The following is a 144179-nucleotide window of genomic DNA, read 5'->3' on the forward strand; positions in this document are numbered from 1 at the left end:
GAAGTCAGAGAAACAAACTCACAGCGGTCACTGAGCTGGTCCGAACTAACAGAGCGGCCATCAAAAGACTGCCCAGAACGGAGATCCTGTACCCTATCATTAATTTCTCCAGATCTCTTCCTATCTTTGAACAGGAAGTACTAGAGCATATTAATTCACATATAAAAAAGCACTTGAATTTTGTACCGGCCCTGCCCTCCACCAGTTTCCATGTTGACACGGACGGTTTTCATTGGAGGCCTGTTACTGCGAAAGCCATGCTGGAACATTGGATGCAGGCTTTAAACTGCCAGCTGTCCATAACCGAGTAGGGGGACAGAACAAGCTGATAGTTAACCTTTCCAAAACAGTAACACTCAGCCCAGTACAAAATGCGGTGCTCTCTCGTGGTCTCTCTTTCATTCCCACTCCGCTAGATTTTAAAACGCAAAGAATAGAGCTACTTAAAGACCTTCAAGACTATCACCGTAGACTTAAATTAGAGGCTTTCTTTGAAGGGAAGAAAAACAGTAAGGAAAAGGTCCCTTTTACCCACAACTCAGACTGGTCTCCAGCACTGTCCAGTCTCCCCAAGGAAATTATAAATATTATTAAAGCGGATAATTATGCATACAAACACTTAAATTGGGGACATAAAGATATTTTAAATTTAACGTCTACGGAAAGAAAGGCTTTGAAAGAATTAAAAAATAATAATAACATTATAATAAAACCCGCGGATAAAGGGAATGCGACTGTGATTTTAGATAGAGAGCAATATGTTCTAGAGGGACAGAGACAGTTAGGAGTGGAAGAACACTATCGTCCATTGGAAAAACCTATTTATACAGATACAATACAGGAAGTGAGAGAGATTTTAGAGGAAATGTGTATAAAGAAAATAATTAGCGGTTCACAAAAGGAGTATCTGATGGGTGAGACATCCCCTAGGCCGAGGAGATTTTACCTCCTGCCGAAGATCCACAAAGAGCCAGAGAAGTGGAGCGTCCCCCATGAGGTCCCTCCAGGCAGGCCCATCGTCTCGGACTGCAACAGCGAGACGTATCGCACGGCGGAATATATTGAACATTTCCTGAATCCTCTCTCCACCAGGCACCCCAGTTATCTGAAAGATACTTATGATTTTATTAATAAAATAGGGCCACTAAAAATTCCTCCAAACTCATTATTATTTACTATAGATATTGACAGTTTATATACCAACATAGAGACGGAAGTGGGATTAGAAGCAGTAAAAAAGATGATGATTAAATATCCAGATTATAACAGACCAGATAAATATATACTCCAACTATTAAATATAAACCTCACTAAAAATGATTTCGAGTTTAACAATAAATATTATTTACAAACCAAAGGAACTGCCATGGGCAAAAAGTTCGCCCCTTCCTATGCCAATATTTTTATGGCAGATTGGGAGGAATCTGCTTTAAACACGGCCCCTATCAAACCATATCTATATTATAGATTTTTAGATGACATCTGGGGCGTCTGGACCCATTCTATGGACGATTTTGTTGCTTTCACTAATCACTTAAATAGTCACCAATCATCAATAACAATTAAATATACGGTACATCCAGAAAAAGTAAATTTCCTAGATGTTGTGTCTTACAAAGGTCTCAATTTTCCTGCCACCGGTCAGCTGGACTTCAAGGTCTATTTTAAGGAGACCGATACGCATTCACTACTGCACAAAGACAGTTACCACCCTAGCCACACTTTTGGAGGTATAGTAAAATCACAGTTGTTAAGGTTTAAGAGAATTTGCACACAAAACACATCTTTCCTTGAAGCATGCAAGACCTTGTTCACAGCACTGAGAAAACGAGGATATACCCGTACTTTTCTCAAAAATGTATTCAGAACTTTTGATCGGCCGGCAGAGAAACCTTTAGAGGACGTGAGACAGAGAGACAAAATCATACCTCTGGTGACACATTATTCTAGTTTTAGTACACAGTTAAACGCAGCAGTTAAAAGTAATTTTGAAAAATTCATAACACCCTCTAAATACTTGCAACGTCATAAACCCATTGCAGCCTATAGGAGAAATAAAAACTTCCTGGACATACTGGTCCAAAGTAAACTTGTTAAACCAAAAAACAAAGGCCGAATTGGCAGTTGCAAATATTATGTTTCTCACAGATTCATTAAAAGCAGGGTAAATAAATGCGTTATAAAACTGTCTACGTCTCTGTCACATCTCAGCAAGAACTGCATATATCTCATTTACTGCCACAAATGTCGACGACAGTATGTAGGCCAAACCAAAAATGAATTAAGGGAAAGAGTGTACCAACATGCACATAATGTGACGCACAAAATAATGAAAAGACAACATTTGGTTCAGCATTTCCTGGTTCATGGCCTACAGTCGTTGAGGGTCACGTGTCTTCAAGCTAACCCACGATGGTCCTTACAGGAGCGACTCAGGGCCGAGAGTCGCTGGATCAAACGCTTGGACACGGTACACCCCAGGGGACTAAATGAGATGTAAAAACTTATATGTATCTATCCTCTTTTATCTTTCTATCCTTTTCTCCACTTTCCAAAGCCTATGTTTTTTCCTTCTTTGAGCCACGTGTTTTTTATTAAGGTGACACACCACTCTAACCCTAAACCTAACCATTTGAGACCTGGCTCATAACCCTGATGGGCACACACCACTCTAACCCTAAACCTAACCATTTGAGACCTGGCTCATAACCCTGATGGGCACACACCACTCTAACCCTAACCCTAACCAGCACAGCCCTCTGGCACACAACCCTGAGGCGCTCACCCCTCGCTCTTCTAACCCTACCCAATTCTAGCCCGCGGGTTTTGAACCCGGGTAATAATAGCCCTCTCCAAAATTACCCCTCTGAACCGTACCCCGGGCTTGGTGTGACCCCCGGAAAAAACAAGTGGCTTTCTTTCTCCTTTTTGTTCTTTTTCTTAAATTATCAATACATTATTAATATATACCCCCTCTGTTCCTATAAAAACAGAAGTAATGGATAAATGGTTATATAAATAAATAAATAAATGAGTACATGAACACACTACAACACATCACACACAAGGAAACATACAACTGTGGGGCAGAGTACTGTGGGGTTTGGACCCTGGCCCCGTCCAGTAGCCGTCTTTAGTGGTCAGCGGTTGGGTGGAGAGTGCATAACCATTTCCGATTCCTTCGGGGATCGGATCTTGGATCGATTTCCCCTAACAGGCCAGGTCCTCCAACTCTGAGCTTCAGATGGTGATGGATGGGGCTTGTGGTCACTCACTTCTCGGTTCTCTTCCCCTATTATTAAAAACATTTTAATACATGATCGCAATAAATATAATATAATAGGATAAAAAAGATCAGTGATAATAGAAATGGATTCATTAACATCAAAATGAGAATCATTCAGAATAAATACAAAAAAACATGGAATAAAGATGACACACACATTAAAAAAATACACATATTTTATTACCATGCACAGGATTGAAATAAATAAATATAATTCATAGACAGGAATTTTCTGTACAGATTGCTTCATTTTTAGCAGCTTTGGGAGCTATTTTGATAAGATTCTGAATGATTCAGGACAATTCTAATACATGATCACAATAAATATAATATAATAGAATGGAAAGAAAAAAGATCAGTGATAATAGAAATGGATTTATTAACATCATAATCAGAATCATTCAGAATAAATATAAAAACATGGTAATAAAGATGACACACACAAATAAAAAAATACATATCATATCTTATTACCATGCACAGGATTGAAATAAATAAATATAGTTCATAGAAAGGATTTTTCTGTACAGATTACTGCATTTTCAGCAACTTTGGGAGCTATTTTGATAAGATCAAACATTTAAAATGTCTTTTTTCAATGTTATTGTATTGTTTACATCGTTTCACAAACCTTTCTGTCATTTGTACAGTTCCATGGATGGATTTTCATCGTGTTTTCAGACTTAAAACTGTTGGTTCATATATTTTACTCTCTGAGGAGGACTCATTTGCATACAGCTGCATTTTACACACACACAAACACGTGCAGCTAAGGAGAGAGACACATGATAATGTGAAAACTCGTTATATCTTCTTAATCTTCCTTTCTTTATTCTTAACCTCTTCATAAACCTTTTCTATAGGATATTTCACTATTTTTCGCTGTTTCAAACTCAAGTTTCATGTTGTTTTAGACTCATTGTAGTACTTTTTAGTTTCTCAGGATGACGTCATCCGATCCCTATATAAGGGGGCGCGCTTTGCGCGAGCTCTCATATGCAGCATAGCAGAGCTAGAGTACACACGTCGAGCAAATCCTCCGTGTTCTAAAACGAATTTTGACTCTAAAAACCTTTCTTTTGATTAACATTTTCTACTTTTACAACAAGCCCTTCCTGAAGAAGGTACAAATCAGTACCGAAACGTCGACAGGGCTTGAACAACTTTAATTACACTTTTATTTGTATCTCTTTTGATTTTTGATTTCTCATTCTATTTTTCTTTATTTTCGATTTTTTATTTTTATTTTCTTGTTCAAAACAAAAAACAAAAAGACCAAAAAAATCTAAAAAAATTCAGAAAGACCAAAAAAAGTGTTCTCTTTTTTATTTTTCTCTGTACATAGTTAGTTTGAGATAGTGTAAAAAGACAGGATTAGTTACATCAACATGTACAGAGGGAGACCGAGGCAGATAGAGTCTCCTGGGCCCAGATACAGGCCTGATTACAGCTATGATGGCTCATATGATGTGAGAGCACGCCCCTATTTTCGTGGACCGGCCGGTCCTAGGGAAAGAGGGAGAGAAACTTTTAGAAGAGATGACCCAAGAGGTTATGAGCATAACAGGAGAGATTGTCAGAGCTTTTACAGACCCAGTTACGGTAGGCGGAGTTGGTCAGCAGATCCTAGACTGACCAGGAATGAAGCGTCCAGGCCTGGACGCTCATATGTTCCCACCGCCTCACACGACGAACGGTTTTACACTAGGGCTGATCCAGACAGATCTCCTGATAACCGTTTTCGCCATACAGAGGCAGCTGACACATACAGGCCTCAAAAAAATAATCAAAATAGAAACCGTAACAAAAAGGGCAAAAAGAACAAAAAGAGGGACACAAGAAATAATACACAGAGGTTTAATGAGGGTGCATATTTTGAAACTCGAGCTGAGGACAGACATCCTCGATCATATGAGAGTTCTTATAGAGCACCACCTTACCAGAACCGTCCAAACAGAAGCCCCTCTTACGCAGCCACCTCCTATGCTCCCAAACATTATAGAAATAAAAGAGTCTCCTTTCTCGGTCACGATGTAAGATCCCGTGATTTTTCAGTCCCTTCTTCACACACAAGGACACAACAAAGTGTCAGTAAAAAACAGAGAGACGGTAATTACCGTCATTCTCCACAAGAGAGAGCCAGAGGCTCAGGTGGCTTCTCAAAAGAAGGAGGTAGATTAACGGGAGGTTTAAATAAAGCACAAAACACTGCGTCCACACCGGCGCCACCTCTACTCAAAAACACCATGAAACTGTTCTATGACGTGATCAGGCTGGTGCATCACCTGAGTAACATAACCACTAAGGTGCCTAACAATCAGCCAGTTACGTTCACAAGGCTCACAGAACTGCTTACAGACACAATTAAGCCTGCCTCGCCTAACGATCGTGTTAAGGAAATGCTGGAGGGTAATGCAAAAAATTGGTCTTTTACCACCCAGCTCATTTTAGAACAACACTATGAGGCACTGATAGAGGGGGCTATGTCTAATATTAGACAACAGAATAACCAAGCAGATTGGCCGCAAGCCTTCGAGACAGCGAGTAACTGGGCTGAGAGAAGGTTCGGAAAAAGAATCACCAGCCAAACCATCGAACAGGCTGAAGCCTTGATCGCGGCAGAAAGAACAGAGGAAGCCACTAATGCAGTGGCTCCCTCAGAAAGAGCTGTAGTAGAGGTGGCGCCGGCGGCACCACCACCACCACCACCACAAAAAAGACGCACCTATGCGGAAATAGTGGCACAAGTGTCCACTTCACAGCAGGCGGGTCCCAGTCGGGTCTCTATGCCAGTGGTGCGACCCAGAAAGGGGGTTCAACATATAGAGGTGCAGACATCGCCCACGCTATTAGGGTCCCCTTTAAACAGGAGGGACTGGTCTTTCGAGGAGGAAGTTCCTCCAGCAGACCTCCGGGAGGTGCTCCAGCCCATACAGGCTGGTGAGTTCCCTCCATTGGAACAAAGGGCCCAAAAAAGAGCACAAAAACTCCGGCACTGCACTCGCCACCCTGACACCCCCGAGGCTCGCCCACCTCATGCAGCAGAAGTCTCTCCTGCCATAGCAGGGGAGCTGCTGTCATTTGAGGATGAGCAGCCACCACAGAGCCCACCTCATGCGGCAGAAGCCTCTGCTACAATTGTAGCGGAGCTGCTAGCATTGGAGGCCGAACCTCCTGTGGAGAATCCTCCTTCTCCTTCTCCTCCTCCTCCCGCAGCAGAAGCCTCTGCTACCATAGTAGCGGAGCTGCTGGCTCTGGAGGAGGACGCTCCTTTAAACTCATTCCAAGTTCCGACCAGTCAGAATGACCCTGACCCCTTGTTGGACGCTCAGTCACCACAGTCTAGCGTCATCCTTTTCTCCTCATATCATTCGGAGGATCCGGCCCAATCACCGTCTCCACTCACTAAACTCCTGAGACAGCTCTCACCAAATCTTAGTCCCATCACGGCTGTAGATAAAGAGAAAGGTCAGGAAAGTGAGACAGCGGAAAGGGTACAACAGGTCAAAATAAACCAACCCGTTTTCACTGACATAACAAAAAGCAAAACAGTGCAGTTTGAGAGATTCCCGTTAAGACCACTCTATGCCCCGACACACAAAGCACCAGAGAAGTCCACACTTGTGTCGTTGCGGCCGCTGGCAGATAACAGAGAGGCTCAGGTTCCCTCACTTCTTCCAGTTAGTCCGATAGGCAGAACGGTCAGGCACGCAAACACGTACAAGAAGCTGTCAGATTGGAGTCTAACCATTGAGAAAAAATATGTCATCATCGGGGACTCTAATCTGTCCAGATTTCCTGATTTTGACTGCCCGGAGCTCCAGGTAGAAAGCTACCCGGGCGCCAAATTGCATCATGCTGGCCATTTAATAGAAAAGGCCACTATAACAACGGAACCAGAGAAAGTTATCTTAGCCTTCGGACTAAACAATAGAAGTCAGAGAAACAAACTCACAGCGGTCACTGAGCTGGTCCGAACTAACAGAGCGGCCATCAAAAGACTGCCCAGAACGGAGATCCTGTACCCTATCATTAATTTCTCCAGATCTCTTCCTATCTTTGAACAGGAAGTACTAGAGCATATTAATTCACATATAAAAAAGCACTTGAATTTTGTACCGGCCCTGCCCTCCACCAGTTTCCATGTTGACACGGACGGTTTTCATTGGAGGCCTGTTACTGCGAAAGCCATGCTGGAACATTGGATGCAGGCTTTAAACTGCCAGCTGTCCATAACCGAGTAGGGGGACAGAACAAGCTGATAGTTAACCTTTCCAAAACAGTAACACTCAGCCCAGTACAAAATGCGGTGCTCTCTCGTGGTCTCTCTTTCATTCCCACTCCGCTAGATTTTAAAACGCAAAGAATAGAGCTACTTAAAGACCTTCAAGACTATCACCGTAGACTTAAATTAGAGGCTTTCTTTGAAGGGAAGAAAAACAGTAAGGAAAAGGTCCCTTTTACCCACAACTCAGACTGGTCTCCAGCACTGTCCAGTCTCCCCAAGGAAATTATAAATATTATTAAAGCGGATAATTATGCATACAAACACTTAAATTGGGGACATAAAGATATTTTAAATTTAACGTCTACGGAAAGAAAGGCTTTGAAAGAATTAAAAAATAATAATAACATTATAATAAAACCCGCGGATAAAGGGAATGCGACTGTGATTTTAGATAGAGAGCAATATGTTCTAGAGGGACAGAGACAGTTAGGAGTGGAAGAACACTATCGTCCATTGGAAAAACCTATTTATACAGATACAATACAGGAAGTGAGAGAGATTTTAGAGGAAATGTGTATAAAGAAAATAATTAGCGGTTCACAAAAGGAGTATCTGATGGGTGAGACATCCCCTAGGCCGAGGAGATTTTACCTCCTGCCGAAGATCCACAAAGAGCCAGAGAAGTGGAGCGTCCCCCATGAGGTCCCTCCAGGCAGGCCCATCGTCTCGGACTGCAACAGCGAGACGTATCGCACGGCGGAATATATTGAACATTTCCTGAATCCTCTCTCCACCAGGCACCCCAGTTATCTGAAAGATACTTATGATTTTATTAATAAAATAGGGCCACTAAAAATTCCTCCAAACTCATTATTATTTACTATAGATATTGACAGTTTATATACCAACATAGAGACGGAAGTGGGATTAGAAGCAGTAAAAAAGATGATGATTAAATATCCAGATTATAACAGACCAGATAAATATATACTCCAACTATTAAATATAAACCTCACTAAAAATGATTTCGAGTTTAACAATAAATATTATTTACAAACCAAAGGAACTGCCATGGGCAAAAAGTTCGCCCCTTCCTATGCCAATATTTTTATGGCAGATTGGGAGGAATCTGCTTTAAACACGGCCCCTATCAAACCATATCTATATTATAGATTTTTAGATGACATCTGGGGCGTCTGGACCCATTCTATGGACGATTTTGTTGCTTTCACTAATCACTTAAATAGTCACCAATCATCAATAACAATTAAATATACGGTACATCCAGAAAAAGTAAATTTCCTAGATGTTGTGTCTTACAAAGGTCTCAATTTTCCTGCCACCGGTCAGCTGGACTTCAAGGTCTATTTTAAGGAGACCGATACGCATTCACTACTGCACAAAGACAGTTACCACCCTAGCCACACTTTTGGAGGTATAGTAAAATCACAGTTGTTAAGGTTTAAGAGAATTTGCACACAAAACACATCTTTCCTTGAAGCATGCAAGACCTTGTTCACAGCACTGAGAAAACGAGGATATACCCGTACTTTTCTCAAAAATGTATTCAGAACTTTTGATCGGCCGGCAGAGAAACCTTTAGAGGACGTGAGACAGAGAGACAAAATCATACCTCTGGTGACACATTATTCTAGTTTTAGTACACAGTTAAACGCAGCAGTTAAAAGTAATTTTGAAAAATTCATAACACCCTCTAAATACTTGCAACGTCATAAACCCATTGCAGCCTATAGGAGAAATAAAAACTTCCTGGACATACTGGTCCAAAGTAAACTTGTTAAACCAAAAAACAAAGGCCGAATTGGCAGTTGCAAATATTATGTTTCTCACAGATTCATTAAAAGCAGGGTAAATAAATGCGTTATAAAACTGTCTACGTCTCTGTCACATCTCAGCAAGAACTGCATATATCTCATTTACTGCCACAAATGTCGACGACAGTATGTAGGCCAAACCAAAAATGAATTAAGGGAAAGAGTGTACCAACATGCACATAATGTGACGCACAAAATAATGAAAAGACAACATTTGGTTCAGCATTTCCTGGTTCATGGCCTACAGTCGTTGAGGGTCACGTGTCTTCAAGCTAACCCACGATGGTCCTTACAGGAGCGACTCAGGGCCGAGAGTCGCTGGATCAAACGCTTGGACACGGTACACCCCAGGGGACTAAATGAGATGTAAAAACTTATATGTATCTATCCTCTTTTATCTTTCTATCCTTTTCTCCACTTTCCAAAGCCTATGTTTTTTCCTTCTTTGAGCCACGTGTTTTTTATTAAGGTGACACACCACTCTAACCCTAAACCTAACCATTTGAGACCTGGCTCATAACCCTGATGGGCACACACCACTCTAACCCTAAACCTAACCATTTGAGACCTGGCTCATAACCCTGATGGGCACACACCACTCTAACCCTAACCCTAACCAGCACAGCCCTCTGGCACACAACCCTGAGGCGCTCACCCCTCGCTCTTCTAACCCTACCCAATTCTAGCCCGCGGGTTTTGAACCCGGGTAATAATAGCCCTCTCCAAAATTACCCCTCTGAACCGTACCCCGGGCTTGGTGTGACCCCCGGAAAAAACAAGTGGCTTTCTTTCTCCTTTTTGTTCTTTTTCTTAAATTATCAATACATTATTAATATATACCCCCTCTGTTCCTATAAAAACAGAAGTAATGGATAAATGGTTATATAAATAAATAAATAAATGAGTACATGAACACACTACAACACATCACACACAAGGAAACATACAACTGTGGGGCAGAGTACTGTGGGGTTTGGACCCTGGCCCCGTCCAGTAGCCGTCTTTAGTGGTCAGCGGTTGGGTGGAGAGTGCATAACCATTTCCGATTCCTTCGGGGATCGGATCTTGGATCGATTTCCCCTAACCCTAACCCTAACCCTAACCCTAACCTAACCCTAACCCTAACCCTAACCCTAACCCTAACCCTAACCCTAACCCTAACCCTAACCCTAACCCTAACCCTAACCCTAACCCTAACCCTAACCCTAACCCTGAGGCGCTCACCCCTCGCTCTTCTAACCCTACCCAATTCTAGCCCGCGGGTTTTGAACCCGGGTAATAATAGCCCTCTCCAAAATTACCCCTCTGAACCGTACCCCGGGCTTGGTGTGACCCCCGGAAAAAACAAGTGGCTTTCTTTCTCCTTTTTGTTCTTTTTCTTAAATTATCAATACATTATTAATATATACCCCCTCTGTTCCTATAAAAACAGAAGTAATGGATAAATGGTTATATAAATAAATAAATAAATGAGTACATGAACACACTACAACACATCACACACAAGGAAACATACAACTGTGGGGCAGAGTACTGTGGGGTTTGGACCCTGGCCCCGTCCAGTAGCCGTCTTTAGTGGTCAGTGGTTGGGTGGAGAGTGCATAACCATTTCCGATTCCTTCGGGGATCGGATCTTGGATCGATTTCCCCTAACAGGCCAGGTCCTCCAACTCTGAGCTTCAGATGGTGATGGATGGGGCTTGTGGTCACTCACTTCTCGGTTCTCTTCCCCTATTATTAAAAACATTTTAATACATGATCGCAATAAATATAATATAATAGGATAAAAAAGATCAGTGATAATAGAAATGGATTCATTAACATCAAAATGAGAATCATTCAGAATAAATACAAAAAAACATGGAATAAAGATGACACACACATTAAAAAAATACACATATTTTATTACCATGCACAGGATTGAAATAAATAAATATAATTCATAGACAGGAATTTTCTGTACAGATTGCTTCATTTTTAGCAGCTTTGGGAGCTATTTTGATAAGATTCTGAATGATTCAGGACAATTCTAATACATGATCACAATAAATATAATATAATAGAATGGAAAGAAAAAAGATCAGTGATAATAGAAATGGATTTATTAACATCATAATCAGAATCATTCAGAATAAATATAAAAACATGGTAATAAAGATGACACACACAAATAAAAAAATACATATCATATCTTATTACCATGCACAGGATTGAAATAAATAAATATAGTTCATAGAAAGGATTTTTCTGTACAGATTACTGCATTTTCAGCAACTTTGGGAGCTATTTTGATAAGATCAAACATTTAAAATGTCTTTTTTCAATGTTATTGTATTGTTTACATCGTTTCACAAACCTTTCTGTCATTTGTACAGTTCCATGGATGGATTTTCATCGTGTTTTCAGACTTAAAACTGTTGGTTCATATATTTTACTCTCTGAGGAGGACTCATTTGCATACAGCTGCATTTTACACACACACAAACACGTGCAGCTAAGGAGAGAGACACATGATAATGTGAAAACTCGTTATATCTTCTTAATCTTCCTTTCTTTATTCTTAACCTCTTCATAAACCTTTTCTATAGGATATTTCACTATTTTTCGCTGTTTCAAACTCAAGTTTCATGTTGTTTTAGACTCATTGTAGTACTTTTTAGTTTCTCAGGATGACGTCATCCGATCCCTATATAAGGGGGCGCGCTTTGCGCGAGCTCTCATATGCAGCATAGCAGAGCTAGAGTACACACGTCGAGCAAATCCTCCGTGTTCTAAAACGAATTTTGACTCTAAAAACCTTTCTTTTGATTAACATTTTCTACTTTTACAACAAGCCCTTCCTGAAGAAGGTACAAATCAGTACCGAAACGTCGACAGGGCTTGAACAACTTTAATTACACTTTTATTTGTATCTCTTTTGATTTTTGATTTCTCATTCTATTTTTCTTTATTTTCGATTTTTTATTTTTATTTTCTTGTTCAAAACAAAAAACAAAAAGACCAAAAAAATCTAAAAAAATTCAGAAAGACCAAAAAAAGTGTTCTCTTTTTTATTTTTCTCTGTACATAGTTAGTTTGAGATAGTGTAAAAAGACAGGATTAGTTACATCAACATGTACAGAGGGAGACCGAGGCAGATAGAGTCTCCTGGGCCCAGATACAGGCCTGATTACAGCTATGATGGCTCATATGATGTGAGAGCACGCCCCTATTTTCGTGGACCGGCCGGTCCTAGGGAAAGAGGGAGAGAAACTTTTAGAAGAGATGACCCAAGAGGTTATGAGCATAACAGGAGAGATTGTCAGAGCTTTTACAGACCCAGTTACGGTAGGCGGAGTTGGTCAGCAGATCCTAGACTGACCAGGAATGAAGCGTCCAGGCCTGGACGCTCATATGTTCCCACCGCCTCACACGACGAACGGTTTTACACTAGGGCTGATCCAGACAGATCTCCTGATAACCGTTTTCGCCATACAGAGGCAGCTGACACATACAGGCCTCAAAAAAATAATCAAAATAGAAACCGTAACAAAAAGGGCAAAAAGAACAAAAAGAGGGACACAAGAAATAATACACAGAGGTTTAATGAGGGTGCATATTTTGAAACTCGAGCTGAGGACAGACATCCTCGATCATATGAGAGTTCTTATAGAGCACCACCTTACCAGAACCGTCCAAACAGAAGCCCCTCTTACGCAGCCACCTCCTATGCTCCCAAACATTATAGAAATAAAAGAGTCTCCTTTCTCGGTCACGATGTAAGATCCCGTGATTTTTCAGTCCCTTCTTCACACACAAGGACACAACAAAGTGTCAGTAAAAAACAGAGAGACGGTAATTACCGTCATTCTCCACAAGAGAGAGCCAGAGGCTCAGGTGGCTTCTCAAAAGAAGGAGGTAGATTAACGGGAGGTTTAAATAAAGCACAAAACACTGCGTCCACACCGGCGCCACCTCTACTCAAAAACACCATGAAACTGTTCTATGACGTGATCAGGCTGGTGCATCACCTGAGTAACATAACCACTAAGGTGCCTAACAATCAGCCAGTTACGTTCACAAGGCTCACAGAACTGCTTACAGACACAATTAAGCCTGCCTCGCCTAACGATCGTGTTAAGGAAATGCTGGAGGGTAATGCAAAAAATTGGTCTTTTACCACCCAGCTCATTTTAGAACAACACTATGAGGCACTGATAGAGGGGGCTATGTCTAATATTAGACAACAGAATAACCAAGCAGATTGGCCGCAAGCCTTCGAGACAGCGAGTAACTGGGCTGAGAGAAGGTTCGGAAAAAGAATCACCAGCCAAACCATCGAACAGGCTGAAGCCTTGATCGCGGCAGAAAGAACAGAGGAAGCCACTAATGCAGTGGCTCCCTCAGAAAGAGCTGTAGTAGAGGTGGCGCCGGCGGCACCACCACCACCACCACCACAAAAAAGACGCACCTATGCGGAAATAGTGGCACAAGTGTCCACTTCACAGCAGGCGGGTCCCAGTCGGGTCTCTATGCCAGTGGTGCGACCCAGAAAGGGGGTTCAACATATAGAGGTGCAGACATCGCCCACGCTATTAGGGTCCCCTTTAAACAGGAGGGACTGGTCTTTCGAGGAGGAAGTTCCTCCAGCAGACCTCCGGGAGGTGCTCCAGCCCATACAGGCTGGTGAGTTCCCTCCATTGGAACAAAGGGCCCAAAAAAGAGCACAAAAACTCCGGCACTGCACTCGCCACCCTGACACCCCCGAGGCTCGCCCACCTCATGCAGCAGAAGTCTCTCCTGCCATAGCAGGGGAGCTGCTGTCATTTGAGGATGAGCAGCCACCACAGAGCCCACCTCATGCGGCAGAAGCCTCTGCTACAATTGTAGCGGAGCTGCTAGCATTGGAGGCCGAACCTCCTGTGGAGAATCCTCCTTCTCCTTCTCCTCCTCCTCCCGCAGCAGAAGCCTCTGCTACCATAGTAGCGGAGCTGCTGGCTCTGGAGGAGGACGCTCCTTTAAACTCATTCCAAGTTCCGACCAGTCAGAATGACCCTGACCCCTTGTTGGACGCTCAGTCACCACAGTCTAGCGTCATCCTTTTCTCCTCATATCATTCGGAGGATCCGGCCCAATCACCGTCTCCACTCACTAAACTCCTGAGACAGCTCTCACCAAATCTTAGTCCCATCACGGCTGTAGATAAAGAGAAAGGTCAGGAAAGTGAGACAGCGGAAAGGGTACAACAGGTCAAAATAAACCAACCCGTTTTCACTGACATAACAAAAAGCAAAACAGTGCAGTTTGAGAGATTCCCGTTAAGACCACTCTATGCCCCGACACACAAAGCACCAGAGAAGTCCACACTTGTGTCGTTGCGGCCGCTGGCAGATAACAGAGAGGCTCAGGTTCCCTCACTTCTTCCAGTTAGTCCGATAGGCAGAACGGTCAGGCACGCAAACACGTACAAGAAGCTGTCAGATTGGAGTCTAACCATTGAGAAAAAATATGTCATCATCGGGGACTCTAATCTGTCCAGATTTCCTGATTTTGACTGCCCGGAGCTCCAGGTAGAAAGCTACCCGGGCGCCAAATTGCATCATGCTGGCCATTTAATAGAAAAGGCCACTATAACAACGGAACCAGAGAAAGTTATCTTAGCCTTCGGACTAAACAATAGAAGTCAGAGAAACAAACTCACAGCGGTCACTGAGCTGGTCCGAACTAACAGAGCGGCCATCAAAAGACTGCCCAGAACGGAGATCCTGTACCCTATCATTAATTTCTCCAGATCTCTTCCTATCTTTGAACAGGAAGTACTAGAGCATATTAATTCACATATAAAAAAGCACTTGAATTTTGTACCGGCCCTGCCCTCCACCAGTTTCCATGTTGACACGGACGGTTTTCATTGGAGGCCTGTTACTGCGAAAGCCATGCTGGAACATTGGATGCAGGCTTTAAACTGCCAGCTGTCCATAACCGAGTAGGGGGACAGAACAAGCTGATAGTTAACCTTTCCAAAACAGTAACACTCAGCCCAGTACAAAATGCGGTGCTCTCTCGTGGTCTCTCTTTCATTCCCACTCCGCTAGATTTTAAAACGCAAAGAATAGAGCTACTTAAAGACCTTCAAGACTATCACCGTAGACTTAAATTAGAGGCTTTCTTTGAAGGGAAGAAAAACAGTAAGGAAAAGGTCCCTTTTACCCACAACTCAGACTGGTCTCCAGCACTGTCCAGTCTCCCCAAGGAAATTATAAATATTATTAAAGCGGATAATTATGCATACAAACACTTAAATTGGGGACATAAAGATATTTTAAATTTAACGTCTACGGAAAGAAAGGCTTTGAAAGAATTAAAAAATAATAATAACATTATAATAAAACCCGCGGATAAAGGGAATGCGACTGTGATTTTAGATAGAGAGCAATATGTTCTAGAGGGACAGAGACAGTTAGGAGTGGAAGAACACTATCGTCCATTGGAAAAACCTATTTATACAGATACAATACAGGAAGTGAGAGAGATTTTAGAGGAAATGTGTATAAAGAAAATAATTAGCGGTTCACAAAAGGAGTATCTGATGGGTGAGACATCCCCTAGGCCGAGGAGATTTTACCTCCTGCCGAAGATCCACAAAGAGCCAGAGAAGTGGAGCGTCCCCCATGAGGTCCCTCCAGGCAGGCCCATCGTCTCGGACTGCAACAGCGAGACGTATCGCACGGCGGAATATATTGAACATTTCCTGAATCCTCTCTCCACCAGGCACCCCAGTTATCTGAAAGATACTTATGATTTTATTAATAAAATAGGGCCACTAAAAATTCCTCCAAACTCATTATTATTTACTATAGATATTGACAGTTTATATACCAACATAGAGACGGAAGTGGGATTAGAAGCAGTAAAAAAGATGATGATTAAATATCCAGATTATAACAGACCAGATAAATATATACTCCAACTATTAAATATAAACCTCACTAAAAATGATTTCGAGTTTAACAATAAATATTATTTACAAACCAAAGGAACTGCCATGGGCAAAAAGTTCGCCCCTTCCTATGCCAATATTTTTATGGCAGATTGGGAGGAATCTGCTTTAAACACGGCCCCTATCAAACCATATCTATATTATAGATTTTTAGATGACATCTGGGGCGTCTGGACCCATTCTATGGACGATTTTGTTGCTTTCACTAATCACTTAAATAGTCACCAATCATCAATAACAATTAAATATACGGTACATCCAGAAAAAGTAAATTTCCTAGATGTTGTGTCTTACAAAGGTCTCAATTTTCCTGCCACCGGTCAGCTGGACTTCAAGGTCTATTTTAAGGAGACCGATACGCATTCACTACTGCACAAAGACAGTTACCACCCTAGCCACACTTTTGGAGGTATAGTAAAATCACAGTTGTTAAGGTTTAAGAGAATTTGCACACAAAACACATCTTTCCTTGAAGCATGCAAGACCTTGTTCACAGCACTGAGAAAACGAGGATATACCCGTACTTTTCTCAAAAATGTATTCAGAACTTTTGATCGGCCGGCAGAGAAACCTTTAGAGGACGTGAGACAGAGAGACAAAATCATACCTCTGGTGACACATTATTCTAGTTTTAGTACACAGTTAAACGCAGCAGTTAAAAGTAATTTTGAAAAATTCATAACACCCTCTAAATACTTGCAACGTCATAAACCCATTGCAGCCTATAGGAGAAATAAAAACTTCCTGGACATACTGGTCCAAAGTAAACTTGTTAAACCAAAAAACAAAGGCCGAATTGGCAGTTGCAAATATTATGTTTCTCACAGATTCATTAAAAGCAGGGTAAATAAATGCGTTATAAAACTGTCTACGTCTCTGTCACATCTCAGCAAGAACTGCATATATCTCATTTACTGCCACAAATGTCGACGACAGTATGTAGGCCAAACCAAAAATGAATTAAGGGAAAGAGTGTACCAACATGCACATAATGTGACGCACAAAATAATGAAAAGACAACATTTGGTTCAGCATTTCCTGGTTCATGGCCTACAGTCGTTGAGGGTCACGTGTCTTCAAGCTAACCCACGATGGTCCTTACAGGAGCGACTCAGGGCCGAGAGTCGCTGGATCAAACGCTTGGACACGGTACACCCCAGGGGACTAAATGAGATGTAAAAACTTATATGTATCTATCCTCTTTTATCTTTCTATCCTTTTCTCCACTTTCCAAAGCCTATGTTTTTTCCTTCTTTGAGCCACGTGTTTTTTATTAAGGTGACACACCACTCTAACCCTAAACCTAACCATTTGAGACCTGGCTCATAACCCTGATGGGCACACACCACTCTAACCCTAAACCTAACCATTTGAGACCTGGCTCATAACCCTGATGGGCACACACCACTCTAACCCTAACCCTAACCAGCACAGCCCTCTGGCACACAACCCTGAGGCGCTCACCCCTCGCTCTTCTAACCCTACCCAATTCTAGCCCGCGGGTTTTGAACCCGGGTAATAATAGCCCTCTCCAAAATTACCCCTCTGAACCGTACCCCGGGCTTGGTGTGACCCCCGGAAAAAACAAGTGGCTTTCTTTCTCCTTTTTGTTCTTTTTCTTAAATTATCAATACATTATTAATATATACCCCCTCTGTTCCTATAAAAACAGAAGTAATGGATAAATGGTTATATAAATAAATAAATAAATGAGTACATGAACACACTACAACACATCACACACAAGGAAACATACAACTGTGGGGCAGAGTACTGTGGGGTTTGGACCCTGGCCCCGTCCAGTAGCCGTCTTTAGTGGTCAGTGGTTGGGTGGAGAGTGCATAACCATTTCCGATTCCTTCGGGGATCGGATCTTGGATCGATTTCCCCTAACAGGCCAGGTCCTCCAACTCTGAGCTTCAGATGGTGATGGATGGGGCTTGTGGTCACTCACTTCTCGGTTCTCTTCCCCTATTATTAAAAACATTTTAATACATGATCGCAATAAATATAATATAATAGGATAAAAAAGATCAGTGATAATAGAAATGGATTCATTAACATCAAAATGAGAATCATTCAGAATAAATACAAAAAAACATGGAATAAAGATGACACACACATTAAAAAAATACACATATTTTATTACCATGCACAGGATTGAAATAAATAAATATAATTCATAGACAGGAATTTTCTGTACAGATTGCTTCATTTTTAGCAGCTTTGGGAGCTATTTTGATAAGATTCTGAATGATTCAGGACAATTCTAATACATGATCACAATAAATATAATATAATAGAATGGAAAGAAAAAAGATCAGTGATAATAGAAATGGATTTATTAACATCATAATCAGAATCATTCAGAATAAATATAAAAACATGGTAATAAAGATGACACACACAAATAAAAAAATACATATCATATCTTATTACCATGCACAGGATTGAAATAAATAAATATAGTTCATAGAAAGGATTTTTCTGTACAGATTACTGCATTTTCAGCAACTTTGGGAGCTATTTTGATAAGATCAAACATTTAAAATGTCTTTTTTCAATGTTATTGTATTGTTTACATCGTTTCACAAACCTTTCTGTCATTTGTACAGTTCCATGGATGGATTTTCATCGTGTTTTCAGACTTAAAACTGTTGGTTCATATATTTTACTCTCTGAGGAGGACTCATTTGCATACAGCTGCATTTTACACACACACAAACACGTGCAGCTAAGGAGAGAGACACATGATAATGTGAAAACTCGTTATATCTTCTTAATCTTCCTTTCTTTATTCTTAACCTCTTCATAAACCTTTTCTATAGGATATTTCACTATTTTTCGCTGTTTCAAACTCAAGTTTCATGTTGTTTTAGACTCATTGTAGTACTTTTTAGTTTCTCAGGATGACGTCATCCGATCCCTATATAAGGGGGCGCGCTTTGCGCGAGCTCTCATATGCAGCATAGCAGAGCTAGAGTACACACGTCGAGCAAATCCTCCGTGTTCTAAAACGAATTTTGACTCTAAAAACCTTTCTTTTGATTAACATTTTCTACTTTTACAACAAGCCCTTCCTGAAGAAGGTACAAATCAGTACCGAAACGTCGACAGGGCTTGAACAACTTTAATTACACTTTTATTTGTATCTCTTTTGATTTTTGATTTCTCATTCTATTTTTCTTTATTTTCGATTTTTTATTTTTATTTTCTTGTTCAAAACAAAAAACAAAAAGACCAAAAAAATCTAAAAAAATTCAGAAAGACCAAAAAAAGTGTTCTCTTTTTTATTTTTCTCTGTACATAGTTAGTTTGAGATAGTGTAAAAAGACAGGATTAGTTACATCAACATGTACAGAGGGAGACCGAGGCAGATAGAGTCTCCTGGGCCCAGATACAGGCCTGATTACAGCTATGATGGCTCATATGATGTGAGAGCACGCCCCTATTTTCGTGGACCGGCCGGTCCTAGGGAAAGAGGGAGAGAAACTTTTAGAAGAGATGACCCAAGAGGTTATGAGCATAACAGGAGAGATTGTCAGAGCTTTTACAGACCCAGTTACGGTAGGCGGAGTTGGTCAGCAGATCCTAGACTGACCAGGAATGAAGCGTCCAGGCCTGGACGCTCATATGTTCCCACCGCCTCACACGACGAACGGTTTTACACTAGGGCTGATCCAGACAGATCTCCTGATAACCGTTTTCGCCATACAGAGGCAGCTGACACATACAGGCCTCAAAAAAATAATCAAAATAGAAACCGTAACAAAAAGGGCAAAAAGAACAAAAAGAGGGACACAAGAAATAATACACAGAGGTTTAATGAGGGTGCATATTTTGAAACTCGAGCTGAGGACAGACATCCTCGATCATATGAGAGTTCTTATAGAGCACCACCTTACCAGAACCGTCCAAACAGAAGCCCCTCTTACGCAGCCACCTCCTATGCTCCCAAACATTATAGAAATAAAAGAGTCTCCTTTCTCGGTCACGATGTAAGATCCCGTGATTTTTCAGTCCCTTCTTCACACACAAGGACACAACAAAGTGTCAGTAAAAAACAGAGAGACGGTAATTACCGTCATTCTCCACAAGAGAGAGCCAGAGGCTCAGGTGGCTTCTCAAAAGAAGGAGGTAGATTAACGGGAGGTTTAAATAAAGCACAAAACACTGCGTCCACACCGGCGCCACCTCTACTCAAAAACACCATGAAACTGTTCTATGACGTGATCAGGCTGGTGCATCACCTGAGTAACATAACCACTAAGGTGCCTAACAATCAGCCAGTTACGTTCACAAGGCTCACAGAACTGCTTACAGACACAATTAAGCCTGCCTCGCCTAACGATCGTGTTAAGGAAATGCTGGAGGGTAATGCAAAAAATTGGTCTTTTACCACCCAGCTCATTTTAGAACAACACTATGAGGCACTGATAGAGGGGGCTATGTCTAATATTAGACAACAGAATAACCAAGCAGATTGGCCGCAAGCCTTCGAGACAGCGAGTAACTGGGCTGAGAGAAGGTTCGGAAAAAGAATCACCAGCCAAACCATCGAACAGGCTGAAGCCTTGATCGCGGCAGAAAGAACAGAGGAAGCCACTAATGCAGTGGCTCCCTCAGAAAGAGCTGTAGTAGAGGTGGCGCCGGCGGCACCACCACCACCACCACCACAAAAAAGACGCACCTATGCGGAAATAGTGGCACAAGTGTCCACTTCACAGCAGGCGGGTCCCAGTCGGGTCTCTATGCCAGTGGTGCGACCCAGAAAGGGGGTTCAACATATAGAGGTGCAGACATCGCCCACGCTATTAGGGTCCCCTTTAAACAGGAGGGACTGGTCTTTCGAGGAGGAAGTTCCTCCAGCAGACCTCCGGGAGGTGCTCCAGCCCATACAGGCTGGTGAGTTCCCTCCATTGGAACAAAGGGCCCAAAAAAGAGCACAAAAACTCCGGCACTGCACTCGCCACCCTGACACCCCCGAGGCTCGCCCACCTCATGCAGCAGAAGTCTCTCCTGCCATAGCAGGGGAGCTGCTGTCATTTGAGGATGAGCAGCCACCACAGAGCCCACCTCATGCGGCAGAAGCCTCTGCTACAATTGTAGCGGAGCTGCTAGCATTGGAGGCCGAACCTCCTGTGGAGAATCCTCCTTCTCCTTCTCCTCCTCCTCCCGCAGCAGAAGCCTCTGCTACCATAGTAGCGGAGCTGCTGGCTCTGGAGGAGGACGCTCCTTTAAACTCATTCCAAGTTCCGACCAGTCAGAATGACCCTGACCCCTTGTTGGACGCTCAGTCACCACAGTCTAGCGTCATCCTTTTCTCCTCATATCATTCGGAGGATCCGGCCCAATCACCGTCTCCACTCACTAAACTCCTGAGACAGCTCTCACCAAATCTTAGTCCCATCACGGCTGTAGATAAAGAGAAAGGTCAGGAAAGTGAGACAGCGGAAAGGGTACAACAGGTCAAAATAAACCAACCCGTTTTCACTGACATAACAAAAAGCAAAACAGTGCAGTTTGAGAGATTCCCGTTAAGACCACTCTATGCCCCGACACACAAAGCACCAGAGAAGTCCACACTTGTGTCGTTGCGGCCGCTGGCAGATAACAGAGAGGCTCAGGTTCCCTCACTTCTTCCAGTTAGTCCGATAGGCAGAACGGTCAGGCACGCAAACACGTACAAGAAGCTGTCAGATTGGAGTCTAACCATTGAGAAAAAATATGTCATCATCGGGGACTCTAATCTGTCCAGATTTCCTGATTTTGACTGCCCGGAGCTCCAGGTAGAAAGCTACCCGGGCGCCAAATTGCATCATGCTGGCCATTTAATAGAAAAGGCCACTATAACAACGGAACCAGAGAAAGTTATCTTAGCCTTCGGACTAAACAATAGAAGTCAGAGAAACAAACTCACAGCGGTCACTGAGCTGGTCCGAACTAACAGAGCGGCCATCAAAAGACTGCCCAGAACGGAGATCCTGTACCCTATCATTAATTTCTCCAGATCTCTTCCTATCTTTGAACAGGAAGTACTAGAGCATATTAATTCACATATAAAAAAGCACTTGAATTTTGTACCGGCCCTGCCCTCCACCAGTTTCCATGTTGACACGGACGGTTTTCATTGGAGGCCTGTTACTGCGAAAGCCATGCTGGAACATTGGATGCAGGCTTTAAACTGCCAGCTGTCCATAACCGAGTAGGGGGACAGAACAAGCTGATAGTTAACCTTTCCAAAACAGTAACACTCAGCCCAGTACAAAATGCGGTGCTCTCTCGTGGTCTCTCTTTCATTCCCACTCCGCTAGATTTTAAAACGCAAAGAATAGAGCTACTTAAAGACCTTCAAGACTATCACCGTAGACTTAAATTAGAGGCTTTCTTTGAAGGGAAGAAAAACAGTAAGGAAAAGGTCCCTTTTACCCACAACTCAGACTGGTCTCCAGCACTGTCCAGTCTCCCCAAGGAAATTATAAATATTATTAAAGCGGATAATTATGCATACAAACACTTAAATTGGGGACATAAAGATATTTTAAATTTAACGTCTACGGAAAGAAAGGCTTTGAAAGAATTAAAAAATAATAATAACATTATAATAAAACCCGCGGATAAAGGGAATGCGACTGTGATTTTAGATAGAGAGCAATATGTTCTAGAGGGACAGAGACAGTTAGGAGTGGAAGAACACTATCGTCCATTGGAAAAACCTATTTATACAGATACAATACAGGAAGTGAGAGAGATTTTAGAGGAAATGTGTATAAAGAAAATAATTAGCGGTTCACAAAAGGAGTATCTGATGGGTGAGACATCCCCTAGGCCGAGGAGATTTTACCTCCTGCCGAAGATCCACAAAGAGCCAGAGAAGTGGAGCGTCCCCCATGAGGTCCCTCCAGGCAGGCCCATCGTCTCGGACTGCAACAGCGAGACGTATCGCACGGCGGAATATATTGAACATTTCCTGAATCCTCTCTCCACCAGGCACCCCAGTTATCTGAAAGATACTTATGATTTTATTAATAAAATAGGGCCACTAAAAATTCCTCCAAACTCATTATTATTTACTATAGATATTGACAGTTTATATACCAACATAGAGACGGAAGTGGGATTAGAAGCAGTAAAAAAGATGATGATTAAATATCCAGATTATAACAGACCAGATAAATATATACTCCAACTATTAAATATAAACCTCACTAAAAATGATTTCGAGTTTAACAATAAATATTATTTACAAACCAAAGGAACTGCCATGGGCAAAAAGTTCGCCCCTTCCTATGCCAATATTTTTATGGCAGATTGGGAGGAATCTGCTTTAAACACGGCCCCTATCAAACCATATCTATATTATAGATTTTTAGATGACATCTGGGGCGTCTGGACCCATTCTATGGACGATTTTGTTGCTTTCACTAATCACTTAAATAGTCACCAATCATCAATAACAATTAAATATACGGTACATCCAGAAAAAGTAAATTTCCTAGATGTTGTGTCTTACAAAGGTCTCAATTTTCCTGCCACCGGTCAGCTGGACTTCAAGGTCTATTTTAAGGAGACCGATACGCATTCACTACTGCACAAAGACAGTTACCACCCTAGCCACACTTTTGGAGGTATAGTAAAATCACAGTTGTTAAGGTTTAAGAGAATTTGCACACAAAACACATCTTTCCTTGAAGCATGCAAGACCTTGTTCACAGCACTGAGAAAACGAGGATATACCCGTACTTTTCTCAAAAATGTATTCAGAACTTTTGATCGGCCGGCAGAGAAACCTTTAGAGGACGTGAGACAGAGAGACAAAATCATACCTCTGGTGACACATTATTCTAGTTTTAGTACACAGTTAAACGCAGCAGTTAAAAGTAATTTTGAAAAATTCATAACACCCTCTAAATACTTGCAACGTCATAAACCCATTGCAGCCTATAGGAGAAATAAAAACTTCCTGGACATACTGGTCCAAAGTAAACTTGTTAAACCAAAAAACAAAGGCCGAATTGGCAGTTGCAAATATTATGTTTCTCACAGATTCATTAAAAGCAGGGTAAATAAATGCGTTATAAAACTGTCTACGTCTCTGTCACATCTCAGCAAGAACTGCATATATCTCATTTACTGCCACAAATGTCGACGACAGTATGTAGGCCAAACCAAAAATGAATTAAGGGAAAGAGTGTACCAACATGCACATAATGTGACGCACAAAATAATGAAAAGACAACATTTGGTTCAGCATTTCCTGGTTCATGGCCTACAGTCGTTGAGGGTCACGTGTCTTCAAGCTAACCCACGATGGTCCTTACAGGAGCGACTCAGGGCCGAGAGTCGCTGGATCAAACGCTTGGACACGGTACACCCCAGGGGACTAAATGAGATGTAAAAACTTATATGTATCTATCCTCTTTTATCTTTCTATCCTTTTCTCCACTTTCCAAAGCCTATGTTTTTTCCTTCTTTGAGCCACGTGTTTTTTATTAAGGTGACACACCACTCTAACCCTAAACCTAACCATTTGAGACCTGGCTCATAACCCTGATGGGCACACACCACTCTAACCCTAAACCTAACCATTTGAGACCTGGCTCATAACCCTGATGGGCACACACCACTCTAACCCTAACCCTAACCAGCACAGCCCTCTGGCACACAACCCTGAGGCGCTCACCCCTCGCTCTTCTAACCCTACCCAATTCTAGCCCGCGGGTTTTGAACCCGGGTAATAATAGCCCTCTCCAAAATTACCCCTCTGAACCGTACCCCGGGCTTGGTGTGACCCCCGGAAAAAACAAGTGGCTTTCTTTCTCCTTTTTGTTCTTTTTCTTAAATTATCAATACATTATTAATATATACCCCCTCTGTTCCTATAAAAACAGAAGTAATGGATAAATGGTTATATAAATAAATAAATAAATGAGTACATGAACACACTACAACACATCACACACAAGGAAACATACAACTGTGGGGCAGAGTACTGTGGGGTTTGGACCCTGGCCCCGTCCAGTAGCCGTCTTTAGTGGTCAGTGGTTGGGTGGAGAGTGCATAACCATTTCCGATTCCTTCGGGGATCGGATCTTGGATCGATTTCCCCTAACCCTAACCCTAACCCTAACCCTAACCTAACCCTAACCCTAACCCTAACCCTAACCCTAACCCTAACCCTAACCCTAACCTAACCTAACCCTAACCCTAACCCTAACCCTAACCCTAACCCTAACCCTAACCTAACCCTAACCCTAACCTGCATCAACCCTACGGACTAGAATCCCAACCCCCACGCTAACCCTACCCATTGTAAAACCCAAAAATCAATGGAATTTACTCACAAACCCCTTTCTGCACTAAATCTACCCACCAGTGCACCTGTCGACCAGAGAACCTTTCTCAAAACCTTAGAATAAAAATCCAAATTCACGTTCCGCACGTCTAAATCGAAAGCTCTCAAACCATACGACTAATATGACCTTGACCTTTACCATATACCAAAATACTTCACCTCTGGGGGGGTTGCGATGCTGGATCAGGATTATCGGGCTTCGGCTTGGTTCGCTGGTCCAGAGCAAGTTCAGACCGGAAACTTCGCAATTCCTAAAAACCAGAAAAAGAAATAAGAACAATAGTTTTCAACAGTAAAGGTTAGCCACGACCCCAATACCACACTAGGACGTACCCGTCAGACTAACCCAACTGAATAAAACAGATTACAATTTTAAAAAAAAGACCCACAAATCAGTTTGAGGATCCTCATCCCCTCCGGTCTCTCTCTTGGCCCTCGGGTTTGGCAGAGAGACGGGATGGGGAGACGAATCGAACCCAGACAGGTTCGTTGGAAAATGTGAGTCCCAGACAGGTCGCACATTTTCTGATTCGTCCTTTCAAAATAGGATTTCTCAAATTGATTTCTCTCACGAGTTGACCTCCACCATAGACCAAAATACTTCACCTCTGGGGGAGTTGCGATGCTGGATCAGGATTATCAGGCTTCGGCTTGGTTCGCTGGTCCAGAGCAAGTTCAGACCGGAAACTTCGCAATTCCTAAAAACCAAAAAAAAGAAATAAGAACAATCATTTTCAACAGTAAAGGTTAGCCACGACCCCACTACCACACTTAAACTTACCCATCAGAATAACCCAACCTGACATTATAATAAATAAAAGGCAAAACAACAGAAGTTTCATAAACTAACGAAAAAAATAACAAGCTACCCACCTGGCCCATAAGCCAAAAAAGGCATTGCTCCTAGACGGGAGCTAATCACAGGTGACATAGTATAGTCTGACATGCGTCGGCCCGTGCCCCTCCTCATTCTCCCTACTACAAACCTTTCCAGACGAGTGCTGGCTTGGGGGGAGATGTTGTAATTTCCCCTAACCTAACCCTGGCCAGAGCCATCGGACTTGACATACTATTCTACGCAAATGATCTTGTACAAATGGGCCTATAGTTTAGTTTAAAGATCCTCATCCCCTCCGGTCTCTCTCTTACCCCTCGGGGTTGGTAGAGAGACGGGATGGGGAGACGAATCGAACCCAGACAGGTTCGTTGGAAAATGTGAGTCCCAGACAGGTCGCACATTTTCTGATTCGTCCTCCCAAGGATCTCTTAGATTATAGGTGGAAAACTGTCAGGATTCTCTCTTCAAATAACCTACCATAGTCACCTCACGTTAACCTCGTCCTGAGCCCACCACCATTTAAGGGACCTTACCCTACCCTACCCCCATCCACTAAAAACCTACCATCATACATCATAAGTCAAATTTTGAAAAATCGACATTCGTCGTCAAAGTTCGAGATATCGACATTCGTCGTCAAAGTTCGAGAAAACGACATTCGTCGTCCAAGTTCGAGAAATCGACATTCGTCGTCCAAGTTCGAGAAATCGACATTCGTCGTCCAAGTTCGAGAAATCGACATTCGTCGTCAAAGTTCGAGAAATCGACATTCGTCGTCAAAGTTAAAAAACCGACATTCGTCGTCAAAGTTCGAGAAATCGACATTCGTCACTAAAGTTCGAGAAAATGACATTCATCACTAAAGTTCGAGAAATCGACATTCGTCACTAAAGTTCGAGAAATCGACATTCGTCGTCCAAGTTCGAAAAATCGACATTCGTCGTCAAAGTTAAAAAACCGACATTCGTCGCCGAAGTTCGAGAAATCGACATTCGTCGTCAAAGTTCGAGAAATCGACATTCGTCGTCAAAGTTAAAAAAACGACATTCGTCGCTAAAGTTCGAGAAATCGACATTCGTCGTCCAAGTTCGAGAAATCGACATCTGTCGTCAAAGTTCGAGAAATCGACATTCGTCGAGATTCGAAAAACGACTTTCGTCGTCAACCATTCACGGGTTGACTTTTACCGTCAACTTTTCATGAATAGTTTTTCCGATTATCGACTTTCGTCAACAACAATTCACGGGTCGACTTTTACCGTCGACTTTCATGAATCGTTTTTCTCTTATCGACTTTCGTCAACAAGGATTCACGGGTCGACTTTTACCGTCAACTTTCATGAATCTCGTGGTCGTAATTCGAGCTGAAAAACCACATAGGAGTCACTAATCTGAACACCTTTTCTATCCACGGTGACACAAAGAGCATTTTTAATGATATGCGTACTTACCATCATCCTAACTCCCTGTTAAAAGCATTGGACTATGGAAAACTCACTCGCCTTCTCTTTAGGGTTCAAGCTCCCAACGGTTGTCCTAAGGATGATGTCGGTTTGGTTCTTGCTTGCACCTTAGGGGGAAGGGCTGGTAGAAGCTTGATGGGCCTTTCGGGGTACATCCGCCAGTTTGACCCTCGACTCTTCCCAGGTGACCTTGGTAACCTAACGGTGATAACAAAGGGTCACTTGGGGGAGTGTTCTTCGATACGGCTTTTTAGCCACCACTTACGCAACGACACATTGCGCGTCAACACCCCACACACTGACCAGTTTCTTCCCAGCTACTTTCTCACTTGTTTTCAAGGGCTGGTCTTTTTTGGAGTTCAACTCAAACAAATCTTCCCACTTGTTTCTTCGGGTCCACTTCCTGGTACGAACAGATTCCTTCCGACCCAAACCCCAACCAGCCTATCATTCCCAGGCCCCTTCCTTAAAAACACCTATAATCGCCACATCCCCTAAAAAACTGAATCAACGACCATTACCTAGGATTAGAACATCACACACCAGAACCCAAAAAACACACCATTGTGGTTCTTGTTAGAAACTTTAGCAAATTGATCTCGAGACACACGTTTGGGACTGATCCCCCAGACGGGCCGCCTCAGAGGAGGGTGTATAGTGTTTAAAGAGCTGAAACACCCGTTGATACTGAGGTACGCTACTGAAGATGTGTCTCACAAATTTCCCTCACACACAACACTTGAGGGAGTAGGAATTTCCATGGACAAAAATACTTTAACGTGACCCCTACTCCTACACTAACCCTAACCGTCACAGACCCACTGGCTGGAAACCCACCCACGTCAACCCTACTGATTATAACCCTAAGTCAAATTTCATAGGACAAAAAAATACTTTAACGTGACCCCTACTCCTTCACTAACCCTAACCGTCACAGACCCACTGGCTGGAAACCCACCCACGTCAACCCTACTGATTATAACCCTAAGTCAAATTTCATAGGACAAAAAATACTTTAACGTGACCCCTACTCCTACACTAACCCTAACCGTCACAGACCCACTGGCTGGAAACCCACCCACGTCAACCCTACTGATTATAACCCTAAGTCAAATTTCATAGGACAAAAAATACTTTAACGTGACCCCTACTCCTACACTAACCCTAACCGTCACAGACCCAATGGCTGGAAACCCACCCACGTCAACCCTACTGATTATAACCCTAAGTCAAATTTCATAGGACAAAAAATACTTTAACGTGACCCCTACTCCTACACTAACCCTAACCGTCACAGACCCACTGGCTGGAAACCCACCCACGTCAACCCTACTGATTATAACCCTAAGTCAAATTTCATAGGACAAAAAATACTTTAACGTGACCCCTACTCCTACACTAACCCTAACCGTCACAGACCCACTGGCTGGAAACCCACCCACGTCAACCCTACTGATTATAACCCTAAGTCAAATTTCATAGGACAAAAAATACTTTAACGTGACCCCTACTCCTACACTAACCCTAACCGTCACATACCCACTGGCTGGAAACCCACCCACGTCAACCCTACTGATTATAACCCTAAGTCAAATTTCATAGGACAAAAAATACTTTAACGTGACCCCTACTCCTACACTAACCCTAACCGTCACAGACCCACTGGCTGTAAACCCACCTGCATCAACCCTACGGACTAGAATCCCAACCCCCACGCTAACCCTACCCATTGTAAAACCCAAAAATCAATGGAATTTACTCACAAACCCCTTTCTGCACTAAATCTACCCACCAGTGCACCTGTCGACCAGAGAACCTTTCTCAAAACCTTAGAATAAAAATCCAAATTCACGTTCCGCACGTCTAAATCGAAAGCTCTCAAACCATACGACTAATATGACCTTGACCTTTACCATATACCAAAATACTTCACCTCTGGGGGGGTTGCGATGCTGGATCAGGATTATCGGGCTTCGGCTTGGTTCGCTGGTCCAGAGCAAGTTCAGACCGGAAACTTCGCAATTCCTAAAAACCAGAAAAAGAAATAAGAACAATAGTTTTCAACAGTAAAGGTTAGCCACGACCCCAATACCACACTAGGACGTACCCGTCAGACTAACCCAACTGAATAAAACAGATTACAATTTTAAAAAAAAGACCCACAAATCAGTTTGAGGATCCTCATCCCCTCCGGTCTCTCTCTTGGCCCTCGGGTTTGGCAGAGAGACGGGATGGGGAGACGAATCGAACCCAGACAGGTTCGTTGGAAAATGTGAGTCCCAGACAGGTCGCACATTTTCTGATTCGTCCTTTCAAAATAGGATTTCTCAAATTGATTTCTCTCACGAGTTGACCTCCACCATAGACCAAAATACTTCACCTCTGGGGGAGTTGCGATGCTGGATCAGGATTATCAGGCTTCGGCTTGGTTCGCTGGTCCAGAGCAAGTTCAGACCGGAAACTTCGCAATTCCTAAAAACCAAAAAAAAGAAATAAGAACAATCATTTTCAACAGTAAAGGTTAGCCACGACCCCACTACCACACTTAAACTTACCCATCAGAATAACCCAACCTGACATTATAATAAATAAAAGGCAAAACAACAGAAGTTTCATAAACTAACGAAAAAAATAACAAGCTACCCACCTGGCCCATAAGCCAAAAAAGGCATTGCTCCTAGACGGGAGCTAATCACAGGTGACATAGTATAGTCTGACATGCGTCGGCCCGTGCCCCTCCTCATTCTCCCTACTACAAACCTTTCCAGACGAGTGCTGGCTTGGGGGGAGATGTTGTAATTTCCCCTAACCTAACCCTGGCCAGAGCCATCGGACTTGACATACTATTCTACGCAAATGATCTTGTACAAATGGGCCTATAGTTTAGTTTAAAGATCCTCATCCCCTCCGGTCTCTCTCTTACCCCTCGGGGTTGGTAGAGAGACGGGATGGGGAGACGAATCGAACCCAGACAGGTTCGTTGGAAAATGTGAGTCCCAGACAGGTCGCACATTTTCTGATTCGTCCTCCCAAGGATCTCTTAGATTATAGGTGGAAAACTGTCAGGATTCTCTCTTCAAATAACCTACCATAGTCACCTCACGTTAACCTCGTCCTGAGCCCACCACCATTTAAGGGACCTTACCCTACCCTACCCCCATCCACTAAAAACCTACCATCATACATCATAAGTCAAATTTTGAAAAATCGACATTCGTCGTCAAAGTTCGAGATATCGACATTCGTCGTCAAAGTTCGAGAAAACGACATTCGTCGTCCAAGTTCGAGAAATCGACATTCGTCGTCCAAGTTCGAGAAATCGACATTCGTCGTCCAAGTTCGAGAAATCGACATTCGTCGTCAAAGTTCGAGAAATCGACATTCGTCGTCAAAGTTAAAAAACCGACATTCGTCGTCAAAGTTCGAGAAATCGACATTCGTCACTAAAGTTCGAGAAAATGACATTCATCACTAAAGTTCGAGAAATCGACATTCGTCACTAAAGTTCGAGAAATCGACATTCGTCGTCCAAGTTCGAAAAATCGACATTCGTCGTCAAAGTTAAAAAACCGACATTCGTCGCCGAAGTTCGAGAAATCGACATTCGTCGTCAAAGTTCGAGAAATCGACATTCGTCGTCAAAGTTAAAAAAACGACATTCGTCGCTAAAGTTCGAGAAATCGACATTCGTCGTCCAAGTTCGAGAAATCGACATCTGTCGTCAAAGTTCGAGAAATCGACATTCGTCGAGATTCGAAAAACGACTTTCGTCGTCAACCATTCACGGGTTGACTTTTACCGTCAACTTTTCATGAATAGTTTTTCCGATTATCGACTTTCGTCAACAACAATTCACGGGTCGACTTTTACCGTCGACTTTCATGAATCGTTTTTCTCTTATCGACTTTCGTCAACAAGGATTCACGGGTCGACTTTTACCGTCAACTTTCATGAATCTCGTGGTCGTAATTCGAGCTGAAAAACCACATAGGAGTCACTAATCTGAACACCTTTTCTATCCACGGTGACACAAAGAGCATTTTTAATGATATGCGTACTTACCATCATCCTAACTCCCTGTTAAAAGCATTGGACTATGGAAAACTCACTCGCCTTCTCTTTAGGGTTCAAGCTCCCAACGGTTGTCCTAAGGATGATGTCGGTTTGGTTCTTGCTTGCACCTTAGGGGGAAGGGCTGGTAGAAGCTTGATGGGCCTTTCGGGGTACATCCGCCAGTTTGACCCTCGACTCTTCCCAGGTGACCTTGGTAACCTAACGGTGATAACAAAGGGTCACTTGGGGGAGTGTTCTTCGATACGGCTTTTTAGCCACCACTTACGCAACGACACATTGCGCGTCAACACCCCACACACTGACCAGTTTCTTCCCAGCTACTTTCTCACTTGTTTTCAAGGGCTGGTCTTTTTTGGAGTTCAACTCAAACAAATCTTCCCACTTGTTTCTTCGGGTCCACTTCCTGGTACGAACAGATTCCTTCCGACCCAAACCCCAACCAGCCTATCATTCCCAGGCCCCTTCCTTAAAAACACCTATAATCGCCACATCCCCTAAAAAACTGAATCAACGACCATTACCTAGGATTAGAACATCACACACCAGAACCCAAAAAACACACCATTGTGGTTCTTGTTAGAAACTTTAGCAAATTGATCTCGAGACACACGTTTGGGACTGATCCCCCAGACGGGCCGCCTCAGAGGAGGGTGTATAGTGTTTAAAGAGCTGAAACACCCGTTGATACTGAGGTACGCTACTGAAGATGTGTCTCACAAATTTCCCTCACACACAACACTTGAGGGAGTAGGAATTTCCATGGACAAAAATACTTTAACGTGACCCCTACTCCTACACTAACCCTAACCGTCACAGACCCACTGGCTGGAAACCCACCCACGTCAACCCTACTGATTATAACCCTAAGTCAAATTTCATAGGACAAAAAAATACTTTAACGTGACCCCTACTCCTTCACTAACCCTAACCGTCACAGACCCACTGGCTGGAAACCCACCCACGTCAACCCTACTGATTATAACCCTAAGTCAAATTTCATAGGACAAAAAATACTTTAACGTGACCCCTACTCCTACACTAACCCTAACCGTCACAGACCCACTGGCTGGAAACCCACCCACGTCAACCCTACTGATTATAACCCTAAGTCAAATTTCATAGGACAAAAAATACTTTAACGTGACCCCTACTCCTACACTAACCCTAACCGTCACAGACCCAATGGCTGGAAACCCACCCACGTCAACCCTACTGATTATAACCCTAAGTCAAATTTCATAGGACAAAAAATACTTTAACGTGACCCCTACTCCTACACTAACCCTAACCGTCACAGACCCACTGGCTGGAAACCCACCCACGTCAACCCTACTGATTATAACCCTAAGTCAAATTTCATAGGACAAAAAATACTTTAACGTGACCCCTACTCCTACACTAACCCTAACCGTCACAGACCCACTGGCTGGAAACCCACCCACGTCAACCCTACTGATTATAACCCTAAGTCAAATTTCATAGGACAAAAAATACTTTAACGTGACCCCTACTCCTACACTAACCCTAACCGTCACATACCCACTGGCTGGAAACCCACCCACGTCAACCCTACTGATTATAACCCTAAGTCAAATTTCATAGGACAAAAAATACTTTAACGTGACCCCTACTCCTACACTAACCCTAACCGTCACAGACCCACTGGCTGTAAACCCACCTGCATCAACCCTACGGACTAGAATCCCAACCCCCACGCTAACCCTACCCATTGTAAAACCCAAAAATCAATGGAATTTACTCACAAACCCCTTTCTGCACTAAATCTACCCACCAGTGCACCTGTCGACCAGAGAACCTTTCTCAAAACCTTAGAATAAAAATCCAAATTCACGTTCCGCACGTCTAAATCGAAAGCTCTCAAACCATACGACTAATATGACCTTGACCTTTACCATATACCAAAATACTTCACCTCTGGGGGGGTTGCGATGCTGGATCAGGATTATCGGGCTTCGGCTTGGTTCGCTGGTCCAGAGCAAGTTCAGACCGGAAACTTCGCAATTCCTAAAAACCAGAAAAAGAAATAAGAACAATAGTTTTCAACAGTAAAGGTTAGCCACGACCCCAATACCACACTAGGACGTACCCGTCAGACTAACCCAACTGAATAAAACAGATTACAATTTTAAAAAAAAGACCCACAAATCAGTTTGAGGATCCTCATCCCCTCCGGTCTCTCTCTTGGCCCTCGGGTTTGGCAGAGAGACGGGATGGGGAGACGAATCGAACCCAGACAGGTTCGTTGGAAAATGTGAGTCCCAGACAGGTCGCACATTTTCTGATTCGTCCTTTCAAAATAGGATTTCTCAAATTGATTTCTCTCACGAGTTGACCTCCACCATAGACCAAAATACTTCACCTCTGGGGGAGTTGCGATGCTGGATCAGGATTATCAGGCTTCGGCTTGGTTCGCTGGTCCAGAGCAAGTTCAGACCGGAAACTTCGCAATTCCTAAAAACCAAAAAAAAGAAATAAGAACAATCATTTTCAACAGTAAAGGTTAGCCACGACCCCACTACCACACTTAAACTTACCCATCAGAATAACCCAACCTGACATTATAATAAATAAAAGGCAAAACAACAGAAGTTTCATAAACTAACGAAAAAAATAACAAGCTACCCACCTGGCCCATAAGCCAAAAAAGGCATTGCTCCTAGACGGGAGCTAATCACAGGTGACATAGTATAGTCTGACATGCGTCGGCCCGTGCCCCTCCTCATTCTCCCTACTACAAACCTTTCCAGACGAGTGCTGGCTTGGGGGGAGATGTTGTAATTTCCCCTAACCTAACCCTAACCCTAACCCTAACCCTAACCCTAACCCTAACCCTAACCCTAACCCTAACCCTAACCCTAACTTTCAGCTCTCTGGGACGGGTAGAAATGGAAGTGCAGTACCGTGACTCCACGCACGGTGGCGCTAGAGACTCGAAGACGCTACAGACGGATCGGGCGTTGCCCAATTAGTACATGTACCAAGTCCCAACCACCTAGCTCCAAATGGTGCAAAGATATAACAGAAATAAAACACCAGGGGGCTCATTTCTGGGGGCTCAGATTCGTATAAACCTCCTGTACCTAACCCTAACCCACACGCCCACCAACCCTACCCGTGACAGCCCTCCCAGATCCAACACATCTCTTTTTACACCCCAAAAACACCCTAATATGCATGCATATATGTATATATGTCAAATCAACCACTGGGTCCACGTGTGGTTCCCTCACCCCCTGTATTGTGCCGGGACTCAAATGGCACTCCATGCCAAACGGAACCAGATAGAGGCACGGGACCGCCACCACCGTGATCAGCGCCCCCTAGGCCACAAACGGGCCGACTTTCAGCTCTCTGGGACGGGTAGAAATGGAAGTGCAGTACCGTAACTCGACGCACGGTGGCGCTAGAGACTCGAAAACGCTACAGGCGGATCGGGCGTCGCCCAATTAGTACATGTACCGAGTCCCAACCACCTAGCACCAAATGGTGCAAAGATATGACAGAAATAAAACACCAGGGGGCTCATTTCTGGGGGCTCAGATTCGTATCAAACCCCTGTACCTAACCCTAACCCTAACCCTAACCCTAACCCTAACCCTAACCCTAACCCTAACCCTAACCTCGCTTTTTGGAGGAGGGCGTGTTGGGGTTTTGTTTTTGGGGAGGGGCGTGGGGATTAGTGCGTGGGGATTCGTTGGGGGGTTTAGATTAGAGTTAAGGGAAGTGTGTGTGCCCAGTCAGGCCATGCATTTCCTGGGGGGAGGGTCTTTTTGTTTATGGAGACCCGATACCAATTATGGTAAGGCCCCTAAGGTGGGGGGACGGCAGAGTCAAACAAGCGTCGGCCAGTGCCTTTCCTCAGACTCTTTTCCGGCCTAAGCAAGTGCTGGGTCGGGGAGGAGCTGTTGTAATTCTAAAAAACCTAACCCTAACCCTAACCCTAACCCTAATAATGATATATATCTGGTCTCGTCCAGTAGCCGTCTTTAGTGGTCAGCGGTTGGGTGGAGAGTGCATAACCATTTCCGATTCCTTCGGGGATCGGATCTTGGATCAATTTCCCCTAACCCTAACCCTAACCTAACCCTAACCCTAACCCTAACCCTAACCCTACCCTAACTCTAACCCTACCCTAACTCTAACCCTAACCCTAATAATGATATATATCTGGTCTCGTCCAGTAGCCGTCTTTAGTGGTCAGCGGTTGGGTGGAGAGTGCACAACCATTTCCGATTCCTTCGGGGATCGGATCTTGGATCGATTTCCCCTAACCCTAACCCTAAAGTTCGAGAAGTCGACATTCGTCACTAAAGTTCGAGAAATCGACATTCGTCGTCCAAGTTCGAAAAATCGACATTCGTCGTCAAAGTTAAAAAACCGACATTCGTCGCCGAAGTTCGAGAAATCAACATTCGTCGTCAAAGTTCGAGAAATCGACATTTGTCGTCAAAGTTAAAAAACCGACATTCGTCGCTAAAGTTCGAGAAATCGACATTCGTCGTCCAAGTTCGAGAAATCAACATTCGTCGTCCAAGTTCGAGAAATCGACATCTGTCGTCAAAGTTCGAGAAATCGACATTCGTCGTCAACCATTCACGGGTCGACTTTTACCGTCGACTTTCATGAATCGTTTTTCTCTTATCGACTTTCGTCAACAAGGATTCACGGGTCGACTTTTACCGTCAACTTTCATGAATCTCGTGGTCGTAATTCGAGCTGAAAAACCACATAGGAGTCACTAATCTGAACACCTTTTCTATCCACGGTGACACAAAGAGCATTTTTAATGATATGCGTACTTACCATCATCCTAACTCCCTGTTAAAAGCATTGGACTATGGAAAACTCACTCGCCTTCTCTTTAGGGTTCAAGCTCCCAACGGTTGTCCTAAGGATGATGTCGGTTTGGTTCTTGCTTGCACCTTAGGGGGAAGGGCTGGTAGAAGCTTGATGGGCCTTTCGGGGTACATCCGCCAGTTTGACCCTCGACTCTTCCCAGGTGACCTTGGTAACCTAACGGTGATAACAAAGGGTCACTTGGGGGAGTGTTCTTCGATACGGCTTTTTAGCCACCACTTACGCAACGACACATTGCGCGTCAACACCCCACACACTGACCAGTTTCTTCCCAGCTACTTTCTCACTTGTTTTCAAGGGCTGGTCTTTTTTGGAGTTCAACTCAAACAAATCTTCCCACTTGTTTCTTCGGGTCCACTTCCTGGTACGAACAGATTCCTTCCGACCCAAACCCCAACCAGCCTATCATTCCCAGGCCCCTTCCTTAAAAACACCTATAATCGCCACATCCCCTAAAAAACTGAATCAACGACCATTACCTAGGATTAGAACATCACACACCAGAACCCAAAAAACACACCATTGTGGTTCTTGTTAGAAACTTTAGCAAATTGATCTCGAGACACACGTTTGGGACTGATCCCCCAGACGGGCCGCCTCAGAGGAGGGTGTATAGTGTTTAAAGAGCTGAAACACCCGTTGATACTGAGGTACGCTACTGAAGATGTGTCTCACAAATTTCCCTCACACACAACACTTGAGGGAGTAGGAATTTCCATGGACAAAAATACTTTAACGTGACCCCTACTCCTACACTAACCCTAACCGTCACAGACCCACTGGCTGGAAACCCACCCACGTCAACCCTACTGATTATAACCCTAAGTCAAATTTCATAGGACAAAAAAATACTTTAACGTGACCCCTACTCCTTCACTAACCCTAACCGTCACAGACCCACTGGCTGGAAACCCACCCACGTCAACCCTACTGATTATAACCCTAAGTCAAATTTCATAGGACAAAAAATACTTTAACGTGACCCCTACTCCTACACTAACCCTAACCGTCACAGACCCACTGGCTGGAAACCCACCCACGTCAACCCTACTGATTATAACCCTAAGTCAAATTTCATAGGACAAAAAATACTTTAACGTGACCCCTACTCCTACACTAACCCTAACCGTCACAGACCCAATGGCTGGAAACCCACCCACGTCAACCCTACTGATTATAACCCTAAGTCAAATTTCATAGGACAAAAAATACTTTAACGTGACCCCTACTCCTACACTAACCCTAACCGTCACAGACCCACTGGCTGGAAACCCACCCACGTCAACCCTACTGATTATAACCCTAAGTCAAATTTCATAGGACAAAAAATACTTTAACGTGACCCCTACTCCTACACTAACCCTAACCGTCACAGACCCACTGGCTGGAAACCCACCCACGTCAACCCTACTGATTATAACCCTAAGTCAAATTTCATAGGACAAAAAATACTTTAACGTGACCCCTACTCCTACACTAACCCTAACCGTCACATACCCACTGGCTGGAAACCCACCCACGTCAACCCTACTGATTATAACCCTAAGTCAAATTTCATAGGACAAAAAATACTTTAACGTGACCCCTACTCCTACACTAACCCTAACCGTCACAGACCCACTGGCTGTAAACCCACCTGCATCAACCCTACGGACTAGAATCCCAACCCCCACGCTAACCCTACCCATTGTAAAACCCAAAAATCAATGGAATTTACTCACAAACCCCTTTCTGCACTAAATCTACCCACCAGTGCACCTGTCGACCAGAGAACCTTTCTCAAAACCTTAGAATAAAAATCCAAATTCACGTTCCGCACGTCTAAATCGAAAGCTCTCAAACCATACGACTAATATGACCTTGACCTTTACCATATACCAAAATACTTCACCTCTGGGGGGGTTGCGATGCTGGATCAGGATTATCGGGCTTCGGCTTGGTTCGCTGGTCCAGAGCAAGTTCAGACCGGAAACTTCGCAATTCCTAAAAACCAGAAAAAGAAATAAGAACAATAGTTTTCAACAGTAAAGGTTAGCCACGACCCCAATACCACACTAGGACGTACCCGTCAGACTAACCCAACTGAATAAAACAGATTACAATTTTAAAAAAAAGACCCACAAATCAGTTTGAGGATCCTCATCCCCTCCGGTCTCTCTCTTGGCCCTCGGGTTTGGCAGAGAGACGGGATGGGGAGACGAATCGAACCCAGACAGGTTCGTTGGAAAATGTGAGTCCCAGACAGGTCGCACATTTTCTGATTCGTCCTTTCAAAATAGGATTTCTCAAATTGATTTCTCTCACGAGTTGACCTCCACCATAGACCAAAATACTTCACCTCTGGGGGAGTTGCGATGCTGGATCAGGATTATCAGGCTTCGGCTTGGTTCGCTGGTCCAGAGCAAGTTCAGACCGGAAACTTCGCAATTCCTAAAAACCAAAAAAAAGAAATAAGAACAATCATTTTCAACAGTAAAGGTTAGCCACGACCCCACTACCACACTTAAACTTACCCATCAGAATAACCCAACCTGACATTATAATAAATAAAAGGCAAAACAACAGAAGTTTCATAAACTAACGAAAAAAATAACAAGCTACCCACCTGGCCCATAAGCCAAAAAAGGCATTGCTCCTAGACGGGAGCTAATCACAGGTGACATAGTATAGTCTGACATGCGTCGGCCCGTGCCCCTCCTCATTCTCCCTACTACAAACCTTTCCAGACGAGTGCTGGCTTGGGGGGAGATGTTGTAATTTCCCCTAACCTAACCCTAACCCTAACCCTAACCCTAACCCTAACCCTAACCCTAACCCTAACCCTAACCCTAACCCTAACCCTAACCCTAACTTTCAGCTCTCTGGGACGGGTAGAAATGGAAGTGCAGTACCGTGACTCCACGCACGGTGGCGCTAGAGACTCGAAGACGCTACAGACGGATCGGGCGTTGCCCAATTAGTACATGTACCAAGTCCCAACCACCTAGCTCCAAATGGTGCAAAGATATAACAGAAATAAAACACCAGGGGGCTCATTTCTGGGGGCTCAGATTCGTATAAACCTCCTGTACCTAACCCTAACCCACACGCCCACCAACCCTACCCGTGACAGCCCTCCCAGATCCAACACATCTCTTTTTACACCCCAAAAACACCCTAATATGCATGCATATATGTATATATGTCAAATCAACCACTGGGTCCACGTGTGGTTCCCTCACCCCCTGTATTGTGCCGGGACTCAAATGGCACTCCATGCCAAACGGAACCAGATAGAGGCACGGGACCGCCACCACCGTGATCAGCGCCCCCTAGGCCACAAACGGGCCGACTTTCAGCTCTCTGGGACGGGTAGAAATGGAAGTGCAGTACCGTAACTCGACGCACGGTGGCGCTAGAGACTCGAAAACGCTACAGGCGGATCGGGCGTCGCCCAATTAGTACATGTACCGAGTCCCAACCACCTAGCACCAAATGGTGCAAAGATATGACAGAAATAAAACACCAGGGGGCTCATTTCTGGGGGCTCAGATTCGTATCAAACCCCTGTACCTAACCCTAACCCTAACCCTAACCCTAACCCTAACCCTAACCCTAACCCTAACCCTAACCTCGCTTTTTGGAGGAGGGCGTGTTGGGGTTTTGTTTTTGGGGAGGGGCGTGGGGATTAGTGCGTGGGGATTCGTTGGGGGGTTTAGATTAGAGTTAAGGGAAGTGTGTGTGCCCAGTCAGGCCATGCATTTCCTGGGGGGAGGGTCTTTTTGTTTATGGAGACCCGATACCAATTATGGTAAGGCCCCTAAGGTGGGGGGACGGCAGAGTCAAACAAGCGTCGGCCAGTGCCTTTCCTCAGACTCTTTTCCGGCCTAAGCAAGTGCTGGGTCGGGGAGGAGCTGTTGTAATTCTAAAAAACCTAACCCTAACCCTAACCCTAACCCTAATAATGATATATATCTGGTCTCGTCCAGTAGCCGTCTTTAGTGGTCAGCGGTTGGGTGGAGAGTGCATAACCATTTCCGATTCCTTCGGGGATCGGATCTTGGATCAATTTCCCCTAACCCTAACCCTAACCTAACCCTAACCCTAACCCTAACCCTAACCCTACCCTAACTCTAACCCTACCCTAACTCTAACCCTAACCCTAATAATGATATATATCTGGTCTCGTCCAGTAGCCGTCTTTAGTGGTCAGCGGTTGGGTGGAGAGTGCACAACCATTTCCGATTCCTTCGGGGATCGGATCTTGGATCGATTTCCCCTAACCCTAACCCTAAAGTTCGAGAAGTCGACATTCGTCACTAAAGTTCGAGAAATCGACATTCGTCGTCCAAGTTCGAAAAATCGACATTCGTCGTCAAAGTTAAAAAACCGACATTCGTCGCCGAAGTTCGAGAAATCAACATTCGTCGTCAAAGTTCGAGAAATCGACATTTGTCGTCAAAGTTAAAAAACCGACATTCGTCGCTAAAGTTCGAGAAATCGACATTCGTCGTCCAAGTTCGAGAAATCAACATTCGTCGTCCAAGTTCGAGAAATCGACATCTGTCGTCAAAGTTCGAGAAATCGACATTCGTCGTCAACCATTCACGGGTCGACTTTTACCGTCGACTTTCATGAATCGTTTTTCTCTTATCGACTTTCGTCAACAAGGATTCACGGGTCGACTTTTACCGTCAACTTTCATGAATCTCGTGGTCGTAATTCGAGCTGAAAAACCACATAGGAGTCACTAATCTGAACACCTTTTCTATCCACGGTGACACAAAGAGCATTTTTAATGATATGCGTACTTACCATCATCCTAACTCCCTGTTAAAAGCATTGGACTATGGAAAACTCACTCGCCTTCTCTTTAGGGTTCAAGCTCCCAACGGTTGTCCTAAGGATGATGTCGGTTTGGTTCTTGCTTGCACCTTAGGGGGAAGGGCTGGTAGAAGCTTGATGGGCCTTTCGGGGTACATCCGCCAGTTTGACCCTCGACTCTTCCCAGGTGACCTGGGTAACCTAACGGTGATAACAAAGGGTCACTTGGGGGAGTGTTCTTCGATACGGCTTTTTAGCCACCACTTACGCAACGACACATTGCGCGTCAACACCCCACACACTGACCAGTTTCTTCCCAGCTACTTTCTCACTTGTTTTCATTGGCTGGTCTTTTTTGGAGTTCAACTCAAACAAATCTTCCCACTTGTTTCTTCGGGTCCACTTCCTGGTACGAACAGATTCCTTCCGACCCAAACCCCAACCAGCCTGTCATTCCCAGGCCCCATCCTTAAAAACACCTATAATCGCCACATCCCCTAAAAAACTGAATCAACGACCATTACCTAGGATTAGAACATCACACACCAGAACCCAAAAAACACACCATTGTGGTTCTTGTTAGAAACTTTAGCAAATTGATCTCGAGACACACGTTTGGGACTGATCCCCCAGACGGGCCGCCTCAGAGGAGGGTGTATAGTGTTTAAAGAGCTGAAACACCCGTTGATACTGAGGTACGCTACTGAAGATGTGTCTCACAAATTTCCCTCACACACAACACTTGAGGGAGTAGGAATTTCCATGGACAAAAATCCACTAACGTGATCCCCACTCTCAACTAACCCTACCCGTCACAGACCCACTGGCTGTAAACCCACCCACATCAACCCTATTGATTATAACCCTATGTTTAATTTCATAGGACAAAAAATACTTTAACGTGACCCCTACTCCTACACTAACCCTAACCGTCACAGACCCACTGTCTGGAAACCCACCCACGTCAACCCTACTGATTATAACCCTAAGTCGAGTTTCATAGGACAAAATACTTTAACGTGACCCCTACTCCTACACTAACCCTAACCGTCACAGACCCACTGTCTGGAAACCCACCCACGTCAACCCTACTGATTATAACCCTAAGTCGAGTTTCATAGGACAAAATACTTTAACGTGACCCCTACTCCTACACTAACCCTAACCGTCACAGACCCACTGGCTAGAAACCCACCCACGTCAACCCTACTGATTATAACCCCAAGTCAAATTTCATAGGACAAAAAATACTTTAACGTGACCCCTACTCCTACACTAACCCTACCCGTCACAGACCCACTGGCTGGAAACCCACCCACGTCAACCCTACTGATTATAACCCTAAGTCAAATTTCACAGGACAAAAAATACTTTAACGTGACCCCTACTCCTACACTAACCCTAACCGTCACAGACCCACTGGCTGTAAACCCACCTGCATCAACCCTACGGACTAGAATCCCAACCCCCACGCTAACCCTACCCATTGTAAAACCCAAAAATCTATGGAATTTACTCACAAACCCATTTCTGCACTAAATCTACCCACCAGTGCACCTGTCGACCAGAGAACCTTTCTCAAAACCTTAGAATAAAAATCCAAATTCACGTTCCGCACGTCTAAATCGAACGGTCTCAAACCATACAGACCTTTACCATATACCAAAATACTTCACCTCTGGGGGGGTTGCGATGCTGGATCAGGATTATCGGGCTTCGGCTTGGTTCGCTGGTCCAGAGCAAGTTCAGACCGGAAACTTCGCAATTCCTAAAAACCAGAAAAAGAAATAAGAACAATAGTTTTCAACAGGAAAGGTTAGCCACGACCTCAATACCACACTAGGACGTACCCGTCAGACTAACCCAACTGAATAAAACAGATTACAATAAAAAAAGACCCACAAATCAGTTTGAGGATCCTCATCCCCTCCGGTCTCTCTCTTAACCCTCGGGTTTGGCAGAGAGACGGGATGGGGAGACGAATCGAACCCAGACAGGTTCGTTGGAAAATGTGAGTCCCAGACAGGTCGCACATTTTCTGATTCGTCCTTTCAAAATAGGATTTCTCAGATTGATTTCTCTCACGAGTTGACCTTCACCATAGACCAAAATACTTCACCTCTGGGGGAGTTGCGATGCTGGATCAGGATTATCAGGCTTCGGCTTGGTTCGCTGGTCCAGAGCAAGTTCAGACCGGAAACTTCGCAATTCCTAAAAACCAAAAAAAGAAATAAGAACAATAATTTTCACCAGTAAAGGTTAGCCACGACCCCACTACCACACTTAAACTTACCCATCAGAATAATCCAACCTGACATTATAATAAATAAAAGGCAAAACAACAGAAGTTTCATAAACTAACGAAAAAAATAACAAGCTACCCACCTGGCCCATAAGCCAAAAAAGGCATTGCTCCTAGACGGGAGCCAATCACAGGCGACATAGTATAGTCTGACATGCGTCGGCCCGTGCCCCTCCTCATTCTCCCTACTACAAACCTTTCCAGACGAGTGCTGGCTTGGGGGGAGATGTTGTAATTTCCCCTAACCTAACCCTAACCCTAACCTAACCCACACACACAATCACTCTCTCATTAATGCATTCAGATAAATGTAATGTAGGCCTACTGTGCAAATTTATCTGTATATGATGTACAACAAGCAGAAATCTGCTCCATAGACAATAACTGCTGAAAATGAACAGTTTCCTTCAAGTATTTTAAAATCACAAAGAAATGCACTTTTTCATTAGAAAAAAACCCCCACCTGTTCTATATATAAATATGTAGAACATATTTACAGTAGGCTACAAACCTTATCAGTGAACTTGCTCAAAAACCTTTATGAGGGCAAAAAAAAAAAAAAAAAAGAAGCAAAATAATCGTTCATTAATCGTAATCGAGGTAAAATGTTCAATTAATCGAGGTTTTTATTTTTGGGCAAATCGTTACAGCCCTAATTCAGTTTGTCTGTTCTGGGAGGTCTGATGAGGGACTTCAGTGAGGAAGGTCACCTGTAAGGTTTCTGCATCACGATATGGTGATGGCAAGTAAATAAAGCTTTAAACTGACGACAAGTAGTGTCTCCTGCCTTTTATCTGGTCATGTCCTCACACCAGGTAAAAGAGTCTGTGATGTAAAGAAAATCAAATGTAATTTGTACATAGTAAGTTAGTTCAGGCAAGAATAAAAAAAGTAAATTCTATATTTGTACTCAATTCAAGCGTAAATATCAAAAATATAAAATTAAGTAAAACTTACTCAACATTCTGATACTGGTGTTCCCATGTTTTTTGCTGTTTTTGCACTGTTTTATCAGTGCTTTTATTGTTAGGTCTGGTAACTTTTGTGACATCTGAAGTTCATTTTCTACTCAATCACACATTCATACTCAAATCGATCTATCATATGTTCCCATCATTGTGTACCAAGTTTTGAAGTCTGTGTGTTCATATCTACATGACAAAAGTGAGCAATGCGGCATATGATATCTACATGATATCTATTGTATTATTTACTTAGATGTTTCTAAGTAAAACATGCACTTTCATGGTTTAATTCTTTGTTATATTATTTGAGTTAAAAGTTTGTTAAATTTAGCTACTTACCTTAGAAAAGTAGTTTTTAATACTATATGTGAAATAAAATATTAAGTTATTAATATCTACTCAATCACTTCATGAATTTTAAGTTCAATAGTGAATAGATTTTACTTGATAATAACAGGTTAGTACAGAGCAGTAGCAGTGACATTTACTCAAAATGTGTTACGAGGATTTTATAAAGTAAATCCTACAAGTAATTTTTCTCAGTGTGTACTGTACTTCAGTAAAATTACAAAATATTGATGTAAAATAAACTACAAGTTTATTTCAATGTTACTGTAAAAAAAACTACAAATTACTGTATTTCACACACAGCAATTAACTGTAAATTGCTTTGCAGTATTATACTGTAATCAGATCTAGTGGAGCACAGAGCGGAGTAATGGATCACAGGAAAAGCAGTCACAGACAGAACTGGTTTTGCTGAAGATTTGGGCTGGGCTAAAATGATTGCTTCTGCTTCACATGATATTGCGATATTGTGACCTCTAGTGGTGAGCTTGAGAAACTGCTTTTTCTGTTTCAGGTCTACAGCTTTCACAGGAGAATCTCTGCATCTGCTGTTGCATCTACTGAACAAATGAACCCTTCAAATCAAACTAAATTATTTTATTTGTATATTTACACAATATGCCAATACATAAAAATGCATACAATGGCTAAAGAGAAAATTATACTTGCTAAAAATGCGGTGGATTATGGGTACATGAATGCTGTGACTGCTAATGCTGAATCTGAGTCTGGGCTGGTGTGGGAAACTTCATCATCTTTCACCGTAGGACAGTCAAAGCTTTGAGTCTCATGACCACAGACATATTTCTGCATTATGAGAGACAGAACCTCATACACATTTAAAAATATATATTCTGTATATAAAATAAAGAAATACAAATGTAAAACAGATTCATGTAAAATAAAATAATAACGGTATAAAGAAATATACATATGATTGATTTAAATCTCTGTACATGTATTTAATGATTTAATATATATTTAAGTACTACATTTGAGAATTAAAATATAAATTTCTTCATTATAGATGAGTTTAATCCCAACATTAGTATGATGTAGGACACTAAAGACTCCCATTCCTGCTAATCCAGCTCATCTGATCTCAGATCAGGCTCTTCCTCCTCTATTTCAGCTCTTAAATCAACAATAACCAGTCAACATTACTCATCATGTGTGTGTGCTTCTATTGATGTTGCGTTATTAAATCTGAACGTCTGAATCTCTTCCTCCTGTATGCATTAGTACTCATTATAAATGATAATACACAAGAGCTGGTATGATGAACTCTACATGTGTTAAAGCAGTGCTATTTGAAAAACTGCATGTATATAAACAGCTTGAGCTCATAACAGCTGTAGGTTTGGCAGTGTATTTATGAAGTGCTGTAGAGCAGCATCTCAGCTAAACTACCATCACACATATTCATTTATTACAGTGTTATATTGAGAACCTCCTGAGGATCTTTAATCTGATGGTGGCTTTGCTTGAGCTGTTGATGTCTCTGGTTCCTCCTGAGCTTTAGCCCAATATAACCAGTGCTCCTGCTCCAGCTCTTCCTATAGGCTGAAAGAGGAAGTAGAAGAACATAATCAGTGCTCAGTGGAACAAGCTGCACATTATATCAATATTTACATTACTTTGAGCACAAAGTGTAATAGACTGTAACCAACATTAAATTACTGTAATCTGATTAGTTACTGATCTTACATTATTTGGCGTACATATTGTTTTTAAATATGTATGTCTTAAATATAATACATTTAAAGTTAAATCCCCATGTTTGTGTTAGTGTGAGTGGTGTAAAGTGATGTTTCCTCACCTCAGGTCACAGTTTGAGTCTCGCATCACGTCTCTGAGCTGCTGTGAGTCTCTGATCGTATTGTTTCTCAGATTAAGCTCTTTTAAAAACTGCAGTGCTTTTGAGTTTGTCAAAGACTGAGTTAAAGGAGAAACATCTGTAATGCCACAGTCATATAGGCTAGAAAAGACACAAGAGAAAAGAGAAATGATTGTAACTTTCACCCAGAGTGTGATATCAAACCAGAATCTGACAGGAACATTCACAGCTGGATTTGCACTTTCATAACAGCATTGCTCAAGAAAATAAAGATCTGCAGAATAAAGAGGCTGTTTGGGGAAATGTGTGTCACGTGTGTGTCACATCTGCTCCTGCTTTTACACCTGCAGAATTTAATCTCGCAAAGGAAAATATGACAGAATATCAGGAAAGGTGTCTGATAGATTAAAACTACCAGCAGTCTTACCAGACCATTTATAAAAAAGACAAGTATTTTAAACATATATTAATGTGTTAATATGCCACATTGGTAAAAGGTTTAAAATACAATGAAAGACAACAGAGCAGTTTAAAAAACATAAGAGCCCAATCTTCAGTCAGAGGAAGAAGATTCTGCAGGAACATTCACTGCAAACTTATTGATATTATATTTGTGTAAATGTTATAATGCTATTACAGTTACTGTTCTTATCACAAACATAATTAATAATGAGTGAAGCTCTGTCTGGTTTGATGCTTGTGTTTGCAGACGCTGCTGTTTGCTCTGTGGCGAAAGCATCTTATCCTCACACATTATTCCTGACTGAAGTTACTGACTAACAGAAGCTGCTTGTGCCGCACAGCACATATAAAGCTCACTGATGAAGACATGATCACACACACCATATGGTCTGTGACACTATGGCCTAAACTGACCTGCGAGCGCTGGGTACTCGAGTGCTCAGACCCTTCTTCATCACATCACTAAACACATCACTAATAGAGGTCGACTGATTCATCGGTTTTGCAGATTAATCGGCACTGATAGTTGATTGGTGGAATAATCGGTTATCTGCAAAAATCGATACCGATAGTTTTTCTGGGTTGCGTTACTTGAGCGGCTGAGACGGGTGCGCTGTCATTATACAGTACGAGAGCTCTGAGAAGGTCTGCTGTCATTATATAGCACGAGAGCGCCCTCTAGAGGCCAAATAACAACTATCACTGACGGTGTTTATATTAACATGTGAGGCTGCGCTGAACGGAGAGCACACACTGCACAGAGAGAGAGCGCTCACACATCAGATGTGCGTTTAAAACACTGACAGTGAAACGATATGAATACAGGACACTTCAGTACATGTTTCCAAATCATTATAAAGGCATTCATTTGTTGACTAGATGCTGCATTAGCAGGGAAAGAACAGCGGTGTGTGTGCACTTTGTAGTCGAGGCTGAGAGGACATTAGCATTAGCATTATATTAGCAGTAGCCCAAGCAGTTAAAACAATGTAACAACTCGTGACGTGAGAAAGCAAACTGTATCGTCAAGCAGCCGACAGAAATATAAACACATCAGAAACGTATTGGATTTCAATTCATATTTTGTTGTTTTGATTAGATAATTGCCAAATGTTCTAAAAAAGCTGACTGTTTGGGTTTCTATGAAATAGTGTAGCTTTAATGTTACAAATGGAATATTATTGTAAAGTGTTACCGTGTGATATTTTCCCCCATCTAGTGGTGAAAAGGTATATGACCATCCAGTGAACTTTAGTTTCTGTTCCTCTCAATTCCGATTTCGTTTCAACTCCTACGGTGGCCGATTTAGTCCAACATTAACATGGCTTCCAGTTCGACCTCGTCCACATTCGACACGGTGCCTGTGGGATATTCTGTGCGCAGTGGGATGGTTGGAACTCAACTGGCCTAATTATTCGGCTAGAAAGAACTGCAGCTAATCCAGAGTGAACTTTGATGATAGTAATGTTTATTCAGTCATCCAATTGCAAGGCATAAACAGGTTTGCGTGGATATGTACATAAATGTGGTTTCTGTGAGAGAACAAATAAGGATGGTAAATATACATACACAGTTAAGAACTGTATAACTATACTTATAAGTTACATTTGTATAATGTAACCGTAAACCAGAGCTTATTGTACCATATATAGGCGCTAAATGCAGCTGCATTAAAAGGAGCGGAGCTGCAGCTGCTAACAAGCGGTGTCTGGTTACAAAAGTGTGTGCGGCGCTTTAACGTTAGCACTGCAGTGCGCTCTGTATAACAATTGTTAATAAGCCGATCAGACCTGATACATATTTCCATCAACATACATTACAAGTAAATATTTTCTATAAACGAATAAACATTGTTGATAACAAAATAACTGAATGATTATTCAAATAGGTGAGCATTACGCTATTGTATGTTGACACAAAAATACTTCTGAGGTGACATCAACTGATTTACGCGATGACACACTCTGAAACACAACTACAATGACAATAACTATTATTACTTACGGAGTTATTAACGCACAGAAATACCACACAAGGAAAAACAGACTTTTGAGGAATAAACAAGCCAGGAAAACTCCTTATAACTCTGTTACTGATGCTGCTGAGATGAAAACTCTCTGCACATGCACCAGACAAGTCTGAACAAGTTGACGCGCACATGCGCGAGGCAGAGAATTTTGTACAGTGCCATCGAGTATTAAAACCGGTTAAAACGCGAAAAGCGAAGCTTGAATTTACGGTGTGTCCCTCTTTGGCTAATGTACTTTCAAGATGGAGGGGCAACATGGCGACCACCGTTAGATCCCATTAGGCAAGGCAAGGCAAGGCAAGTTTATTTGTATAGCACATTTCATACACAGTGGCAATTCAAAGTGCTTTACACAGAAATGAAATAAAAATATTACAGTTATAATAGGAATTTAAAGAAATAAAAATAAAGAAAATATTGAAAGATAAAAATAAAGAGTATAATTAAAAATAAAAATAAAAACAGGGTTAAATTTAAGCATATAAATTAAAATGCAAGCAGTTCGGACAAAGCACGTACAGTGGCATAGCTCATTCAGTAAATGCACAGCTAAACAGATGTGTTTTGAGTCTGGATTTGAAAGTGGCTACTGTTTGAGCACATCTGATCTGTTCAGGAAGCTGGTTCCAGGTACGGCTGGCATAATAGCTAAAAGCAGACTCTCCTGGCTTTGAGTGAACCCTTGGTATTTCTAATTGACTTGATCCTGATGATCTGAGTGATCTGTTGGGTTTGTATTTAATCAGCATATCTGCAATGTATTGAGGTCCTAGGTCATTGAGTGATTTATATACAAGTAATAGCACTTTAAAATCGATCCTAAATGTAACTGGAAGCCAGTGTAAAGATCTGAGGACTGGTGTGATATGGTCATATTTTCTGGTTCGGCTCAGGATCCTGGCAGCAGCGTTCTGTATGAGCTGCAGCTGTCTAATGGTCTTTTTGGGAAGGCCGGTGAGAAGACCATTACAATAGTCCACCCTACTGGTAATAAAAGCATGAACGAGTTTCTCTAAGTCTTGCCTGGAAACAAAGCATCTAATTCTTGATATATTTTTGAGATGATAGAAAGCGGATTTAGTTATTGCTTTGACATGACTATTGAAACTCAGGTCTGACTCCAAAATCACACCAAGATTCCTGACTTGATTTTTTGATTTCAGGCCTTTAGCCTCAAGATATGCATTCACCTTCAGAATTTCATCTTTGTTTCCAAATGTAGTAATTTCAGTTTTGTCTTTGTTTAACTGAAGAAAGTTTTGGCACATCCAATTGTTAACTTCATCAATGCATTTACATAGAGAGTCAATGGGGCTGTAGTCATTAGGTGATAGGGCTAAGTAGATCTGGGTGTCGTCAGCATAGCTGTGGTAAGCCATTTTGTTATTTTTCATTATTTGGCTGAGTGGCAGCATGTACAGGTTGAATAGGAGTGGTGCAAGAATTGACCCTTGTGGGACTCCACATGTCATGGATGTCCACTCAGACTTATGGTCACCTATACTCACATAATAACCTCTCCCTTCTAAGTATGACCTGAACCATTTGAGGACCATTCCAGAAAGCCCAACCCAATTTTCTAGCCTGTCAAGAAGTATTTTGTGGTCAACAGTGTCGAATGCAGCACTGAGGTCCAGTAGTACCAGAATTGATGTTTTGCCTGTATCTGTATTGAGGCGAATATCATTTATAATCTTTATGAGCGCCGTCTCTGTGCTGTGATGCGGTCGGAAACCAGATTGAAAATTGTCAAAGTATCCGTTTGAGCTTAAGAATTTGTTCAGCTGACTGAAAACAACTTTTTCAATGATCTTGCCTATGAAGGGGAGATTTGAGATTGGTCTGTAGTTGCTCAATATGGAGTTATCCAGATTTCTCTTTTTCAGGAGAGGCTTAACTACTGCGGTTTTAAGGGAGTTTGGAAAAGTCCCAGAAAGAAGTGAGGCGTTTACCACTTCTAGGAGATCTGCTTCTAAACAGTTAAACACACTTTTGAAAAAAGAAGTGGGGAGTGTGTCAAGGGCGCAGGTTGATGTTTTAAGGTGCTGTACTGTTTCTTCTAAAATTTTACCATCAATTGCTTCGAAATCAGTCATAGTAACTTTCTGAGGCTGTGGTCTGATCTGATTCACCTCAGAGCAACTAAACGATGTGCTGATCGCATTTCTGATATTAATGATTTTCTCGGAGAAGAAGGAAGCAAACTCTGGGCAAAGCATTTCACTGGGAATGTGACTCGGGGGGTTTGTTAGTCTCTCTACAGTAGCAAAAATAGTGCGCGTGTTGTTTATGTTTCTGTTTATAATATTTGAAAAGAAGGTCTGTCTAGCTTTGCCTAGTTCCACATTGAAAGCACGAAGACTGTCTTTATAGATCTTATAATGGACTACAAGTTTTGTCTTTCGCCACATGCGTTCCGATTTCCTGCATTGTCTTTTCATTAATTGCACTTCTGTTGAGTTTCTCCAAGGTGCTTTTTGTTTGCCACTCTTTTTCCTGGCTTTTACGGGAGCAATATCATCAATTACACCCTTAACTTTTGAGTTAAAAGAGTCAAGGAGAAAATCAACAGAGTCTGCAGATATGCTTGGTGTTAGAGATATAGCCTTCATAAACAGCACACTAGTGTTCTCATTTAAGCATCTCTTTTTGATAGAGACAGATCTGGTTTCAATGGCAGGAGAGATTGATATATCAAAGAAAATACAGAAATGATCAGACAGTGCCACATCCTTAATAACTATCGATGAAATGTTTAGCCCCTTACTGATTAGTAAATCTAGAGTGTGTCCACGATCATGTGTGGGTCCGTGAACATGTTGTGTCAAATCAAAAGTGTTAAGAACAGTCATGAGATCTTTTGTTGTACTGGATTCAGCATTGTCAATGTGAATGTTAAAATCCCCAGCAATAGCAAAACAGTCATACTCAGATGAGATTGCTGATAACAGCTCTGTAAAGTCATCAATAAAGGCCGGAGAATATTTCGGAGGCCTATAAATAATGATAAGCAGGATGCGTGGAGCACCTTTTAGCACAATGCCCAGATATTCTAGAGACAAATAGTCACCAAACGATACTTGCTTACATTGATAGACATCTTTAAATAGTGCTGCGACCCCCCCGCCCCTTCTGACTGGTCTGCAGACACTCATAAAAGTAAAGTTAGGAGGGGCTGTTTCATTGAGGACTGTTGCACTGCAGCTGTCTTCTAGCCACGTTTCATTTAGCAGCAAAAAATCTAGGTTGTTTGTGGATATTAAGTCATTGACTAGAAATGATTTGTTTTTAAGTGAACGGATGTTTAAGAGTGCTAACTTAACAGTATTAATTTTAATTTTTTCCCCCATAGTAATCTTAGTTTGACAATTAACAGGCAGCAGATTAGATGGGTTTGCCATACGGCCTGAGAAAGCCTTGGACTTTCTATCACGTAACAGAACAGAAATAGAGAAAGATAGAGGCACACTGGATTCACGCATGTTTTGTAAACATTTGATAAGATTGCTGTTGACGTTGCGAGGACCCAGAACACGTCACTGAGAGCTGGTATCAGTTGTTTTTGGTGCAGATGGAGGAGGGTGTGTGCCCTGGCGTTGTGACCGAAGAAATCTCATAGGAGGAGGGGCAGAGCGAGCTGGGCCCACAGTCTTTGGTGGTTGTGGGGCTCGACGCTCTTTGGTTGATATCTGGGGGCTCGCAGTGATCGAGTATGATTGTCTGTTTCCAGTATAAACAAAATCCATTTTCTCTGTGAAGCTCAGAGGCGGGGATGCTGTAGAGCGGGATAACATGTCTGGTGAGGGGGGCTGTTTCTCTGGTGTTACCGGAAACTGCAATATGTTATCGTCCGGTTCAAGGATTGACATTTCTTCCAGCCTATTGCTTATATTACATATAAGTTTTAAAAGTTCACCAGTGTCACTCCTGATGGTCCCCATTTTTACCAGTGCCTCCACAGACTCCACAGTATGGGCTGAGATGTTACTGTTTAGTGGCTCGATCTGTGTCACTTCGAGCTGTTCTAATCCATCACAGTCTATCTGTGGTGAGCTCTGAGGGCTGGGTTCAGCTGGGAGTGTGTCCATGAGAAGTGGTTGTTGTGGCTGCGTGGTGTTATCATTGTCCTTGTGGGGTGTATCAACCGCATGTCCATTCAGATGCTGAAATGAAGTCCTGTGATCGTACTTTACTGGTGTGTGTGTGCTTTCCAGGTTGAGTGGGTTAGCACACACAGCTGAAGGATGATGAAGGGAAAAATAAATATTGTCCTGTAGCACTCTTGCACCGAGTTTGTTTGGGTGGAGGCCATTTGATGTAAACAGTTGTCTCTGACTCCAGAAGAGATTAAAGTTGTCGATAAAGTTCACTCCCTTCATGTTGCAGGTTTTTTGCAGCCATGTATTAAGCCCAAGTAGCCGTGAGAACCTATTTGTTCCTCTTGCTGGAAGTGGTCCACTGATGAACGGCTGAACTTTCAGTTTTCTAAGTGTTTCAAAAAGTTCATTAAAATCCCTCTTTAGAAGTTCTGACTCCTCTCTCTGAATATCGTTCTTTCCCACATGAATGATAAGTCGATTTGCAGTCTTATGTTTCATCAGAATGTTCTTAAGTTCCCTGTTTACATCAGAGACTGTTGCTTGTGGAAGGCAGCATGTAGTTGTATCCCTGCTGCTAATGTTTCTGATTGTTGAGTCCCCCACTATGAGAGTCCTGGGCTCGGCTGCGCTCTGAGCTGAGGGCCGCTGTCTGCTTGACCTTGAGCGCCTGTTAGCAGTGTTAGCTGCGGGCTGATTCAATCTGTGTTCGGTCATATTCATCACATTTGGGGATTCCTCACCCACATTCATTAGCACTTCAAATCTGTTTTCAAGATGTATATTTGGTGGTAGAAAACTAGTGTTTGCAATCCTTGTGTCTGGGGTAGAGCATGCTACTGCGGCAATATGTGATGCTCGTGACAATCTGATGTCTCGAGTGCCTTTGGGTCTTGCTCCCTGTTTGTTCCATTGATTAGTGTGTTGATCAGTTACTTGTTTCTCTACATGTTGAGTAGCACTACATTTATGGGACTCACCGGCAGTGTGCAGAGGGCGATCATGATTACCTAATGTATTTTCAATGGCATATTATAAACTTACGAGAATACTTTATTACTTGAAAGAAGTAAATATACATTAATGAGCACATATATTTTTGAAAGAACTAAGTGTTTTTAGCTAAGAATAGACTAAAAAAGTTACACAGTGTAGCTTTAATAAGTATTGTTCATTGTTAGTTTTATCTATTAACCTTAGTTAATGCACTATGAACTAACATGAATGAAAGGTACAATTGTATTGATTAAATATTAATACATGCTGTAAAATGTATATTGCATATTGCATATAGTTCATGGGAGCTAGATAAATAAGCTAATACATCCTTGTGAACAAATGGGACTTGCAGTTACCTATGACATTTACATAAATTTTTCTAGGTTATCCACAGGTTTCCTGCGTCCCATGAGGCCTTGCGTCAAAAGTGGGAGCGTCTTCCGGTTTGAAGTAAGCAAGCGGGACTTTATGCATTTCCATCGTAGTTTATGCGCACATTTTCATATCGGATAGAAAATCTATCCGCCTCAAACGAGTGCATACGTTTTTATGCGCATTTATAGAATTCAAAATAGGTGGATGGAAACACAGCTTATTGACATTCAACAGTTGACAGTCATTCAAGCTCTCCAAATTTGCTAACGCTGTGGGAACACAACCTCAACAAACTTTCAAAAGGGTGAAGCAACAGTGCCTTTACCCTCCGCGGTAACGTATTTGGTTGGGAGGATGACGTGAAGAAGTGCCTCGTATCACGTACAGTAGCATTTTTAGCTATTTTCTAGATTCAGTAACGTTAGCTTGTGATGTAAGGCGATGAGTAATTTGAAAGCTCAGAGGTGTATCAGTATCTGTCGGAAACGATCTAAAAGTGGACATTGAGCCGAGTCTACACGTATCCCATCATAAGGCGTGTGTTCTAGCATCAGTGACCGGTGAAGGACAGACCGCGGGTGTTCATGTGTTAGGGCCGGGACGCTGCTGGAGTGATGAATCAGCTCTTTTGTGGAAGGTCAGTAAAGTAAGGACAATGTTTATTAGTGGTGCTTGCGTAGCAAGGCATCACTATTACTATCTTGCCCCAGAACGGTTTTAGTGATGCCTTGCGCAGCAAGGCATCACCATCACTCTCAAACATACTTATTAGTGGGCCTTGCGAAGCAAGGCATCAATATTGTTATTCTCCATACTTATTAATATTCGTGGAGCTTGTTTAGCAAGGCGTATATATACTATGTAACCCAGGATCGGTTTATTATTATTCTTTTTCCACACAACATTTTGACGCGCTACTCCTCCCGCACCGTTTGTCACACACCCATGAATGAGGCGTCAAAACGTGCGGCTTAATCGGGAATGGTGTGCTATATCTTTTCTAAGGGATCGGGGGTACGATGTTCGCCCCAGGGGCGAAAAAGTAGCGAAAAAAATCACATAGACTTAACATTGGGAAAAATTTTAACGAGTCATAACTCTGAGAGAGGATTTCGTAGAAACTCGTGTGTCACCACATTTGAAGAGGCTGACAGGCCCTATAAGATGACACATCGCAATGGGGTGTGAGTTCTACCCCTGGGGCGCTAGAGCTCCCCAAATTTCCTCAAATTTCTCCATTGACTTATAATGGGGAGGGACGTCCCATTAAACTCATGCGTTTCTCTTTCTATGGGAAATTGCATAGGGATTTTGTATTGACCACAGCTCTGGCTCACAGTGTCTCAGAGACAAGGGGGTGGGCTCAATTTACTCTGACAGCCAATCACTATCTCAGGATCACTGTGACCCTATCAAGCCACGCCCTAGCAACCATTTAGAGCTCCCTAGCAACTGATCCCATAGACTTCCATTTAAAAACATCAAAGGGATATCTTTGGATAGAAGTGTCATAGAAACACAAGGGTGGGTTTGTTTAACTCGGGGCATCAACAGCCAATCACAAATCACCTTCAACACTTCCTAGCCACGCCCTAGCAACCATTATCAAGCAGCCTAGCAACCGTGTACCAAGACCTATATCTCTGCCTCAGAACATCACAGAGGCATGGGGGTTGGTTTATATCATTCATACTGACAAGCAGCCTTTGGAGTATCATCATTGGATGCTGCCAAGCCACTCCATAGCAACCAAACAGAGTACCCTAGCAACCGTATAACAAGACCTATATCTCTGCATCAGAACATCGTAGAGACATGGGGGTTGGTTTATATCATTCATACTGACAAGCAGTATCATCATTGAATGTTGCCAAAACATTCCATAGCAACCAACCAGAGTTCCCTAGCAACCGTTTACCAAGACCTATATCTCTGCATCAGAACATCGTAGAGACATGGGGGTTGGTTTATATCATTCATACTGACAAGCAGTATCATCATTGGATGCTGCCAAGCCCCTCCATAGCAACCAAACAGAGTACCCTAGCAACCGTTTACCAAGACCTATATCTCTGCATCAGAACATCATAGAGACATGGGGGTTGGGTTTTTTGGCTCATGCTAGCAAACTGGACTTTCAACATGCTAGACATGCTAGCAGTGAATAGCTACATGCTAATAATGACTAGCTAACAGCTAAATCAGGCTGAGAAAATGATAACAACTCTATAAAAACTCCATAGTAACCATTTGTGACAATTGACAACTGCCTAACAACAACATAGCAACCACCCAAAATACCTTAGCAATGCCTAGCAACCGCCAAGAACACCTTAGCAACCGCCTAGCAACGCCCTAGCAACCACCCAGAATACCTTAGCAACCGCCTAGCAACCGCCCAGAACATCTTAGCAACCGCCTAGCAACGCCCTAGCAACCACCCAGAATACCTTAGCAACCGCCTAGCAACACCATAGCAACCACCCAGAATACCTTAGCAACCACCTAGCAACACCCTAGCAACCACTCCGAATACCTTAGCAACCGCCTAGCAACGCCCTAGCAACCACCCAGAACACCCTAGCAACCGCCTAGCAACCACCCAGAATACCTTAGCAACCGCCTAGCAACGCCCTAGCAACCACCCAGAATACCTTAGCAACCGCCTAGCAACTACCCAGAACACCTTAGCAACCGCCTAGCAACGTCCTAGCAACCACCCAGAACACCCTAGCAACCGCCTAGCAACCACCCAGAACACCTTAGCAACCGCCTAGCAACATCCTAGCAACCACCCAGAACACCCTAGCAACCGCCTAGCAACCACCCAGAATACCTTAGCAACCACCTAGCAACACCCTAGCAACCACTCCGAATACCTTAGCAACCGCCTAGCAACGCCCTAGCAACCACCCAGAACACCCTAGCAACCGCCTAGCAACCACCCAGAATAACATAGCAACCGCCTAGCAACGCCCTAGCAACCACCCAGAACACCCTAGCAACCGCCTAGCAACCACCCAGAATAACATAGCAACCGCCTAGCAACGCCCTAGCAACCACCCAGAACACCATAGCAACCGCCTAGCAACCACCCAGAATACCTTAGCAACCGCCTAGCAACACCCTAGCAACCACCCAGAACACCTTAGCAACCGCCTAGAAACGTCCTAGCAACCACCCAGAACACCTTAGCAACCGCCTAGCAACACCCTAGCAACCACCCAGAATACCTTAGCAACCGTTTACCAAGACCTATATCTCTACCTCAGAACATCATAGAGACATGGGGATTGGTTTATATCATTCATACTGACAAGCAGTATCATCATTGGATGCTGCCAAGCCACTCCATAGCAACCAAACAGAGTACCCTAGCAACCATATAACAAGACCTATATCTCTGCATCACAACATCGTAAAGACATGGTGGTTGGTTTATATCATTCATACTGACAAGCAGCCTTTGGAGTATTGTCATTGGATGCTGCCAAGCCACTCCATAGCAACCAAACAGAGTACCCTAGCAACCGTTTACCAAGACCTATATCTCTGCCTCAGAACATCCTAGAGACATGGGGGTTGGTTTATATCATTCATACTGACAAGCAGTATCATCATTGGATGCTGCCAAGCCCCCCTAGCAACCAAACAGAGTACCCTAGCAACCGTTTACAAGGACCTATATCTCTGCATCAGAACATCGTAGAGGCATGGGGGTTGGGTCTTTTGACTCAGACTGGCAAATAGTCTTTAAATGTCACCCCATAAATTTTATAGCCACTCCATAGCAACCATATAGAGTACCCTAGCAACCGTACAAACACATGAATAGGACATATCTCAGCTCCACAACATCGTACAGACTTGGGGGCGGCCTCTTTTGTTTCGGGTGAGAATCCAGTACACACAACATAGCATCCGAGAGGATTTTTTTGCCACGGCAAGCACCACTCACATTTTCTTCAGGAAATGTACATTCTAGTTGTATTGTAAAATTATTAATTAGTGGTGCTTGCGTAGCAAGGCATCACTATTACTATCTAGCCCCAGAACGGTTTTTAGTGATGCCTTGCGCAGCAAGGCATCACCATCACTCTCAAACATACTTATTAGTGGTGCTTGCCAAGCAAGGCATCAATATTGTTATTCTCCATACTTAAAATTATTATTGGGGCTTGCGTAGCAAGCCATAAATATTTAATATCTCACCCCAGATCGGTTTATTATTATTCTTACTTCTGGACACTTTTTCGGCGCGCTTCTCCTCCCACATTTTTTGTCACAGACCCATGAATGAGGCGTCAAATCGACCGGCCTATACGGGAATGGTGTGCTATATCTTTTCTAAGAGGTCGGGGGTGCGATGTTCGCCCCAGGGGCGAAAAAGTAGCCCAAAAATCCCATTGACTTAACATTGCGACGAATTTTGACCCCTCGTAGCTCCAAGCGAGGATTTCGTAGAAACTCCTGACTTACCACATTTGAAGAGGCTGACAGGCCCAGTAAGATGACACATCGCAATGGGGTATAAGTTGTACCCCTGGGGTGCAGGAGCTGCCCAAAATTTTACCCCATTCATTGTCTATGGGGAGGATGTCCCGTTAAGCTCGTGTATCTCTTACTATGGGAAATTGCATAGGGATTTTGTATTGAACACAGCTCTGGCTCACAGTGTCTCAGAGACAAGGGGGTGGGCTCAATTTACTCAGAGAGCCAATCACTATCTCAGGATGATTGTCAACATATGAAGCCACGCCCTAGCAACCACTTAGAGCTCCCTAGCAACTGATCCCATAGACTTCCATTGAAAGAGATCAAAGTGATATCTTTGGATAGAAGTGTCATAGAAACACGAGGGTGGGTTTGTTTGACTCGGGGCATCAACAGCCAATCACAAGTCACCTTCAACACTTCCTAGCCACGCCCTAGCAACCATTATCAAGCAGCCTAGCAACCGTTAACCAAGACCGATATCTCTGCCTCAGAACATCATAGAGGCATGGGGGTTGGTTTATATAATTCATACTGACAAGCAGCCTTTGACATATTGTCATTGGATGCTGCCAAGCCACTCCATAGCAACCAAAAAGAGTACCCTAGCAACCGTTTACCAAGACCTATATCTCTGCCTCAGAACATCATAGAGACATGGGGGTTGGTTTATATCATTCATACAGACAAGCAGTATCATCATTGGATGCTGCCAAGCCCCTCCATAGCAACCAAACAGAGTACCCTAGCAACCGTTTACCAAGACCTATATCTCTGCCTCAGAACATCATAGAGGCATGGGGGTTGGTTTATATCATTCATACAGACAAGCAGTATCATCATTGGATGCTGCCAAGCCCCTCCATAGCAACCAAACAGAGTACCCTAGCAACCGTTTACCAAGACCTATATCTCTGCCTCAGAACATCATAGAGACATGGGGGTTGGTTTATATCATTCATACAGACAAGCAGTATCATCATTGGATGCTGCCAAGCCCCCCTAGCAACCAAAAAGAGTACCCTAGCAACCGTATACCAAGACCTATATCTCTGCTTCGGAACATCGTAGAGACATGGGGGTTGGTTTATATCATTCATACAGACAAGCAGTATCATCATTGGATGCTGCAAAGCCCCTCCATAGCAACCAAACAGAGTACCCTAGCAACCGTTTACAAGGACCTATATCTCTGCATCAGAACATCGTAGAGGCATGGGGGTTGGGTCTTTTGACTCAGACTGGCAAATAGTCTTTAAATGTCACCCCATAAATTGTATAGCCACTCCATAGCAACCATATAGAGTACCCTAGCAACCGTACAAACACATGAATAGGACATATCTCAGCTCCAAAACATCGTACAGACTTGGGGGTGGCCTCTTTTGTTTCGGGTGAGAATCCAGTACACACAACATAGCATCCGAGAGGATTTTTTTGCCACGGCAAGCACCACTCACATTTTCTTCAGGAAATGTACATTCTAGTTAACTAATAAATGTACTAAACAGAAATGTTTAGTGTGTGTCATTCATGTTGCTTCACAGTAGCCTTCATTAACCCCTGTGGCACCATCTGATAAAAACAATAGTAAGTGATAATTTTGAAACCTTGCCAATGATCTGAAAAACTCTTAGCCTCTCCACTAACTAGCACACACAATCCCATCGGTAAACTTCTCCCGCCGCCTCACCGGAAGTTGTACCCACGATCTTTATTACAGTAGCGCTCCCCGGAAACAGGCGGATAGCTAAAGGAACATTTATTTATAATATATTTTTTTATGTTTAAATTATTTTCTGTGGAATTTGTTCTGTTAGAACTTTTTTAATGTATCCATTTTTACATATTTCATTTAGCAATTTTCATGGTTCAGTACTGTTATGTTTATTTATTTGTTTTTATCCATTTTAAAAACTATCGGTTGATTAATCTGTTATCTGCAAGTGTGGTCCAGCCTAGTTATCGGTATCGGTAAAATTCACTATCGGTCGACCTCTAATCACTAAGAGCAATTATTTTCCACAAATATAAAGTTCACATTATTCGGCTCTTAATGAGATGTTGATTAAAACTGTTTTGGTTACATTTTTAAAAGTTGAAGTGATTTTAAAGGGTTAGACCTTTATAGTACTTGTTTAATAAAACTCTGATTGTGTTCGTCTGAAAGAAGAATATCACACACACAGAGGATGAGCTGAGGGAGAGTAAATCATGGGCTAATCTTCATTTATGGGTGAACTAACCCTTTAAGCATTTTGATTCTTGTCTGTGAATGTGACTGACCTCAATGTCTCCAGTTTACAGTGAGAATCCTCCAGTAAGTCACATAAGGGCTTCACTCCAGAGTCTCCTAGTTCATTCATACTCAGGTCCAGATCTCTCAGGTGTGATGGGTTTGATCTCAGAGCTGAAGTCAGGATGAGACACTGTTTCTCTGTAATACTGCAGTAACTCAGACTGAAGACAGAAAGAGAAAAGACAATAGCTCAGATCTGTGATGATGATCTTATTAACACATCCAGTGGTCATATAGTCTATAGTTTCCATAATCTGCTTGTAATCGTGTCACTAGTTCTGTGTGCTGGAAACTGATGTTTCTTCTCTTTCTTTTTTAAAACTATTTCTTTTTTGTCTCTTTCGTTTATTGTAGCAGCAGATTCAAATCTCATGATATTTCTGCAGAACAATATGTACACAACTACAATGTACATTTCCTGAAGAAAACGTGAGTGGTGTTTGCTGTGGCAAAAAAAAAACAGTTATCATTTTGCTAGCATGATGTTAACACGATTAGCATTATGTTAGCATGATTAGCTAACATGATTAACATGTTGCTAGAATAATGCTAACACAATTAGCATGTTGTTAACATGATGCTAACACGATTAGCATGATGTTAGCATGATTAGATAACACGATTAGCATGATGTTAGCATGATTAGCTAACAGATTAGCATGATGTTAACATGATGATAACACAATTAACATGTTGCTAGCATTATGCTAACATGATTAGCATGTTTTGCTAGTATGTTTTTAACCAAATGCTAACATGATTAGCATGTTGCTAGAATAATGTTAACAGAATTAGCATTATGCTAGCATTATGTTAACATCATTAACATATTGTGAGTATTAATGCTAGCACATTTTGACTTGTTTTTATTATATTCTAACCCTAAGCTAATCACTATTAGCATGTAGCTATTCCCTGCTAGCATGTGTAGCATGTTGAAAGTCCAGTTTGCTAGCATGAGCCAAAAGACCCAACCCCCACGTCTCTATGATGTTCTTATGCAGAGATATAGGCCTTGCTAAAGGGTTGCTAGGGTACTCTGTTTGGTTGCTATGGAGTGGCGTGGCAGCTGCCAATGATGTTACTCCAAAGGCTGCTTGCCCGTATGAATGATATAAACCAACCTCCATGCCTCTGTGACATTCAGATTAAAAGATATAGCTCTTTGGATTTGGGTTGCTAGGGTGCTTGATAATGATTGCTAGGGCGTGGCTAGGAAGTGTTGAAGGTGATTGTGATTGGCTGATGCCCCAAGTCAAACAGACCCACCCTCGTGTTTCTATGACACTTCTATCCAAAGATTTACCATTAATGTTTTTCAATGTAATTCTATGGGATCAGTTGCTAGGGAGCTCTAAATGGTTGCTAGGGCGTGGCTATGATAGCTTCACGATGACCCAGAGATAGTGATTGGTTGGCTGAGTAAAGTGATAATAAGCTGGTGGATTTGACGCCTCATTCGTGGGTCTGTGACAAACGGTGTGGGAGGAGTAGCGCTGAAATTTTATCCAGAAGAAGAATAATAAGTGTGGAGAATAACAATAGAGATGCCTTGCTACCGCTAACACCACTAATCAGTTCATTGTGTCAAATAATTTAAATTAATTTATTTACTCAAGACACCTAATTTTAATTGTGACCAATGGCAAAGACCAGCAGATGCAATGCTTCAGTGTAAATGATGTGACTCGTGTCCAGTTGTCTTGAACTAAACAGTGAACTGTAATCTCACTGTAACTGTACAGTATAATGATACTGACTGTAGTTTCTCCAGCTGTGATTGTGGGTTCATCAGTAGATCACTGAGGTTTCTCACTCCAGAGTCTCCTAGTTTATTCCAGCTCAGCTCCAGCTCTCTCAGGTGTGATGGGTTTGATCTCAGAGCTGAAGTCACAGCAGAACAACCTTCATCTGTCATAGAACAGCCTCTTAACCTACATTGAGAGAAATGAGAGAACTCTTTATTCTGTAAAGTTATAGCATCTTCATAAATGTAGTGTGAACTCAGGCTATTGATGAGATATTGAGTTCTTCACCTCAATCTCTCCAGTTTACAGTGAGAATCCTCCAGTGCGGCACATAAGGGCTTCACTCCAGAGTCTCCTAGTTTATTCACACTCAGGTCCAGATCTCTCAGGTGTGATGGGTTTGATCTCAGAGCTGAAGTCAGGATGAGACACTGTTTCTCTGTAATACTGCATCCAATCAGACTGAAGACAGAAAGAGAAAAGACAATAGCTTAGATCTGTGATGATGATCTTATTAAAGACATACAGTGGTCATATAGTCTATAGTTCCCATAATCTGCTTGTAATCGTGTCTCTAGTTCTGTGAGCTGGAAACTGATGTTTCTTCTCTTTCTTTTTTAAAACTTTTAAACTATTTATTTTTTTGTCTCTTTTGTTTATTGTAGCAGCAGATTCAAATCTCATGATATTTCTGCAGAACAACATGTACACAATCAGTTCATTGTGTCAAATACTTTTAATGAAATTATTTACTCAAGACGCCTAATTTTAATTGTGACCAATGGCAAAGACCAGCAGATGCAATGCTTCAGTGTAAATGATGTGACTCGTGTCCAGTTGTCTTAAACTAAACCGTGAACTGTAATCTCACTGTAACTGTACAGTATAATGATACTGACTGTAGTTTCTCCAGCTGTGATTGTGGGTTCATCAGTAGATCACTGAGGTTTCTCACTCCAGAGTCTCCTAGTTCATTCCAGCTCATGTTCAGCTCTCTCAGGTGTGATGGGTTTGATCTCAGAGCTGAAGTCACAGCAGAACAACCTTCATCTGTCATATCACAGCGGCTTAACCTACATTGAGAGAAATGAGAAAACTCTTTATTCTGTAAAGTTATAGCATCTTCATAAATGTAGTGTGAACTCAGGCTATTCATGAGATATTGAGTTCCTCACCTCAATCTCTCCAGTTTACAGTGAGAATCCTCCAGTACGGCACATAAGTGCTTCACTCCAGAGTCTCCTAGTTTATTCCAGCTCAGGTCCAGCTCTCTCAGGTGTGATGGGTTTGATCTCAGAGCTGAAGTCAGGATGAGACACTGTTTCTCTGTAATTCTGCATTCACTCAGACTGAAGACAGAAAGAGAAAAGACAATAGCTCAGATCTGTGATGATCAAACTGAACTTTTAAAGGATTTTTTCAGACAGTCATTCATCAATCCATCATTTGAAAGTCATATTTGTAATTCTCTACAACAGTATTTTTCATCTCAGAAGTGTCATAAAGTTCTAGTTTACACATTAACTTCAGATCAACTTGAAGACTGGTTCTTTCATGTCAACATCACCCTATGGTTTGCTCACTGGGCAAATGTGTTCAGGTCTGTTGTTCTCACACACGTTTACTAGGGATGCACAATATTATCAGCACGATATCGTAATCGGCCGATAAATGCTTAAAATATAAAAATATGAAGGAATTATGCCGATATGCCTTGGCGATATGATAACGTGTTGATATGCGCCTGCAATAACTATAATAACTGCTATAGTGATAAGATCATGTCAGCACGCTCATTCTTGAAGTGAAAACAAGCAAATACATCACACGTACAGTGATTTATATTTACAGTTTTTAAATGCTGCCTTGAATTTGTGAATGTGGTACAGAAGGATGTGACCGTCAACGCAGGGTTGCCAGGTTTTCATAACAAAACTAGCCCAAAACTAGCCCAAAACAAGCCCAAAACTAGCCCAAAACAAGCCCAAAACTAGCCCAAAACAAGCCCAAAACTAGCCCAAAACTAGCCCAAAACTAGCCCAAAACAAGCCCAAAACAAGCCCAAAACTAGCCCAAAACAAGCCCAAAACTAGCCCAAAACAAGCCCAAAACTAGCCCAAAACTAGCTCAAAACTAGCCCAAAACAAGCTCAAAACTAGCCCAAAACAAGCTCAAAACTAGCCCAAAACTAGCCCAAAACAAGCTCAAACTAGCCCAAAAACAAGCCCAAAACTAGCCCAAAACTAGCTCAAAACTAGCCCGAAACAAGCCCAAAACTAGCCCAAAACTAGCCCAAAACAAGCTCAAAACTAGCCCAAAACAAGCTCAAAACTAGCCCAAAACAAGCCCAAAACAAGCTCAAAACTAGCCAAAAACAAGCCCAAAACTAGCCCAAAACAAGCCCAAAACTAGCCCAAAACTAGCCCAAAACTAGCTCAAAACTAGCCCAAAACAAGCCCAAAACTAGCCCAAAACAAGCCCAAAACTAGTCCAAAACTAGCCCAAAACAAGGCCAAAACTAGCCCAAAACTAGCCCAAAACTAGTCCAAAACTAGCCCAAAACTAGCTCAAAACTAGCCCAAAACAAGCCCAAAACTAGTCCAAAACTAGCCCAATCGCATCTCCTCAATCTCCAGTGCAGCCTCCACAGCAGCAGAAGCTCCTCCAGGTCCCAGTGCCCGCCTCTAGAATGTTATATATACTGTATTTGTAGTGGGGTTTAGCGCTGTTGTAATAAAATGAAAAGTAAAATTACACAAATAAATTGAAGTTACTTCTTATTCTGAATAAATAAAGCAGTAATGGTGTCATAAATCACAAGAATGACACTTGTGAATTAAATACGTTTATTCATCTGTAATAAGATTTTTATGAAATGGATGATGAAAAATTATTAAAGGAGCTCTAAAATAATTGTAGAATGTTTTATTTGAAGCTGAAGCTAAAGACGGCATCAGCTGAAGTCATGCCACCCCCACTTCCTGTGCACAAACGTCACATCCAAAAATACAGTATTTAGGTACACCTGCATCTGTCTGGGGTGAAAGATCACTGACTATATTGTTATTTTCAGAACTTTTAATATACTCTTATTATAAAAATAACTTTATTGACATTTATTTATCTTTAACAAGTATCATTTTAGTAAGGAGACCTCAGAAATCTGAAACCACAATCAAAAATAAAAGTTTTTGCTCAAAATGGTGTTGTTTCCAAACAAAGGGAAAAAATAAACGTATATCGGCATCGGCCAGAATATCGGCATATCAGCAAAAATCCAATATCGCGCATCCCTAATTTTGACACAATCTCTACCACCAATACGAATGAAAGATGTTCATGACATCATCCTGCTCTAGAATCTGAAGCTTCCCGCCTCGTAAATGATAACAGACGCTGAGACTGCATCTGAAATCGGTCACTCGTTCACTCATTTACTATCTCCTATACAGTGAAGGGCATATATAGTGCACTATATAGAGGACAGTGAACAATTCAGACAGTAAATATGCTTTCCATTAGAGAGACTGAAGTGTGGCTTCACATCAGTGTCACACGAGTCAGAGAGAGAGAGATAGCACAGTGTGTCATATCATTATATCATATATCATAAAGTGTATCATATGAACGAGTCGGCACAGACCACAAAACATAAACACAAAATGTTGTATTTTAAAGCGATATGGAGATCAAACAACACAAGCGGTTAGACAGCCTCTGCATTAGAAACAGCCCTGATGAGAAGAGATGACGAGCTCTTTACAGCACATTAGCATGATTATGATCATCACTGTTTTACTGTAACAGATCAATATGAAGTCAGAAGGAGAATCTAGTAGACACGCTCTGACTTCCTGTTTCAGTGGAAATGACATCACCACATTGAATAATGCGGCACTTCAGTGAGGCTTTAAAAAATGAGCGGCCCTAAATTTAAGTAAATGTAGATGTGAAATATAATCCTTTGAAATTAAAGCATACATGTGTACTTAAATTTAAGTTATACACAATTAAATTGATTTAGTATCTGATTGTTTGTTATTAAAGGTGCAGTGTGTAAGTTTTAGTGGCATCTAGTGGTGAGGTTGTGAATTACACCCGTCCACCGCTCACCCCTCCCTTTCAAAGCACATAGAGAAGCTACGGTGGCCCACACAGGACAAAGATGTGTTCGTCTGAGAGAGCAGAGAGTAGCTAGTGCTCTGTAGAGAAGTTTGTCCCTTTAGGGCTACTGTAGAAACATGACGGCACAAAATGGCGGCTTCACTGTAAGGGACCTGCGGTGTGTGTAGATAGAAATGGCTAAGATATTTTTTATGAAACCTGATTTTTCTGTCCCTCTTCTTTATTGTGAGTTCAGTATCGCTATTTGTATCGAATCGTGACATGAGTTACACCCCTAAAATATAATAATAATATTTTTATTTTACATTACAACTGTTATATTTGAATACTATATTTATGGTCTTAATTTCATAATTTTCAAACATCGTTTTTCCATTTTGACAGATTACTGAAGGTAGCCCTTGAAGCTTCTCTTATGTTGATAAACTCATCCCAATACAAGTGAAGGAAGATGGTTGGTTGGCACATGTTTTGTGCCCAAATGTACGTTAAAGGGGTGATGAATTGAGAAATCAACTTTCCCTTGAGCCTTTGATATATAAAAGCTCATCGTGATATAAGAATATCCTGTAAATTTCAGAGGTGAAAACGTCCTTGTTAGTCTAAGAAAAGCTTTTATTGACACCAGGCCCAGAAAATGCTCAGAATATGTCGGCCCTTGATGTCATCGCATGCAGAAACGCCGCCTCAACATATTAATATGTACACCTGCTTCTGTAGCCCCGCCCACAGACTCGTGGAGCTAAACGGATCACGATACCAAGCTATAAACATGCCAAAGAGAGAAATACATTGCGCTGTGCCTGTTTGTGGAAGAACACAGTCACTGCATAAGCTTCCTTCGGATTCTAATATTAGGAATGAGTGGTTCAACTTTATTTTTAATGAAGTTCCGGCTCACGTTGGGAAAACATTGCATGTTCATTTCACCGGATTCGTTTGTAAATAAGAGACTGGATTTGCAGACAGGATGAGATTACAGGAATGCATGAAGCTAATCACTAATGTGAGTAAAAATGTTTTATATGTGATTGTATTGCATTGTTACAGATCAAATACAATGTTACATTGTGTACATGTCTAACTAAACATAACTTGCCACTGTCACAGGGCAGCCCAGTGTGTTTTCCAGACGGGCTACCAATGCATATCATCATAAACAGTGAAATAACATTCCTTTCTTGATGTGCGTTCACTCTCTTGACTTGATATTTGAAGGAAAAATACAATTGCAGAAGTTTTGATCATGCAGTCTGCAATGTACTTGGCGTGTGTGTGTGTGTGTGTGTGTGTGTGTGTGTGTGTGTGTGTGTGTGTGTGTGTGTGTGTGTGTGTGTGTTTGAGTGTGTGTGATGCACGCTTCGCGGTTATATCCACCAATCAGGCAGGCAAAGTAATAAAAAAACATTCCAATCAATCGTGGATGGATGAGAGATAAATCATTGTGTTTGTTCCGGTGTTCCGGTTGCCGTTTGTCACACACTTTCAAAACAATGCCTCACGCGTACGGCGTACTCATGTGGGAGCCGAAGCTCATTAAATATGCAAAGCTTATCCAATCATAGCAGTGGCCGTTTACTTCCAAGTCTTCAGTGCGAGAGAGCCTCAAAACCAGGGCAGAAAATAGCCTATTATTATTCGTTATGATGTTTTTGAATGGTAAAACCACGCTAACGTCATAAGTTGACCTCATTTTTTTTTTAAAAGCCAGTTCATGACCCCTTTAAGAAAAATGTGCTTTTCACTTCTCCTATTTTGGGGTATGGGGTGTGTTTGGGGTATAGGGTGTGTTTGGGGTATGGGGTGTGTTTGGGGTATGGGGTGTGTTGGGGTATGGGGTGTTTTGGGGTATGGGGTGTTTTGGGGTATGGGGTGTGTTTGGGGTATGGGGTGTGTTGGGGTATGGGGTGTTTTGGGGTATGGGGTGTGTTGGGGTATGGGGTGTTTTGGGGTATGGGGTGTTTGGGGTGTTTTGGGGTATGGGGTGTGTTGGGGTATGGGGTGTGTTGGGGTATGGGGTGTGTTGGGGTATGGGGTGTGTTGGGGTATGGGGTGTGTTGGGGTATGGCGTGTGTTGGGGTATGGGGTGTGTTTGGGGTATGGGGTGTGTTGGGGTATGGGGTGTGTTGGGGTATGGGGTGTGTTGGGGTATGGGGTGTTTTGGGGTATGGGGTGTTTTGGGGTATGGGGTGTGTTGGGGTATGGGGTGTGTTGGGGTATGGGGTGTGTTGGGGTATGGGGTGTTTTGGGGTATGGGGTGTCGAGGGCCACACATGGGGCAAAAGGCACACAGTATTCATACAAATACTTTCGCTAAAATAATATTTTTTAATAATGTCTAAGTTAATACTTGTTCAAAACAATCATTATAGCAAAATTTGCACTATTTTCTGTTTATTTTGATGAATAAAATAATTCATTTTTTAACAATAAATATGCTGTCGTTAAAATGTTAATATATAAATACTATATCTGAAAAATATAGAAACAAAATCATTTAAAAAAGTTAAGATTCTGAAAGCATTGAAGGAGATCCCATAATAGTTAAATATAGATTTACAGTAGTAACAACAAATTATATTTTATTATACATTATAGGGATGGGCGATATGGCCTAAAATCCATATTGCGATATACATTGCAGCCTCTTGTGATAACGATATATATCACAATATATAAATTATAAGTTCAAGTTTAATATAATAAGTTTCTTATTTATGATGATAATAATTATAAGTAAATAATACATTAACATTTAAAGACTGTATGCTGTTTAAAAGTAAACATTGTTTATAAAAAAGATCAAGTGAAAAATAAGCAACCATCTAGGCATTATTATTATTATTAGTAGAGACTAATTTTTATTACAGAGACGGCGCTAAATATACTGTACAACAGTAGCCTAATATATTCTGTCCATTTCTTCACGTTAAACTGAACTTTTATTTTGACGGGTTGCCGTGAAAACCTTTGAGTGTGTGTGTTCATGATATGACGGTTTTCTCAAATGAAAGGGTAAATTCTCATGAAGTGACGGTTTATGCGTTCGTGTCCTCATTTAGTGACACACGGCAGAGACTACAAAGACAGCGAGTGAGTGTCACATGTGTGTGTGTGTGTGTGTGTGTGTGTGTGTGTGCGCCCGTCATTCACACAGAGACACAGAACATGCAGGAGTAATATTTAAATAGTATTTTGCAGTTTAATATTCACATACACTAGTATATTTATATATATATATATATATATATATATATTCGCCTACAGTCTGGAGCCCTGCGCTCAGATAAACACAGAGCGACTGAACGCAGCTGCGGGTACTGAATACACTCAGGAGTCAGTACTTCCACTACTGCTGGTAGAGTCACATTTTTATAATTTCAGTACCGACTTGGTACCAAAGTACCAGTACTTGTGACATCCCTATTAGGTAAATACTTCCAGTATTAGCCAATTATTTGAGGTGGTAGAAGAGATTTGTCATGTGACCTCTCTTAGCTTGCCCCCCCCACACACACACACACACACACACACACACACACACTATATAGTATAGTTTGCTGCTGCTCGTCGGACGGCTTAAATCTGAACCAAGTCCAAATAATGGATGTTGCACTGGTCTTTCACCAGCTCATCCGTTTTGCTTTCAGCCGTTTACTCAAGATGACGAATACAATGATGCGTTGCAGCTCGTGGCTCTAAATTTCACGGGTAGATTGCATCATCAACATCCATTATCGTGATAGAATTAAAATCTCTAGCGTAGGCCAATTTTGTATCGTTTATATTGCATATTGTTTATTTCGCCCATTAATAAATGTTATGATTAATATCACATTTTTAAATATAATAATAATAATTTGTTACATTTATGTAGCGCTTTTCTAGGCACTCAAAGCGCTTTACATATAGAAGGGGGGAATCTCCTCAACCACCACCAATGTGCAGGATGTGCTGGATGATGCGACGGCAGCCATATTGCACCAGAACGCCCACCATACACCAGCAGATTGGTGGAGAGGAGACAGAATGAAGTGATGAAGCCAATCTGTATATGGGGATGATTAGGAGGCCATGATGGAGAGGGGCCAATGGGCAAATTTGGCCAGGATGCCGGGGTTACACCCCTACTCTTTATCGAAGGACATCCTGGGATTTTTAATGACCACAGAGAGTCAGGACCTAAGTTTAACGTCTCATCCGAAGGACGGTGCTTGTTACAGTATAGTGTCCCAATCACTATAGTGGGGTGTTAGGACCCACACAGACCACAGGGTGAGCACCCCCTGCTGGCCTCACTAACACCTCTACCAGCAGCTACCTGGTTTTCCCAGTTGGTCTCCCATCCAGGTACTAACCAGGCTTAGCCCTGCTTAGCTTCAGTGGGAAACCAGTCTTGGGCTGGAGGGTGATATGGCTGCTGGTTAAATATGGTTTCATTTTAAATGTGGTGATTATCTCTAAGGTGGACACCCAACTTTATATATGATACTTATAATCTGAATCATAATCATGTCATGTCAACAAATGTTAAAGTCAGCCGCTGTTTATGATCATGTTAAATATGGTGTCTTTTGCCCCAAATACCACACTTTACATATTCCTCTGTTATTGAAAAACTGTTGCTTTAATTACCTTGAACAAGACAAACATTAACAAGACCTTTGTTTCAAAATATATTCAATAATTTTAGCGATTCTTATTTGCTACTTAAATGTACAACATTTTTAAAACCATCAAATATTAGATCAAATGAGTGCAGAATCATCTTTGCGCTGCTGGCTGAGATCGGTCAAAGATCAGACATATTTCCACAAGCATCTTGAAAAGCGGATGTTATGGAAAGTGCCGAGGCAAGTTTTTGTGCCATCTAGTGGTTTAGAGGAGAATAAAATCAAAGGAGCCATTAGCCCCGTTGTACCCTACTTTCTAATAGTCATCATGTCAATCATCAATAATGACTGAATAAATCAATAATTTGCATCACTTTGTCTGAGGTTTTCTCAGCTGTGATGTAACATAAGAGCTTCCAAACTTGATCAAAATATATTTGTTTCAAAATGTGAAAGGTTTTCTATCAAATGAGACCTTGATATGAGATGCACTTGTAGATATATTGTTTTTTTTGTAGCGTTATAAGCCATTAATTTTAAGTATGCCACTTAGACATGAAATCATTAAAAATGTGGTTCATTTTAATACACAAATGATATATTATTGTGGTTGCTGAAAGAAAAACAAAAACGGACTCAAAGAAAGGAGGAAAATGGCATTATCCACTACATTAGAAGAACATTTTAAAGCATTAAAACACAATCCTCACGTGAGTGTGTTGAGCTGGCAGTGTTTATCCTTCAGTAGAGCAGAGATCTGATTCACTCGTGTCTCTCCTAGATCATGTTTACTCAGATTCAGCTCTCTCAGGAGTAACGGGTTTTTACCCACAATTCCTCTCACATACTGACAGGCTTCATCTGCAGCAGGACTCAAAAACCTGCAGAAGGGAAAATTAAGCAAGAATCAATTGAATTAAACACGGTGTAATGAAAAACAGCATTTGATTCTAATGGGAAACATTGTGAAATTGTTTATCTCGAATTGGCTTCTGTGCAACACATTTTATTAGTGAAATAATATTTCTATAAACAATTCACCTGCACATCATGTATTATTTGATCCCATCTCACCTCAGTGTCTTCAGTTGACAGTGTGGATCCTGTAGTAAATCACTGAGCTCCTTCACTCCTGATGGTCCAGGATCATTTCCTGTGAGATCCAGCTCTATCAGGTGTGAAGGGTTTGATCTCAGAGCTGAAGCCAGAGCTTTATAACCTTCTTCTGTGATACTGCAGTCTGAGAGTCTAGAACAGAAATGCAAATGTAACATCCAGCTAATTAATCAGTTATTCGAGAAATAGAATAACTGATAAAGTTTTGTCCCACAGAGAGAATTTTGGGTTATATTCTTTGAAGGCAGCCACTCTAACATCGCTGGTGAAGAACTGTGCTACACTACCTTCAATCATTTCTCCACACAAGAACTCTGTTCAAGCTTACTTATCCATTAGAGAAATACATTGGCAAGTCACCCAAATCAACTGCTCAATCAAATACAGAGAAATACAGTGAACACTTTGACAAAAACAGATTATGCAGCTGTCACCGGTGCAGGCCGGGGCGGACTCGGATGACCAGCCGCCCCTGACTCCAGACACCACCGTGAGGAGCCGACACCACAGGCACGCAACAAACGGACAAAGGAGGAGGCAAGTAATTGAGTACAAAAATAATAGTCTTTATTGAATGATAATCAACTTGAGGAAAGAATGAGCAACTCCTGTCTTCTCAGGCTATTGGACCAGAGTAGCCGCTGAAACGATTTTCCACTGTCTTCGGGGGACAATAGAGCGATAGTGGCTAGGAAGGCTTACTCCACAGCGTTGCTGCTCATCTGCAGGACTCAGACGGTAGGTACCAGGTAAGGTTTCTTCTCTTAACAGCAGATTCTCTTATCAGGACATGAGAGGGGAATTGTGGCTTTAAAACTCTCTTCACATCGTTGCTGCACATCTGCAGGACTCAAACGGTAAGGAACAGGTAATGTCTCTTCTCTCAACAGCAGATTCTCTCATCAGAACATGAAAGGGAAATTGTGGCTTTAAAACTCACTTCACAGCGTTGCTGCACATCTGCAGGACTCAGGCGGTAGGTAACAGGTAAGGTTTCTCTTAACAGCAGATTCTCTTATCAGGACGTGAGAGGGGAATTGTGACTTTAAAACTCACTTCACAGCGTTGCTGCACATCTGCAGGACTCAAACAGTAAGGAACAGGTAATGTCTCTTCTCTCAACAGCAGGTTCTCTCATCAGAACATAAAAGGGGAATTGTGACTTTAAAACTCACTTCACAGCGTTGCTGCACATCTGCAGGACTCTTTCCTCAACATCGGACACTTTCATTAGACATTAGCGAAAGACTCAATAGGCAGCTTTACCAGCGATGTTGTACATCTTCAGAGCTCCATCAATACGTATAACAGTTCAGACTTTTCCACAGCCACACGGTTCTTCACGAGGCATGTAATTTCAGAGAGAGAGAGAGGGTTAACAGGAGCCTTCAATGAGGGATTACTTCACGACAATACTCAGTGGAAGAGAGAATAATACAAAGCGTTACTTCACCAGTTCAGTTGTATCGTTCTGGAATTTGGATGGGGACAAGTCGATCATTTCACAAGAATGGAAGCAGGCGTTGGGAGACTCTTCTCAGCATATCACACAGCACTCGTGTTCACTACAAATCCACAGCATTAATTCAGCGTGCATCAGGTAAGGCAAACAACTGCAAATCACTCACACAGTAGGGCTGATCAGAAGCCTCGCTTCATCCATGCATTTGAATGGGAATATTCAACTCTCAATTCCTCTCCAGCATCTCTGAAACAGATGTCCTCCTCAATAGTACATTTCACATTCACAGTCTTTTCTTCCAGCTTTACATTTGATTCAACGATGTAATTAATTCACTTATCTTTCTCTCTTCCTCTTCCGGTAGTGATGGGACATCTGAAGCGAGGCTCCGGAGCTTGTGTCGAGCAAAAAGGGGCGTTCCAGATGAAGCCCCGATTCGAGGCTTGTATCGTTTCCGTGAAAATCACGTGACGATGACAAACGAGGCCTCGGTTTCTGTTGAACACGTCATTGCTTCATTCTGAGTATCGCTTCCGGATAAAAGTGGTTCGAAACCTCGCGCCTCTTGTGGGGTTTGCAGTAGGCGTTTGCATTGGTGTTGAGGTGTTGGTTGTACGTAGTAGCGAGTAGTAGCGTGTTTGTAGTAGCATAGTTATCATTATATATCATAGCTTGTATTATATATTATATTACATTATACTTAGTTTAGTAGATTATTAGAGTAAATTAGTTCAGTAGATTATTAGAGTAAATTAGCCTATATCTAGTTGTAATACCTATAATACGTATATATATATATATATATATATATATATATATATATATATATATATATATATATATATATATATATATATATATATATATATATATAATTATATGTATAGCCTCCCAGTTCCATGCACTATTGCACTCCCAATCAGAACTGCACACACAATAATTTCTTTACAATCATTTGGGCCATTCACTGTCATCACTAACCCAAAGAACTACTGAATAGTTGAACACAAAGTTGTGTGTTTGTGTGAGTTGTGTGTGCATAGGTTAATACAAGCAGAGTAAAATACTTTATTTAATACACAGGCAATAGAAAAAGGGTGTGCCCACACTATGGCTATTTGGTTGCTCAGGATGAATAGATTTGTGTGCGATACATTACTTTGCACAGCAGGTGTCACTAGGGAGCACACTGTTTCATGAGGCTTCAGCTAAATGAACCTTTTGGTGAACCAATGGGCTGGAAAGCCTCAGTGGTTCAGAAAGCCTCATTTGGCCATCACTATCTTCCGGCACAGATCCAAGCAGCAGTTCAATCCAGTAATATTCTCCAAGCAGCTCTAAACGACAGCGTCCAATGTAAGCGCTCACCCAGGAGATCTTCTACCCCAAGACACAACGACAGAGACCCAGCCAAACAGCTGATTAACTGGACACCGGTTGACTTTCACCAGCTCGACCTCAACCCTGACCTGCTTCTTCTCTTCTGAATGGCTCTTTTATCCTCCTCTTGTGAAACGGAAAGCCGGTGCAAACACCGCTCCCCTCTCCCTCACACCTGCCGTGCATCAGCAGTAATTAGGTTGGGCAATGTCTCTGCTGCACCCGGAACCGGAGTGAGGTGTTACACCAAAATAATTCCCCTCGGGGAACATGGAAAGAAAAAGAAAGGTTCCGCTTTTCCCAGCATTTTGTCACCCGTGACACAGCCCACAGTATTAGAACAATTATATTTCTATAAATAATTCACATGTAGATTATTTTTTTATGTATTATTGCATCCCATATCACCTCAGTGTCTTCAGCTGACAGTGTGGATCCTGTAGTAAATCACTGAGCTCCTTCACTCCTGATGGTCCAGGATCATTTCCTGTGAGATCCAGCTCTATCAGGTGTGAAGGGTTTGATCTCAGAGCTGAAGCCAGAGCTTTATAACCTTCTTCTGTGATACTGCAGTCTGAGAGTCTAGAACAGAAATGCAAATGTAACATCGAGCGAAATAATCAGTTACATCAGAACAATGACTGAACAATATAAAGTGCAAATATAGTTTTATCTGTCCAACATATGATATGACTCTGACTGTACATACCAGGCTTGTGACAATTTTTCAATTTATATTTAGCATCAGGCCTATTAATCAGCATCTTAAAGATCATTTCATACTAAAAAATTATAATTTGAAAAAAATTATTTGTAGACGGCAAGGAAAGACTATTTAACCTCTTAACCGGATTGAGGACGCATTCGTCCTCAAGCTTTATTTGTTTAAATTAGCTCAAATGACTGTCAGATGTAAGTAATTAAAAGTGACAAACTTTACATCATTTAAAAGATCTATGAGTCAAGCTTCCATTTTTTACCTCTGTTTTATTCTCAAAGTCTTATAATGACAGTAATATGTTAATATGTGTCAGGAGTTATGAATATGAAAACCGCGTCGGTACCGTTTGATTGTAATATGAGCCTCAGCTGCTCTCATTCATAAAAAATACTCCTCTATTCTCGTCACGAAGACTCGCGACAAATCAACATCCCTCAGGGCTTGTAGTTCAAAAGTGTGCAGATGAGGAGAAATATTGATAGATTCTCATATGTTTGTGTCAAATTTCTAAACAGAGGAGTATTTTTTATTCAATACTTCCTCAAAATGCGCAGATGTAGCCTAATCATGAGCGATGGAGTCTCTTATGCAGGTGCAGGCTAACAGGTTAAAACTTTGAAATTACTACTAGTTAACTTAAAGCATTTTGATTATGTACAGTGAGGAAAATAAGTATTTGAACACCCTGCTATTTTGCAAGTTCTCCCATTTAGAAATCATGGAGGGGTCTGAAATTGTCATCGTAGGTGCATGTCCACTGTGAGAGACATAATATTTAAAAAAAAATCCAGAAATCAAAATGTATGATTTTTTAACTATTTATTTGTATGATACAGCTGCAAATAAGTATTTGAACACCTGAGAGAATCAATGTTAATATTTGGTACAGTAGCTTTTGTTTGCAATTACAGAGGTCAAATGTTTCCTGTAGTTTTTCACCAGGTTTGCACACACTGCAGGAGGGATTTTGGCCCACTCCTCGACACAGATCTTCTCTAGATCAGTCAGGTTTCTGGCCTGTCGCTGAGAAACACGGAGTTTGAGCTCCCTCCAAAGATTCTCTATTGGGTTTAGGTCTGGAGACTGGCTAGGCCACGCCAGAACCTTGATATGCTTCTTACAGAACCACTCCTTGGTTATCCTGGCTGTGTGCTTCGGGTCATTGTCATGTTGGAAGACCCAGCCTCGACCCATCTTCAATGCTCTAAATGAGGGAAGGAGGTTGTTCCCCAAAATCTCGCAATACATGGCCCCGGTCATCCTCTCCTCAATACAGTGCAGTCGCCCTGTCCCATGTGCAGAAAAACACCCCCAAAGCATGATGCTACCACCCCCATGCTTCACAGTAGGGATGGTGTTCTTGGGATGGTACTCATCATTCTTCTTCCTCCAAAACACGTTTAGTGTAATTATGACCAAAAAGTTCTATTTTGGTCTCATCTGACCACATGACTTTCTCCCATGGCTCCTCTGGATCATCCAAATGGTCATTGGCAAACTTAAGACGGGCCTGGACATGTGCTGGTTTAAGCAGGGGAACCTTCCGTGCCATGCATGATTTCAAACCATGACGTCTTGGTGTATTACCAACAGTAACCTTGGAAATGGTGGTCCCATTTATTTTCAGGTCATTGACCAGCTCCTCCCGTGTAGTTCTGGGCTGATTTCTCACCTTTCTTAGGATCATTGAGACCCCACGAGGTGAGATCTTGCATGGAGCCCCAGTCCGAGGGAGATTGACCGTCATGTTTAGCTTCTTCCATTTTCTAATGATTGCTCCAACAGTGGACCTTTTTTCACCAAGCTGCTTGGCAATTTCCCTGTAGCCCTTTCCAGCCTTGTGGAGGTGTATAATTTTGTCTCTAGTGTCTTTGGACAGCTCTTTGGTCTTGGCCATGTTAGTAGTTGGATTCTTACTGATTGTATGGGGTGGACAGGTGTCTTTATGCAGCTAACGACCTCAAACAGGTGCATCTAATTTAGGATAATAAATGGAGTGGAGGTGGACATTTTAAAGGCAGACTAACAGGTCTTTGAGGGTCAGAATTCTAGCTAATAGACAGGTGTTCAAATACTTATTTGCAGCTGTATCATACAAATAAATAGTTAAAAAATCATACATTGTGATTTCTGGATTTTTTTTTTTGATTATGTCTCTCACAGGGGACATGCACCTACGATGACAATTTCAGACCCCTCCATGATTTCTAAGTGGGAGAACTTGCAAAATAGCAGGGTGTTCAAATACTTATTTTCCTCACTGTATGTTGTTTGTTTTAGTAGATAGCCTAATTATTTTAAGCTAAATATTAAAATGGTCCAGACTTCAAGTGGCCTGAATCCCTATACAGTATTTTTAATCAGTGTGTGTGTGTGTGTGTGTGTGTGTGTGTGTGTGTGTGTGTGTGTGTGTGTGTGTGTGTGTGTGTGTGTGTGTGTGTGTGTGTGTGTGTGTGTGTGTGTGTGTGTGTGTGTGTGTGTGTGTGTGTGTGTGTGTGTGTGTGTGTGTGTGTCGTTGTGTGTGGTTAAGTTATCTTAGTTATTCTCCTGTTTATTGTGATTCCTGTTAGAATGAAAGACTATTTCGTTTGACTCTTTTGTCGTGTGCTTCATCTAAAAGCCACAAACCATGACATTATTCTGTGATTTATTTACATTGTGATTTTTTTTTTAATTATGTTGTATACGTTTTGGGACTTTTTATTTAGAAAACAAAAGTTCTATCTACAAAGTCGAATGGAATGCAAAAACTTTGAAGCTCAATATCTCAAAACTGCTCAGAATGCAGACAGTAGTTATTTAAGTTATCCTCACATTGAACTTAACCAAGCCCATTCAGTAAATGGTATAGCGCCAAGCATCGGATTAGGACAAAGTCAATGACAGACCAAATCAGAACACCATGGCAGGTGTAAATATAAACATATCTCCATGCACAACATACAGTCCTGGGCTGCATTTCTCAAAAGCTTTGTAAGCCTAAGTTGATCGTAGAGACCATTGGTGGAAATTGTTCTGTGATCAACTTAGACTTACGATGCTTTTGGGTAACGCAGCCCCGTTCATTATCCAAGTCTGGATTTCACCTTATGTTTTTGTTTTTGTTGAGCTCAATGAGCTTTATCTATTGTCACAAAACTTACCTCAGTTTCTCCAATTTACACCTTATATTCTCCAATCCAGCGCAGAGCAGCTTCACTCCTGAATCCTGGAGATTATTATTGTTCATGTTCAGCTCTTTCAGATTGGTATCTGATCCAAGAACTCTAGCCAGAGCTGAACAGCCTTTGTATGTTAAGTTACAATCATTTAACCTACAAGGGAAATAAGTAAGATTCCAGAATAATTAGTTTGAATACATTTGCTAAAATACAAATATTAAATATAATTTTTCACCTATATGTTTAATGACAATACATTATACATTTAAAGTGCTAGTTCAATAGTTTTTAAGAAAGTGCTAAGTCAATTCTGACTCAAACATTGCCATTGCGTTCAAGTGCTCAACACTGGGTAGAATGCTCAATGCTCTAAAAGCACACTGTAAATAGAAACATTTGATGCTTTTTACAGAGTGCTTACACAAAAAACACATGGGAGCATTTGAATCCTATCAGTGGGTATCACATTGACCTAGTACATGGTACTACTGGTACTGCAGAAAGGCTGGAATCATTAATTTTTTTTAATTGTATTGACTTGGTACCAAAGTACCTGTACTTTTGGTAACAATCAGAACTAAATAAAACATGCTGTGCACTTGCTGTAGGTTGTCATGCAGATCTCCGGCTTATACTGTATCAAAATAATTGGTTAGCAAGTTACTGAAATAACATTAACCAGGTTAGGTAGCTGATTACTAGTTGACATTTGCTCCAAATATTTGAGCAGTTAATAAAATTAGCTGTCTGCTGCAAGGGCCACCACCAAGACTAAACATCATCTTTCAAAATACTTGTCTAATGTTTCAAACCTCAGCATCCCTGAACATAGCACTTTATGCTTCTTACGTTAATTGTTTCAGGGAGAATGAAACTCTTTGTTCTAAGCTAAAGGAAAACACAAGAACATTAAAAAAAAACCAGGACATTTTATATGTTCTCTTGTTTTTCAGGACTGGAAAATTAGTAAGTTTTCCAGGATTTTTCCAGGACATGTGGAAACTCTGAAAAAAATGACTTTGTTTGACTTTGACTTACAGAGCACTTTTGGAGGTTTTGATGACTGCTGATAGTCTAATGAGACACTCGTCTGATTTCTTGAATTTCTGAAGCTCAAACTCCTCCAGCTCTTCCTCTGATGTCAACAGCACAAAGACCAAAGCAGACCACTGGGCAGGTGAAAGGTCAGCAGATGACAGACTTCCTTTGCTAAGGTGGGTCTGAATCTCTTTCACCAGAGTTTGATCGTTCAGTTCATTCAGACAGTAGAACAGATTGAGGGATCTCTCTGGAGACAGATTAACTTCAAGTTTCTGCTTGATGTACTGAACTATTTCCTTCTTGCTCTGGTCATTGTCATCTTGCTGTGTCAACAGTCCTCGTAAGAGTGGACGATTAGACCGGAGTGACAGACCGAGGAGGAAGCGAAGGAAAAGGTCCAGGTGTCCAGTTTCACTCTCGAGTGCCTTGTCCACTGCAGCCTTGAGCAAATCAATCATGGCTTCATTTTTGTTTTCCTGTTCTGTAGATTCATGAACAAACAAATGTTTCTCTTTGATGTCTAGAAACAGATGTGCATAAAGGGCTGCAATAAACTCTTGAATGCTCAAGTGAACAAAGCAGTACATGGTGCCAAGAGTGATCCCCGTTTCCTCCTTAAAGATCTGGGTACACATGCCTGAATACACTGATGCCTTATAGACGTCAATCCCACAGGCTTCCAGGTCTGATTCGTAGAAGATCAGGTTGTTTCTTTCCAGCTGATCAAATGCCAGTTTCCCCAGTGACAGGATGGCGACTTTATTCCAGGAAACATCTGGTGTGTATTCTCCATCATACTTTCGGCGGCTCTGCTGGATCTGAAAGCGAAGAAAGTGTGTGTACATTTGTGTCAGAGTCTTGGGAGTGTCTTCAGTGTTTGATTCCTGCTGTGTTTTAGAGGCGCCATCAGACTGATTGTTTTTCACATCATTATTTATTTTCTCCTCCAGAATGTTCTGGAGGACAGTGGCTGAAATCCAGCAGAAGACTGGGATGTGGCACATGATAAAGAGGCTCTTTGATTGTTTAACGTGATCAATGATTTCATTGGCCATTTTCTCATCCGTGAATCTCTTTCTGAAGTACTCTTCCTTTTGTGCATCATTGAATCCTCTGACCTCTGTCAGCCGGTCGATGCAGTCAGGAGAAATCTTACTGGCCGCTGCTGGTCTGGTGGTGATCCAGATGAGGGCAGAAGGAAGCAGATTTCCCTTGATGAGGTTCGTCAAGAGAACATCCAGAGAGGCTGGAGACGATACATCACACCACGTCTCATTACCATCAAACTTCAGAGGAAGACGACATTCATCCAATCCATCAAGGATGAACAGGACTCTATGATTATTCCTTCTTGTAAGGTTCAGTCCTTTTGTCTCTGGGAAAAACTGAGTTAGAAGATCCATCAAACTTAGTTTTTCATTCTCCTTTAAGTTCATCTCTCTGAATGGAAGAGGAAATATGAAGCTGATATCTTGATTCTCTTTTCCTTCAGCCCAGTCCAGAACAAACTTTTGCACAGAGACAGATTTTCCGATGCCAGCGACTCCTTTTGTCAGAACAGTTCTGATCTCCTTGTCTTGTTCAGGCGCTTCAAACATCTTTGTGCATTCAACTGGAATCTCTTGTGATTCATGACGCCTGGAAGCAACTTCAATCTGTCTGACCTCATGTTCAGTATTGACCTGTTCACTGCCGCCCTGAGTGATATAGAGATCTGTGTAGATGTTATTCAGAAGTTTGGAGTCGCCTTGCTTTGCAATTCCTTCAAACACACATTGATACTTCTTCTTTAGGCCACACTTTAGCTGATGAATGAAGAGCAGCTCATCTAAACACAGGAACAGAAAACAGATAATTTTAATTTCCTCTCCTACATTTATACGTGACATTATGGCAGATGTTGATGAGTCTCTTACCTTCTAGAGTATCAGCAACTTCCTCTTCCTTCATCTCTCTCAGGTAGTGTAGTGTGAGATCAAGAGCTGCTTCTTTGATACTGCATCTGTTCTCATTAAAGTCCTTCACTAAGGATTGTGTGTTCTCTTTCTGTAATATTTTCTTAAACTTTTCCAGCTCATTCTTCAGAAATGTGATTAATTTGCTCTCAAGATCCTACAAACACAGCAAGAAAAAAAGACAGAACAACAATTTAAACCAAACTGCACGTTCACATTTGGTCAAAACTATTTATTCAATCATTTAAAATATCTGTATTAAAAAAAAATCAGTTAAAAAGACAAATGTGATAACTGTCATTTTTGACAAATATAAGTTTTTTAAAATATATTACATTTTATTCTTATTTTATGTGTTCTTTAAAGCTACACTGTGTAACTTTTTTAGTCTATTCTTAGCTAAAAACACTTAGTTCTTTCAAAAATATATGTGCTCATTAATGTATATTTACTTCTTTCAAGTAATAAAGTATTCTCGTAAGTTTATAATATGCCATTGAAAATACATAAGGTAATGGGATCTAACGGTGGTCACCATGTTGCCCCTCCATCTTGAAAGTACATTAGCCAAAGAGGGACATACCCGTAAATTCAAGCTTCGCCTTTCGCGTTCAAAATTCCCTCCCTCGCGCATGTGCGCGTCAACTTGTTCAGACTTGTCTGGTGCATGTGCAGAGAGTTTTCATCTCAGCAGCGTCCAGTAACAGAGTTATACGGAGTTTTCCTGGCTTGTTTATTCCTCAAAAGTCTGTTTTTCCTTTGTGTGGTATTTCTGTGCGTTAATAACTCCGTGAGTAATAATATTTATTGTCATTGTAGATGTGTTTCAGAGTGTGTCATTGCGTAATTCAGTTGATGTCACCTCAGAAGTATTTTTGTGTCAACATACAATAGTGTAATGCTCACCTATTTGAATAATCATTCAGTTATTTTGTTATCAACAATGTTTATTCGTTTATAGAAAATATTTGCTTGTAATGTATGTTGATGGAAATATGTATCAGGTCTGATCGGCATATTAACAATTGTTATACAGAGCGCACTGCGCACTTTAACTGAACGTTAAAGCGGCGCACACACTTTTGTAACCGGCTCCTTTTAATGCAGCTGCATTTAGCGCCTATACGGTTATATTATACAAATGTAACTTATAAGTATAGTTATACAGTTCTTAACTGTGTATCTTCTGTCATGTCATTATCATGTATATTTACCATTCTTATTTGTTATCTCACAGAAACCACATTTATGTACATATCCACGCAAACCTGTTTATGCCTGAATAAACATTACTATCATCAAAGTTCACTCTGGATTAGCTGCAGTTCTTTCTAGCCGAATAATTAGGCCAGTTGAGTTCCAACCATCCCACTGCGCACAGAATATCCCACAGGCACCGTGTCGAATGTGGACGAGGTCGAACTGGAGGAAGCCATGTTAATCTTGGACTAAATCGGCCACCGTAGGAGTTGAAACGAAATCGGAATTGAGAGGAACAGAAACTTAAAGTCACTGGATGGTCATATACCTTTTCACCGCTAGATGGGGGAAAATATCACACAGTGTAGCTTTAAAAGTAAAAAATAAACTGTCAAGATGTATTAGAAATAAACTTCTGTTTTTAATAACATATGTATAAATATAAAACACTCATGAAAATGTGTTTTCTTACCTGGAAGATCCGTGGGAGATTGTCTGTGAAATTCCTGTCATTCCTGTGAGTGTGAGTCTGTAAGTTTGAGTCTAATGTCTCACATTGAAGCCTGTTAGCAAATAAATAAGATACAATACAGAATGTTCAGGCAAAATATTACAGAAATCTCTTGTAAACATCTTTTAGCAAAGAGAAAAGAAAGCTGATTAGCTGTAACTAGCATGTTAGCTGCAACATTAGCTATAAGAAGCATTCACTTTTAAACTTTCTAACACAGTCCACGTGTGACTAGGGGTGTGACGATAACCGCATCACCGCAATATCGCGGTAATGAGATGCCTACCGCGGTGTGAGTTAATTTCGTCAGACGAGACGAAACTAAATATGTTTGTCAACAACCTTTTTTTCCATGACTAAGACGAGACGATGACAAGACTGCACCAATGTCCAAAAACGCTGACTAAGACTAAATTAACATGCATTATTGTTGACGGAAAAGGACGAGACTTGGTGGTCAAATGTGACCATACACCTTAACTATTTTTTCAAAGTAAATAGCCTATATTTTAGTTCAATAATATTTATTGAATATTTTGAGGAGATCTTTTGGAACTAAATACTATTTGTGCAATGGTCCATTAATGACTACTTAAAAAAATTTTCTTCTAATATTTTTTATTATTTATATTACAATTAGTGTAGTAATTAAGGTTAAACTAGAGAATTCCAATGCAAAGAGGCAAATTAGAGTCATTTTGTGGCTGAAATTTTTTTCACTTGTAATGCCATTACCCACTGGTGCCTGTGTGGCTCTTTAATCAATATACTTGTAGTCTAGTTGCTCAAGTAAAAAGTATTGTTTGTAGAAAGTATATTGCAGATCATAACTGCTTACATATTGAAATTTTAAAATGTTAATAATAGTGAATAGTAAAGAATGCAAGCAAATATAATTTGGCCCCTTTTGTTTGGTTGAAGAAATGTGCCATTCCGTACTGTTGAGAAAAGAAGAGAAAGCTGCAGAAAGAACAAGTCGAGCTCAACCTGCCGTGAAAAAAGTGTCTTTTTAAAGGGTCACAGACATTCATCAATTGTATTTTTATTTAATGCCAATTCAATATTATAGTCAGATAATGAGCAGTGGTTGTCGGTCAGGAAAATTAACCGAATGAGCATCCCTAGGCTACGTGTGATGTTTACAGATAATGTTCAATTAAATACACACAAACACAGGAATAAAAGAGAAATGTATAATGTAAAGAGTTGGAATTAGATTTTAATTGCAAGTGGCGATCCTTCTCTTATGTGGTTTAGGCAATAAGTGCTAGCGCCAGATTACATTATTCATGACTCGCTGTTTGGTTGAAGAAATGGTGCCATTCCGTACTGTTGAGAAAAGAAGCGAAAGCTGCAGAAAGAACAAGTCAAGCTCAACCTGCCCTAACATTGCTTAGTTCTGATGAGTTGTGCTAAACTTCGAGTCTTATTTCTTTAGATATTGTTTTTCAGGTAACAGTCCGTGGATATAAATGCACTCGTCCAAACGCAACTTGTTGAAACTTTGAATAATTTATTCTACAAAAAAATAGGTAGCAAACTATGACAAAAACTGTTCCATAATTCCTATTCAACTCAAAAGATATCGAAAAAACAACTAAATTATATAAATACATTTTATTTAATATTATTGTTGTTAATATGTCTATTCGGCATATGTTAAAGGTCCCATGGCGTGGATTTTTTCTTTATTTTATAATGTGTCCTGAGGTGTACTTATATTGTTAGTATGATTTAGAAATTATACTGATATTAGTCCTCTAGCTTGAATGCTCTGTTTGAAGGGGCGTGTCTGCTGTGAGACTTCAGTGAAAACGCACACTGTTGTGATTGGCTGACATCTTTGCATTTGAAATGAGTATTAGATTATGTGGCGGAGGGGGCGTGGTTTAGCGAGGTCAAGCACTGCCAGAGAGAGAGAGAGAGAGAGAGAGACGGACTGTGCACTCGTGGACCAGAAAGACAAGAGCAGGAGAACAAAGATTGCTAAGAAAGTTATATTGTACTGAGTTGTTGAGAGCGCAAGTTTATTTTGTTTGTATCTGAGAGTTATGAATAAACACGAGTCCCAGTCACGCTGACCCATCTTCCTCCTGATCCTACGAACTTAACACATGTAATGCACCATTACAGCTGTCGAGATGAACGAATCGTCAAAGTGTGGATTATAGCATAATTTTTTAGATCTTTTCCCATCACGTTGATCGTGTGAATGCAGTGATCTCATCATTGCAGCGCGTTTTCTCTCTCAAAAAGCTTTCACCACAACTAACAGCAAACACGACATCAACAGGAATACAGTAAGAGCTTTGTGCAGCATAACAGCGTCATTCATTATAATGGCAGTTTGAGCAAGTGTGCAGATAATCTCACGACGTGTGATTGACAGCTCTGAACATTATAAAGAGAGTGTTCTTTGATCGCTAATCTAGTTTCTACATTTAGTCATTTAGAAGACGCTTTTATCCAAAGCGACTTACAAATGAGGGCAATGGAAGCAACTAGAGCAGTCAAGGGTAACAATATGCAAGTGCTGTAACAAGTCTCAGTTAATCTAGCACAGAACAGATTTTTTTTTTTTTTTTAAATAAATTAGACAGACAGAAAATAAATAGAATGGTCAGAGTTATTCTTGTTTGGTCAGGTGCTGCTGGAAGAGATGTGTCTTTAGATGTTTTTTGAAAATGGCTACAGAGTCGGCCGCACGAATTGAGATCATTCCAGCAGGTCATTCCACCAAGTGGGGGCGGTCCAGGAAAAGGTCAGTGAGAGCGATTTCATGCCTCTCTGGTATGGCACCACAAGGTTTTTTTAAGTTTAGCTTAATTAATAGTTAATTATTCATATTTACAATTTAGTATTAATGTTAATTTGCTGTGTTAATAAAGAAAACTGCTTTATAATTATTTATTTATATTGTCATTTACAAGCCATGCGTTCTTGATCGTGTCTTTAGTTGTTGGGGGGGGGGGGGGGGGGTTCTGGTCAGGGGTGTGCGGTTAAAACCGTGAGATTATTTGCTTCTTCACCGCAGTAAGAAAAAATCCCATACCGCCACTGCCCTATGTGTGACCAAAGGTAAGAAACACATGAAATACCTTTTGGCAGATGGTGGTTTTTCACTGAAGTTCAGGGGTTCATCTTTTGAACAGTCACTCTTCACAGACACAGAACTGGACACACATGAGCCTGATCTTAGCCTAATGACACAAAGAACCGAGAAGGGAAAACACTTTACTACAGGAGATACTTCAATCTCAATTGAAACGGTTTAAACGTTGCAAATGGTAATTAAATGCAGCACAGCTGTGCATTTGTCCATCACATATATTGATGGATGATCTATTTTCCATGGTGACTTTATGCCTTCTAGTGGCTATCTGAGTAATTCTATTACTGGAAAGAAACTCCAGACCCAGTTCAATAAAGGTTGCCAGACGTTGTGTTTTGTGATTTATTGTTTTATTCAATCAGGTTATGTTACGTATACCACAGTGGAGAAATAATGCAATGCTATAATGTACAACACATGAAATACCTTTTGGCAGATGGTGGTTTTTCACTGAAGTTCAGGGGTTCATCTTTTGAACAGTCACTCTTCACAGACACAGAGCTGGACACACATGAGCCTGATCTTAGCCTAATGACACAAAGAACAGAGAAGGGAAAACACACTTTACTACAGGAGGTACTTCAATCTCATTTGAAAAGGTTTAAATGTTGCAAATGGTAATTTTGTCCTTCACGTATATTGATGGATGATCTATTTTGATCTATTTTAATTTGATTTTATGCCTCCTAGTGGCTACCTGAGTAATTGTATTTCTGGAAAGAAACTCCAGACCAGGTTCAATAAAGGTTATGAGACGTGTTTTGTGATTTGTTTAATTCAATCAGGTTATGTTACGTATACCCCAGTGGAGAAATAATGCAATGCTATAATGCAGTGGTTTTCAAACTTTTTTTTTTGCGACCCTTTTTTTTCCCCTTTTTTTTCGCGACCATATACTATAGGTCTACAGCCCTTTACATTCAAACAAGTCATGCCAAGCATAAGATTACTTATATACAATTGGTCATTTGACTGTATTCTCCATTAAACCACTAGATGGCACAAAAATTCAGCTCAGCACTTTTCCACACAATCGCTTTTGATGATTGATGTATTTTCGCAACGCTAAGTTGATTCTGGACTAATTTGATAGCTAGACCGATATTAGGGATGGGCATTTTTGTCAATTTCTCATTTCGATCATCAATAGGTCTCAAAAACGAGTACTCGAGTACTCGGGGGCGGGGCATGTGCAGGGGGCGGGGCATGTCCGTCATTGAGATAATGAAAATACTGTTGTGAAAATGGTTGTTGACAAATACAAACGTGACATGAAAACGGGTATATGAAAACATGAACATATAAAGCAAAAAATAACTGATAGATTATGATGCATAAATGTCTTTGAAAAAGAAACATCTTTATAAATGACCGTCTCAAATAACCAAGTCAATTATATCGAGCATTGCCTTTGAGCTAAAACTGTGAAATAACACCACCCTGCAGAGCTTACTAGCTGGTTAATAAACTCAACCAAACGCACCCTATATCAATATTAATATGAAGATTATTATGAACCTATTACGACATAAATCAACACAAAAGGATGTGAATGCACACGTGAACTTCAGCGTGCTAGATTTTACAGGCTATGGTTTGAAACGGAACATTTTGAATGCGCTCTTCCCTTAACAACGCTGATACACGGACAACGAAAGCACACAGAAACAACATTTTATTAAAATAGTGTTCTCATTATAATGAGTTGACAGATTGACTCTGCACATCATGCACTTCATTTTATTATTCATGATTGAAGCGTACAGACATCACTGCGCGTTTTCGAACTCATAACGAAAAACAACTTTAAATAAACTAGGTCTACTGTTAAAAAATATGAGAACAGTATAGCACTGCTGCATTACTAATATCAATGATTCTGAGAAATAAATAGCCTATATCTAAAAAGAATATTCAACCAAACGCTTCTTATATTAGATTAATCAGATATAGACAGCATAAAAGTAATCTTACAACGTGCATCTGCAGAAAAGGACGCGAATGCGCACATGTACTTCACGCGCTAGTCTGAGTGTTCCCGCTAGTTTCTCTGTGGCTTTCCTTTAACAGCTGATACACGGGGAACTAAGCACAGAGAATTTACAGCATTCTATTTCCATCGTGCTCTCATTATAATGCTATGTAGGCTATGACAGATTGGCGCATCTTGCACTAACCATTTAATGATCACAGTGATTCCAGACATCACTGCAGTGCACGCCTCAGTTTCACTTTATTTCGCCGCGGTCTGGAGGCGTGCTGTATAACGCTAACCAATCAGACCTCCGGTACCGCGCAAAATGACGCAATAACCAATAAAAAAGAAACAAATAATTTTTTTAAAAGTCAGGGCGATCATCGTTCTCATGATCGATGATCGCTGTCACGTTCGAGTACTCGATTACTCGACCACTGTTGCCCATCCCTAACCGATCAAGCGCCAGCGTTAGTTCTGGCAGGCCACGTAGTCAAGCTCCGCTATCAGCTGATTGGGAAATTCTAACTCCGCCCCTCTTTCAGCTGATCTGTTTCAGCTGATCCTATGCTCTCAATTGGCTTCTCTCAAACAGGGGGGCTTACTTAAGCATAGCTTCACTTCAATCTGCCTGCTTGGACGCTTCTGCTGCACGCTGCTTTGCAATCAGGACAAGAATTTATGGTTTTCCTATGCTTTATCAAATATGCATTTTGTGCAGTCTGCTTTATCAAATCACCAAACCATACACAAGGCTTTTTAAAGTGCAATTGCCTTTCACATTGTATTCATGTATCAAACGGAGCTACAGCAATTCTATGTTAGTTTTGAGTGAGATAAGTAGGCTATGTGTTGGTTAATGATTCAATCACGCAATGTGAGCATTATTTTGGCAAATTTGTATTCAATATTTACATACTTGCGTAAGACGAACGTGAGCTGCAGCTGCATTTTCATCAGAATTATACCAGGACATGTACTATTTCATAACTATGGGAGCAGTAACAGTTATGACCATGTGTTGGATACTTTCGTCAGCTTATTACTAGACTAACTGCTGTCTTGTACGAATGATTTATTTATTTATTTATTTTTCCAAGCTTACCCGAGTATGGCGGTTCAAGTCTAACGTTACAAGCTATTTCCTCAACGAAAGCAACCCCACTTGCTGAGCCTGTTATTTTATCATTTGGCAAACGTTTTACTGGGTTTTGTGTCTCGGGCTCTGGGATACGTGCTCCATTGCAGCGTGTTTGCAGCGATGGGTGGCGGCCGATCATCATGAACGTGATCCTGAGAGGTGGTCGTCAGAGAGGTATTTATTAGTTAAAATCACTCACTGGTCAAATGCATGTTTTGCTTAAAACAAGATTTGTCTGGAGCTAATTAAATGTGGAATTCGGCAAGCAAAACAGAATCATATCACAAGGAATTGAGTAGTGCGAAATATAGCGAGAGCAATTCGCCCCCACGCGGTTCACCTCACATTCATTCAGGTTGTAAACGTAAACTCGCGTTTTCGTCGCATGGTTCACAAACTGTCTAATTTGGAGTTTGCATCGCTGTATTATTTTCATGGACTCTCTGAAGGTATACTAATATGTTATGTGACTGACTCAAGAACAATTTCAGAGAAATCTGCACTCCACAAATTAAGTATATCAAGCCTATGTCTCAGCTGGCAATTTCACACTCATTCGTCCGTCTTCACGAAGCTAAATTTATTTTTAACTCTGTTAAAATTATCAGGTCATTGGCAACGCAATTGACAATGGTATCTGCATTGCTTAAGCTTAGTCGTTTTCAGTAAAATGCTAGGCTTATGGATATTGTTCTTGTCTCTATAGTTGGTATTTGTAAATTGTAACTCATTTTAAGCTAAAGTTGCTGTGGGAAATTTTGTCTAAACTATAGTTGAGATTGGGAACACATTTGTCTTAAAGCTATTATTAATATTGGAAGTGCTCGTTCTTAAAGCTATATCTAATATTGAGTGCTTGCCTTAAAGCTATACTTATATTGGAAATGCTTATTATTAAAGTTATAGCTAATATCGGAAGTGCTTGTCTTAAAGCTATAACTAATATCGGAAGCGCTTGTCTTAAAGCTATAATATTGAAAGTGCTCATTCTTAAAGCTAAAGTTGCTATTAGAAATATTGTCTTAAGCTATAGTTGAAATCGGGAACGCACTCGTTCTTAAAGCTATAATATTGGAAGTGCTCATTCTTAAAGCTATAGTTAATATTGGAAATGCCTGTTCTTAAAGCTATAATTAATGTCGGATATGCTGTTATTAAAGCTATAATTAATATCAGAAGTGCTTGGTCTCAAAGCTATAATTAATATTGGAAGTGCTCATTCTTAAAGCTATAATTAATATAATATTGAAAGTGCTCATTTGTAAAGCTATAATTAATATCGGGAGTGCTTTTCCTTAGAGCTATAATTAATATCAGAAGTGCTTGTCTTTTAAGCTATATTAATTTTCGAAGTGCTCATTCTTAAAAGCTATAATTAATATTGGAAATGCTTGTTCTTAAAGCTACAGTTACTATCGGAAGTGCTTGTTCTTAAAGCTATAATTAATATTGGGAATGCTTGTATTAAAGCTATAATTAATATTGGGAATGCTCGTTCTTAAAGCTATAATTAATATTGGGAATGCTTGTCTTAAAGCTATAGTTAACATCGGAAATGCCTGTTATTAAAGCTATAATTAATATTGGGAATGCTCGTTATTAAAGCTATAATTAAAATCGGAAGTGCCTGTTATTAAAGCTATAATTAATATTGGGAATGCTTGTTATTAAGGCTATAATTAATATCGGAAGTGCCTGTTATTAAAGCTATAATTAATATTGGGAATGCTTGTTATTAAAGCTATAGTTAACATCGGAAGTGCTTGTTCTTGAAGCTATAATTAATATGGGAAAAGCTTGTTCTTAAAGCTATAGTTAATATCAGAAGTGCTCGTCATTAAAGCTATAATTAATATTGGAAATGCTCGTTCTTAAAGCTATAGTTAATATCGGAAGTGCTTGTTATTAAAGCTATAATTAATATTGGAAATACTTGTTCTGAAAGCTATAGTTAATATCGGAAGTGCTTGTTCTTAAAGCTATATTTAAAATTGGAAGTGCTTCTTATTAAGGTTATAATTAATATTGGAAGTGCTTGTTCTTGAAGCTATAATTAATATCGGAAATGCTTGTTCTGAAAGCTATGGTTAATATTGGGATATATGTGTGTTCTTAAAGCTGTAATATTGGAAGTGCTTGTTGTTATAGCTATAGTGATATTGGGAACATGCTTGGTAAAACTATAAGTATATTGGAAATAGCTTGTTGTTAAAGCTATGGTGTCAGGAACATGCTTGTCTTAAAGCGATATAGCTACTGGGAAACTAAGTTTTCTCAAGCTATAGATGTTGGAAATGGGCTTGTCTTAAAGCGATATCGTTAGCTATAGTAGAGTTTGGAAACGTGCTCGTTTTAAAACTGTAGGTGCTATTGGAAACACACTTGTTCTTAAAGTTATAACTAACTTTAGAGTAGAACTTTGGAGGTACTTTTCAGATTTGATTAAGATTACCACAACACAATTTTTCTGGTGTATCAACTTGCACCAATTACTCTTTCACCCTTAGACTCACCCTAAATAATAAGCTTTTCCTCAAAGCTATAGGCACTATGGGAATTTGATATTATTAAGCGGTAGTTTAAACCTGATATATTGCTAATACGTTTTACTCGCGGTCACATGACCTCACATTTCTTATGTATCAATTTATTCCTAGCACTTCAGCATAATCCTAAGCACACTAAACTGATAGGATAAGGGGATGAACGGCGTTTTATCTCTGAATCTGACTCTGCTTTGTCATCTATGTTAGCCTACCTGAGGAGCCATCCACAAGCTGTTCAACAGGATCCATTATTTGTCTTGGAGGAGGGAAAGCTTGTGCCCAGAGTCTGGTTTGCTTCCTGTCTCCGCCTGCTATGCCTACCGCAAGCTTCCCTCAGAGCATTATACAGCTCGTTCTCGTGCATAGAGGCTGCTACAACTGCAGCTTCCTGCAACTGCAACTCCAGTCTCTACATTGAGGCCATGAGGCGATGTGTCCTCGGCCGCTTATGAACGTTATATTTGGCCCGATGCGTGAGCCATCCATTAGAAACCTATGAGTGCTACTCCATATATAAATTTAAATTACTTATATTATTAGCTGGTTACATTCATCATGCTAGCTTCACGTAGATCGATTAGATCTTACAATTAAAATCAGTTAGACGACCTTCTCGGAACGCTTTTTTATTTCTTGGATCCTCCGTGGCTCTTCAATTAGAAGGAAGAGCCAGGGAGGATTGCCCGGTATGGTCTGTTGGGGGGATTTTCGCTACTTTCCAGTCTATTAAATAGGAGGATTGCCCCTAGAAGCTGCTGCTGTTCCCTGTTTTTGATTTCATGGAGCTCACCATGATAACGAAGGGAAATTAAGAACAGCGCCATATCGCCTATTTACTATTTATTTACTCGTATCATTAACTGTAGCTACATTCCTCGTGCTAGCTTCACATAGATTACATTCTCATCTTCGTATCCTCTGCTGTCTCTTCAATCAGCTGGAAGAGCCAGGGAGGATTGCCTGGTATGGTCTGTTGGGGGATTTGCTCTGCCCTCCCAGTTAAATGGGAGGTCGTCCCCAGAATCTGCTGCTGTTCCCTGTCTTGGCTTTTCATGGAGCTCATGAAAGGATGGGGAATTTAGAACAGAGCCATACCGCCAAATTGTAACGATCTATCCACTGGAGGCAAGTTGAAGGACCCAAGTGCAGTTTATTCACAATTCAACATAAATCTCAACATAAATCAAAACAAGGACTTGGCATTCTACTATAACAAAACTCACCAACAGCGGGTTACAACATTCAATACTTGACAAAGACACATGGCAAACATGAGGGCTTAAATACACACAGACTAATGACAAGAGACACCTGTGAACAGTGATTAAACAATGAACCAATGACAGGACAGGACACAAGATCACATGAGGGCATGGGAGTCACATGACAAGACCAGGAAGTGCACGACAAGACTGTGAACATGACAAACTCAAACATAACCATGAACATAATAAACTGAAAACAGAACAATGAACCAACACCAAGACACCCTGTGACAGATCCCCCCCTCTATGGGCGGCCCCTGACGCCCAAACAACACCAAAACATCAATAGCCTAACAAAGAGTCCAAACAAAAAAAGTCTTGGGGGGCGGTCTTGGGGGAGGGATGGTGGGCCAGGCCCGTGCAGGGGCACCGGACCCAGACATGACATGGCCGGGCCTGGGAGCGTGGGCGGACCTGGACCCTGTGGCGTGGGCGGACCTGGACCCTGTGGCGTGGGCGGACCTGGACCCTGTGGCGTGGGCGGACCTGGACCCTGTGGCGTGGGCGGACCTGGACCCTGTGGCGTGGGCGGACCTGGACCCTGTGGCGTGGGCGGACCTGGACCCTGTGGCGTGGGCGGACCTGGACACTGTGGCGTGGGCGGACCTGGACACTGTGGCGTGGGCGGACCTGGACACTGTGGCGTGGGCGGACCTGGACACTGTGGCGTGGGAGGACCTGGACCCTGTGGCGTGGGAGGACCTGGACCCTGTGGCGTGGGAGGACCTGGACCCTGTGGCGTGGGAGGACCTGGACCCTGTGGCGTGGGAGGACCTGGACCCTCAGGCGTGGGAGGACCTGGACCCTCAGGCGTGGGAGGACCTGGACCCTCAGGCGTGGGAGGACCTGGACCCTCAGGCGTGGGAGGACCTGGACCCTCAGGCGTGGGAGGACCTGGACCCTCAGGCGTGGGAGGACCTGGACCCTCAGGCGTGGGAGGACCTGGACCCTCAGGCGTGGGAGGACCTGGACCCTCAGGCGTGGGAGGACCTGGACCCTCAGGCGTGGGAGGACCTGGACCCTCAGGCGTGGGAGGACCTGGACCATCAGGCGTGGGAGGACCTGGACCCTCAGGCGTGGGAGGACCTGGACCCTCAGGCGTGGGAGGCCATGGCGGCAACGGCAGTTCTACAGGCCATGGCGGTAACGGCAGTTCTACAGGCCATGGCGGTAACGGCAGTTCTACAGGCCATGGCGGTAACGGCAGTTCTACAGGCCATGGCGGTAATGGAGGTTCAGGAGGCCACAGAGGCGTGGCCTTCATGGCCTCCATGTACCCCTTGCCCCCCCCCCAAATTTTCTTGGGCGGGACAGCGGGCTCGTGGGCTGGAGCCTGGACGGGGCCGTGGGATGGAGCCTGGACGGGGCCGTGGGCTGGAGCCTGGACGGGGCCGTGGGCTGGAGCCTGGACGGGGCCGTGGGCTGGAGCCTGGACTTGGGCTGGAGCCTGGACGTGGGCTGGAGCCTGGACGTGGGCTGGAGCATGGACGTGGGCTGGAGCATGGACGTGGGCTGGAGCATGGACGTGGGCTGGAGCATGGACGTGGGCTGGAGCATGGACGTGGGCTGGAGCATGGACGTGGGCTGGAGCATGGACGTGGGCTGGAGCATTGACGTGGGCTGGAGCATTGACGTGGGCTGGAGCATGGACGTGGGCTGGAGCATGGACGTGGGCTGGAGCATGGACGTGGGCTGGAGCCTGGACGTGGGCTGGAGCCTGGACGTGGGCTGGAGCCTGGACCTGGACGTGGCCGTGGGCTGGTCTCACTGGTGTGGAGAGTACTGTGGGAACGTGGAGCTCCTCATCCACCGTTCCCACAGTAAAAGATGAGCCACTCAACTGAAGTGCATAGTCAATATACTTGGCCAATGACCAGTGGATCTTGCCTCCAGGAAGTCTGGAGCTAATAGGCTTATTCAAACCAAAACGAAAAATGTCTTTAAGCGCCACGTCATTAAAATCAACTAAGTGACAGAGTCCACAAAATTCCTCCACGTAGTTTTCAATGGCTTGATTCTCCTGGCGTAGATGAAGCAAAGCAGCAACTGCTGGGTCCATTTTGTTGGTCAAGTATTCTGTAACGGTTATCCACTGGAGGCAAGTTGAAGGACCCAAGTGCAGTTTATTCAAAATTAAACATAAATCTCAACATAAATCAAAACAAGGACTTGGCATTCTACTATAACAAAACTCACCAACAGCGGGTTACAACATTCAATACTTGACAAAGACACATGGCAAACATGAGGGCTTAAATACACACAGACTAATGACAAGACAAGTGACACCTGTGAACAGTGATTAAACAATGAACCAATGACAGGACACAAGATCACATGAGGGCATGGGAGTCACATGACAAGACCAGGAAGTGCACGACAAGACTGTGAACATGACAAACTCAAACATAACCATGAACATAATAAACTGAAAACAGAACCAAGAACAATGAACATGAACCAACACCAAGACACCCTGTGACACAAATCTAAATCTTTACAAAATATGCAATTAAAAAATTGTACTAAATGTTTGTCTATTGTGTTTTTTGACTTTAGTGGACCTGACAGAAATATATATATATATATGGGAGGCTAATTAACTGGTTAACCGTTAACCAGCAAGAATTTTAAACAATTAATCATTTGGTTGAAATAAAAAAACAGGTAAGTCACATTTTATTGCATTCAGAAATAATACCGGTAAATAAAGCAAAATGTTATAAATGTACTACAAGCATTATAAACACTACAAACGTAGCTATAGGTTAGTTCCCCTCACTCCACAACAAATTGTATTGAGTAGGAATACGGTGTGGCCCCTTTAAGAGCTGCGCGCTCCCTGTTGAACTGTCTGCGCCTCGAGCACTTCCATGTGTGCAGGTTATGTTCTGTTGCTCAAATCAAGTTGTTTTCTTTATTAAGTAACACTGTGGACGGTATAGCGTTTGTGACGGACTATTACGCAAGTTTTACGGGGTATAAAGAGTGAGCTGTGACATGTCCATCGCCTCCGTGTCTACAATAACTCCAAGTGAGCTATCCCGATTTTCCTCCGGACACAACGCGTTACAAAATCCTTTAAATTTAACGGTGTTCAGAACAGATCAAGAATGTAAAAATATAAGTATATAACTATAAAGCCAAAACTAAATCATTTAATGAGAATCTGAAAGTAACCAGCGTTAGGCTCATGATTATTTATTATAGGCTTTGTTCACTCGCGTCCCAATACTGATGGAGAAATCATCCTCTTCACATGCGCACACATGAGCTTGGAAACACCACAGCAGCGGAGCTCACACTGAATGGCGCGAATTGTAGGCTATTACTGACTAATTAAACTGAGCTGTGTAGCTGTTAGGTTGACTATTTTATGTTGATAATGAAATGACTGCGATATCAAGTGTGCAATGCTGGAATATGTTATGTGCGCGTGAGGCGCCCACGCGAACAAGCAGAGGAAACATAATACTCATTTTGGTCATACAGATAATAATAGTAGGATATCGTTCAAAATTGCAAAGTGTTTACTTACACTGTGCTATTGTAAAATAAAGGAAACAAGATGTGCTTTCTGTCGTCTGGTTTCCTTTCCGTGAACTTGTTTGAGGAGCGCCTCATGATGATCAACCTAACTCAGCAGCTCAGTCACAGTTTTTTCTTTCTTTTTGTTAATCTGTTAATTATTTAAGGCAAATATATTTCGCAAATGTATTCATTTTATATAGGCCTATGGACTGATTTTATGAAAAAAAAATTATCTTTTTTTTATTTTTAATGTAACTATTTTTTTTTAAATCATCCTGGCGACCCATTTTTTAAGTCTCGCGACCCACCCAAGGGTTTGAAAACCACTGCTATAATGTACAATACCTTTTGGCAGATGGTGGTTTTTCACTGAAGTTCGGCACGTCACGTTTTGAATGGTGACTCTTCACAGACACAGAGATGGACACACATGAGCCTGATCTTACACTGATGACAAAGAACAGAGAAGGGAAAACACACTTTAATACAGGAGGAAATTCATTCTCAAACTCATGAGCTCTTTACGTTTGTTAGTTATTAACTTTGACATGTCTATAAAGCCCTCTTTACCATGTAGATGGTATTTGTTGAAAGTATTAGTTGTGTTTTTAAGTCAAGTCACCATTATATATATTTTAAATGGTTTAGCACAGGGATGAAGTGGAGGCTAAACGCATGTAAACGCCGTTTACGCACCTCCCAATATTCGGAAATAGCGTTTACCCACCTCCAAAGTGCGTTTATCCACCTCTAAATTTAGTTTATCCACCTCTAAATAGCCTACAGTTCCTAAGCCATTTTAAATTAAGCTTATGTCGTTTTAGTTTCATATTGTTCATTTTCATTGGTTGTTTGTTGTACAGTTAGACGAAGTCTTTCATATTGCGCTGCAACTGTCAGTGTGAGTTGTGGGAAGTTCGGATCATTTTACTGACTCGGATCTTTGAGTCTCGTTCAGCAAAATAAACTAATCTTTTCTCTTTCCGTCTCTATGGGACTGACAGGAAGAACAAAAGACTCGGATCTCACCTGTCGATCAGAATCAGAACCCATATGTTGCGTAATGCGCATGCGCGGTCAACACAAAATGAACGAATCACTCTCTGAGACAACTCGGTAGTCCCGAGTCATATTAAAGATTCGTTCAAAATTAACGGATCATTCATGAACAACACGCAAGTTGACGCAACCAAGATTAAAAAATGGATATCCGGCAATTTTTTAAGCGCCGTCAAGACAGCAGCCCTCCTCCTAATGCCAGCAAACGGGCTCGGCTACAAGCCCAAAGTGAGTGAGCTCGGAAAACAGTACTAAACTTTATGTTTTTGGGGTTAATTTGGTTCACGGTTAGATTCATGCCACTGACTCAACAAGTCACCTCTTCCTTTTCCCATTAGCCAATGTAGGCCTACAAGTAAAATTCAGGATACATTATTATCAGATAAATAACTGGATGTAATTATATGCATTCTCTGGTATTTAAACCACTGAAAGTTTGTGACAACAAGCTCCCTTTGCTAGTCAGCTAGCTAGTTATTGTTATCGCTACAGCCGTTCGCGGGTACGGTAAACGTTTCTATGGTAACAGCGAGTTGGACCAATCAGAGTAAATATATAATTCCTAACCTGATTTATATAAAATTTTATTTAAAAAAAAAACATGGCGAAAATATTTTTTTAAGGCTATTGACACTCTATTCTGATTAACAGGATAACAAAAGTAGACATAAATCCCTTTATAAGTTTTTCCCCATCTAATATGTGAACAAAATGAAAAAAAAATATTTTGAACCTGGCTGTATCCAATAGCCTACTCAGATTTAGTTTTTTTTAAATATGTGCAAATTAGCGCATATATAATTAGATAATGCCTAATTTGCATATTTAAACATTACATTTTTTTTCCTCATCTTTAATCAACTGGGAAAGTTGGGAAAGTTTCATAGTGATATCTGCTTGTTAAAAACTGGTAACCAAACCAACTGGTTGTTTGGTAACTTGTAAAATATGTGAGTGAGGTACGAATTAGCCACCTCATAAAATTAGTACGAATTGCTGTGAGATCGGGCTGCATACACCGGTTGGCAGTGGCCCACCTTACCGTGACCACGATGCGGTCACCCAGAATTTATAGTTTACCCACCTCTTTTTTTACCACTACACCTCTGGTTTAGCATTTGCAAACATAAAACAATGCTTGTTAAGGTTTTGTTCTTCACAGAGAAAAAACCTCTGAAACTTAATTTGTTTTTAAAATGATTGTGTGAAAAGAGTCTTACCTTTGTTCCTCTGAGAGACTCATCTTAGAGAGAGAGTCCTTCCCTCGCTCCTCTGAGAGACTCGTCTTAGAGAGAGAGTCCTTCCCTCGCTCCTCTGACATACTGCAGCTAAACTGCCACTGAACACAGATCAGCACTTATTATACTTAATCATTTCAGATCATTTAATGAGTTTAACTGACAGATGGCTCTAAATGTAAGTTCAAATGGAATATGCTTTAAACTCTGAGTGGGAAAAATGAACCCAGTTTGTTTCTGAATTGTGGTTTAATATCATTTGCAGTCATATTTACTCTATTTTATTAATGGTCGATTCTTGGTTTGTCATTTGATCATTACTTTAAGTTCACAATACATTTCATTATTTTAAAATGCTCACATACCTATTGAGTAAATGTAACCTGTATTAAAGTGGGCATACTACACAATAATTGCTGTGTTAAAATATTCGATATAATAAAAGCAAATAGATAAATAAATAAATGAGTGAACATTCACTACGTGCTAGGTTTAAAATGGACTGGTACTTCAGAAGTCACAAAAACATCATCCTAACAATAGCATCCTAAAATGGACGACAACATCTGCGGCCTTCAAATAATTCCAGTAGGTCTCATTTCTGACAGTCTGTTCGGGGTATACTAAGAATAATAACAGGTCTTTTGTAACATCAAATCATGTTTACATTATAAGACTTCTATTTTATCCCCCAAATAACTGTAATCAAGCAAGTATTAAAACTTACCGTCCTGTGCAGTGAGAAGAGAGTTTAGCAGTATTTGAAGCATGATTTCCCCTTCCTGGAGGTTTGTTGGTTGTGTCGTGTAATCGAGTCCAGTCTGTGGTAAAGCTCTCCGTGTCGTTCAGCTGCTGTGTGTTTGCCTCTGGATGCGATTAACAGCGTTTACTGCTCATTCTGACGATCTCATCGCCATAGCAGTTCTCTGTGCATTTAACACTTTTACTTTCGTTTTTGTCTTCTTTGGGGGTTTTACGGTTTAAACAGGTTCATATCACATCTACAGCAAAGGAGTGACATACTCAACATATTTCCAAATGTTTAATACCGCTTAACCTAATGCTTTCAGCAGCGTATTGATCATTTCCCCTGTTTCGGGACTAATCTCCAAGATGCTGGATATTGTAAATGCCTGGAATCATGAGATTTATTTATTTATTTCCTACATTAAATTCGGTTTCATTCATAGTATCAATAGCCATGTTCTACAGTTTCTGCTTCCATACATGATCCATAAGCCTTATATGATTAGATAATGTATTATAATTAATCATATAACATGTGTCCCTCATTGTTTCTTAATGTTTTTAGCAGGTTATTCTCTCTGAATATGCTGAATTACAACAGGCTAGTGAACTAATTAACTTTCCAAACTAAATAAAATGAACAAGTTCTTCACAGTGTATTTACAATATACCAATATTACAATACAATGGACAATGGAACAAGTTAATATTCTCTGGCATCCTTCTGTCTCTAGAAACAATGGAGTCTGCACCTGAGTATTTATTTAATTGTGGGGCAGCAGCGCCAGCTGTGGCTGAATAAGCCTATGCGGGAGCTGCAGCTCCTGCCGCACTTGCTGCAAGTGTGGTCCGTGCTGGGTACTATGGGGGAGCAGTGGTAGGCTGGGCTCTCTGCTGTTTGCGGCTCTTCCTTTCCTCGCGCTGGATCTCTCTTCTCCTCAGCCTTCTTGACACCGGTTATGACATCTGCACGCCAGCTAGAGCGGTCGGAAGTTACTGTTTCGAGATCTGCTGGGTTGATGTTACATGACTTCAGATCCCTCTTGCAGACATCCTTGTAGCGTAGGGCGGGTACTGGTGGTGAGCTTGCCATAGAGGATGTCCTTCAGGATGCGGCCATCGTCCATCCTGCATATGTGTCCGAGCCAGCGCAGGCGCCTCTGAGAGAGGGTGGCGAACATGCTTAACAAGCCTGCCTGGGCCAAAACATCTGCGTTGGAGACGCGATCCGGCCAGGTGATGCCGAGGAGTTGTCTGAGGTTGCGCATATGGAAGGCGTTCAGTCTTCGCTCTTGGTGCGTGTTTAGGGTCCACGCCTCACTGCCGTACAGAAGGGTCCTCAGCACGCACTCTTGGTACACCTTCATCTTTGTGTTGAGGGTCAGCATGGGGTTGTCCCACACACGCTTCGCTAGGCGGGCCATGGCGGTTGCTGCTTAGCCTATCCTCACGTTAAGCTCGGCATCCAGGGATAGGTTGCTGGAGATTGTAGAGCCGAGGTATGTGAACTTATCCACCACCTGCAGGGTGTGATCTCCGATGGTAATTATGGGAGTGGTACTGACATCCTGACATGTTGGTCTTCTTAAGGCTGATGGTGAGGCCAAACTCTGTGCATGCCTCCGCGAAGAGGGTGATGAGTCGCTGGAGGTCGGCTTCCATGTGAGCAGTGAGGGCGGCGTCAACGGCAAAGAGCATCTCCCGGATGAGAACCTTGCGCACCTTGGTCTTCGCTCTGAGACGGGCAAGGTTGAATAGGTTATCGTCGCTCCGTGTGTGAAAGAAGATGCCATTTTCGGACTCGCTGAATGCGTAGCGCAGGAGCAGGGAGAAGAATATGACGAAAAGTGTCGGGGCCAAGACACACCCCTGTTTCACGCCGCTCTTGATTGGGAAAGGGTCCGATGACGCTCCGTCGTACTGAACAATGCCAGACATGTTGTCGTGGAATGACTCGACAATCTTCAGAAGCTTGGGGGGCATCCAATCTTGTGGAGCAGGGCGAGAGGCCAGACCGACTGACCAAGTCAAATGCCTTGGTCAGGTCGATGAAGGCGAGGTACAGGGGACGTCGCTGTTCGCAGCACTTTTCCTGCAGCTGCCTGAGGGAAAACACCATGTCGATGGTTGATCGCTTGGCCCAGAACCCAAACTGTGACTAGGGATACACACGGTCAGCAAGTACCTACAGGCAGTTGAGGACAACCCAGGCGAAGGACTTTCCCACGATGCTGAGGAGAGAGATCCCACGATAGTTGTTACAGTCGCTGTGGTCGCCCTTGTTCTTGTAGAGCGTGACGATCTGGACATCCCGCATGTCTTGGGGTCTCGTTCCCTCTTCCCAGCACTGTAGCAAAAGCTCATAGAGATGTCCAAGGAGGGAGCTCTCTTTTGTGGCCTTCACAACCTCTGATGGGATTCCGTCACTGCCTGGTGCTTTCCCACAGGACAGCGAGTCAATGGCCTTACTGAGCTCCTCGATGGTGGGTGGCGAGTCAAGCGAGTCACCATTGACTACCATAGTATTTTTCCTTACAAATTTGGTGCCATGACCCGGATTTCAAGAGATCAGCCATCGCAGATTTCCGGGAGAAACCTTTACTGACATCACTTACAAGGAGAACTTTGGGGGCCATATAAGCATTGAAACTTAAACATGGACCATTACAGTTATACACACACACACAAGATCACATGAATAGTTGTCACAGGTCGGGGGGGTCAAGCCAGTCCACACCCACCCCTAAAACCCAGGACCACCTCGAGGAGCGTGCCAGAGACCAGACAGACAAGGAATCAGAGTAAAACAAGTTTTATTTATTTAAAAGTTGTATATAAAAAGTCTCAATGGGGCCTCTGGGTCCACCCACCGATGCGGGGGCCGAACCACTGACCAGAGGAGGGGAGGGGAAGTCCGTCACCTGTCCGACACGCAGGTGAGTGTCCTGGTAAGTAGAGCGGTGTAGGACAATTGAGCAAAACAGAGTCTTTAGTCGAAGGGGGCCTTCCTTGGGACGGACAGGTGAGTCTCCTGGTAAGTGAAACTTGTTAGAACATTTGAACAGAACAGAGATTTTAATCAGGAAGGGCCTTCCTTTGGACGGACAGGTGAGTCTCCTGGTAAGTAGAATTTGTTAGAACATCAACAGAGCAGAGTCACTTTATCCATGCATGCACGTGTTTCTTCAGTACAAGCCAAAGGCTTACCACTAGGGTATACTTCTGCAGGGCAGGCAGGGGTAGGCTCACTAAGTGTCTCCCTTTCAGGCGGAAGAATGTTGGCTGACGCGTGTTCTGGTCAGCAGATGAGGAAAGTTCACTGAGTGTCTCACTCTATGCGGACATCACACGGGTGGCCGTTGGCGGAGGGATGCTCTGTCAACAACAGGATAGGTTATTCAACTACACACGTATTTCCCCGTAGGACAAGAGAAAGGCTTACGGCTGGGAGTGCTTCTATCAAGCGGACAGAGGTAGGTTCACTGGGTGGCGTATTTTAGGCGGACATCACATGGCAGGCCATTGGCGGAGGAATGCTCTGTTAACAACAGGATAGGTTATTCAACTGCACATATATTTTCCCCGGAGACAAGAGAACAGGCTTACGGCTGGGTGTGCTTCTATCAAGCAGGCAGAGGTAGGTTCACTGGGTGGCTCACTTTAGGCGGACATCACATGGAAGGCCATTGGCGGAGGAATGCTCTATTAACAACAGGATAGGTTATTCACCTGCACACATATTTCCCCAGGGGACAAGAGAACAGGCTTACGGCTGGGTGTGCTTCTACCAAGCAGGCAGAGGTAGGTTCTCTGGGTGGCTCACTTTAGGCGGACATCACATGGATGAGCACTGATCGAGGGATTTCTCTACTGACAGACAGAGTACGTTATACAATGCATATCTTCTTTCCACATTTGCATACAGGGGGTATTCACATTCAACACCTGAGATCCTTCTTCAGTGACAACGGATAAGGATAGAAAAAATAGGGAGTGCAACGGCAGTCAATTTAATCCCCACACACTGCAACCTCACTACAACGCAATACTGTGCAACACATCAATTCAGGCACTGCATATCCACTCTCACTCAGTGCAATAAGGCCAGCACTCACCCGTTGGTCAACCTCTCCACTGTCGTACTGAATCCGTTATCTTCAGATGTTGGGTGGGTTAAGATGCCTTTTTACTGAAGCATGGAGGACACTCCCTTAACACTCGATCACACTCATAAGAAGAGGCAATAGTTCAATGATGACTTGGTTCAAACGCTCTCTCAGGTGACAATGACACTCGTGATCAGTACACTTCACAACTTCATATTCAGTTCAGTGCAGGTGCATACATTCAATGAAATCCAATACTCATACTACTTATCTCCGTTCTGATGTTGATGGCGTTTCTCCAGTCTGTACTCAACTCTGTAACTCCTTGCAAACGTATCCATACAAATGCCACTTCACCCTTTGTACAGCCGAGCCTTTGCGCACCCTCTAGGAACCTCCGTGAACCAACACACCCCAGGAAGAAATGACTTCTCTCCGGGAAGGAAGAACACTGAACTGTCTCTCTACTTCCTTTTTATACCCTCCTCTGTCATCTCTCACACCTGCTCATCATCCGCCATTAGCCACCATTTTGTAGGGGCACATGTCCAACCGGAACCTGCCTGGTGTTACACCAACAACGTTCCGGGGGGGGAACAACTTCTAACGGGACTTAGTTCCGCCTCACTTCGTCACCTTGTGACATAGTTACAAGCTTCGGTGTTACTGGCTGGTTAAAGTGAGCACACGGGAAGAAACCGGCTCTACACGGAGGCTATCGAATTTAGCGAACATGTTAGGTGTCGCCAAGCCCACAGCACTACATATAGGGTCCGATTCAAGAACCGCAGGTCCAAGATTGGCCGTAACCCACCGCCTTTCTTGGGTACAATGAAGTACGGGCCGTAGAACCCCGTCTTCATATCGTCTAGAGCAGTGGTTCTCAACCTTTTTTCAGTGATGTACCCCTTGTGAAATATTTTTTCAGCCAAGTACCCCCTACCAAGCGCAAAGCATTTTTGGTTGAAAAAAAAAAAGACTTAAAACAGAGCACTGTGCCATCAGTGTCTGCTTTATTAATCTTTTGAACAGATAAACACATACAAAATTCAAACATTTGAAAAAACATTTTCGAACATTTTCGAATTCGAACATTTTAAATGATAATAATCCATAACTAAATTATTGCAAATATTTGATTTGCACTCATCACTAAAATGTAGTGATTCAAACTAATGTCATGAAAACAGTGACCATATTTCTGAAATGGAAACCGGGGACATTTCCTATTTGAATGGTCAAAATATCACTAAAATCTCATTTGTAATTATATTTTAATTAAAAAATACAGACAATAGACAATACAGTTTTGAAAGTTTTTGTTGTTGTTGTGGAGTCCCTATATTATTATTAACATTAATAATTATTATGATTTAATTTGATTATTAGGATGTTCGGTCTGGATTTAATACAATAAAAATGTTTTTAAAAAAAATATGAAAACAGTTAATGTTAAGCTAACCATTGTAAATAAGCAGTTCAAAACAATATTGTAACATGACTTAAAAACATATTACAAAAATAAAACAAATATGATAAATACAACTATTCAACAAATATTGTAACATTTTATCATTGTATTTAAGTTTATAGGCTACTATATCAATTACTTTTTTTACTTCAAAAGTTTTGTTACGTTTATGCTTGAAAATAATTCTTACTATCCTTAATTGGTCTTGTTATTTTGCATTGTAGGCTTATTTTAAGCAGAAAGTATATGTATTCTGCACATGAATTGGTTAAAAGTGTAATTGTTTGGGTTTTTTATATTTAAGTTATAGTTCAGATGCGCAGTAATCACTGCGCTGTGACTGCGGAACTTTTGGGGACAAAACAATCCCGCACCTGTTGACACTGCATGAAAACACTGAAATCCGGCAATATCCGGGCATGGTATACTCATGTGTAATTTGATGTTTACCGGATGTATGTGGGAAAAAGCGGATCAGAGTAACACGGAACAGTATATTTCCAGAAAAACCCGGAAACCTCACGTATACGGACGTATACAGGAATCCGTGAAATTTCAAGGACATATACAGCTGAAACACTGCTGGGTGAGCTAGGACTGAAGACTGTTAGGTGTGAGGAAGACCTTTCATATGTTAATGACTGACACTAGGAGCTGGCTGTTCTCAGAGGGAGGGGTGTCAGGGGAGGACTTGAGGATTGAGAATTATCTCTGGTCTACTGTAGGCTACAGCAAACAAGCTTTTTGCACAGAAAAAAAATTCTTAAGGCCCTGAAACACTAAACCGAACTAGCAATGACTGAAGCCGACTGTGGGGTTGGTTCACGTTGCCTGGGTCTGAGCCAAACCATCAGAATGGTGTGGCAGGGCCTTAAAACCACTGCATGAAAAGAGTCTCTTAATCAAATATTTTTTATAAAAGCAGTACAAAATAAAAACCCTGTCTGAACATATACGTTCACAAAAAAATCTGAATATGTAATGAAATAAACAAAGAAATGTAATGGAATTAACAAAGGATAATTAACCAAACATTTTAGACTATCCCCAAACAATTTTTGCAAAGTTTTACAAATTGTTGGCAATAATAGAATTAAATAAAAAGGAGATGAAATGTGGAATATAAAAAAAGTTTGTTTTAAAAACACCAAAAACTGATATGCTCAAAATAAAAATATGGAATAAAAAAAGAGCAGGGATTCACTTGCTCAAGAAACACAGAAACACAAGCAGATCTTTCAGCTCTGCAACTGTTAACAAAAAGTGTCACTCCAAGATTCTTAACTTTAACAAGATGCAAAAAAGGGGCGTTTTGAGGTTTGAAATCCACCACTCACAATAGATGTAGGTGCAACCAATAAGGTTACCAATAAAAATAAGGCAACCAATAAAAATAATCCTAATTTTACAGAAAAAAACAGTTTTTCAGTTTTTTACAGTATTTTCTTGTAATTTTGAATTATGTTTAAAACGATGTAAAATTACAAACAATATCTAAATAAACAACTTGACTGTTATTTTAAGGATTATATCATTAATGACAAATTACAGTAATTCTCATTTTTTTATACAGGAACATCACTGTATTATTTTTCTGTTTTCATAAATAACAAATTCATGCAAAATTACAAACAATATCTGTAAATTAACAACTGTAATACAATATTTAGCTCATTATATTAAAGGTTTAGGTTTATGTCCATACTAACAATTTAACATTATTCTTTGTCATTTTAAAGTAAATCTTATTAGTTTTATATTTACACTGTAAAAATAAAAACCTAAAAAAACAGCAGCTACAGCTGCAAAACAAAAACCGTAAAATTAAAGTCAAATATCTTAAGTCAAATAAAGTAAAAAAACTTCACACAAATTTACATTAAACGTTTTAGAGAAAACACTATTAGTTTACAGATTTTTCCTTATTTAAATTAAGATATTTTACTTGAATTTTCTGTTTTACAGTGAAGGTGTATTTTTACATTCAAACTGGTTTTACATTCAATTCTGGATACAAATATAACAAAATATATAGCAAACTAAATATCAAACAATAATCTGTTTTTAAAGAGTACAAATCTGCACTGCTCTCCAGGTTGAAACTTTCAGGCCTCTGCCCACACCACAAAACATAATTTGACCAATTAATTAAATATAACAGCAAATAAAAATAAATATACACATTTTCTAACTGTTGTTTAAAACAAGTTTTTTCTATATTTGCAAGGCTATTTGCTGTCTTTCCGTGTTCTTTTGAGCGTGATTGGTCAATCTGAACGTCATCCAGAAATCTGGCCAATGACAGTACGCGCCTTCAGTTTGAATTATACACCTGTTGTCGTTGGAGTGGCTCGCGGGGACACGGTCGCGGCTTCTAAACTGAAACAGGACTGCTTCTTCGGCCCATTAATGGCATTGCATGGATCATTTTAAATCTGTTAAAATCTTATTTTGGACGAATTTTGATTGTGGGATGTCGACTGAGAACGAAAAAACATGAATACGAACAGACCAAGTTACCAATGGCGGACAACAGATGGCAGAAGGTAACGTAAATCCCTTTATATTGTTTCTACTGCTCATCAAGATATAACGTTAGTGCATTAAAGTCATATGCTAATCGTGATTAACTTACATATTCTGTTTCTGTGTTTTGTTGTGTTGTAATATTGTTAAGATAGGGCTGGGTGTTATGACGATCTGATGATACTGACTATGATACTGACTCACTTGATTTAAACAGTCAGTTATGTCTAAAGTAAAGTCAAACAGTTCAAGTTAACGTGGGGAAACCCGGATGTGTGTCATTCTGTGCATCCGTTCTTAAAGGGGCTGCAGCTTTGTCATAATTTTAATAAAACAAAAGAATAGAGAAGACCTTCTGCTTCTTTAAGAATCAAGTGATATTAATTAATTGAATGTCATACAGTGAAGACTTTTAAAGCAGTATTATTCTGTAGCATTTTAATAAAATATCCATCAAAATAAATATATTGTGATATCGTTATTGTAAAATAAAATTTCTCATGTATGTAGAATTATATGGTCATAATGCCCATCCCTACTGTCAGCAAGTTTTAAGATCAAGCTTGTCATAAAATGTAACAGAGCTTTGGAATGAGTAATCTGAGATCATGTTCACTCATTCAGCAGAGAGGACAGGAATCCACCATACTTGGACTCTGAAGAATTATAGGCAAACCAGGATTTTGGATCTACTGTAAAGTTTTTGTATGGGCCTGGTGAGTATGTTTTGCAAGTCCATGTCCGTAAATTGATAATTAATATTAATGTTTTATCAAACAAATTAATATTCATTTGTGTGTGTGCATGTTTCTTCCCCCCTCATGATCCAGAAGTTTTGGATCCATGATCCTGAAGAACTTTTACAGATGTTGACCCTGAATGTGTAAAAGGTAATCTTAAATATTTTTTCATTATTTTAATGTTCTCAGTTTTTTTCTGTAATGTAGAAGCATGCATTTTCTGTGAAGTTGCTTTGAAACAATATCAGGGTTTTTCCTACATTGAAATTTTTTTGGCGGCTGCCAAAACAAATTTTTGTCCCGCCAAAGCCTTATTTGATCAGTTATTGTGATTTATGAGTGATGTAGAACAGATTAGTGCTGCACTTGAGTTAACTGAGTGACAGAGAGAACGACCAGTGAGCTCATCCCTCGCTCGCACTCTCTCTGTCTTCAAAATAAGCATTCTTAGCTTTCTAATGTTTCACATATTACGTTAATCAAAATAAAAAGGTCGGAAGACCGAATCCATGTTGCACGTGGCGCTATCAGACGTCTTCCTTTAATTACCGCTGTGTGTGAAATGCGCTCAAAAAACATTGACTGATTCTCTGACCAGCTGACATAAAGCATACTTTAAATAAACAGGAGACAAATCCCATCCGGTTATGAAGTGTTTTCTGTGTTTTGACAAAGCAATGTTCTAAAGACGGGATTCACACACAACACGTCTGCTAATGTCCGATTCGCGACTAAATGACTCCTTTGAACCGAATCACTTTAACGACTGGTTAGAACTGATCAGTCCAACACTGAACTAACGAATCAGTTTAATCATTTACTCAGAACAACACCTGAAATGAGAACACAAGTGTGCTTACCCAATTTAGCAAGAGTGGATAGTAAGAATTATTTTTAATTATCAACAGTCTTTCAGCTTATTTATGTGGACAATGTGTAGTAAAATAAATAGCCTAAAATCATTTAGACTGGAGTGAGGTGAACCCAGAACAGATTTGTTGTTAGCTAGCTGATTGTATATGGCAGAAAATTGTATATGGCAGAAAATTAGGCTATTTGTTCATTTTTTTTAATACTATTTTTTAATATTGATATGATTACCAAAACAATTATCAGTAAATAGTGTAAAAATAAGGAACAAAAACAAACATCAAGGTATCAAAATAAGATAAGCAAAAATTACAAACTTTCTTTGAATTTATTTCAAATTTATTGTCAGTATTGCGCTTGCAGATCAAGTGGGTAGGGTATTTTTTTTTAACCGTGTGTGTGTGTGTGTGTATGGATGACCATGTCTGTCAGCCACCACCGAAGACTATTTTTGACCCAGGAAAAACCCTGAATATGTATTGTGAAAAGCGCTATACAAATACATTTTAATTGAATTGTTTTACTTACTTTTATTGGCATTAACTATATATTATTCATGATTTATTTGGCAGGTTGCAAGATGTATTTTATTTTGTGAGACTTTGCTGAGGAAGTATTCTTTGGCTCAGTCTGAAAAGGCCCAGAAAAGAAACACTATGAAGAACATCACACAGAACCGTCAGAGAAAGAGACGGGTAAGTTAAGAAACCGGTTAAGCTTTTTCCCTCCAGAATGTTACTATACTCCTCTCTGAGTTTTAGTGGTTAATTTACTGTCATGTTTTGCAGTTGCTGGAGACCAGGTCCAGGGTTGCACAAACCAACACAGAACCTGTGGAAGACTGCAACTATAGACCTGATGTCTGATGAAGATGATGCTGTTGTTGATGGAAGGCCATTGTGGATGGTTAGGCTAGGTACTACAAACCAGACACGGCTGACCCACGCTACGCATCACATCACCAGCCCATCATGCCAGTTTGAAAAAATGTTAAAAACTCAAACAACATTGTGTTAGAGTTGGTCACAATTCTTTTATAATTATAATTTTAATATTTAATTGTTCCATTTTATATTTTCTTTATTCCTATGTTTATATACTTATACTTTTATTGGTTCCCATATATAGAATATTTACATATATTTTATATACACTTTTTAATTTATAGATTTCTTTGTCTCGTTTTATATTGTATACTTTGTATGTTTGTTCCTTTTTAGATGTCCATGTTGCTTTTGATCTCCACGTTTTGTATTGTTGTTCCTTTTACGTCGCCTTCATTTAGAAACATTTTGTTCACTTATCTTTTCCCCCATTCATTTTAATGTATGTTTATAATGCTCTTTGTTCTTTTTACTTGGTTATATTGTTTACTTGGAATATTTGTGTATTTTATATACACTTTTTTTTGTCTTATAAATTTATTGTTCTCATTTTATATTGTTTAATTTGTATATTTATTATTTTCCTTTTTATGTACACTGTGTATTTTATTCCTTTACATCTCTGTCCTTTAAATGCATTTTGTTCATTTTTTTTCCCTTTTTGTTTCTTTACCAATTCATTTTAACGTATATTTATGTTCTTTTGACTGTTTATATTTTTACATTTGTTCCTTTACATTTTCATCCCTTTTAAATACATTTAGTTCACTTGTTTTTGTTTCACCATTGTTTTAATGTTTATAATGCTGTTAAGAATGTTTTTTTTTATATACCTTTTTAATAAATATTTCAGACTTTCTCAAATTGTTTTGTGTGTATTTTTCTTTTGGGAGGGAGAGGGGATTATTTTATATATTGTGGCAGGGTGAAGAATCACGCAACACAGTGCTAAGTGAAAAGCCCCCGGAGGGTGGGTTTATTGTGAGCAGGTGAACAAACAGTGAGGTGAAGTCTTTGGTGCGCGGTGCTTCCTTCTTCCCGGTGGTGCAGTGGTGACTCGCGGTGACGTCAGAGGGTCTGGGTGGCCGGAGTGTCACAGGCTGCTGTCTGAGCGAGAGAGAAAGGTTAGTGCGCTGCTTCATGGAGTGTTCGTGCTCAGACTGGTGTTCCCACGTGCGGTGCTTTATGTGGTGTGGTGATCGCCTGCAGCTGTGCCAATCCGGTCCGTGCTGAGTGCTGGCAGGTGATCGGTGTTTGTTGCCAGGGCGACGCTGACGAGAGCTCGGGAGACTTGTCACAATATATATATATATATATATATATATATATATATTTTTTTTTTTTTTTATGAGCAAAATCTGCATAGCTGGCCTATAACCAATCAAGTCCCTATGCTACAAAACCTAGCCCACCCTTAGCCTTAGAAGTAACCAATAAAGTCACTTGACTGGGTTTTCAATGCGTCCTGTCCTCCAATAGCAGTCTGGGTTTTGGGAGTGGTTTTAAAAAAAACAACCAATCCAGTTTGAGATGAAGGACCAATAGGGGATGGAAGGCTAAGCTGTTTAGAGGTGTGAAAATGTCTCCTGGGAAAAACTTGATGGGATTATTTGCCATGGCAACAAATGGCTGTAGCATGGGAGTATACGGCCACAACATACATCCGATTTGGTACCATTTCGGATGAATACGGACATATACGGATCCATGGAATTTGACCTATCCGGCCAGTATACTCCTGTATTCTTCCGAATTTCAGCAGTGTATACAGGAGTATACTGGTCCGGATACACCTTTTTTCATGCAGTGGTAGTTATTTATCGCCCTCCAGGTCAACTGGGTAACTTCTTGGAGGAATTGGATATTTTACTCTCTAACTTCCCTGAGGATGGCACTCCTCTGGTACTGCTCGGGGACTTCAACATCCACCTTGATAAACCCCAGGCTGCAGACTTCACCACTCTTCTGACCTCATTTGACCTTAAGCGAGTATCCACTACAGCTACTCACAAATCAGGTAACCATCTGGACCTGATCTACACACGCTGCTGCTCCACAGACAACACTTTAGTTACTCCACTGCACACCTCAGATCACTTTCTCATCACTCTTAACCTCCTACTGACTCCTGACACAACACAGACTCCTCCACAGATCACCTTTTGGCGTAATCTACGCTCACTCTCTCCCTCTTGTCTATCCACTATGGTTTCATCCTCACTCCCTCCACCTGCTCAGTTCTCAGCACTAGACACTAACAGTGCTACTGACACTCTTTGCTCCACTCTAACATCCTGCTTAGACAACTTCTGTCCCCTTACATCCAGGCCAGCCCGCACCACCCCCTCTGCCCCCTGGCTGTCTGATGTTCTCCGCGAACATCGCTCTGGACTCCAGGCGGCAGAGAGGAAGTGGCGCAAAACTAAAAATACTACTGACCTAACCCTGTATCAGTCTCTTCTCGCTTCTTTCTCTACTAATGTCTCCACTGCTAAAACTACATACTACCACAACAAAATCAACAACTGCTCTGACTCTCGTGCACTTTTCAAAACATTCTCTTCGCTCCTTTGTCCCCCCCCCCCCCCACCTTCGTCAACTCTTACAGCTGATGACTTTGCATCATTTTTCACAAACAAAACCTCCATCAGCAGCCAATTCTCCACACCACACCACAAACTGACACACACATCTCAACAACCATCACACACACGCTCCCCTCCTTCTCTCTGCTCTCTGAAGCAGATGTCTCCAAACTCATCCTTTCCAATCATCCCACTACATGTCCGCTTGATCCTATACACAAGTTTTTGAGCCGTTTCCGCTCTACATCGTAAACTCCTCCCATCGATGCAATCCACTTCCATTCTGGCGGGCTGGGTTTGTTTCGCTAGCTAGCTCCGTTGTGCCGACAAAGCACTGATATCGCAGTTACAAAGAGGATATAACGTTAAACAATTACAACATGAAGAAAAGTGGCTCGGGAACGACGTGTGCGGTAGTTGGTTGCAAAAACTCGAGAAAGCACCTGAACGAGTGGTTAGACAGAGAGTGCTACGACCACAAACCAGCCACGAAGAGGCAATGTCCATGCGCTCGATTGTTTACATTTTTTCGCAAGCCTGATACTGACTCGGAATCAAGGACCTGGCTGAAGGCATTGAATTTAAAGAAACCACCCCGCAACGTTTTTGTTTGTTCCTATCACGAAACTGGACAACATCTTAACCATATGTGCTGGCCTAGTTAACCTGAAGAGTCCACTAATCAAAGTGCCTCATGAGGTTTAGAATCTTGCCTTGTGTCCCTGTCTACCAACACCCAGCCATGTTGTTCATTAAATACAGATAAACACAACAAATACTGCACCCTGCATGAAAAGTGGGATTTTCGACCCCGTAAACGCCTGTATACTCCCGGAAATCTCCCTAATTTTCGGCAGTTTTCGACAATTTAGAGGCAGCGAACGTCGCGTTCGTCTCTGCCACAAATTGTCGTAAACGAACCATGACGTAGGTGGAGAGCCCCCCGCTGAGAGAGCCCGCGGAGGTGCGACGCCTCTAATTTGCATATGAATAGCAGCGAAACCAGAGAGTCAACGGCCAGACTTGAATTTACTCACTCACTATTGGCTGAAGCCACTACATTTAAAAAAGAAAAATCCCTCGTGATTGGTTGGCAGATCACTGCAAACCAATCATTATTGGTTTGCATATATATCCCCCTGGCTCATTATAAATGTAAACCCCAATAATAATAATAAATATATAATTTATGTTGTAATAATTTGTTTTATATTAATGTTATTGTGCTATGAAGTATTCATACCATCAAGGAATATATGGGAAAATTATACGGACCGTGCCGTTTATTCAAACAAGGGGCTTCATTTATAAGCACACAGCTGTTCATTCAAAGAAAGGGCTTCATTTATAAAACACAGCGGTTTACTCAAAGAAAGAGCTTTATTGTTAAACACACAACTATGTACAGTGCAGCAGTAATGTCTCGTAATGTAATGTAAAGTTCGTCGAGCTCCAGGCTGCGAGAGGGCGGTGGCCGCACAATCCATCCAGACACCCCGTCAACAAAGCCGTCTTCCTCGTCAAACATGAGTTCAATGGTCACGGACTTCCAAACATCCACCTCATCCAGCTCACTCTCGCTTCCAGCAACTGTAATACAATCCATAAAGACAATAAGCAACCTGAAAAATACTCACATTGACAAAAAACGGATCTAATATAATAAATCTTACCCTTTTTCTTCTTGATCGACTCCGAGCTAAACTTCGCAGTTTCCGCCTGCGATGTAAGTTCAGGTTGTTTGTATCTGAAGCTCCGGCGTGTCGATTCATAATACGTCTTACAGGCAGCTGGAAAACAATTACATGAGACTGGTATTAATAAAAACAGTCACGGTAAAATTAAACAAGGAATGAGAAAAACAGAAGTTATACTTAAGTTACACACAATGTCGTCTTGATCAGCGGTTAAATCTGGACTCACGGAAATCGCTCCAAGCAGATAAGAGCTCACGGTTTCGTTATGAGGCGAGGATAGTCTGTGTAAACAAAATGTGCAGTTTTAAGCTCGGATCTATTAACGCATCCATTTCCTTATACAGCTGAATAAAAGCATATTCTTTAAATCGTAACGTTACATTACCCATGCTGTGGTTCATAGCGCCTGCAGTTTGCCTCAGAGTTGTGAAGACGAAGACAGCCTCCTGAAAATGAGTCCAAAAAGTTTGTCGCGTCCATGCAGAGATTGAGTTGAAGACGGTGTCCTGTCATTGTTGATCGCGAAAAAGGAAAGCAGCAAAAAACATAGGAAATGTAAAAAAACTAAAAAGCTTAAAGCTCGTCTTCTACGCGTCATGGCCATGACCTCGACCTCGCACGTCATTGGACTAGGGCTCTAATATGGAACGCGCCCGGGGCCAAATCTCTTTATACGAAACGCGTGACTTAAGACCGTTTCAACACGCCCTGTTTTCCGCGTCAACGCAGCAATTTTTTACGTGTTTCTTTTGTATGTGTAGACACGCACATTCTGGTCATGTAACAGGCATACACACACAGTCGACGCACAGTTTTAACATGTTAAGAAGACACGTTTGAACGTGTTTCTTAATGCGCACATTCTGTACATGTCGAAGTGTGATTTTTTTTTTTTAAAGCAGGCTTACCTTTAGATGTAGCCTAGGCTATGTATATTAATATAAGATATTAATTAATTGCTTAACTGACTACTGTGCTAGAGTAAAGTAGCCTAATGTTGCAATGTATATTAAGTAAATGCTTAATATTATACAATTATTATAATTTATCTATATGGGTTATTGTTTGTTTTTTAAAGTTAGGCTATATATAATTTCTAAAAGTATAGGCTAATTTACACAGCACATATTTATAACTGAAAACAGACACACACACACAACTTTATTCACTTTCACATAATAATGTTTTTGTAATTTGGTGTTTAGTTTGTTGTATAGTTTGTTTATACTGTTCTGTCTCTGTTTTGTTTCCAGGAACATCTGATGAGTGCTATAATAAAATGACTTCATTATATTTAAAATATGTTTTGATATTCATTTTATTTATATTATTAATATTTTATTTACTCACAAACGTGTCTTTAGGAAGCCATAAGTTATAGAGACAAGAATGACTTTTGCCATTTAAATGCCACATTAATTTACTGAGGACCCATACAGCCAATGATCATGTGTGAAAACACTTATACATAAATTGATCACTTAGAAATCAAAACTAAGGTTTGAGAAAGAAAGAATATGCATACAACAAAATATATTTTTTCATAGCAGCTTCAGTAACAAGTTCAAAACAAATTCTGCTGTAAACCGGCTCTAACAAGCCAATATAATGTCAATATTCAGCTCAAGTGACTTCAGTGTTGATTCAGTTCCCTTTCGTTCAGTCACTACGACGTAACGTTAGTGACTAACGAATGGGGGTTTCGCTTAGAAGCCTATCAACTTCGAGTTTTGAGAAAACGCCCAATGGCGTGCCAATGCCATGGGGCATGCGGAATTTGCATACGTAGCTCCGCCTCACTGCGTGAGTATATAAGGAAGTACGAGGCAATATCGCATTATGTTTCTGCTTTCGGAGCCAAGGGTACCTACCTCTTCACTCCTACAGCCTTCTGAGACTCTGTCAGCTTCTTCGAGACGAGCAGCTTTCCAGTCGGTGTTGGTGTGACGGCGCGTTCCAGTGATCGCATACTTCCTGCCTGCTGATCTGTGCAGTGGTCTGCATCCAGCTGGTGTGTGTTTCCCTGGGCGCTTCGGCATCGACTGCAAAGTTTCCTCTCACAAAAGAGCTTGCACGTGACACGTCCTTTTCAGGATGTTTCGTCCGTGCACTTCTGGGTGCGGTAGATCGCTTTTTTCTTTCGACGGGCACGAGCGCTGTGTGACGTGTTTGGGCTTTCAGCACGCTCAGGCAGCGCTCGTGGATGACTCATGTTCTCTCTGCGGGAACCTGGCCATCTCAGTGCTTCGATCAAGACTCCGTGAATTCCGTGCTGATGCCGGAATGAGAGTCCCCTCCGCCACCCCCCAATCTGCGGTCTCCTCTGGAGGCGGCACTTTGGCTGGTGACCAGGGTGATCTGAGGGTGACGGTGTGGAACAAAGCTCCGACGCTAGTTCCTCGGCCCACACCCCCCTCTCAGGCACTTGACCCGGTCCGCGTTCAAGCGTCTACATCGGGGCCGGCTCCTGCTGTCCCGACTGTGGCGTTTGGCGCGGCGGAGGAAGTGATGTCTATCGCCGCATCACAAGGTGGGCTGGAGTCATCTGAGGATGATGATTCGGCTGTGCTGCCACCTTCGGGTGCGCCAGCATTGCCCGAGTCGGACCCAGAATTGACAGCCATGCTGTCTCGGGCCGCCGCAGCGCTTGGACTGGAGTGGAACCCTCCGCCTCAGCCCGAGCGTTCGCGGTTGGATGATTGGTTTTTGGGGGCGGCGCGTCCGGACACCCGTCCGGCCGCTCCTCCAATACCTTTCTTCCCCGAGGTGCATGAAGAGGTCGCGCGTTCCTGGAAGGCCCCGTTGTCTTCCCGTGAACGTTTGGCGGCCTCTTCCGCCTTCACCTCTCTCGATGGAGCCGCGGCTCATGGGTACACTGGGGTCCCCCCAGTCGAACGTTCTGTTGCGATGCAACTGTGTCCGCAGAGCGCTTCGTCCTGGCGTGGTGACCCAAAGCACCCCTCCAAGGCCTGTAGGTTTTCGTCATCCCTGGTGGCGAAGTCCTATAGAGCTGCGGGGCAGGCCGCCGCTTCTTTGCATACCATGGCAACTCTTCAGGCTTACCAAGCCAAGTTGCTGTGCGATATGCACGAGAGAGGGGCTGATCCAGGACTCAGCAATGAGTTGCGTGCCGCCACCGACCTCGCTCTCCGGGCGACGAAGGTGACCGCACGCTCCCTGGGTCAGGTGATGTCCACAAATGTGGTCCAGGAGAGACACTTATGGCTCACCCTGTCTGATATGCGCGACGCTGAGCGAACACGTTTCCTCAACGCCCCCATATCACAGGATGGGCTATTCGGCGGAGCGGTCGAGAGCTTCGCCCAACAGTTCTCGGCCGCTCAGAAGCAGACTGAGGCAATAAAATACATCCTGCCCCGGCGGTCAGCTGCTGCCTCCACCCCACCGCCCGCGCAGGTGCCTCAGCCTGCTCGCCGCCGAGGACGCCCTCCCGCGGCTTCCTCCGCCTCTGCGCCACCCAAGCAAGAGCCTCCACCCGGGCCGCGCAGAGGCAGCCGCAGGAAGGCGTCCCAGTCCGCTCCAGCCCCGCAGCCCGCGAAGAAACGCCAGGCTAAGCGGCGCTCCTGATGCGGACGGCTCAGGGATGGGCAGTTCTTTCCAGGAGACGGCGGCAGGGCCGCTCCTTCCCCCGGTGGAGGGCCGGGGGAGAATCTTTTGTTCAGCTGCTGGCCCCCGGGTCAGCAGCACCCTAATGTGGTTAAAGAAAGAACTGACATCCCCATCCCTGAGCCCCCAGAGATCGGTGACGGCAGTGCGCGCCACCCTCGGGTCTCGCCACTCTCGTCCCTCTCTGTCGCCAGCCCCCTGGCAGAGCAGACGCCAGTGGAACGCGAGTCCTTCCCTGGTCTCCTCTGTCAGGGCGCAGCCGTTAACCGTGCTCCGACCCGGGGACGCCCAACAGCCTCCCCTGTCCGCGCCGGTAACGCTGCCTCGCTGCCCCACCCAGGGTACGTCTGTCGTCCGTATGACCCCGTTGGTGCAGTCTCTGGAAGCCTGGCTTCAGCTTCCGGGGCTGTCCCGCTGGGTTGCCCGGACCATCAGGCTCGGCTACGCGATTCAGTTCGCGCAGGCTCCTCCCCGTTACAGGGGAGTCCGCTATACCATGACCGGGGCCCATGCCCCCGTCATGCGTGCGGAGATTGCCACTCTACTGGCGAAGGGTGCGATCGAGCCTGTCCCTCCAGCCGAAATTAGGTCGGGGTTCTACAGCCCCTACTTCATTGTACCCAAGAAAACCGGTGGGTTACGGCCAATCCTGGACCTTCGCATCTTGAACCGATCCCTTCACCGGCTTCCGTTCAAGATGTTGACTGCGAAACGCCTTTTCGAATGCGTTCGTCCGGACGATTGGTTTGCAGCGATCGACCTGAAGGACGCCTACTTCCATGTCTCCATCCTTCCTCGACACAGACCGTTCCTACGGTTTGCTTTCGAGGGGCGGGCATACCAGTACGCAGTTCTCCCATTCGGGTTATCTCTGTCCCCTCGCGTCTTCACGAAGATCGCCGAGGCAGCCCTTGCGCCCCTTTGGCAGCACGGGGTCCGCATCCTGAACTACCTCGACGACTGGCTCATACTAGGCCACTCTCGAGAGCAGGTTTGCGGACACAGAGATCTGGTTCTCCACCACTTAACCCGTCTGGGCCTTCGGGTCAACTGGGAGAAGAGCAAACTCTGCCCCGTGCAGAGGATCTCTTTTCTCGGTATGGAGATCGACTCGGTCGCCATGTACGCGCAGCTTTCGAGCGAGCGCGCGCAGTCTCTGCTGACTTGCCTCCGACAAATCGAGAGCAAGAATGCGGTTCCACTGAAACTATTTCAGAGGCTCCTGGGGCATATGGCATCTGCAGCCGCGGTAACGCCGCTCGGATTGCTTCATATGAGACCGCTTCAGCACTGGCTTCGCGATCGAGTCCCGAGATGGGCATGGCAGTCTGGCATGCTCCGGGTCCAAGTCACTCGGGCCTGCTTACAGACACTCACCCCGTGGTCGAACCTCAGCTTTCTACGGGCCGGTGTGCCCTTAGAACGAGTTTCCAGGCATGTTGTCGTATCGACGGATGCCTCTGCCACGGGCTGGGGTGCCATGTGCAATGGACAAGCAGCCGCGGGCTCCTGGACAGGACCCCAGCGCCTCCTGCATGTCAATTGCCTCGAGTTGCTGGCAGTACGGTTCGCCCTGCACCGCTTCCGAGCGTTGCTGAAGGGCCAACATGTGCTTGTCCGGACAGACAACACGGCCGTAGTAGCGTACATCAACCACCAGGGCGGTCTACGCTCCCGCCGCATGTCTCAACTCGCCCGCCATCTCATCCTATGGAGTCAGAAGCGCCTGAGGTCCCTTCGTGCTGTCCATATTCCGGGAGTCCTGAACCACGCAGCCGACGAGCTCTCGCGGTTTCAGCCTCTCCCGGGAGAATGGAGACTCCATCCCCGGACGGTTCAGCTGATTTGGGAACAGTTCGGCGACGCACAGGTAGATCTGTTTGCCTCCCACGACTCTTCCCACTGCAGCCTGTATTATTCCCTGACCGAGGGCACGCTCGGCACGGATGCACTGGCGCACAGCTGGCCGCGGGGCCTACGCAAATATGCGTTCCCCCCAGTGAGCCTACTCGCACAGCTTCTGTGCAAGATCAGGGAGGACAAGGAGCAGGTCCTTCTGGTCGCCCCGTACTGGCACGGCCGGACCTGGTTCCCCGAACTCATACTCCTTGCGACAGCCCCTCCCTGGCCTATTCCTCTGAGACCGGACCTCCTTACTCAGAGACGGGGCACCCATTGGCACCCACGTCCCGACCTCTGGAACCTCCACGTGTGGCTCCTAGACGGGACGCGGCAGGTTTGAGTGGCCTACCACCTACTGTGGTCGCCACCATCACTTCCGCTAGGGCAGAGTCCACTCGGCATGCCTATGCGTTGAAGTGGAACCTCTTCGTCACCTGGTGCTCTTCCCGCCAAGAAGACCCCTGGAAATGCCCGATCGGGTCCGTGCTTGAGTTTCTCCAAGAGGGGCTGGAGCGAAGGCTGTCTCCCTCCACCCTCAAGGTATATGTGGCCGCAATATCTGCCCACCACGATCTCTTGGAGAACAAAAAGGTAAGTCAGCACGACCTGGTCATCAGGTTCCTGAGGGGAGCTAGGAGACTGAATCCTCCTCGCTCTCCTCTCGTACCCTCTTGGGACCTCGCAGTAGTGTTAACTGCTCTGCAGAGACCTCCCTTTGAGCCTTTGCGGTCGGTTGATATTAAGTTTCTGTCTATGAAGACGGCTCTGCTGACCGCCTTGGCCTCAGTCAAGAGGGTCGGGGACCTGCAGGCATTTTCGGTTGACGAAGCGTGCCTGGAATTCGGGCCGGCTAACTCTCACGTGATCCTGGCCCAAGGTTCCCACCACTCCGTTTAAGGACCAGGTGGTGAACCTGCAAGCGCTGCCTTTGGAGGAGGCAGACCCAGCCTTGGCATTGCTCTGTCCAGTACGCGCCCTTCGCGCCTACGTAGACATGACGCAGTGTTTCAGGACCTCAGACCAGCTCTTTGTCTGTTATGGTGGAGAGCGGAAGGGAAGTGCTCTCTCAAAGCAAAGGCTGTCTCACTGGATAGTGGACACCATTGCTTTGGCTTACCAGCAGCAAGGCCGACCATGTCCCCTTGGTGTGAGGGCACACTCCACCCGGAGTGTGGCTTCCTCTTGGGCTCTAGCGCATGGCGCCTCGCTAGCAGACATCTGCAGAGCTGCAGGCTGGGCGACACCCAACACATTCGCCAGATTCTATAATCTCCGAGTGGAGCCAGTGTCCGACTATGTACTCGCCCCCCCGAGGGGCCGGTGATGGACCAGGTTCAGGTGTCTTCGCTTGCTCGCCACTCCACTCCACGGACTGGATACGTGCGATATTTCCTCAGGTGAGTTCCCCGAGAGCCCTGAGCTCCACCAGCACTGTCGACGCCGACATCAGTTCAGTCTGCCCTTTCGAGCCCAGACCCTCATGTCCGGCCAGGTGCCCCATGTGCATGGTTCCCTCTGGCGACCCCCACATGTGTATTTCACCGTAAGTCTCCGCAGTGAGCGGGTTTCTTCCCTTGGCGTGTCCCCGCCACCCCTAGGGTTAAAAATCCACCTTCGGCTGGTACCCTAGAGATCTTCCATATGCAACCCTCTCCGGGTCATATGTGTCTCTTAAGTCCTCCCCACGGGTAGGCATCTTGGCATTCCCTCACTGGGATATGCTTCCCAGTGTACCTTGGTAATCCTGTGTTAAGTGGGAGTCCTTCGTCCGTACTAGTCTTACGACAGGGTACTCACACTTACGCAGGGCACTGGAAGACAGCTGAGTGGCGGGATTATATTGGGACCCCCATTCGTTAGTCACTAACGTTACGTCGTAGTGACTGAACGAAAGGGAACGTCTCGGTTATGGATGTAACCCTCGTTCCCTGAGGAGGGAACGGAGACGTAACGTCCCCTTGCCACATCGAGCTGTGTTGCCTGGAACGCAGGAGTTCAGTCTTGGCTCCTCAAGCAGGTAACATAATGCGATATTGCCTCGTACTTCCTTATATACTCACGCAGTGAGGCGGAGCTACGTATGCAAATTCCGCATGCCCCATGGCATTGGCACGCCATTGGGCGTTTTCTCAAAACTCGAAGTTGATAGGCTTCTAAGCGAAACCCCCATTCGTTAGTCACTAACGTTACGTCTCCGTTCCCTCCTCAGGGAACGAGGGTTACATCCGTAACCGAGACGTTCAGTTGATTTCAGTTCAACTGTAAATTCTTCAGTTGTGCATATTTGTGTGTAGTTAGATATATGCAAAAACAACATTTTTGGAAGAGTTAAAATAGTTTTGCACAAAGTGTTGCTTTTGCAAGAGATGTCTGATGTTTTGTGTGTTTTGTGTGTAGAGTTACAAGAAATGGAGCCATATTTTCAGAAATTGTGTGTAAGCAATTAGATAAAACTGTAAATGAATCCAGTTTATTTTAGTTCAGGACTCATAGTCCAGGTGTTAGTAATCTGTGCTTAATCTTTGTTCCAGGCAACAATTTTTTAACTCACGATTAACTAGATTAAGGCCTACTCTTGGCATAATTTAAACCCTGTCCAGGAAACCACCTCTTGAAAATCTGCATTGATAATTCATAAAATGTGGTGTGAGCTCAATTTAAATGACAATTACAGAAAAACACAATCTGACTTAACTATAAACACACAAACTTGTACTTTTCACATTTATGATTAATAGCCATTTAAAAAATCATTCAAAGTGCAGGGTGGAAAATTTTATTTTGGTATGTAAACTGTATGCTATACTTGATTTATTTGTTTGCTTTGGTTCATTGTCTTGCTGTCTTCACTGCTGTCCTGTATTATTTTAGTTTTTTTACATAACATTGGTTATTGCTAATGACATATAGAGTAATTAATCTACACTGTGAGCCCGGACAAGTTGAATCTACTTAAAAAATTGGAGCAAACTGGTTGCCCTAAAAATTTAGTAATGTGAACTAAAACGAGTACATTTAACTTAAATTTAAGTTAACATTTTAACTTAAACTTTAAACTTGTTTTAGTCAAAAAAATTCAGAACCTAGATAAAACTCCCCCTGCTGCTACTCTGATTTGCATTTGTGTAGCTCACAGCATGTTCATTTACATGATAAAGCCTCCCCTAGAATTAAGGGGAGGGGGGTCATGGGGGGACAACTGCCAAGCAAGGCCCACGTCAATTTACGACAATTTACGGCAGTTTTCGGTGTTGCCTGCAAATTGCCGTGCACAGTCGTAAACCTGAAGTTTCACGGCAATCTACAGTGTCACATACTGACGAAAATCCCACTTTTCATGCAGTGGCATGCATTGTATTTTTTTATATTATATATGAATATTTTCATAGTAATGTAATTGTGTGGGCTGCTTTTGTATTTTACTACTTAATACCTGTTAGGATTAAACACGCAATCTTTCTTGTTGAAGCCATTTGTTTAGTTTCCTCGAAACAATTAATTCATCCAGTGTTATTTATGTACAGTATGAGCTTACTATGAATGATGAACTGTGTTAAAAGAAATTGTAGCACTCTAAGGAACATAAGGCCTATCATTCATGATCGTAGTTCAGTGCAATAATTAAATAATAATTAAACGAAATGAAATGAAATAACATCAAACTTTAATTTTCATTCAAACAGTACAGGCACACTGATATATTGCACAGCATAAAGAGATGTAATGTACCGGTAGTTTATTTTAGTTTTAAAATGCTAAGATATTTACTGCAGAACTGTAACCTTCCCTCAACAAAATCATCAACAATTTTTGGGAGCATGTGGGCAAAGTAGAATGTGCGCAGCCTTATGATATGCCCCTGGACAAAGCCTTGGTCGTAGGGTACTTCGATTTCTAGGTGCTCAGTGTTGTTCCAGATCACCAACTTGGAGTGCTGAAGCCCTGTGCAGTACATCTCAATATGTACCTGCATGTAGTAGCCTTTTGGGCCATTGCAAGCAATATGGTAATCTACCCTATCTCCGTTTGCCACAGTTGTGATTTCGCAGTTCTTTGTTGCCAAAAATTCTCCAAGTGACTTGTTTCCCATCACAGGTAGCATCGTGATCGCTGTGTTTACGCCGGCAGACGCTGCGCAAACCACTTCCGGCGGAAATGAAATGCATTTGTGTAGAGTAATGGCGCCGCCCACGATTTGGCGCGTTAACTTGTGTATCCCCACCCACCTCCTTCAGGCCATTTCTTCTTTCTCTTCTCACCGGGACTCTCCCCACAGCATTTAAGCAAGCTCGGGTAACCGAGCTACTTACAAATCATTCTTACTACTAACAAATCATATATTTAATTCAAAACAAATGGTTGGTCATAAGCACAGTCTTGCACAACACATGCTCAAATACTTGTACGTCCTCTAGTGTCACAAACACAAATTACACTTCGATATAATGTCTCCAACAAGCACTATCCCTCTCATACAAACAAATACTTGAGATTCTTCTGTCAAATCAACATCAAGAGCATGTTCTCATGATGTCTTCATAAAACAGGTGTAAAGCTACACACAACCTGACATACTGTAATCAACACGCACATAATATAATGCATATAAAAAGCCATGAACTTTACCTTGGGTAACATTGAAATATTTATTTTAAATAATTGTATATTATCTCAAATCAATATTTCATGTGCAAATATTTATTGGTCAGTAATTGTGTATGAGGGACCCTGGTCATCCTGTCCATGTTTATTTAGCATTAATTACTTGCTGATTGAACATTAGATTTTTGATATATTTCATATATTAGGAATGTTTATTTAACTCTGAAGGCGTGTACACACTGGGATGAATATCGCGCTCCGCCAGCGTTTATCGGCGCGTCGTGAGTGTTCACACCCAAGCGATTTCCACTGGCGATTTGTAGAGTGAATGTGCACATTCAGTAGCTGGCGCTCCTGGTACACAAGGTGCTGCTGCGCCACTTTTCGCTTCTGACACTCGCTTGTCACACAGAAGAAGAAGAGAGACTTTTGGCTGAATCCGAAATCGCCCCTAAACCCAATCACTGTTCACTATGGCCCTGTCCCAATTGGCACACTTCATGTGCACTTTCGGTCTTGTGGACTTACATTGGCCGCTGCGTGAAAACGTGAAACAAAAATATAAAGTAAGATAATTTTGTTACTTCTAATACAGAAATCAAATGGCATTGTGCTGTTAAAATGACTGCTTTTGTATTATGTGTGTGCAGTTTTGTAGGATCTGAAATGTCAGCAGACGGATGTGAGCACTGAGGATCCTGGGAATGGTTTAGTTTGCATACATTATATACACAGACAAAAGCACAATAACAGGGTTAAATATCTTTGAATAATTCATCATAATGCATTTTTTGTTATTTCATAAGCCTGAGAGATGAAACAAGAGTTACATTTAACAAGAACAAGAGGAAAATATAAAGGAGATTTAGGCCACTTTTGCTTGGATGATATTTTTTGCCTATAAAATAAAGAAGTTAACAACATATTCAAGAGATCGTGATTTTGGGTTTTCACAATAAGAAATAATATCTTAAGGATAAAACTGTGGGTCAGATAGTAGGCTTAAAATGTATTGCTTATACTACAATCACAAAATAAATGGGCAGCTGTTTCTTCAACAAGACCACAAAACAAACTAGTTTCATCAATATTAAGACATTTATAGATAGATGAATTAAACCTGTATACTGTAATTTAGTGAAATTACAATAAAATGTTGTAATATATTTACAGGATTTTATTGGTAACTTTATTGCCAGGTAAATGAGTCTGTGATGTAAAGAAAATCAAATGTAATTTCTACATAGTAAGTTAGTTCAGGCAAGAATAAAGAAAAAGTACATTCTATATTAGTATTCAATTCAAGCGTAAATATCAACAATATAAAATTAAGTAAAACTTACTCAACATTCTGATACTGGTGTTCCCATGATGTTTTTTGCTGTTTTATCAGTGCTTTTATTGTTAGGTCTGGTAACTTTTGTGACATCTGAAGTTCATTTTCTACTCAATCACACATTCATACTCAAATCGATCTATCGAATGTTCCTGTCATTGTGTATTGTGTAGCAAGTATTGAAGTCTGTGTCATATAAAAGTGAGTAATGTGGCATATGACATCTACATGATATCTATTTTATTATATACTTACATGTTTCTAAGTAAAACATGCACATTCATGGTTTAATTCTTTGTTATATTATTTGAGGTAAAAGTTTGTTAAATTTAGCTACTTACCTTAGAAAAGTAGTTTTTAATACTATATGTGAAATAAAATACAAGTTATTAATATCTACTCAATCACTTCATGAATGTTAAGTTTAATAGTTTTTTCAAAAGTAACAGAGCAGTGGCAGTGACATTTACTCAAAATGTGTTACGAGGATTTTATAAAGTAAATCCTACAAGTTATATTTTTTTCAGTGTGTACAGTACTTCAGTAAAATTACAAAATATTGCTGTAAATTAAACAAGTTTATTTCAATGTTACTGTGAAAAAACCTACAAATTACTGTATTTCACACACAACAATGTGTGTGTGACATTGCCTAACCCTAACCCTAACCCTAACCCTAACTGTAAATTGCATTGCAGTATTATACTGTAATCAGCTCTAGGGAATCTAGTGGAGCACAGAGCGGAGTAATGGATCACAGGAAAAGCAATCACAGACAGCACTGGTTTTGCTGAAGATTTGGCCTGGGCTAAACTGATTGCTTATGCTTCACATGATATTGCGATATTGTGCTGACCTCTAGTGGTGAGCTTGAGAAACTGCTTTTTCTGTTTCAGGTCAACAGCTTTCACAGGAGAATCTCTGCATCTGCGGTTGCATCTACTGAACGAATGAACCCTTCAAATCAGACTAAATTATTTTATTTGTATATTTGCACAATATGTCAATACATAAAAATGCATACAATGGCTAAAGAGAAAATTATACTCGCTAAAAATGTGGTGGATTATGGGTACATGAATGCTGTGTCTGCTAAAGCTGAATCTGAGTCTGGGCTGGTGTGGGAAACTTCATCATCTCTCACTGTAGGACAGTCAAAGCTTTGCGTCTTATGAGCACAGACATATTTCTGCGAGACAGACAGACCTCATATACGTTTAAAAATATATATTCTGTATATAAAATAAAGAAATACAAATGTAAAACAGATTCATGTAAAATAAAATAATAACGGTATAAAGAAATATACATTTGATTGATTTAAATCTCTGTACATGTATTTAATGATTTAATATATATTTAAGTACTACATTTGAGAATTAAAAATGATCAATTTTCATTTCTTCATTATAGATGAGTTTAATCCCAACATTAGTATGATGTAGGACACTAAAGACTCCCATTCCTGCTAATCCAGCTCATCTGAGCTCAGATCAGGCTCTTCCTCCTCTATTTCAGCTCTTAAATCAACAATAACCAGTCAACATTACTCATCATGTGTGTGTGTGTGTGTGTTTCTATTGATGCTGCGTTATTAAATCTGAACGTCTGAATCTCTTCCTCCTGTATGCATTAGTACTCATTATAAATGATAATACACAAGAGCTGGTATGATAAACTGTACATTTGTAAAAGCAGTGCTATTTGAAAAACTGCATGTATATAAACAGCTTGAGTTCATAACAGCTGTAGGTTTAGCAGTGTATTTATGAAGTGATGTACAGCAGCATCTCAGCTAAACTTCCATCACACATATTCATTTATTACAGTGTTATATTGAGAACCTCCTGAGGATCTTTAATCTGATGGTGGCTTTGCTTGAGCTGTTGATGTCTCTGGTTCCTCCTACCTTTAGCCCAATATAACCTGTGCTCCTGCTCCAGCTCTTCCTATAGGCTGAAGGAGGAAGTAGAAGAACATAATCAGTGCTCAGTGGAACAAGCTGCACATTATATCAATATTTCAGTTACTTTGAGTACTGTGTATAGACTGTAACCAACATTAAACTACTGTAATTAGATTAGTAACTGATCTTACATTATTTGCCGTACATATTGTCTCTTAATATTTATGTCTTAAATATAATACATTTAAAGTTAAATTCCCATGTGTGTGTTAGTGTGAGTGGTCTAAAGTGATGTTTCCTCACCTCAGTTTGAGTCTCGAGTCTCGTATCACGTCTCTGAGCTGCTGTGAGTCTCTGATCTTATTGAGTCTCAGATCAAGCTCTTTTAAAAACTGCAGTGCTTTTGAGTTTGTCAAAGACTGAGTTAAAGGAGAAACATCTGTAATGCCACAGTCCTGAAGACTAGAAAAGACAAACACAAGAGAAAAGAGAAATGATTGTAACTTTCACCCAGAGTGTGATCTCAAACCAGAGGCACTGACATGTTCAGCTCAATATGAACTCATGTGATGACAGACTTCCAGCGTGAATGAACACATGAATTCTGTGTCAATGTCGAATCTGACAGGAACATTCACAGCTTGATCTGCACTTCATAACAGCATTGCTCAAGAAAATAAAGACCTGCAGAATAAAGAGTTGGGGAAATGTGTTTCACGTGTGTGTCACATCTGCTCCTGCTTTTACACCTGCAGAATTTCATCTCCATCTTCTTCCGCTTATCCGGGGCCGGGTCGCGGGGGCAGCAGTCTAAGCAGAGATGCCCAGACTTCCCTCTCCCTAGACACTTCCTCTAGCTCTTCTGGGGGGACACCGAGGCGTTCCAAGGCCAGCCGGGAGACATAGTCCCTCCAGCGTGTCCTTGGTCTTCCCCGGGGCCTCCTCCCGGTTGGACATGCCCGAAACACCTTCCCGGGAAGGCGTTCAGGAGGCATCCGGAACAGATGCCCGAGCCACCTCAGCTGTCCCCTCTCGATGTGGAGGAGCAGCGGCTCTACTCCGAGTTCCTCCCGAGTGACTGAGCTTCTCACCCTATATCTAAGGGAGCGCCCAGCCACCCTGCGGAGAAAGCTCATTTCGGCCGCCTGTATCCGGGATCTTGTCCTTTCGGTCATGACCCAAAGCTCATGACCATAGGTGAGAGTAGGAACGTAGATTGACCGGTAAATCGAGAGCTTCGACTTACGGCTTAGCTCTTTCTTCACCACGACAGACCGGTACATCGACCGCATTACTGCAGAAGCTGCACCGATCCGTCTGTCAATCTCCCGTTCCATCCTCCCCTCACTCGTGAACAAGACCCCTAGATACTTGAACTCCTCCACTTGAGGCAGGAACTCTCCACCAACCTGAAGTGGGCAAGCCACCCTTTTCCGACTGAGGACCATGGCCTCGGATTTGGAGGTGCTGATCCCCATCCCAGCCGCTTCACACTCGGCTGCAAACCGTCCCAGTGCATGCTGAAGGTCCTGGTTAGAAGGGGCCAACACGACAACGTCATCCGCAAAGAGCAGAGACGAAACCGTGTGGTCCCCAAACCTGACACCCTCCGGCCCTTGGCTGCGCCTAGAAATTCTGTCCATAAAAATTATGAACAGAACCGGCGACAAAGGGCAGCCCTGCCGGAGTCCAACATGCACCGCGAACAAGTCTGACTTACTGCCGGCAATGCGGACCAAACTCCTGCTTCGGTCATACAGGGACCGGACAGCCCTCAGCAAAGGACCCCGGACCCCATATTCCCCCAGCACCCTCCACAGGACGCCGCGAGGGACACAGTCGAATGCCTTCTCCAAATCCACAAAACAAATGTGGACTGGTTGGGCAAACTCCCATGAACCCTCCAGCACCCTGTAGAGGGTATAGAGCTGGTCCAGTGTTCCACGACCAGAATGAAAACCACACTGTTCCTCCTGAATCCGAGGTTCAACTATCGGCCGAATTCTCCTCTCCAGTACCCTGGCATAGACTTTCCCGGGGAGGCTGAGAAGTGTGATCCCCCTATAGTTGGAACACACCCTCCGGTCCCCCTTTTTAAAAAGAGGAACCACCACCCCGGTCTGCCATCCCAGAGGTACTGTCCCCGACCGCCACGCGATGCTGCAGAGGCGTGTCAGCCAAGACAGCCCCACAACATCCAGAGACTTGAGGTACTCAGGGCGGATCTCATCCACCCCCGGTGCCTTGCCACCGAGGAGTTTCTTGACCACCTCGGTGACTTCAGCTTGGGTGATGGACGAGTCCTCCTCTGAGCCCCCAGCCTCTGCTTCCTCAATAGAAGACGTGACGGCGGGATTGAGGAGATCCTCGAAGTATTCCTTCCACCGTCCGACAACATCCCCAGTTGAGGTCAACAGCCGCCCATCGCCACTGTAAACAGCGTTGGTAGGGCACTGCTTCCCCCTCCTAAGGCGCCGGACGGTTTGCCAGAATCTCTTCGAGGCCAGCCGATAGTCCTTTTCCATGGCCTCACCGAACTCCTCCCAGGCCCGAGTTTTTGCCTCCACAACCACCCGGGCTGCAGTCCGTTTAGCCTGCCGGTACCTGTCAGCTGCCTCAGGAGTCCCACAAGCCAGCCAGGCCCGATAGGACTCCTTCTTCAGCTTGACGGCATCCCTTACTTCCGGTGTCCACCACCGGGTTCGGGGATTGCCGCCTCGACAGGCACCGGAGACCTTGCGTCCACAGCTCCGAGCAGCCGCTTTGACAATGGAGGTGGAGAACATGGTCCACTCGGACTCAATATCTCCAGCCTCCCTCGGGATCCGGTCGAAGCTCTGCCGGAGGCAGGAGTTGAAGATCTCTCTGACAGGAGACTCTGCCAAACGTTCCCAGCAGACCCTCACAGTACGTTTGGGTCTACCGAGTCTATCCAGCTTCCTCCCCCGCCATCGGATCCAACTCACCACCAGGTGGTGATCAGTTGACAGCTCCGCCCCTCTCTTCACCCGAGTGTCCAAGACATACGGCCGCAGGTCAGATGAAACGACCACGAAGTCGATCATTGACCTACGACCTAGGGTGTCCTGGTGCCATGTGCACTGATGGACACCCTTATGCTTGAACATGGTGTTCGTTATAGACAAACTGTAACTAGCACAGAAGTCCAATAACTGAACACCACTCGGGTTCAGATCAGGGGGGCCGTTCCTCCCAATCACGCCCCTCCAGGTTTCACTGTCATTGCCCACGTGGGCGTTGAAGTCCCCCAGTAGAACGACGGAGTCCCCAGTCGGAGCACTCTCCAGCACCCCTCCCAGGGACACCAAGAAGGTCGGGTACTCTGCACTGCTGTTTGGCCCGTAGGCACACACAACAGTGAGAGACCTATCCCCGAGCCGAAGCCGCAGGGAAACGACCCTCTCGTTCACCGGGGTAAACTCCAACACATGGCGGCAGAGCTGGGGGGCTATAAGCAAACCCACACCAGCCCGCCGCCTCTCACCATGGGCAACTCCAGAGTGGTGAAGAGTCCATCCCCTCTCGAGAAGTGTGGTTCCAGAGCCCAAGCCGTGCGTGGAGGTGATTCCGACTATCTCTAGTCGGAACCTCTCAACCTCACGCACAAGCTCAGGCTCTTTCCCCGCCAGCGAGGTGACATTCCATGTCCCAAGAGCCAGTTTCCGTGTCCAGGGATCGGGTCGTCTAGGCCCCCGCCTTCGACTGCTGCCCGATTCGCTTTGCACCGGCCCCTTACGGTCCCTCCCGTGAGTGGTGGGCCCACGGGAAGGTGTCCCCACGTCGCTCCTTTGGGCTGAGCCCGGCCGGACCCCATGGGGGAAGGCCCGGCCACCAGGCGCTCGCATACGAGCCCCAACCCCAGGCCTGGCTCCAGGGTGGGGCCCCGGCTGCGCCATACCGGGCGACGTCACGGTCCTCCTTTTTTTTTGGCATCATAAGGGTTTTTGAACTGCTCTTAGTCTGACCCGTCACCTAGGACCTGTTTGCCTTGGGAGACCCTACCAGGGGCATATAGCCCCGGACAACGTAGCTCCTAGGGTCATTCGGGTACTCAAACCCCTCCACCACGTTAAGGTGGCAGTTCATGGAGGAATTTCATCTCACAAAGGAAAATATGACAGAATATCAGGAAAGGTGTCTGATAGATTAAAACTACCAGCCAGTCACAGTTCTTACTAGACCATTTATAAATAAGACACGCATTTTAAACATATATTAATTTGGTAATATGCTACATTGGTAAAATGTTTAAAATATAATTAAAGACAATAGAGCAGTTTAAAAAACATAAGAGCCCAATCTTCAGTCAGAGGAAGACGATTCTGCAGGAACATTCACTGCAAACTTATTGATATTATATTTGTGTAAATGTTATAATCCTATTACAGTTACTGTTCTTATCACATCATTTCTTGATCAAATGTGTGAAGAATACTGAGTGAAGCTCTGTGTGGTTTGATGCTTGTGTTTGCAGTTTTCCCGCTGCTGTTTGCTCTGTGGTGAAAGCATCTTATCCTCACACATTATTCCTGACTGAAGTTACTGACTGACAGAAGCTGCTTGTGCCGCACAGCACATATAAAGCTCACTGATGAAGACATGATCACACACACCATATGGTCTGTGACACTATGGCCTAAACTGACCTGCGAGCGCTGGGTACTTGAGTGCTCAGACCCTGCTTTATCACATCACTGAACACATCACTAAGAGCAATTATTTTACACAAATATAAAGCTCACATTATTCGGCTCTTCATGAGATATTGATTACAACTGTTTTGGTTACATTTTTAAAAGTTGAAGTGATTTTAAAGGGTTAGACCTTTATAGGACTTGTTTAATATAACTCTGATTGTGTTCATCTGAATGAAGAATGTCACACACACCTAGGATGAGCTGAGGGAGAGTAAATCATGGGGTTATTTTCATTTATGGGTGAACTAACCCTTTAAGCCTTTTGATTCTTTTCTGTGAATGTGACTGACCTCAATCTCTCCAGTTTACAGTGAGAATCCTCCAGTACGTCACATAAGGGCTTCACTCCAGAGTCTCCTAGTTTATTCCCGCTCAGCTCCAGCTCTCTCAGGTGTGATGGGTTTGATCTCAGAGCTGAAGACAGGATGAGACACTGTTTCTCTGTAATTCTGCATCCAATCAGACTGAAGACAGAAAGAGAAAAGACAATAGCTCAGATCTGTGATGATGATCTTATTAAAGACATCCAGTGGTCATATAGTCTATAGTTCCCATAATCTGCTTGTAATCGTGTCACTAGTTCTGTGGGCTGGAAACTGATGTTTCTTCTCTTTCTTTTTCAAAACTTTTAAACTATTTCTTTTTTGTCTCTTTTGTTTATTGTAGCAGCAGATTCAAATCTCATGATATTTCTGCAGAACAATATATAGGGGAGAGCGGGGCACAACCTAACGCTTTTTGACTGTCTCAGTTTGTGTAAATCCACTTGTGGTTCAGAGTATTTATTTTTTCACACATTGATTTCACATGTCTAGTTCAATTATGTGGTTTAATTTAAAGATTAGTAGATTGCCCTTACCTGCTATCATACTAGTAAATGTTAGATCCCTGAGAAATAAAACTGATGAACTTTCTGCGTTGATCAAATATGATGGGGATTATCGTCGCACAAGCCTTTTTTGTTTTACTGAGACATGGCTCTCCCAGGAATCAGCGGATTTTAACCTTGATGGATTTACTTTGATTCGGTTTGATCGAGATACCTTTAAAACTCAGAAAACTGTTGGTGGGGGCCTGTGTATGGCTGTGAATAACAGATGGGCTACAAATTTTACGCTGAGGGAAACTGACTGCTCAAAACATTATGAAATCATGGTGGTTTCCTTCCGACCTCATTATCTCCCTCGAGAATTTACTCAAATAACAGTGATACTGGTGTACGTCCCGGGTCCTGATTTTATACTAGCTGCTGAATGCATTACAGACTTTTAATAATATTGTAAGCAGAGTTGGAGATCAGCCGGTGTTTTTGCTCGGAGATTTCAATCGATGTGACATTGCTACACACCTGCCGCACCTGGAGCAATATGTCACTTGTATTACTAGGCTGGAAAAAACATTGGACTTGTGCTACGGAAATATACCAAGTGCTTACATCTCCAAGGCACGCCCGCCTCTTGGTCGTTCCGATCATAATGCTGTTCTGCTTCTACCTCGATATAAGCAAAAATTAAAAACTGAGAAAGTGCAAACTAGGACTGTCCAGGTATGGGACTTTGAATCCACTGAAAAACTAAGAGGATGTTTTGAAGTAACAGATTGGGATGTATTTGTTAAGGATTGTGGAAATGATGTAGATATGCTAAATGCTTCCATATCTGGGTATGTAGATTTCTGTGTCACATGTAAAAAATGTGAGGTGTTACCCTAACAATAAGCCTTGGGTTACAAAGGATCTAAAACATTTTTTAAACCTTAAAAAAATAGCTTTTTTAAATGGAGATAGATATGGTTTTAACAAATTACAGAAAGATCTGAATCTAAAAATTAAGCAGGCCAAACTGCAATATAAACGCAAGGTAGAAGAAAAGTTTACAAAGGGGAATGCACGGATGGCATGACAGGGCCTAAATACTATGATGGGAAGAAATCAGAAGCAACACAGTATCCAATGCCCTGACTCCGCCAGCTTTGCTACTGAACTGAACCAGTTTTATGCCCGTTTTAATGATGACCATTTAAATGAACTCTGGACTCCTATAGAGTACTCTGATTTTCTCCCCATAAGAATTGAGGAACAAAATGTGGGAAAGGTTTTAATGAAAGTCAAACCCCAAAAGACATCAGGGCCGGATGGAATAAAGGGCAAAGTACTGAGGGAATGTGCTTCTCAGCTGAAGGGTGTGTTGACACAACTTTTTCAGTTGTCTCTTGATTTAAATGTTGTACCACGAGCATGGAAGGAAAGCACCATCATCCCGTTACCGAAAAAAGCTCATGCTAAGGCGCTTGAGGACTACAGACCAGTAGCTTTAACATCAGTGCTCTGTAAGTGCATGGAGAGAGTAGTTTGTCAGCAACTCTCCCAGGCAACGATCGATAAACTTGACCCTCTACAATTTGCTTATAGGGCTGGGCGCGGAGTTGAAGATGCCACCCTCACTTTGCTGGATAGGGCAGTAAAGCATTTGGACATGGCAAACTCGTACATTAGGATTTTATTTATGGACTTTTCATCTGCTTTTAATACAGTGAACATAAATACACTTTTGAGGCGTTTAGAGGAGCTTCAAGTGCATCAAACCATTATTTTATGGATTAACAATTTTTTACGGGACCGTCCCCAACACGTGATAGTAAATGGTAAAAGGTCAGAGAATGTAGTTTTAAAATCTGGTCTTCCACAGGGATGTGTTCTATCCCCGATTCTTTTCTCTATCTATACAAATGAGATTACCTGTAATAATGAGAATTTGATGCTGATAAAATATGCAGATGATATGGCATTGGTGGGATGTATGAGAGATATCCAATCACTGGACATTTATTTTGAGTTTGTCAACTCTATCATGGCCTGGACAAAGGAGAGTTTTCTCCAGCTTAATATTGACAAAACCAAAGAACTGTGCTCCGGGGTAATTAATGCACGCACATTTTTTAAACCCTTGATAATTAATGGAGAAGAAGTTGAGCAGGTGGGATCTTTTAAATATCTGGGTACAGAAATTGACTCCCAGTTTAAATTTGACAAGCACTCAGGAAGTGTCTTTAAGAAGGCATATCAACGTCTAGGCTTATTGAGGAAATTGAGGAGCTTTAATGTGGAAAAAGATATTCTGATTGTGGTGTATAAATCCCTTATCGAATCTGTGCTTACTTTCAACATTGTATCCTGGTATAACTCTCTTTCTGTTAAATTCAAAAATAGACTTCTAAGGATCATAAACATAGCTGGTAAAATTATTGGTGAGAAACAAGAAACCCTGTCTGATCTTTATATTGTGGCAGTAAAAAGGAGAGCATCTGCTATTGTGACAGACTCTACCCATCCTCTGCACAGCTCATTTGTTTTACTTCCGTCTGGTAGACGATTTAAAGTACCTTTGGCGAAGAAGGCCAAATATAAGAAGTCTTTTATCCCGATGGCCGTTGACATTTTAAATAGGAAATAGGGGAGGGGGTTATCTTGAATTGTGTGGTTGTCTGTTGTATTGTATTGTTGTTAGCTGTGTATTGATAGCTGTATACTGTTTGTTGAGCCTCTTGTCTAAAGACAATTTTCTACCCCTGTGGGGATAGACAATAAAGCTTTTTGAATTGAATTAAATTGAATTGTTTTGTTTCATTAATACAGTGTATAGATTTTTCTTGATTTACCCCGAAAGAATGGAAGTGAAGTGTGACAACATGCCCCATCGGTGGAGTACATTGTACTATTTTGTCAATAAAATACAATTATTAACTTTTTAAAATAAAATAAAAAAATTCTAATTTTTGAGTTTGACAACAAACACATTGCTAAATACAGCTAAACAGCATATTTAAAAACATAATAATAATTAATAATTTCTGAACACTAACTCTGTCATTATTCACCCTTTTCTCATGGTTTCTCAAAATAATTCATAAAAGTATAGAATATAATGGCCCTCTAATAGGGGCTCATTGTAACGCAGTGTTAGAACACACACCACCTGCACAACTGGGATTTAACCCGTGGCTCGTGTCTTCTGCTGTTAGATCAGCATTAAAGAACCATCTCAACAGTTAAATAACAGATAAAAGATTACAATAATATCAGATGTGTCTTATTTTAAATAAACACAAAAACAGAGATGAGAAAAAAACTTTTGCTTTGGTAAAATAAGTGTTCAGTAATATCTTCCAGAGATTTTAAAATTGTCGCAATTTTTTCTCTAAATAATTTTGATATGGCAACAAGTAAATACATTAAGTTTCGTCATCCTGGCATGTGTAGAAATTTTTAAACCATGCATGTTACAACTAACCCCGAGTTAGGTTGTGCCCCGCGCTCCCCTACACAATCAATTAATTGTTTCAAATACTTTAAATGAAATTATATACTAGTTAAGACGCCTAATTTTAATTGTGACCAATGGCAAAGACCAGCAGATGCAATGCTTCAGTATAAATGATGTGACTTGTGTCCAGTTGTCTTGAACTAAACAGTGAACTGTAATCTCACTGTAACTGTACAGTATAATGATACTGACTGTAGTTTCTCCAGCTGTGATTGTGGGTTCTTCAGTAGATCACTGAGGTTTATCATTCCAGAGTCTCCTAGTTTATTCCTGCTCAGCTCCAGCTCTCTCAGGTGTGATGGGTTTGATCTCCGAGCTGAAGTCACAGCAGAACAACCTTCATCTGTCATATCACAGCAGATTAACCTACATTGAGAGAAATGAGAAAACTCTTTATTCTGTACAGTTATAGCATCTTCATAAATGTAGTGTGTACTCAGGCTATTGATGAGATATTGAGTTCTTCACCTCAATCTCTCCAGTTTACAGTGAGAATCCTCCAGTACGGCACATAAGGGCTTCACTCCAGAGTCTCCTAGTTTATTCCAGCTCAGGTTCAGCTCTCTCAGGTGTGATGGGTTTGATCTCAGAGCTGAAGTCAGGATGAGACACTGTTTCTCTGTAATACTGCAGTAACTCAGACTGAAGACAGAAAGAGAAAAGACAATAGCTCAGATCTGTGATGATGATCTTATTAAAGACATACAGCGGTCATATAGTCTATAGTTCCCATAATCTGCTTGTAATCGTGTCTCTAGTTCTGTGTGCTGGAAACTGATGTTTTTCACTAAATTTTTCAACTAAATATCCAAATAAATCTAATTATTAAACTAAATTAACCATTAAAAACTAAATTACTGATCTAAAGCCCACACTGTCACTGTATGATAATTGAAAGGAACTGATTACATCACCGTTTTCTCCAGAGCGGCTGTACGGCTGAGTAAAATTATGCGGCATTATTTTCCTGTTTAACACTGTAAAGCTGCTTTGAAACAATCTGCATTGTTAAGAGCGCTATATAAATAAAGTTGACTTGACTTCCTTCTCTTTCTTTTTTTAAACTTTTAAACTATTTCTCTTTTGTCTCTTTTGTTTATTGTAGCAGCAGATTCAAATCTCATGATATTTCTGCAGAACAATATGTACACAATCAGTTCATTGTTTCAATTACTTTAAATGAAATGATTTACTCAAGACGCCTAATTTTAATTGTGGCCAATGGCAAAGACCAGCAGATGCAATGCTTCAGTGTAAATGATGTGACTCGTGTCCAGTTGTCTTGAACTAAACAGTGAACTGTAATCTCACTGTAACTGTACAGTATAATGATACTGACTCTAGTGTCTCCAGCTGTGATTGTGGGATCATCAGTAGATCACTGAGGTTTCTCACTCCAGAGTCTCCTAGTTTATTCACACTCATGTTCAGCTCTCTCAGGTGTGATGGGTTTGATCTCAGAGCTGAAGTCACAGCAGAACAACCTTCATCTGTCATAGAACAGCAGCTTAACCTACATTGAGAGAAATGAGAAACTCTTTATTCTGTAAAGTTATAGCATCTTCATAAATGTAGTGTGAACTCAGGCTATTCATGAGATATTGAGTTCTTCACCTCAATCTCTCCAGTTTACAGTGAGAATCCTCCAGTACGGCACATAAGGGCTTCACTCCAGAGTCTCCTAGTTTATTCCCACTCAGGTCCAGCTCTCTCAGGTGTGATGGGTTTGATCTCAGAGCTGAAGTCAGGATGAGACACTGTTTCTCTGTAATTCTGCATCCACTCAGACTGAAGACAGAAAGAGAAAAGACAATAGCTTAGATCTGTGATGATCAAACTGAGCTTTTAAAGGATTTATTCAGACAGTCATTCATCAATCCATCATTTGAAAGTCATATTTGTAATTCTCTACAACAGTATTTTTCATCTCAGAAGTGTCATAAAGTTCTAGTTTATGCATTAACTTCTAATGAACTTGAAGACTGGTTCTTTCCAAGGTTATTTTCGTAAACGAAAACTGAAACTAAGACTTAAACTATTGGTCAAAAAACATTTTCGTAAACTGAAATAAAATTAAAAAATCATAATAAATGAAAAACTAAAACTAAACGAAACTAACAACTCTTACTGAAAAACTAACTGAAATAAAATAATAATTAGCAAAAATAAATATTAGTTTTCGTATTTATTAAGCTCTCTTTACTGTACCGGAGAATCTGACCTGTAGCGGTTGAGGGAGTGTCTGTGGAGCTACAGCGCGTGAAGTGGCTGAGGAGATTAACCTGTCCTGAGACGCGACGCGTGCAGTGAACACACTTCGCTAGTCCTAAACGGCTGTTCACAAAGAATGCGTTCGTGGCATTGAAATGGGACATGACACAAGGTAATGAGACGCACGTTGAACTTAAACTCACTGCTTTTAGAACGCCGTTACATACGCGACGAGAGACGCAGGTGCAACAGCAACTATAGTAACAAGTGCTACTGTGTGTTTGAGATTTCATGTTCGCATAATATTGACAGGCTCAAAGGTGTTATCACTGTTTTTACAAATCATTTACTACTAATAATATTATCATCCGTGTGGAGACATTTCCCCACAAAGTAGGGAATACCAGGACACACACACACACACACACAGACAGACAGACAGACAGACAGACAGACAGACAGACAGACAGACAGACAGACAGACAGACAGACACACACACACACACACACACACACACACACACACACACACACACACACACACATGCAGACAGCATATACACTTCATTATTTAATCACACTGTCTTCACAACAGTTTGTGTTGGCTATAGTCAGATGACTTTAGCTGTGGTCACACTGCTAGCCTACATTGTACGACTGAAGAAATAATCTTTAAATAAATAAGCTTTTAATTATTTAACAATATTTCATCTTTAATATGAATGAGTTTGTCTGGAATTTATCATTTTTACTTTCATATTTTTACGTTGCATTTATGTGGTTCTTTGTTCAATCTCAGACCATTTTTTGTCGTATAGGTCATAGTTTGACTCAAGCTTTTTTGCTTAAAGTTGAAGACCCAACTTTATGCATGTTTTGTAAGATTTCCCTCTCTGTTAAACATATTTTGTTGGACTGTCCTGGGTTAAAACAAGAATGCTCTTTTATCAAGTTATTTCACTTAAGAACTTATTTAGTAAGATTATGCATGAAAAGGTTTTGGATTTTTTTATCATAAGTTGATTTAAAAAAAATCTTGTATATGACGTGTTTGTTTGCTTGGTTTTATTGTATTTATATGATATTTGTATTTTTGTAATTACATTTTTGCCATGAATATAGCCCTAGCTGCTGACATGGCATTAAATAAATCAATCTTTATTACATTATTTTATTTATATTATTAAGATGTCTGCATAAGAGTAAACTCTAATCGGAGCAAACATTAAACTTTGCTGAAGTTAAAAATCTTGATTTGGTCTCTACACTTTGTTCTGGTAACTCTGCTAAACTATAATTACTAAAACTAAAACTGAAACTAAATGTATAAAAACTAAATAGAAATGTGTTTACAAAATAAAAACTAAACTAAAACTAGCAAAATAATTTATAAAACGAACTAAAACTAAACTGAAATTTGTTGCAAAATCGAAAACGATAATAAAATAAAAACTCATTTAAAAATGCAAAACTATAATAACCTTGGTTCTTTCATGTCAACATCACCCTATGGTTTGCTCACTGGGCAAATGTGTTCAGGTCTGTTGTTCTCTCACACATGTTTACTAGGGATGCACAATATTATCGGCACAACATCGGAATCAGCCGATAAACGCTTGAAATATAAAATCTGCATCAGCCGATATGAAAGAATTATGCCGATATGCCTTGGTGATATGATAATGTGTTGATATCAAGCGTCAACCTCCTGCAGTTTCTCTTGAAGCCAATACGGAAGTGCCTTAAACTGCAATTCATCGACTGGCCGCTAGGGACAGGCTCCAGAAGGAGCAGAATCTCATTGAGCCCTATGTTAAAATGGCCAAATTTACAGCAGAATAAGGCATGTTTACTGCCTGGTACAAATTGTGGTTTTGGTCTATACGGCTAATTTTGCCCTTCATGACAACTGTGAGGGGGGTGAATTTTTTTATAACTCATTCGTTTACATTATATAAAGCATTAAAGTTCTGCATAATTAAGGGCATGGCCACTTCGAGTGACAGGTGGATAGCCATTTATCTGCTGTCTGTTAGTCATCGCGTCACTTAAGCTCCGCCCACGTCCCGCCTTTTTACCCATTTTCTGTTATCCGGGAGTGGCGTGCTGCCAAGATGGCAACGGCCATCTCGTCAATACTTTGTGCTTCAGAACGGCTCATCAGAATCCTATGGGTGACGTCACGGACACTACGTTAATATTTTTTTACAATCTATGGTTGATATGCGCCTGCAATAACTATAAAAACTGCTATAGTGATACGATCAGGTCAGCACACCCAAAACAAGCCAAAAACTAGCCCAAAACAAGCCCAAAACTAGCCCAATCGCGTCTCCTCACTCTCCAGCGCGTAGCCTCCACAGCAGCAGAAGCTCCTCCAGGTCCTAGTGCCCACCTCTAGAATGTTATATATATATATATATATATATATATATATATATATATATATATATATATATATATATATATATATATATATATATATATATATGTAGTGGGGTTTAGCGCTGTTGTTACAGTAATAAAATGAAAAGTAGAATACACAAATAAATTGAAGTTACGTCTTATTCTGAATAAATAAAGCAGTAATGATGTCATAAAACACGAGCATGACACTTGTGAATTAAATACTTTTATTCATCTGTAATAAGATTTTTATGAAATGGATGATGAAAAATAATTCAAGGAGCTCTAAAATAATTGTAGAATGTTTTATTTGAAGCTGAAGCTAAAGACGGCGTCAGCTGAAGTCATGCCACCCCCACTTCCTGTGCACAAACGTCACATTCAAAAATACAGTATTTAGGTACACCTGCATCTGTCTGGGGTGAAAGATCACTGACTTTATTATTGTTATTTTCAGAGCTTTTAATATACTCTTATTATAAGAACTTTATTAACATCTTTAACAAGTATCCTTTTAGTAAGGAGACCTCAGAAATCTGAAACCACAATGAAATATAAAATTTTTTGCTCAAAATGGTGTTGTTGCCAAACAAAGGGAAAAAATAAACGCATATCGGCAATGGCCAAAATATCAGCATTTCGGATATCGGCAAAAATCCAATATCGCGCATCCCTAAT

At 42.0% G+C, this 144179-nt stretch overlaps 2 protein-coding genes across 13 annotated transcripts in view; both read right to left on the reverse strand.

The window, feature by feature from the left end:
• Positions 1-45935: 45935 nt before the first annotated feature.
• LOC307123766 (NACHT, LRR and PYD domains-containing protein 3-like) lies at positions 45936-101806 on the reverse strand. Of its 2 annotated transcripts, XM_079812464.1 has the most exons (19): positions 101573-101806; positions 100828-100946; positions 98894-98995; positions 88517-88618; positions 88077-88178; positions 84940-85030; positions 83229-83424; positions 81310-83140; positions 80254-80424; positions 76798-76971; positions 73506-73679; positions 73142-73312; positions 64869-65042; positions 64593-64766; positions 63982-64155; positions 63706-63879; positions 61933-62106; positions 47173-47331; positions 45936-46916 (listed from the first exon to the last, which is right to left on the reverse strand). In XM_079812464.1, the coding sequence occupies exons 2-19, from the start codon at positions 100926-100928 to the stop codon at positions 46910-46912; spliced, it is 4251 nt and encodes a 1416-aa protein (XP_079668590.1). In that variant the 5' UTR covers positions 100929-100946; positions 101573-101806; the 3' UTR covers positions 45936-46909. The 2 variants fall into 2 exon arrangements, with proteins under 2 accessions (XP_079668590.1, XP_079668591.1); XM_079812465.1 differs by lacking the exon at positions 61933-62106 and having other exon boundaries at positions 45937-46916.
• Positions 101807-128902: 27096 nt separating this feature from the next.
• Positions 128903-144179, reverse strand: part of LOC307123764 (NACHT, LRR and PYD domains-containing protein 3-like) — a 54989-nt gene continuing 39712 nt past the window's right edge. For 9 of the 11 annotated variants that reach the window (XM_079812456.1, XM_079812457.1, XM_079812452.1 and 6 more), the window contains 7 exons: positions 140499-140672; positions 140224-140397; positions 139353-139526; positions 139077-139250; positions 134853-135026; positions 130148-130306; positions 128903-129894 (listed from right to left, as the gene is read on the reverse strand). In XM_079812456.1, the coding sequence (XP_079668582.1) occupies positions 129888-129894; positions 130148-130306; positions 134853-135026; positions 139077-139250; positions 139353-139526; positions 140224-140397; positions 140499-140672 (1036 nt within the window). In that variant the 3' untranslated portion in view covers positions 128903-129887. Of the gene's footprint in view, positions 129895-130147; positions 130307-134852; positions 135027-139076; positions 139251-139352; positions 139527-140223; positions 140398-140498; positions 140673-143787 lie in introns of those variants that run through there. The other 2 variants (XM_079812454.1, XM_079812453.1) reach the window with 1 other exon arrangement.

This window comes from Gobio gobio, assembly GCF_949357685.1.
Source record: "Gobio gobio genome assembly, chromosome: 3".
NCBI lineage: Eukaryota > Metazoa > Chordata > Actinopteri > Cypriniformes > Gobionidae > Gobio > Gobio gobio.

Coding starts and splice junctions, on each gene's coding strand:
- LOC307123766 (XM_079812464.1), bottom strand. CDS start 100,928: ATGTCAGAGGAGCGAGGGAAGGACTCTCTCTCTAAGACGAGTCTCTCA. Junction 76,972..80,253: donor TGTAAATTGGAGAAACTGAG/GTAAGTTTTGTG, acceptor TTTCTGTTCTAG/ACTCTCAGACTGCAGTATCA. Junction 62,107..63,705: donor TCACAGCTGGAGAAACTACA/GTCAGTATCATT, acceptor TTCTGTCTTCAG/TCTGAGTTACTGCAGTATTA.